This window comes from Amphiprion ocellaris, chromosome 24 (assembly GCF_022539595.1).
Source record: "Amphiprion ocellaris isolate individual 3 ecotype Okinawa chromosome 24, ASM2253959v1, whole genome shotgun sequence".
In the NCBI taxonomy this organism is placed as follows: domain Eukaryota; kingdom Metazoa; phylum Chordata; class Actinopteri; family Pomacentridae; genus Amphiprion; species Amphiprion ocellaris.
Genome location: NC_072789.1, coordinates 10,698,695 through 10,833,715, shown reverse-complemented (window position 1 = coordinate 10,833,715; position 135,021 = coordinate 10,698,695). Strand labels below are relative to the sequence as shown.

The following is a 135,021-nucleotide window of genomic DNA, read 5'->3' as shown; positions in this document are numbered from 1 at the left end:
GTCCCACAGGGTCCAGGCCGACCCTGTTTTTAAATGAAACTCTAAGAAGCTTAGAGTGGAGGAAATCACTGTTTGGCGGAGCTTTTAACAACTCATACACATTTGAAAAACCCAAAAGGTTGGAAACTACTGATTCAATCTGTAAGTATGAGTCAGACTTTTAAAACTTCTTATATATTCCATTGTGTAAAATCTTCATCTTAAAAGTTAGTTAAAAGCTGTCAGATAAATGCAGTAGAGTAGAAGATAGATAATCCTTTATTGCTCCCCATGCCAGGGGAAATTCACATATTTGCCTGTGAAATGAAGTAGAAGTATTAAGTACCATAAAATGTAAACACAAAGTTTAGTAAAGTGCCTTAAACTTATCCTGAAGCACAATACTTGAGTAAATCTACCCGATTACGTCTCACCACTGCAGAATAACTCCAGTAAATCAGATTAAAGCATAATGTTGATTTTAAAAAACAGTGCTGCTATGAAGTTCTATTTATAATGATATAGTTTACATGACAAGGTTTCATTAATATTTAGACAAGAGCAAAAGCTCCCACACTCAGGCCTTGTTTTCATCTCGGCTCATGGCACTGAATCAGGTAAACAGTTTTCAGTCACTCAGCGAAAGCAACAGCACAAAACAGCCGAGCGATAACAATCTGGCTCGGACACAGTCGGTAAATGAGACACAATGAAGTCAGCGAGGCCTTGAAGCAGCCTCTTAAAACACAATGTAAACAAACACTGCTCTTTTCCTGCTGCCATAGAACAGAAACAACACGATGTGATGTTCAACAGCGGAGGACTTTTTCTCTGCTCCGTTTTGCAGATAAATAGTGGGTCATGGTGTGAACAACACTGAAAGGGATGTTTTAGAAATGCAAGTAAACATTCAGAAGTCCTGCATGTGAAACAGTGAGTACAAAAGAACGATCAGCAACATGCACTTCAAGTAGAGTTTGTGCAGTAAATGATCCATGCACCAGAGAGTTAATCTGATCAACACACAGCCGCAGTTTTTACCTAATATAGAGATAGCTAGGTGGGTGCTGTGCAAATCTGAGTGTTCATGATCATTAATGAAAGAAGAAAGAGAGAAAAAACAACAATAAGGTACACAGAGGTGCACTAATTTATGGAATTTACAGTCCATGAAAGTAAACAATCAGTAACAATAGTTATCAGATAAATGTAGTGGATCAAAAAGTTAAATATTTATTTTCACCTGACAGATAATGAGGTAGACAATCTAACCTGATATATAAATTTGCCAGTAAAGTAATTTATTTAAGCAACGTAGTTATTTACTTTCCACTACTGAAGTACAGTTAAGAGGACTGGGCTGCAGAAAGAGATCTTAAGGCGATGCACATGGAACTCAATTTTTCTTCTAATATTGCTCTTTCTTCTTTTATCGCTTAATAATTTTTCTCAATAAGTGTCACTTTTTGCAAGTTTTAGCAGGTAAAAACTCGATCGGTTTGGGAAAGTCACATTTTAACAAGCATAAATGAATGTGTAAGCTCTACTGGGCAGAGTAGTCAAGAAGCTGGACCCTGATTGGCTGACAGCATCAACCACTGTGATTGATTATTGAGAATTTCCCAGATAAAATGCCTATGATTTTGACAGCGTTATATGGATGGGATTTCTTGAATTTAAGCCACAGACACAAAAACTGAACACATAGCTTGTAAATACATGTAAATAATCAAGCAGACAGTATTAAAATTCCCACTCGGGTCACCTTTGACCTCAGTAAGTAAATCTGGTTATAGAGAGGTTACACAAAATCAATTAAAACACATCTCCCTCCCAATTGATTTCACATTTCGGTGCTGTTGTTGCCATTCTTCATCTATTGTGTCACAGGACAAAGAGGGCTCCGGCCAGTTCATTCAGACTCCAAACACACACCAGCGCTCATCCCACAAGGCAACAGATGCCTCCAGCAATTACACAGCTGTATATGAATCAATATTTTGTCCTCCTTTGAACCTCACTATTACACACACACACCCTCCACACAGCCTTAGATATATCTCATCCCCTCCAGAACACAATGGAGGTCATGACTGGGACACGACCCCTGAGCTTCCCTCTTTTCTCCCCACGGAGAGTCCAATAAAAACCAGTCCTGTGTCAAGAATGGGGGATGGAACACACACTTTAATGCTCTGCTAGCAGTGTGTGTATATTAAAGGCCGAATAATGGATATTTTTGGAATTTTATTAGTTAAATCGGTTTAACAAATAAAAATGTAAGGTATATTTTGTGCGTTTATAATGCGCTTTAACTGACTCAACTCATATTGTTTCCATGTTTAGCATGACTGAGCTGCTTTCTGAGTGAACGAACATATTTGATTCCCTGCATCAGCAGCTGTCAAACTGTGGAGTTTAAGATTAGTGCGCCACCATGTGGAAGAGATCCGCCATTACACCACTGAACAAACACCTTTGCACATTTCCTAGAATTAACTCCTTAGAATATTTCAAACACATTGGAAACAATTTCTTTTATTATTTCTAATATTAGTATTATTTTAGTTTTGCTATCAGTAGATGATAAATAAAAACACTTTTGGGAAATCAATCCAGCATGTACAAGGTAGTAGACAACCCCCGTGGCCTGATGTGTGAACCAATCAGCTGCAGTGAGAGTAATCTGATTACACAGCTGAATGGGAGCGAGAGGCGTCCTCGTGGGCACGCGCATGCTGTCACGTTTCACGTTCATTCAAAGCAGGGAAGCGCGTGCAGATGGCCCCTATTGAGCACCGAGGTGGGGCCCCCGAGATCAATTCAATGTGGTGTCCTGAAGATGGATGGATCCCTCCCAGAAGACACGGAGTTTATGAGTTTAGAGGGCTTTTGGTAAATAGGGGAGAAAAATGAAAGCGCGTAAAAATGAAGACGAAGTGGCAAGAGATGCTGTTTATGAGACCACACGCAGACAGCTCCACAGCCAGATGAGATCCTGATTCACTCTCAGTGGAATCATTCTGCTTCAGCTCTAAATGCCCTTTGCAGCTGCAGATGGAAATATTCAAAGGATGCAGATTCATATATCTCCAGTGAAGATGCACATCATGTTTACACCACCATTCTATCTATCAAGCTGTTTAGTAAAAAAGAAAAACAATAGAAAGAAAAGAAAAGTTGGATTGCAGATTAGGATCCTGAAGCTGACACCATTAATATGATAAAACAACCTGATAAGAAGCCTTAAGCAACTTTTCTACTTTCACAATATAAAAAACTAAGTAAAATGTGCCAAATACTCTATAATCCAACACAAATAAAGTAAACTGAGACTAATTGAGCATAATGAAAAATAAACAAAGCCGGATTACCAGCAGACAAAATGCTGAACTGCCCCGAGGCACCAAAACCCTCAGGGGCCCTAAAGGCCTCAGTGAACGGTTGTGACAATAACTTTTATTTCTTTTATTTATTTCTTATTTTTGTATTTTAATTAATTGCAAATATGAATATCGGCCATTATAGTACAATAAAAACCAATGATAAAGGCCACCGAGGGGCCTCTAACATTTTCACCCATCTTATATATATGGACTGTTTTCTTGCCCCTAGCAGGGCACAGCGGCTTTGCAAACAATTCAAGGAGACAAGAAAAATTGAATGCAAAAATAGTTCTTGGACATCATTAAAAAAAATGATAAGAATTTTTAAAAATGAAGGGAAAATGCTAATTGTTCGAATGTCGAAATGTTTTATGGTAGCAAAATAAATGTTGACCAAAACAGCCTTTTTCTTCACAGTAAGGGCTAATTAAAGCCCTAAAATTGACCATTCTGTTCTGTAATACCTTGAGTATTTAAAGATAAAACAGGACAGCAATGACAAAATAATTCATTTCTCCATTATAATAACAGGGGGTTAAAGTGGAGAACATTCTCTTTTAACATCTTTATGATTCACTAATTATAAATCTGCACCTTTGCTGTGTGTTTTTTGCCCTCTGAGACTCAAAAAAAAAAAAAAAGGGACAGCAGGATGTTGAATAAACTGAATAAAGTCCCCTCCTGACTCACGCTGACTCACATCCACAACAAAGGCCCAACAATTGGATTTAAAAGATCTTAACCAAATTGAAACCCAATGAATATCAGCATTTTAACTGGCCAGATTGGGCCTAATGCATGCACACACACCTTACGACAGGCCCTGTGGTACAGATGGTCCGAGCGTGAGCCTGAATGAGAGGAGGACCATCCGCGGCCGCTGACGCATTGTGGGGGGACGTCTTCTTCAATACAGCACTTAATGAGAACAGACTGACTCTTTCTCCCTCCCCTTCGCCTTCCTCCATCCATTCTATTCCTCCCCCCCTCCTCTCTGATTCTCCACTTCTCCTCTCCTCTGCCCATTTCCATCTGTTTGGAGACAAAGGGCCACGAGCCAGCTCAAGCCCCGGGACCCTGCTGGTGAAGTAGGCAGGGATAATACGGCCCATCCCGGGGGCTGCATTTCAACACATGGAACAGGCTTTGTACTTCTGCAGCACGAGCACCCTTCACACTCCACACACACACACACACACACACCGGGATGTGCACACTTCACGCACTCTGGCAAACACACACCGTCATGAGAGAGGCAAAAAGGAGGGGGGGACGGAGTTGCAATATTGACGGGGGAGTTCTCGCCTTGAACACTTCCATAATACCCAACGACACGGAGAATAAAAGAGAGGGCGAAAAAATGAGGCAGCACAAAAAGCCCCAAATGTTGTTCCTCGTACTGTGAACATATGGCTGTTTGTTGTCATACTCCTTCTCCCTGTCCAATTTACACAGAGACTTGTGAGCTCTCAGAATTAAATGTGTGTCTGCTCCGTCAGGCTTTTCGGTAGGCCTATACCTGAATGATGATGAGGAGCAGGAGGAGGAGGAGGAGGAGGAGGAGGATGTCCAAACGCCGCTAATGGCCGCTGTATAATCCCCTGCCGTCTGCACACACCTCCTGACATATGGTCACTCCTCGGCCTCCACCATTACATAAGCCACGCAGCGCAGAGAGGGCGGGGGGTTGTGGTGAAACGTGGTACTTTCTCTCTCTCACACACACACACACACACACACACACACACACACACACACACACACACACACACACACACACACACACACACACACACACACACACACCGGCCACACTGTCAGCCAGGCTGTTCAGTGCCCTCAGCAGTTTGGGCTTCGCCTGTCACTTTTCTCTCCCCTGCCCCTTCTGGGGGTTTGTAAAGAATAAATTGAAGAGGACTGATGCTGCGGAAGCTTTTGGGATGAAGAGCACAAATGGCCTTGTAGTGCTTCATGGCAACGTACAGATGGACTCCTCTATTCAATAAGCTTGAGCAGAAGTCTGTCTCCACGCCATGCCAGAATCACAGAGCTTGTTTTGTGTTCTGAAGAGGACAATCTGTTGATGCAACATATTGGTGTTCTTTTCTTCTTCCTCTTCTTTTTTCCATAAAAGCATTGACGGAGCGCTCGGATATACTGGGCCGGTCAGGTCTGAGTAACGTAAAACAAATGGTCCAGTGAAAATCAGATGTGATGCAGACTGTTGACAGAAGCAGTTTGTGATGAATGTAACAGATTCACTGACTCCTTTTAGTGACTTGTGTCATGATCTGCTGCTCAGTATCTTTACAGTTGCTGAAGTCAGATGGCGCAAAGCGAATTGTAGAGGTGGTGTGATCGCATAAAAAGTGACTAGAAAGTGAGGAAGAGTTTGAGAGTTGAAAATATTGAGTAAAAACTTTTGGAAAAACATTGCATGCATCCTGGGAATCAAGAAGAAGGAGAGAGACTGAGGAGAATGATAGAAAGAAGCAGAGTTTCTGAGCTGAGCTGAACACAAACTCCTACACAGATAGCAGCGCTGCTAGCTAGCTTACAGCTGGTGAATAGAGTCCAGTTCACTGGAATGACACCGTAAGCTAACAGTTGGTTTTTTTTTTAACACCTCCAGCATCTGCAGAGCAACAGTGTTTACCCAGAGTTGTGTCCAGTTTTCTCACCAGCGCTTGAGAAGAAAAACAAAGTCTGACTCTGGTTGCTAAGTGCTAAGCTAGCAGCTAAACTCTGCCTGCTGTTTGTTGTTGTTGTGTCTTTAGAGCGTTTTCAGTAAAACTGCTTTGTCCAAAAACAACATTATGAGAGCGAAACAAAATGGTACATTTGTGCTCCTGAACAAGATGCTAAAACTCACTATAAAGCTGTTAATGCAAGGTTAAAGATTGAGGCCGTATTTCTCTGCTATCATGACTTCTACATTCAATCATTTTAAACTGCACCAACTTACCCCAACCTTTGTGTTTGTTCTGACTGCAAGAACCTTTTCTATACAAACTCTTCCAGGCTTGTTTTCAGGTGAGAAACCTACAGGTAGATACTCTGCTTGGCTGATTGGTTAAATTTGAAGAAGATGAAAGCTGATTGGTTGAACTCGGAGAGGACAGCTGCCATTTTTGCAGTCTTTGCCTCTTTAATATCACCGTCATCAACATAAAATTAGCCATATACGCTAACATAGCAAACCTCCATTGTTGTATTTCTTACATACAACTGGAGTCATGTCCTATCAGACTATTTTCAGTAGTTTTGGTACAATTTGAGTTAATGTCGTGGTTGAACCTGTTTGTTCCACTACAATAGAAACAGAAATGCTCAAAGGGCTGAAAACAGGTCTGTTTCTGAAAACTTCACACCTTTCCCAAGTTCCAGAGGAACGCTGTGTATTGACAAGTTGTTGCTTTAACATAGTCACTTGAGATATTGATTGCGTTTAAAAAAATAATCAGAGAAAGGATATGTGGGAGAAAAGATGCAGCAAATTGCAAATTTAACCACTTTTGCTGCATGTGCTATGTGCCCAAATCACTCAAAACCATTTAAAATTTAGTTTGAAGAATAAAATTGAGACACTTTCAGGGTCACCACCTCAGAGTGAGTGTTTGGAGACCACAGACAGGAAATAACTAGCAACCTAAAGTCTGTTGCACTGCAGCATTTCCCAACAGTTGCTAGCGTTAGCCACCACAAGTTGTTTTTTTTTTTTCTTTTATTTCGAATAAATAAATTCTGGAGCAACAACAGCTTTGAAAACTGCTTTAATTTGATTATAATTCAAAATGTCCATCTGAGAAGTAAAAACAGAACTGTCAACCTTTTATTAAAACTTGTGGGCTAAAGCTAACAGTAAAACGAGAAAATTGGACAGGTACTTGAGACTAAACGGGGAAAGTAGAGGAGATTTTGTGCTACCTTCATTCTCCACAGATAAAAGATTAAGAGCAGGAAGCGTGGCACAGATAGATGAATGGATAGATGGATGTTTTTACTGTTTATAATCATACAAATGTGCCATAATGCATTCTGTTGCTCAATTGGAGCAGCTTAACTGTGGCATTTCCAGGGTTAAGGGTTCGATTCCCACTGGGGCCACACATGCTTGGAAAAAAAACAAAAAACAGAAAGGTTCACTCATGATAATCTAATGTGGCTTGGATAAAAGCGTTCACACATCTCCCTCTCTGTAACTCAACTACAAGCCTTTTATAGCACAATCGATGGGAATAGGCGTGTATATCACAAATGAATATAAATATTTGGATCTTTGCTGCTCATACCATTTGGCAATATTACATGTCGGCGCTGGGGCGCTCATAAATTTCCATCTCTCCCATCCCTGCTCTCTCTCCGGGTTTCCCACGGGAGGTGCCAGACGGCCAGTAATTTGGTTGTCTTGGCTCGTCTGGAGTAACACCTGCCCCCTCTCTGGGGAGGGAGAGAGCCTTTCAGCCAGGAGCACACATGTAGGCTACCACTGCCTTTAGCTGCTGACCACTCACTGTGGATATGTGTGTATATATATATATATATATATATATATATATATATATATATATATATATATATATATATATATATATATATATATATATATATATATATATATATATGTATGTATGTGTGTGTAAGCTGAGTTTTCTTATCTGTGTGCATTTATCTCATCCTGCATGTACAGTAGTATGCCTGTGTGTGTGTGTGTGTGTGTGTGTGTGTGTGTGTGTGTGTGTGTGTGTGTGTGTGTGTGTGTGTGTGTGTGTGTATGTGTGTGTAGGTGTGTGTGTGTGTGTACAGTAGGCTGAGTTTTCATCTGTATGCTAAACTGGGTTTGCACTTTTTCCACCTTTCATCCATTTTGTGTGTGTGTGTTTGTACAGTGTGCTAAATGTGTGTGTGTGTTTTCTGAAAGCTTGCACTTTATCTGCGCTGATTTGCATGTACACTTATGTCACCCTGCGCGCGTTCACGTGCGCGTGCCAAGGACGTGAGCCTGACGTCACTTTGCGCCGCGTCCATCATTCCAATCAGCTGAATATTTTTTTTTTTTTTTTTTAGCAGCAGCTGATTTTTTTCTCCCAAAATGCAACGTCAAAAAAATGAGTGCTGAAAAATTACAACCAAAAAAAACTAAAGAGATTTTTTTTTCAGTATTTCATTTTTAATTAAAAATAACACCGGAAAATATGAAAAAGTTTGTCCATTAGAAACCAGCTGTCACACGATACCTCTACTACAAAAGATCTGCATAAAGCAACAAGTAGCTACACAACCCTGAAGAGACAAAAAATCTTTGGATAGAGGATAGGTTTTTTTTTTCTTTCCTTGCGCTATAAAATTACTTATTGAATTTTTGTAATACAAAGCAGAGACAAATAAATAACCCAATTAATCAAAGAAAACAAATAAATAACATCAACACATTGAAGATAATAAATCAGACTATTTTTTGAAATAATTCCTTCTTTTTTTGGTCACAGCAGAAGAAAAAGAGGTTGGATGATAACCCCTTGGTGTTATGACATTATTCTGTCAGTGAAAGTGTTTTTTTTTTTTTTTTATTATTTAAAATTAGCAGCCCAATTCTTCTTCACTGAGCAACCTCATTTTAGGGAACATTTGGGGCCACTGACCCCACGTTGAAGTGCTTATCGTTGCTTTTTGAAAGACAACAGACATTAAAAACCAAAGAGACAACAAACATACATCAAACGAATAAGTTATGCTATGGATTTAACAGAAAGTGCCATTTTTAAGAGTAGAACACCATCACTTTCCAAGTTCAATTTCACAGCCTAAAATATAGAAGCAACAAACGATATACATTTATACAAAAAGACGCCAGCCTATGATATCAACAGAAATAAATAAGCCTTAAATATTAACACAATTAAATAAATAATTCCATACACTTTAAAAAAATTATTAAGGTCACAATTTTATATGTCATAAGTGGCACTTACGCATTGAATATTTTTTTCTTCCTTTGCGGAAAACTAAACTAGATTCTAAAGCAGCTATCTCGTTTACATCCTTTCATTTCGATGTGAAAAATGCCCCCAGTGTTGTTTGATCAGATTGACATAAAAGGGAGGGTTTTTTAGGCAGAAATATATTAATGATATTAATTAAAATTCAACTAATGTCATTTATGATGCTGAGTAAATGTGGGAAAAAATCGAATTAAAATGTAAAGATTCTTGTTTGGATCTTGTTGCTGCTGAATCCACATTTTCTATCCTCCACTACATGACTTTTAGGAAGGAGATCTGGAAGCCTGACAGAACCTTCCTCCCCCACTGGAGATCCGGAAAAAAATAATTCTCATTATTGCATCCAACAGCTCAAACGGCTCGGCGCTTGTTGCTGGTTGTTCAGTGAGCGGTCTGGACGGAAAGTTGAGGCTTTCGGAGCAGTTTTATTCCCACAACTCTGCACCTTTACAACACGGACTCACACTGAGGGAGTAACTCAGCTTTCAGATGTGGCAAAGTCCCAGCATCAGGGCAACAAGGTGGGTCAATTTATAGGAGAAATTATGGAACAGATTTTGCTCCACGTGGTGCGTTTTTGTCGTTAAAACTTAAAAGATTTGCAGTTTAAGAGAAATGGGAGCTCATGTCACAGGTGTTACATCGATTTATCCGTTTGTAAAGTGAGCCAATAACATTTTACAGCAGCCAATTAGCAGAAAGTTGTTTTATAAATACATGGTTTTTTTTTTGCCATTTTTAACATTCAGGAATGAATATGTGCGTAAAAGCGCACACAGAGTTGTGGCTGCTGCCGCTTTAAATCCTAAAATTCCTATTTTTGCCGCATTAAAATGTCATATTGAAAATGTCTGCACAAAATATCAACTGTGCAAATCTAAAAAAAAAAATAAATAAAAAAAAAATGCAGCTTCTCTGCTTTCAAACCTCCTCCATCAGCCCCTCAGTGCCAACCTTGCCATACCCAAATTACGCCCAGCGTGCGCTCTGAGTCCAGCCTCCGAACCAAACCGTCTCTGTGTGTGTTTGTGTGTGTTTGTGTGTTTTGGGGGGTGGGGGGTCACTTCTACACATCCAGCACGTGATTGAGATAGGAGATGTAGCATATAGCCAGTCTGAGGATCTCGATCTTGGACAGTTTCTTGTCTGGGGGCAAGGTGGGCAGTAATTTCCTCAGCTCCGCGAAGGCCACGTTGAACGCCTCCACCCGGATCCTCTCTCTGGTGGCGTGGGCCGAGCGGTACTTGGCCGTGGCCCTCCGCCTCCTCCTCTTCTCCTCTCGGCTCAGGGGCTGCTCGGCTTTGCACTTGGTCCTGTCCTCGCCCTCCGCCGGCTCGTCCGAGGCGCAGCCGGCGGACTTGAGGCCGTTGAGGATCGTCTCCGGGTCGGACTGAGTCCAGGAGAGGTCCGCCTCAGCCTGGTCCGGGCTCAGCATCATTTTTATTCTCCGGTGTTGGCAGTCACCCCTCCTGAAGAACCTAGAACACGGGCATACCATTAAAACATTCATTTATATTAAGTCTCACATTTAAATAAATTTAATCCAAGCGCACAGAAATTTCTACCTTTAAAATAATCCACCCGAAAGTGTAAAAATGATCTTAGAAGTGCTAAATTGAATTGTTTCTCGTGTTTTCTACCACCCTAAGGCCCCACTATGAGAAATCCCAGAGAGGGTGCCAGCTATAGGGCCCCCATAAATCCAAATGCAGTCTACACTCATTGCATAATAACATTAAACTCCATAAATAATGAATGGCACCAAATTTGCGCAATGGTTAATTTATGAAAGCCTCAGGCCTTCAAAAGAGCCACACAGTTAGAAAAAACATCCAATTTTAAAGCGTTGCATTTAAGTGTAGGTTCTAACTGTAATTATTTTTATTTTTAAATATTTTTTAAAAGGAATCTGTGCATGTTGTGATGGTTTTTAAAGAAGAAACCTTCTTTTTTGTGAATTAACATAATCAGAATTGGCCATCTGTCACAGTGTGATGAACACATCTGCTTGGCTGAGGCCACACTGACTTGACAGCATGGAGGCAGAAGACGGTAAAAATAATGTTGACATCTGCTGGACATGAAATTATTACAGCTACTGGGATTTTTATAAAACGAGAAAATTCTAAATAAAATAAGGAAATATATATAACGGAGGCAGAAAACACTAACAAACCAGAATTAATTTTCAGGATTTTTCTCCACATGTGAGACTCACCTTGACAAAGAGTTTGGAGGTAATTTATTTTTCTTGGAATGAACTTTAAAAAACGCTCTTGAGCGGAGCTTCAACTCCAAATGAACTCATATTATTCCAGCCATGAGGTGGCAGAGGATGGAGCTTCACCGAAACGTGGAGAAAGAAGAGTTGTTTGACTTTTTTTTCTCCAGCAACTTATCACTCGGGGTCAAGCATGGAAATATTTCTGCTGATCAAAATTTCAAAGAGGAGGGGAGGAAAAAACAATAAATAAATAAAAGCGGTCCCGAAGTGTGGTGCTGATGAGAGCAGCTGATGAGGATGCTGATGCTGGTGATGGGGGATCGGCGTTGCCCCCGTGTGATCCCAGTGATGGAGAGACAATAGAGGAGATGGGCAGATAGTGGAGAAAGTGCAGCCGGGGCTACTGGTCCATCCGCCGGTGGAAGATGGGAGATAAAGGGGCGAGATAAGCGAGGCTCTCCGTGGGAGGAAGCGGCGGATCGGAAGGCAGTGCGCGGATAATCCCCGCTTCTTTCCCTTCTTCCAGCGAGTGTCATATGCGAGATAAGATCCAAACGATGCCGACTAATAAAGGCTCACTTCATGGACGGAGGGGATGGAATATATTTGAGGAATGGTATTGTCTAACTCCTCCCTCCCTCCCTCCTTCCTTCCTTCCCTCCCTCACCTCCTCCCTCCTCACGCCCCTCAGCCCTCCAGCGCTCTCCCTCCCGTGGGACTAGTGGGCAAAGGGAAGCAGAGATGTGTGCAGGATAAAGGATGGAGAGAAAAATAATACGCGTTGTGAGTTTGTGCACGTGCTTAGGTTTTTTTTTTGGTGAATAGTAATAATTAAAAAAACATCACACTTTCCCTTTTTTTCAAAAGAGGAGGAGGAGGAGGAGGAGGATGAGATGCTCAACTTGATCCCAGCTTGGAAGTCCATTCAAAAAAACGTGTTTGCTTTGTTGTTGTTTTTTTTTTTTTTTTGCTTCATTTTCTCATTTAAGATATGAATCACTTTTTATTTCCCCCAGAGGAAAAATCAACCAGTGTGAGGGAGGTAAATGTAGAAACAGACCTGCTTGTAGCATTTAGAATTTTGGAAAAAGCCATTTTTAAAATATTAATAAATAAACAAGTGCACCTTTTTATAGTGATATTCAGTTTTTAGGACATGTATGTGCATTTCTCATTATTGGAACATTTTTAATGCTCTGCAAAATCTTCTTCGAAAAAGCTTTTCAGTTTTTCTTGCTATTGTCATCTACTTTCTGTTTAATACTGAGGTCATAATGGACGGAGGTGATGGACTTTTCTAAATCTTTTCTAAATGGAATGCAGTCCAGCACACCATATGACATCAATAATGAACAGAAAGCAGAATTATCAGCTTTTTGATGACAAAAAAAAAATGAAAATACAGAAGCTTAATCAAAACCCATGATAAAACTGTTGCATTGGATTGTATTAGGTTTTATAAATGCACTGAAAAAAGTGGGTGAATACTTTTTGACTTGTATGTGTGCACATGTGATTGTACTATTTCCTCTGGTGATGCACACCTGAGTGTCTGATTCCTCTGGTTCTGCTTCAGCAAATAAAAAAGACAGAGGAATGAGGAGAAGCGGGAAAAGAGGAAGTGGAGTTTCATACAAGATAAGATCAGTTCAGATAATTTTACTTTAACAGGACTAAAAGTGACTCAAGTTGTCTCTGCACTATCCAAACTAAATTGAAACTTTCTCATATCTGATGCCTTTTTTTTGACATTTCCTCATCACGTGCTTGACAATTTCCACTGTATTTGTCTTAAAACTTTCCTCTTAAGGAAGGAGTGACATCAGGAGCAAATGTCAGGAGGCAAAATGCAGAATTAAAGACGAAAAACTAAACTCCATCATCACACACAGCATAGATATCATTTACTGCTCTCAAGTTGTGCTGCTCCCTGTTGTACGTGCACACATTAAGATGTGCAAATATAAACGCAGGCTCTCAGAGAAGCAAACAAGAAATCCAGATGCGCAATAAAGATGAATTTGTCAGTAGACGGCAGACTTCCAGACGGGTTTTAAGGGGAGGAAAAGCTGCTGTTTTGACTGCTTTGCATGGCAGAAATCCAAGAATGTAAGTGGAAAAACTACCACACACTACATACGATGTTTAGGTCTAAACAAGCACATTCAAGTATTATATTTTAGTTTAATTCACACTCTGCTGCTTTAAATTGCACCTGTTACACATTTTCAACGACTTGAGGTTTCTGACTATTGTAAACATCGAGTCAGTTCAAATATAAAGTGCTTTTATCGTATATTAATCTAGATTTATGGGTTAGTGGTGCCGCTCTTACCGACATATGGTCTATTGAGACGACTCCGCAAGAGAACTTGATGGATTGTGTGAAGTTTCTGGTCTCTTCTGGCGTCCCATCATGCATCTCTGTGCCCAGTGGCGGCACCAGTGTCGGGTCAGGAGGGCACGGTTCCAGAGGAGGAGCGGCGGCCAGTAAGTGTGGGGACTAGCTGCGCCTAACGAGGTGATTAAAACGATAAGGGGAGGCATGGATGACTAGCCGTGGCCCGCAGCCACTGCCATGCTTATTGCCACCACACACACACACACACACACGCACACACACATCAACACACAGTGAATGAGAGAGAAGTACTACCACAGCACCAGAAGGACCATATCAGTGAAAACTCATCGTGTGTGTGTGTGTATGAGAAAGGGAATGTGTGTGTGTATGCATGTGTGAGTGTGTATATGTGTGTGTGGGTGTGTGAGTGTGTGTGTGAGATGACGGACAGCTCGCCTTGGGCTCCGGCCGGGTCTGTGGAGTGTGTGTGACACAGAGAGACTCACAGCGGGGAGTATCGGAGACATGTCAGGACCAGGAGACAGAGGCCTCCTGACAGCTGGAGCCCACGGACACACACACCAACACACACACACACACACATGCACACACACACACACGCACACACACACACACACACACACACACACGCACACACACACACACACACACACACACACACACACACACACACACACACACACACACGGACCACCACCCTAATTGCTCCACAGACGGACTCGTGGTGATGGTCTGTGCTTGGTGGTCTGCGTCGCCCGGACCCCTCCTCAGTCTGCAAGGCCCTTGGCCAAAGACATGAAGGACCCCTCCAAGGCTGTTTTGTTGGTGCCTGCTGCAATTACATCCCACAGCTGATGTACCGACTCTGGAGACGGGAGGGAAAACTGCAGGGTGGTGAAGTCACCAGAGAACAGTTAATGGATGATGTTTGGCTTGGTCACGGCGTTGCTGGTAAAAGTGTTTACTCTTGGCTGAGTGGATCTGTGAGCGCTGAATCTTACATGGAGTCATACTCATGTTTCAGACACAATGAACGGATCTTGCATTGTCATGTCATGCCACTCAAATGAGGCTTCAGGAAACAAAATAACACTAAATACAAATGAAGACCTCCAGCATATGACCTTTTGAATTGAAAAACTTTGCTTATTGTGTCAGACATTGCTATCTGCCAAAAATTTGATTAAACGCAATTAATTACAACGCCTCTAATTAATTACAATTTTTTTAACCGCATCCCACTACTAATTTAAATGCGTAAAAACAGTCAAGCCAAAAGTCCACATTCATCTATGGCTTCACCCAGCGCCATCCCTCCAAGTGAGAGTCTGCTGTCTACCACCTTGCACTATCACATCCTTTCCTCACTGTGAACTTTGTTGCCATTTCTATTTCCTCACCTGTTCCATATAAACAGCCTAAACTCTTTCATCACGAGCTAGATTTTCTGCAGCCTGAAACTGGAGCCAGGGGAAGGTGCAGAAGTCGAGTTTCCACTCAGAAAACTGGAATTACAATACAGGGGGTCCTTGGTTTATGACGTCCTCGACTTATGGCATTTCGTCGTTACTGGTTATGGGCGGGACCTCGGTTTTCAACGTACGGCATTTCGTTACGTCGGAACTAGTTACGTGAAACTAGTTGGCGAGCGGAGCAGACGAATACGTCATCACGCGCCACTATATTGTTATTGATTGTGCTACATTCGCTAACTTTTTGCCCGTCATTATGGCTCCAAAGCGTAAGTCAGACTCTTCTGATGGCAGTGCTTCGAAGAAAAGGAAAGCCATCTCCATAGAAGTGAAATTAGATATAATAAAATGCTCAAGTTGTAAAAACAGTGCAACATATTCTGTTATCTTCTTGGAAAATGACTCATACATGCATGAAAGTCATTGGTATCCATGACTTTTCCAAAGCACTGATCATAATGCGATGCACGTCACGGCTTTGTTAAGATTTTCGCCGGACTTACGACTTACGACAAAAATCGACTTACGGTGATCCATAGAAATGCAACTCCGATGTAAATTGAGGACCCCCTGTATGCAGAAATGAATTTTATCCCAGTGATGCCAAAATACTGCCTACTCTAGCTTTAAGCCAACCCACAGTCCATCTTTAACTCTCACTAATGTGTTGTAATAACCTAAACATACTCCTAAGTAGACATCGTACAGCAACACTGCATGATGCCTGTGAATATTTTTTTCCATATCAACATATTTGCAGCTTCTCAAATATGCAAATTAACATTTATTGATTGAGCATTCAGAAATGCAATCAGGTCACAATTATGTTTCCTTCTAAATGTATTCATTGTTGCAAACTAACTGGAAGTAAACATAATTTTTAGAAAACAAGATGGGAACAGAGAGAGCACAAAGGAAACAGTGGAAGCAGAAAAGTTTGCTTGTTTAAAACATTTTTTTGTCCAGAAGCTGAGCTGAACAAAAACGCCATCAGATACATGGTTAGTGTGTTGCTAGCTAGCTAATGACTGGTTAGGACAAATCAGGTCACACACAAATGATGCAGTGTATCTTTCACACAGCTTACCATGCTTAAGATGATCGCATTAACATTTCAGCCTCCTGCGTTGGTTCATTTCAGTCGCTGAGAGCTTTTCAAGTGAACACATCCAACTTTTTACACCTAAAAAACAGAACATAGGCTTCATTTATTAGTTTTAGGATGAAATATTCTCTTTTTAAAAACAGTGTCTGAGTGGGTTGAAATGCCTTCTTACTGTGGTTTCCACAATCATTCCCAACCAGCAGACACACAGGAAGAAAGCAGTTCAGTGATTTATGGTTATGATTATTCTTTGCAGGGCTTATATCACCAGCTGAGGCCTAATACCGAGTTTCTGAGGAAATAGGATGCAAATTTGAAACCTGAAAGGATCAAATTGTTTTCCAGGCTGAGGCACAAAAAAATTGTAAAGACTTTAAAGGTCATAAAAACAATCCTTTCTTGTGTAGGTGGACCTCATTTTAAAGAAGCTGTCACCAAGTGATGTCACTCTGATGAGGCGTCTGTAATGGAGTTAGTTCTCTAATCAGTCAGAGCTCGGTAGACCCCGCAGCTGTCTGAGCTGCTTGTTACAACAAAAAACACCTTGAACTCGTGTGACATACTCCCACCTGTCACCTATCAGACGCAGCGCACGCTCACGCCAACGTGCACGCTCCCAGGGAGCAGTGGGATGGAGCTGTGAAATGGGACGGATTAGTCACTTTGTCAGGAGATGTATGAGGCTTCTCTCAGGTGGACGGCGAGCCACAGGGGGCATCTGTGAGAGGGAGAGGGGAGAGAGGAGAAATTAGAGGCCAGAAAGCGAAGACAGAGAAGAGCAGAGACAAATGGAAGCGTGCAAAAATGAAGATGAAGTGGGACAAAAGGCAGTTCGCACGACACAAAAAAAAAAAATAAAGGAGACAGAGGAAGTTGTGGTGACTGATCATTTAGCCTCAGAAACTCCAAATTTGACAACTCCACTCTTCTCGCGTTTGCATCACTTACATCACTCCGACACACACACACTCACGCACAGGGGAACACTCTGGGCAGTGTGCGACCGCCAACTTCTCCATGTGTTGTGTTCCGTCTTTTCTTCCGCGGTAGTGAAACAGGCAGTAGGCTGGACCGTGGCCTTGTGTGTTTGTGTGTGTGTGTGTGTGTGTGTGTGTGTGTGTGGTAGATGGGGAGGGGAAGGGGTTGTCAGTTCAGGCCTGAACAGGAGGTGTGGGATCCAGAGAGCTGGGGGTCCCATGTGAGAATGTGGCCATCGTCAGCGCTGCCGTGGCAGGCCTCGGCGCCATCTGTGCTCCCAGCAGGACGCCCGGCGCGTCCTCCGCCACCCAGACACATATGGACACACAAAGGTGCTCACTTTCCCTCTCAGCGCGTCCCTCTCGTGGACGAGCAGTCACACATGCACTCGCTCGCTGGGAGCAGAGAAGCACACTCGGGACTGAGCAGTGAGAGATGGGAGGACGGATGATGAGTCTGTTGATTGTGCAATGAGCAGGATGATAGCGTCTCGGTGATGATGCTGATCTAAGTGTGATGACTTCAGAGGCACTATTAGTCAGCGAACGGCTCAGCTGTGCTCTGAAACTCTCACAAAACCACATCTTTTATTTTGACTGTAAGGACACCAATTATTATTCTTCGGCTTCATTATGGATTACAAGTCATTGTGAATTCTGACGGCTGACATTCTTTCACTGTGATTCAGTGCAAACTCAGTTGTGGATCCACTTCAGAACTCGAAGGAGGAATTTTCTGAATTGCATTTCTCTCTGAGACTTCGATGAGAGGGTTGAATCTGCAGATAGCAGCCACTTTGCAGCATAGACTGTATAATAAGACTGATGTGATGTTTCACCGTAACACCACTCGTTGGGTTGTGAACTACTGTTCTGCAGTGCTTGGTTTGCCACCTTTGATTTTTAAAACCAGACATGACGACAGTCTTCACACTCATACAGTAGCACCCTGTCAATAATAAAGTAGCTCCGTCCCAAAACATACTCAGCTTTTTCATCTATGTCCCTCTAAACGGGACCAATATTTACAAGATTAACACCATGCTGTATTGAAGAGGACTTGATACTAGCGACTGAGACCGTACACTTAACATGAAGAGCTGAACACCTGACTGAACTTTAGCCACATATGTTCATTCCTCTATAGTCAATATGATTGTATGTATGCATCTATAAGCATTTTAAGTAGTGAAAAATCTGTATAATTTACAGGCTGACATGTGTAGAGGTGGAAAATCCAGATCACTTCAGCTCAGCTCACAGTCACTATGACGTTCTTTTTTTCTAGCTATATGGCCACACTTTCCTGATGCACTGCAGCATGTGCATCAGTAGCTGATTCCATCATCAGTCACCTACAGCTGTGTGGTTCTAACCGTCTTCATTTTAGGTAGTCTGTTGCTATCCCAAGCTGCAACTTTCAGTTCAGTACAAATCTAAGCCTATTCACACACCGTTTATTGGGGTAATACCTCAGCAACCCATTATTGGTGGCACTAATCACATCCTGGTTGGATCAGTGTCTTTCTTAGTTTTTTAAAAAGAAGCAAGATATTGTGGATTACAGCTGAGCTCCTAAATAAAAACCACTGAATGCGAAGGTGTGTTCAAACTTTTGACTGGCAGTGCTTGTCATCTCACAGCTTGTCACATAGTACGACATTACAACTTTCACACGCAGAAACCTAACAAATTCAGAGTTTTGGCATTCAGTTCTTCCAGCTTCTCACATCATCACCTGCTCATCTGAACTCCATTCTTAGAAGCACAGGATCATCAATTCAGTGTTCACCTCCATCTTTCTCTGCCTCTATCCAACCCTCTTCTGCACAGACCTACATTTTCTGTCTCCACAGCGTCCCATACCTCTTCCTCCTGCCCGCTGACCCTCCTGTCTTGGCCCCCAGCCCCCCTCTGAAGCTGCACCTGCCTCATTTATGGTGTTGGTGAGTTCTCCTCCTCCACCACCCCACACCTCCGTCTTCCTCACACCTAGCACCCCAGGCCCTCTGACCCCCTCTTTCTCTCTCTCCCTCCGGCCCCCCAGCCTCCCTCAAGCGGCCCCTGTCCCTCCATCTAGGGCCTCCAGCTGGCTGATGAGTTCATTAGGCCCAGAGCTCTGCCAAGGAGCATGGCGGTGTTTGGGCCAAACCGGGAGGGCATCAGGGGGCCCCTGGTGGCCATTGGGCACAGGCCACGGTCATTGGAGCTGGGACAGAAAAGTCCCACAATGTCCCACATGTCGATATGCAGACTCTGTCCATTCTTGGAAACCGGAGACTGTTATTTTGTACATTAGCAATCTGGTTTGGGGCTTGTTTCTCCCTGAAACTTCAGCGGGAAGAGCGCGAGGCGTTGTGGTTTGAAGGGGTCCACATAAACAATGAGGCAAACAGATTTCTAATAATCCCCACAGGTCGCAGTGACATCTGGCCTCACACTTGAGCGTTGGCTCAATTAATTCGGAAAACACAAAACAAAAAGCGCCAGGGGCAAAGATCTGGGGGACTTAACAGAACGCTTTGTATGCGTGTATCAGTGTGTGTGTGTGCGTATTGATTGTGGCATTTGATCAAGTCAGTTGTGGTGTATGTGTGTGTGTGAATTTTGTTCAAATTAGTGGAGGTATACAGCTGCTTTACAGACACGGATATAATGTGGGTTTTGTCCTTATGAAACAACAACAAAAAGGCATGCTCGTGTTTAAGTATGAACTTTTCCCTGTTTAATCTCTCAGATACACTGCTACAGTACTTTACCTGCAACACTGCGTGGTTCTCTCCACTCTCACCTTTTTCCTCCTCCGTCCTCTGCTTCCTTCTTATCGGCGGTGGGTCACCTGGGGTCGGGGCCTCCGTGGCCGGGCTCAGGTGTAGCCTCAGCTGGGCAGGAGGGGGGGAGGATGGAGAGGAGAGGAACTGGAGAGGAGTGGAGAGGAGAAGAGAGGCGAAGCGAGGACAAGGATTCTGTCCCACAGGCGAACCAAGAGGGAGACTGTCAAAAAATAGGAAACAAACACGTGTGTTCACACAAGTAAAAAAAAAAAAGAAAGAAAAAAAAAAGACAACAGCTTTGTCCCTCACCCCTTTTTTCTACACCTCCCCCATCTTCTCTCTTCCCCTCTTTCTCTCTCACTCTTTCTCTCCTGGGAGAGGCCTGGCCGGGCTTGGCCTGAACGCCATCTGCTGCATAATGTAACGGGATGGAACTCCAAATCCTTCATTTCCACTCACTGCCTGTCATCTGTGTGTGTGTGTGTGTGTGTGTGTGTGTGTGTGTGTGTGTGTGTGTGTGTGTGTGTGTGTGTGTGTGTGCGTCCACTCATACAGTTGCACACGCACGCTGAAAGGGTGTGAATGTTTGGGCGCGTGTGAGATCTCATTTTACGGATGTTGTGACATCAGCTCGTCCAGTGATGATGTTGAGTGACGGGTTTGATGAAATAAAAGGTGATGCCAAATGTTTGTGTGTGTTATTTTTAAAAGGATTATTCCGCTATTTTGAATATCGCAAGTCTGGTAGGTTTCAGTGCCTCCACGGAGGAAACAGAGACAACTCCTCCTCACTGGCGGCGTCACTGCGTCGTTCCCGATCCATTTTCAGACGGAACCGAACCTCTAAATGAAAAAGTCTTTAAACACGAACTCCTGGGAAATCGAGCCGAGAGTGGCACCTTGCCAGAGATGTCACAAATTTGCTTTTTGTTTACAAGTTAACACACAAAAGTGCACACACACAGAGTTGTGTTTAAGCACCCCACCCCTCTCTGCAGCGCTGGTAACCTGGAGGTGCAAAGAGTTGTCCCTCCAGGTCCCTGTGGGGCCACTATGAATTGGGGGGCCATCTGTTTTCTGGTAATAAGCTTTCTCTTCATTCTCTCTCCGCTCCTTCTTCCTCTCTGCGCTTGTTTGATTCTAGTTTTGTTTTGGAAGGTTTTCTCCCGCATCTCCCCCTTCCGCGCTCGCACACAAAGACATAAAAAGACAGCCAGAGAGAGACGGTATGAGAAGCCGCGTAGCTTCTGGACATAAACTCGAATGCTGCGAGTTTAGGGTAACGGAGACATGGTGAAATATCACAGTGTGAACCCTGAACCCTGACCAGCTATCCATGGCTGTTGACTTTAAGTAAACGTGACACATCCCTCTTCACATAAACCCAAACACCCGCCGACCCCCCCTCCAGCTGCTGGCCAGGCGCTAAAGTCTGTATTAGATTTTATTTTCTTTGTTACATCGATGTTGCATCGAAGAACTGACAGCTGTGAAAACTTAAGAAAGCAAAAATTAAAAAAAACAACAAATAAATCATCCGTGTATCTATCTGCAGAGCTCTAGCACATGATCATAATAATAATAATAATAATAATAATAATATGGGGTTCACTGGACTGCACCATTTCCTCGCTAACAGGCTCAGAAAGCTCTCCACACTCCCATCATCCTCCTCTGCTGGAGCCGTCACCTTGCCGGCAAGCCGCTGACGTCCGCCTGATTGTTTAAGTTTTGGTTTGGAGAAACATTTGGTATTAGATGGCACTGGATCGATCAGAATAGTTGCCATGGCTACGGTGCGATGTGATGGGGAGAGGCTGAAAGGAAAGGGGAGCAGAGGAAAGTGGACTGGAGTTCACATCCGCGACACGCTCACGCAGCCATACATTAACACAGCAGAGAGCAGCCCTTGAGCGTGAATGGGGAACTGTCCAAGGTCCTGCTTTAAAAGATCCTCTGCTTTCAGAACTTCCGCTGCAAAACTGCACGGAGCGGGACCAAAAAAAAAAACCATATTTGCTGCTGTGTGTGTGCTCCTGCATGCAATTCAAACCTAACATCACACAATACACATTTATGTTTCATTACAGGCCGTGCATGACAACATCGATATGTCATCTGATATTGTTCATTATCCCGGCTGTAGCATTATCCGATTTATGCCTTTCTATGGCAGGTTTCAATACAGGCGAGTGTTATATCATGATTATGAGCGGTCTGGGCGCTGGGATGCTGTCTGCATCTCATTGAGGCAGAATGAAGTGGATCAATATACCAGAGGGGCTGAATCTGGGGGCTCTGCATGTATGAGAGACTGTTTGTGTGTGTGTGTGTGTGTGCGTGTGTGTGTGTGTGTGTGTGTGTGTGTGTGTGTGTGTGTGTGTGTGTGTGTGCAGACAGCCTTGGGAGATCAGAGTGCACAACTGCTCGCGGCCTCAAACAGTGTCTCTCTTTCTGCCTCTCACGCACACAGCTGTTTTTTTTCTTTTCTGTTTTTTTGTGTGTATGTGTGCTGCAGCAACAAACACAGACTGTTTTAACCGTAGCAACACTTAGACGCAGCACCAATATAATCACACAGTATATCAGCCTTCAGACCGCTTTGTTGCAAACTTCACGAGGCTATATCTCTTCAGTGACGCAGCAGGCAGGCAGGCAGGCAGCAGTCGGGCTCTCGCTTGCTCTCATTTAAGTGCAGATTTACAAGCTGTTTGCGACAGGAGCTTAGGTGCCTTTTCAGGATGCGTTCTGCCTGGTTGGGAGGAAGCCGCCGTGTGAATACATCTGTTGTGTCATCCAAAGTGCAGCAAACAAGCTGTCAGGCATTCTGTGTTATGAAATTGAAAAATCGGAGCCCTCTAATAGCTCAGGTGCTTTGTTGGTTTGTTCTGAGGAAAGGATTTGTTCTTGTTGGAGGAATATTTTTATTACCTTGATGCACACAAACACACACGCAGCATTGTTGCCTCACAATTACACTAATTTAATGCCCCATTCCCCTCTATTAATCCCGAATTCTGTGCACATTTTTATTCTTGCTTTAAATGAAGGGGCTGCCACATGCTTCACTCCAGACAAAAGGGAGGTTAGATTTATTCTTCATTTGGGGCAGTGTGGGTGGTGGGGTTCATGCATGGGCATAACCCGGCCCCTAAAGGAAGGCCCCCGCTGCCAGCTGCCAGCCATAATTAAGCAGCCCTGCCGTGTCTATCACTGATTATGTTTGACCTGGCTAATAAGGCGAGCGTGTGCCACCTACATGTGGCAGGAGAACACGGCGGCCTGCGTCACTGCGCCCATTGTCCTCTTTTAGATGAGGTTATTAGTTTGATGTATTACTCATGACAAAAACGGGTGTGTTGCTCAAACATCAGTTGCTCTGATACCGCAGCGCTCAGTGTGATGTATGATTCCACAATGGGAGTATAAAACAACTTCTCTCATTTCCAAAATGTCAAATTTTCAAGAGGAAAGCTGAGTTCTAACTATACACAACTATTGGCTACAACCACAGCCAGCTTAGACTCGCAACAAAATGCTAAACATACACGGGTTGTTCCATCTCAAATGATCAGGGGTCGTCTGCTTGAAACTTTATCATGACATTCAGATATTTAAAATGGGATGAGTGAAATTTTATCTCGGTTTATTAAACACTTTCACATTGTTTTTGTAGTTGCCCGTCAAGTCACAACATTTTATGAACTATTTAGGACACTTACTGTTATTTCTCATTATATTGTTGACTCAGAATCAGTGTTTTTCAAAGAAAAAAAAATTGATAATGCAGAAGTGAACTAGTGATTTTGTATTTCTATGTAGTTGCATGTCACAGTAACGCAAACCAATAACTTACACTGCAAAAGCTTTTCATGACGGCTTTGATTGTTTTCATATTTCAACATAATTACTTATTAGTCTTTACTTTTTAATTGTCCAATCTTGCAGATGCATTTTTAAAAAAGTGCTGAAAATGGATCCACAGGCTTTTAAAAAAAATTTTTAATCGGAAAGTATTTATGTCAAGCTGAAATTTCCCAAATATATTTAGAGACAATATGTAGTATGGAATGAGCCAATTATCTTCACAATAAAGACATAATTGTGAAATGCTGCACAGACATGCATAAATATGGAGGAGAACCTTGAGTTTGCAATCTGACAGTCGCCATCTTAACATTTTGAAATCAAATGTGACAAGCGAGCGGCAGATCTGAGACTTTCAGGACACTATGCATGCTGATGTGTTAGCAACCTGTCAATCATAAGGTAGCCCCACCCTTACATATATCCTCCTTTATTATCTATTTCACTCCAAAAGGGACCATAATTTACAAAATTTGCATCATACTGTATTAAAGGAGATTTGAAACTAGCGACTGACACCCCAAACTTGTTCAAAAAACGTTTACTGAGGTAAGAGATCAAGTGAGAAGTTGTATTTTTTTCCCATCAACTTCTATACAGTTTGTTTTTCAGCCAGCCCCCTGCTGGTTGTTAGAAAGAATGCAGGCACTTAATCTTGATCTTTAAATGCAATCCCTCGCAATCTACAAAACAACATGAGCTTTTGTTAGTGTCAGTTATGGCTTCACTATAGACCGAGCAACATCAACATAGACGCATAAAATTCTTCACGCTAATGCAACAGTCCAATTATCACCACGAGTTTTGATTATTTCAGCTTAAAAATAATTTTTTGTCCCAGATTTTAGCACAGCAGAACTACAAAACCCATGAGCCTCAGGTGCCTTGGATTTGAGGGCAGTTAGAGGTTGGACTCTTTGGAATCATGGTGCAGTTTCTGTTTTCTCAGCACTGTTGTCTGGTGCAAGCAAGTGAATCTGAAGCTCTAGTTGGAGTCACACCGTGACTTTTTGATTTGACTTTTTAGCATTTTGTACTGATCATTCAGCTCGACGAATTTCATGCTGATCCAAGTTGATCCAGTTCCTCCAGCTGAGAAACATTACACTGTTTTCATGAATTTGCAGAAGCACTCCAGAAGGCAGAAGAAAAGCAACGCTGACTTTGATCTTACGTTCTCAATTTCAGAACAACATTATTGTCAACACTAATTCAAAACCATCATTCTCAGCCATGCTAACACTGGCTTCCAATCAGAAAAAATAACACTCTCTATTCACTAGTGTTTCATGCATTTGAGCAAACCTAAAATACACTAGGTTTAGTGTCACAAAACTTCCATCTGATGCAATAATTGCTACACAACTGTTTTATTTCCAACGTGGAAACACCCACTCTCTCAGCGGAGGCCTCAGTCGGAGCTCAGCCCTGCTGCTGATCAGCTAATTAAGTAAGAGCCTTGTAAAATTACAAATAATATTCTGCCACAATGCTGTTTTTTCGTGGACTCAAACTAACAATGTGCAAGTTTCAAACCAAAGAAGATATATCATGATCATACCCTGGCTTTTTTTATAACGCAGTTTTGTAGTCCAAACAATAAATCTATTCACCATCAAAACACTGGTTACACTGAGAATTGTTTGTCATCAAATAAAAGATTTTGTAATCTATCGCTAATCTAAAAGCCACCGTTCCAGTTTCAGAACAGTGCAAGTCATGTCAGCAAGAGATGTTTATTCCTACTTGTGCAAAGATCACTGTCTTCCCAAATGGCAACCCCAGGGAGGGGTATCCTTTAGTAACTGCCTCCGCCTGCATGTACGCCAACATTGCAGCAATCAGTATAAATTAATAATAAGTGAATCAAAGTGCTTAATTTAATGGAGGCTATGAAAGATTAATACCTGACATTATCCAAGCTGCTGTGCTGTAAGGGGAACCACCCATGCCTGAGGTAAACCAATCACATTTCTATGAATATGACATTAGACACATTGATGTGATGTGTTACATCAATGTCAGCCAGTCTTCAGTACAGCAAGTCTGGATAGAAAGTCCACTGACTGTGACTGGTCTATTTCTGTCTCTCCTCCCTCCCTCCCTCCCTCCCTCCCTCCCTGGGTCTACAGACGAGAGATCAGTTCAGGGTGGAGGAGAGCTGGTGTTTGGCCTGAGGGGCCCTTGGACACAGATTCTGTCATTGTTCCACAGCTGCCACTCCGTCCCTCCCCCCCCCCCACCCCCTCCCCGCCTCCCACTTCACTCTGTGGCCATCCTCACCTTTAGGGCGTCCCCTGCTACCCCGCCTCCCTAATGAAGAGTGACATGCGTCCGGAGGATCTGATCTAGTCTGAAACCGGGCCCTTGCCTCCTCTGTTTTGTCTCATATTATTGACTGCAGTGGCTCACACTGAGTCGCGGTGATGAGAGCGCGATATACCCAAGAGGCATTGCTCCCAAATCGGAGGGGGAGCTCAAAGGGCAGATGCAATTGTATGAAATCGTGAGGACCTAATTGTCTTTATTCATGAGCTGTGTGATTGATATTAGGGGAAAATGAGACACTCTAATTGTCCTCTTATATGACGAATTTCTTATAGGCCCACACTCTGTGTTTGTGTGTGTGTGTGTGTGTGTGTGTGTGTGTGTGTGTGTGTGTGTGTGTGTGTGTTGTGCATGGGTGTGTGTGTGTGTGCACTACTGGGTGAGATATCAAACTGACAACTCCTAAAGGGCATCTATGCAGCGGTCTCCCGACATATCACTTGAAATGATTCACGTTGCCTTGTTGTCCTTTCTGACAGTTTCTTGCCTTTATGACATCCACTGGATCCAGAAACAACATTACAAGGAAGAAATGGATACACAACCTCTTAAAAGAAATGGCAGGCAACTTTTATGTTTTCCTTAAGGCCTGTGTGCTCACTGGGTAGTCAGGCATGCCATGGAAAAGGTCTTTATTACTGTAATTTCCCCTTTAGCTGCTTCAATGCAGCTTTCTATTTTACAAAAAACATTTTGTTCTCTGTCATTCCAATATTCTATCAAATGGAAATACTCTGGATGGAAACTGTATTGTGTCTTTTAGCTCACGAGACTCGAAAAACAAGTTGGGTTTGCGCAAATTCTTTTAATTTTCCTGGTTATTATTTGACCAAGGTGACTAGAAGGCAGTATGACTGATTATGCTTCCTTGTAAACAACACAGGTGAGTAGCTGTTGAAACTATAACACTATTTTCTAGTCCGCTTGGAGTCTCACACGTGCAGTAAATTGGTGTTGTGTATTCTGCACATGGGCATTACTGCCTTTGTAGCTAAGTGGCTGCACAGACACAAACTTCGGGCTCTGTGTGGACTTAGGAGGATGATTAAATTTAATATCATTCGGGCCCATGCAGACCCTCGACAACAACTGCGTATCCGTGGCGTCTGCAGCCGCTGATCCGTGCATCGCCTCCCGGTGGGATTCTACAGTTTTGCTCTCATCTACAAAGCCCATGGAAAAAGAGCAAGCCAACAATGACAAATGCTGTGTTTGCGTACAATCCCACGTACAACTTCCTGCCACTTCCACAATGTAGATTCATTTGCTGCAGAAAATAGTCCTCAACAAAATGCAACACCACTTCCTGTTTGTGGAAGCTGTTTATTTCTGTCTATCAAATATAATGGATGGATGGATAGATGGATGGATAGATACTTTATTAATCCCAAGTGTATTGTTATGTCATTTTTTGCATTGAATAACCCAGAAATCACCTCTCAATGATACATCCAGAACTAGTAGGCAACTACATGGCGCTGTATGAACCTTAAATAACATCTTTCTTCTTTTCTGTGTCCATTCTCTCCATCTCTAATGATTGTGTGTTGGTAATAGTTAAACGTTCTGTTGCTGCCTCAGCCCGTTCCCCTCTACATCTGTGCTTTCAGCAGAACTTAATTGGTGAAATAAACTCGACATACATCAAATATACTTGAATGCAGCTGCAGAAACTTCTACCTTCAGTGCTCCAGTAATGGGTCCGGAGTGAGTCCATCCATCTACAAACCAACCGACCCTGTGCACCTATCCGCTGCACACGAGGCATCCCACTGAACCATAATCTAAATCCACGTGGGAAAACACCTTGACTGGCTCAGGTAGGCATAAATTAATGTGCATGCGTGCGCGTTTATGTGGGCCAACGTGCACGCATGCACACACACTCAAGATAAAAGCAGAGTGTGTATGCATGTATGCGTTAGTACAAGTGTGTGTGTGTGTGTGTGTGTGTGTGTGTGTGTGTGTGTGTGCACCCACCAGTGTAATGTGATAAGCTCCAGCAAAGCACATACCTGATGCCATTAAATGCAATTTCCCCTGTGTGTCAGCCGAGCCATTTGTCAGCTGCTAACACTGCACGCTTTATTAAAAACCTCATCCGCTTCAATTAACTGCGCCCGCAAAGCAGTTTAACTCCACTCTAATCCTGTCAAGATGTTTAAACAGGCCTCACGTACAGTAGGTACATCATTTCAAAACCTGTCACTGAGTTTTTTTACATTTTTTTCCTGGCCCTTTACTTGTCGCTTAAAGTGAAAGTCCGCTTAGTGGGAGCGTGTTGGTTTTTTTAAAGGTGGCTGTGATTTGGCCCCTGCAGTGACATACGTCTTGGAGGGGCGTCATCCTGCTGCTGACCAACATGTTCACACTTCCACTTTCCTTTCGCTGGATTCCTCTCTGCTCATATGCCAAATTTGACAATGGTTTTTGTGTGGCTACACAGTCAATTTAAGCCTGTAACTGTAAAATCAAGCTTTAATTCTTGTGCAGTAACCAGCAGCTGTGTCCCTGTATGGTTTGTCTCTTTGCTTAAGTGGGTTGTGACTGACAGAAAACACAGTCATGACCAAATTATTTCATTTTGGGAAAATTGGAATCAACTGAACAGAAAGCAGAGTGTTAGGATCTGTCTGAGCTGGTTAAAACTCTAAAAATCTAGAAGCACAACGAGGTGTTTTCCCTACACGTGGAATAGGATGAGTCTGACAACCTGTGATCACTTTGCTGCTAAAGGCAACTTCTGATGGTTCTTCACACAGCCTCATCTGACACCACTGATAGGAGACGTTCCTCCGATAGCATTGTTAGCATCTACAATCTGCCTCTTAAGATCAAGCAGTCATTTAGGTTTAGGCAAAGTTGAGAAGTGGAAAATCTCCTCAGAAGAGCATCATGGCCTTGCCTGATTTAAAATGTTACGTGCAGAATATGGACAGTGGGAGCATGAAAAATAAAATCTGTCCAAAGCACAGAGCAAAGTCTGCTGCTGTGAAGTCAGCTCAACAGGAAAACAAAGACAGCTCCCAGACAATCTGACAAGAAACTGACTTTGTAAATAAAGCAGGAAGCTGATGAAGTGAATGAGAGGCAGGTGTGTGGGCAGGTGAGGATCAGGTGACTTGTGATTGGCTGGAAATCCTGAGGGCCAAGACTGGAAGTAAAGGTTTGAAATGACAGAACAGGTTAGTGGCAGGCAAACAGGCATAATGAAACCGATTCCAAGGCCTCGCAGCAAACATTTCAACATGCAGACCCTGCAAACCAAATGTTAACTTTCTTCATTTTAACCTTCAAGTCGAGTTCTTTTTTCTGCACTTGTGCTCTGAAGAAAAAACGAAAATCCCCTCGCAAAAATGTACCCAGTCCGAAGGATTAAATCTGCTTCCCCCCCAAGGATACCACACATGCTCTTCTGCTTTCTGCCGCTCTGTACTGCGCACACACACACACACACTCAAACACACCCGTTTTCTCTAACACACACACACACACACACACACACACACGGCCATGCCAGCAGGGAGGTGATGGTTAGCATGGTGCTGTCACCAGGGGATCCTGGGTGGGGTTTGCAGGAAAGGGAGAGGTGTAAATTGGGTGAGCGCTGGGTGCAAAGCCTTCTGAGTGAAGGCTTGGTGCTCTTCCTCTTGATGCTTTGTCACTCACACACCCCAAGAGATACAGGTGGTGGGTGAGGTGAGGAGAAGGACGGGGGGAGAGAAGCAGTTTGGCTCAGCTGTCTGCTCTGTATTGTGTTTGTATTGTGTCTTTCACGGCTGCTCTTTCTTTAACCTCTTTGCCTACTTTTCTTGTTGTCCGACTAATAAACACTTGATTAGATTTCCAACACAGGAGCAGAAAAACGAGGCAGGAGGAGGGATTGAAAGTCCAGGGAAAAAGCTGCGATTGTGACGGCGTTGACCACGAGCAAACAGGTTTATCCCATAATTTCATATCTATCCACTTGACGTTGATGAAATTTGAAAGTGTAATCAGCGAAACGAAAGCTAAAGGCGAGCAGGTGTGACTTGCCTTTGATCATAACGGAGACCAATTGCAATTAGACCCAAAATGGCTTGACGGTGGTATCAGGGGGCCGCTTGCAGATTATGTATTTTTAATCGAAGTTGTTAGCATCTGTGATGGATGCCCATTTTACTCACACCAGCCTCTGATGGCATACATCACATTAGCCATAGCTGCGAAATATCACCGTGTGTTCGCTGTCCATTAACTGCATGAAGAGGAGCACATCCCCCCCCCATCCGACCTACTGCTTCACACAACTGGTGCATGAGAACGTGTTTGTGAGGATGTAAGCTGAAAAACATCAGTGACTTCAGCACATTGTTGGTTTGCAGCATTTGCCCGAAAATTTGCACGCCATCAAATGGGAATACTGGAAACAGATTTCACATATAATGAACCGGTATCGATAAAGCAACCAAGAAAAGCACTTAGAGAGTCAGTACTACACCACGGCTGCTCAGTTTTTGTACCATTTCTGACAGATGAAAGATCTTTAATTAAAAAAAAACCCCAAAAAAACAACCTTGCGCTGAGCACAGGTGTGTGTTATGCATGTGTACGTTATGTACAGATACCGAATCATATGACCTAAATATGTAGCGGGCAGCAAGAATTGATGGGACTCAGAAACACCCCCACAATTTAATCAGTTGTTCCTTGTGTCATTTCCGACGGATAAGTCCTGATAAGTCCGCAGCAGTCGATTTGTAGTAGGATTGCAATCATGTGATCATCAACACGCAGCTGACGTAGCGTTCACTTGTTGTCATAGTTACAGTGACACCATGCCACTATCTCGTAATGATACAGAAATCTTTATCAAATCCATGGATCCAGACTATAAGCTGCATCACTGCCAAAATCCAATCAGTTGGTCCTTGTGTCATTTCTGACCTTCCCTGAAAGTTTCATCCAAATCTGTCATTCCATTTTTGAGTAATGTTGGCACAGACAGAGGTGCACCGATTGTCACATAACTCCACCGTGTCCCTTGGCGGAATAATAAGAAAACAGTGTAGTTGCTATTAAAACTTAAGATCCAAACCCAATTTGAGACTAAAAACAAATATATCTAAACTCATTTTTTGGCCTCTTCAGGGTAGCAGACACAGACATAACCTGAGTACTGACATAAGAAACCACTGCAGGCTGTTTTAAGATACCTTTGTGGAGAAAAATGTACCTTCTCCAGGCTACTGTGTGGGCCTTGATGCTAATTGGTTAAACTTGGATATTCTGGGATGAATTCCAGAACTATAGAAAGCATGCTTTGGCCTAAATTGCTGCAAAAAATTTAAAATAAGTTAAATTTAAAGTAAACCAAGAGAATAAAATGAAATCAAGAATGCACTTGATGCCAATAAATGAGTTTCAATGGCTTAGCTGCCAACTTTTTAGAGTTTACAGAGCATGAATATTCTATATTTACAAAGACTCTTGCACCTGACAACAATGCAAATGAAAACAGTGAGAGGCAACGAAAATATTAAAGTTGCAGGATGTAAAATCATAACAACAAAGCTGCGAAGAACTTTATAGAACCTTTTAGAACCAAGAACGCCACAGTTGCTGATATTTTTCGTGATAAGGGGCTTGTGTTTCATAAACACGCAGTCATTTGATCCATTGTTAATTTTAAAAATATGCATTATAGCAGCTTTAAAATTAAAAAAGTCACAATGGCGGCTTCATCGTCTGCTCAACTGCCTTTTGAAAATCATCATTAACGAATGTTTAATTTTTCTGATTAAAAGGACAACTTATTAGAGTTTACACAGCATAAATATTCCATATTTACAAAGACTGTATTTGTCAGCTTGTGTGTGTGTGTTTGTGTGTGTGGCCCCTAACTCGACCATGTGCTAACCCCACACAGCTGCAGAGCCCCCTTGAGGGTTTGTCGCACAGGCAACAGAGGAAGGGCGGCGGAGGGGGAGGCGGGGGGGGCAGAACTGAACACTCATTTTCATGCTGCACTGTTCTGGCAAAGACATTGTACACCGCTGTGGTTGTGCGTCTCTAGCGCTATAGCTCAATCTTTTTAGGCCTGTCAGTTAGGGTTTTCATCAGACAATTCTCTGGGCGCTGAGGTTGGAAAGCTGATTGTGTACTTCAGTGTGGCCAACGTGTTCCCTGTGTGTGTTAATGCATGTGTACAGGAGATAGAGGAAGAGACAAGGGGACTCCTCAGAGGGAATTAAGAGGAACAAAATCTGATTGTTTTCTCCGCACTCCAAGTTAAATGTGGATGCGGCGAATACAAATTAATTCTTTTCATATGCCTCAGTTGAATGAAAAGGACGGTTATGAGCAGATTTGTCGGTCCGTCGTTTCATGAAACCGCACAAATCTGTTTTCCGCACACTTCTTGCAGACAGGAGATGGCTCAGAGTCCGGCCTAAAAACAGTAATGGAGAAACCAAGGAGTCTCAGGTTCCTCAAATATCCCTGTCAATCAAACGCCGTTTCCTCTGAGTGCGTTTTCTATCTGTCAAGGGTCATAGAGAGTGAGGATGAGACCCATCCCCTCCCTGCCTCCCCCCGACTCCTCCATCTCCTCCACCTCCATCCCTCCCTCCTCTCCAGCTCCTTAGAGGTGTATCTCTACCTTGTGCATCACGTCTGGGCATGACCTGTTGCTAGGTAACCCTGGGTCACAGCTGCACACTATGGCAGACCCGTTTTTTTATTTATCAGTGAGTTATGTGGGAGACGGGGGCTGTAATTTATTAGTTTGATATTGGGCAGGCAGCGCAAGTTTGGGATTGTAAAAAGAAGAGACGGCCTATAGCTCATCAAAATGCTTATTCTGATCCCGGGCCTCGGTTGGCTGAAGAGATTCACAACAGAGGGGATCACAACATTATAAATTCATCTGCTTTTTACTAAGAAAATCAAGCATCTCCAACAACAAAGCCAATGGTAATGCACTTTCCATGCTGGTAATTGAACAGATGTGGTCAGAGCTTAGAGGACCGAGGAAGAGGAATTCATCTCGGTACAGTATGTGTCTGATTCATGTCCAAGGATGAAGTGGGTGCAGAAAAACAGCGTTATCTGGCTTTGTAGTCATGACAGAGTGAACGGCCCTGTATAAATTTATGCTAAAGTTGAATCAGACTGATTAAGTTAACACATATGCTCAAAGGAAAGATCTTCACAGAAATAAATAAATAAATTAGCTGGAAAAAATGCTAAAGGTTTGATGTGAAGATCACAGTTTATTCAGCCTTTAATGGAATTTGGTTTAGCATTTTAGAAAATGTTCCTGTCAGTGATTACTCAGGGCTAGCTTAGCTATCCATAAAGTAACAAAAGGTCATTAACCAACATGTTGCAGAAACACCAGGAAGTCTCTGCTCTTAGCTAAGACACAGTCAGACACATAAACACTCATAAATCATGATAATAACTGGTTCCTTTTACAAATACAGATGCTTGAGATGCACTGGTAGGGATGCTGTTACATACTGGGAGAGATAAACTAGCTGTTTTCAGTCCCTATATTAAGCCAACCTAACCAGCTGCCCAGCCTTAGTACCAATATATGAGTAATGTCAATCAAAAGATGCATTTCTAAGTTTAAATGGAAATCTACAACACTTTGGTTTTCACTTAATGCTAATGTGTTGTGTGTTTAATGCTTATTCCATTAAGAATAACATGATGACCATGAGTCTGGTAGCAGAGGTACCGTGAGAACGTTAACATGGTGACTTTAACATTTAGAACACGGCTGTACACTCTTGTTTCATGGTTTCTGCATGACTGATGCAGACGTTTAAAGTGGACAGCAGATGCATGTGAGGTTCTTTTCATACTATACTCATGTTATCGATCATATCAAACAAAAACAAACCCATGGAGCTACTATGAATGTGTCAGAAAGGCTGTGACTTTTATCAGGACATAACAGCTGATATAAGGCCTGATTACAGACTGGGTTGTAGGTCTGTGTCGCTGTGATTATTCCTATGGTTGGATAGAACACAGGGTTTCAGGAGAAATTAGAACTTCCTACTGTGTTTGAGCCGTTTTACTGAGGAATTATAAAGATGTGGATGACAGACTCTCCGTGTACAGTGTCTCCTCATAAACATTTGTTTTAGGCACCATTTGTTTTCCTCACATTTTCCATCATCCTTGCAGACGCGCAGATGCAGAAAGCATGATTTAGCCTTTAGGCTTGGTTGCAATAACAAAAATGAATTCAATATGAATTTTAATCCAAGGTTTAAAATGAGCAAATTCAGATTTAAACATAAAAAACTCATCTCAGTTTAGTAAATCCAAATTTACTGATGGAAACCTACATGTGACGAAGCAATGAGGCAATGCTGGCTTACAAAAATAAATAGAGGACCTACTGAGTATAAAAATGGGTAAACTGTTGGCGTGGAAATACCCAGTGGTGTAAAATGTGAGGGCTACCAGGAGTCGGAGTGTTGGTCATAAAGCTGTAAATCTTTCACTGACATGTTTGGTTCAATTCTCTTGTTCAGTTTCCTGAACCAGCATCTTCAGCAGCATCAGAAAACCCGATTAGATTGAGTCTGCCCCTTATCTTTCTTTGAATAATTTGATTATTTTGCTCAATCCATCTCAAAGAGGCAGCCTTTTGGAAAGCAACACCTCCTTAAGTTTAAGAATAAGACTGGACTGGAGTTTAAAGTTTTGGCACAACAGTAATAAATAGAATCTAGGTTTAGAAAAAAAAATCTTGAATCATTTTGTGCTGGTTTTTAAGTTTGGTGCCACATAATTGATAATTTAGCCATGATTTAATAAAAATTAATTATTTTTTGTGCAAAACGACATTTGTTTAGTTCTACTGAATATACATCTTAGTTAAAAGGAATGTTAATTTAAAAAAAATACACAGCAGCTTCATTCCAAATTTTTTCAATTTTACATTAATTCTTCATTATTTAATAAGTTTTTTAGAATCTTTAGTACTTTTTTTCCGAGGAAATTCCACTGGAAACTGGAAAAATGTTTTTGGAAAGATTGTTTATTGGAAGACATATTCTGTGCTATTCTAAAAACTATTTGTTTTTCTTTTTCTGAGGAAGCGTGACAACATATTCTAGTGTCACCACTTACCCTTTCAAATTATCAATATAAGAATTTATACATCTTAAAATAATCAGTACGAGCAAATAGTCAAAATTGAACAAAAGTGCAGCTAAAAACAATAATCAGTTTTGGGATTTTTTTAATGACTTTTTTAATGTCTAGACTGGCAGTTGTTCCAAAGTTTTCTCACATTATTTACAGCGCTGCTTCATCACTAAAGTCTAAGTGTTCAGGACAGACTGCTACCATCTGAAAGTTTGACAGTTTGTGCAACACTTCGATGTGATATTAATTTGCGGTGCATCTGCTGCTGTTGACTCAGCCACTCATCTCCCTCTTTGGCCCGATGAAAGCTCACCATTGCATCCCAGGTCTCACCCGCAACGCTTTTGTTAAATTCCTCTCCCTAATGTGCGTGTGATGAATATTTTTCACATGCTTCCTTCAGGCCATAGCTGATCAAAACAAATGCACCTGCACTTTTTTTTCCCTCCTTGCAACTGCAACTCCCCCAGGACGGGTAAAAATTGACTCCCTGGCTTCCTCCACCAGGCAATTACGTGCCATCTGTTCCCATCTTGGTTGTTCCAGCTCGTTTTGTTTCTGCGATTGTTCGTCTAATATCATAGGCCTGAAAGTGTTAGAGAGGATGGGGGTGCTAGGGTAAGAATGGAGAGGAGGGGGACACAAAAATGAGGAGTGGCATGAAGAGGAATTAATCGAATCTAACAGCCGAACCAGATCTTCCCCTCTGAAAGGAGATAGTCCCACTAGAATGAGGACCATTACCATATTCATCACCTAATATTGCCTGCTGTATGCAAAGTGGAAGAGAAGAGTGCAATATGACTTTCTTGACCGCCTTTCTAATTCCATCTGTGAGAGCTCGCAGACTTCTTTTTTAATTGTTTACTTGCAACAAGTCCACACTGTAGCTGCTTTGCTGCGACGCTGGTAATAACAAGCCATTAACTTCTCTGTCATACGTAAAAATATATACGTATGTGGTTGTTATGCTGCCATCCCCAATCACATTATTGATTTGTTAAAGTAACTATTGGCCCCATTACTCTCTGCCACACACACAGGCAGCGAGCGGCGTGTAGATTTAATTGCGGCGATGTTGCAGGCGAGGCGAGCAGCTGGATTGGAGAGTTTTAACAGTGATATCAATAACGGAGCGCCACCTTAGGCCGATATAATTTTCCGTCTCTCCTGACAGAGCGGAAGATAGAAATAATCAGTCACAACACCAGCCAGGCAGCCTGTAGGACCTCGTGTGACATCCAGCAACACTGATGGCTCAGGACCCATCTGTGACCAGGGGGCAACGCTGTGTGTGTGTGTGTGTGTGTGTGTGTGTGTGTGTGTGTGTGTGTGTGTGTGTGTGTGTGTGTGTGTGTGTGTGTGTGTGTGTGTGTGTGTGTGTGAAGATAATTGGTGAGAAGATGTTGGATCCTATAAAAAGAGGGAATCTGTTACACTGCTCAAAGGCTTATACAGCAGATACCCAATCAGGGGATATTGGGCCTTTACATGGACCCATGCCATCTGAAAAGTATGTTCACAGGCTGCTTTGGCAAACCAGCATTTCTGCTCAACAGTTTTTCCATATTAAACAAACTTAACTAACCGGTTTTCTGAACATATAAACGTCTGCTGAGAGAAAATGACAAGGTGATTCCTTTCACAGCACCAGAAACAAAATGCACTTTGCTTTCTGGATACAAATGGCAACAGGATAGATTTACACTGTGCCTCTTTAACATTTATTTCTCTAAGTATATGATTGTTACTAAAGAGATGGTTTGGTTTTAATGCTGGCAATTAGACAAACTAAGTCTCCATAATGCAACTGAAAATCAAATATCAGATGTTGAACATGCAGGGCATCAAAAATGGAGCAACAGCAGGAACCAAATCCATAGATTTGCACTGATTTAAAAAGAAATCCTGGTAGAATTTAGTTTCTATCCTCCAAATCTGCCACCCTGCACAGAGTTTGCGGTTGGAACCGGAGCACAAGCAAACATAGTAAATAAGTGTGATTCTTTAATTGGCACCAAAGCTGTTAAAAATCTGTTCTGAGTATCCTGTGCAGACCTGCAGCAGACTCTACAGCGATAGATAACACCACCCACAGACAAGTTAGCCATCTGCAAAATGTTATGCAATGGGAAAATAACTAGCTTCAGTACTCTGGTATGACATTACTTACATTTAAAAAGTCATTTCCCTTGTTATTTGACATTAAAACATGTCGATATAATGTTGACTCTAGGCTTATTAATGCATCTTCACATCCTGCATGAAACTGAAAAATCTACAGAAGATAAAGAACCTGGAGTCATGATTCTTCTTTTATTGCACAATTCAGATCTCTAGATAAATGAGAAAGTAGACTCAACAAAATAAACTTAGCCTCTTAGCATGTCTTGGTGCATATGACAGACTTGTATAAAGACTTTTCTCTATAGACTGAATTATGCTGCATTATTAGATCTGTTTAAGAGTATATGGCAATATGTGTCACATTCTCTTATTTAGAACATCTCATCTGAAACAAGACATTAACTGTACAGGTTGTCCACCCTCTGATGCTTTGTATTTGCTGACATCTAGTGGCTGTGAAAAGTACATTTAATTAGTTAAATAAAATGGATTTGGAGAACATGTGTCTACATTACAGGTGTAATCTGTAAATTACATTTGATTCAGCTTATTGAAAGCAGTTATTTGGTGACAATATGTATGTGTTTATTATATGTCTATATGTAAACTAGCGTTCAAAAGTTTGGGGTCACCCAGACAATTTCATGTTTTCCATGAAACTCACACTTTTATTCATGTGCTAACATAATTACACAAGGTTTTCCAATCATCAATTAGCCTTTCAACACCATTAGCTAACACAATGTAGCATTAGAACACAGGAGTGATGGTTGCTGGAAATGTTCCTCTGTACCTCTATGGAGATATTCCATTAAAAATCAGCCGTTGCCAGCAAGAATAGCCATTTACCACATTAACAATTTCTAGACTGTATTTCTGATTCATTTATTGTTATCTTCATTGAAAAAAAACTGCTTTTCTTTCAAAAATAAGGACATTTCTAAGTGACCCCAAACTTTTGAATGGTAGTGTACATATATATAGAGAGAGAGTTTACATCTAGTATGAAGCAAATAAAATTTAGTGCAAAATTAAAGTACAGAAGCTGATCTAAAGTGCATTCTATTTGAAACTAAATGGAAATTAAAATCACATCAATTCAGTTTTGTCACAAATATAAGCCATCTCAAGTCATTTTACAGTATTGTAGATAGAAACTTAATGAATTCTTTTGAGCAAGCACGAGATAAGAGCAAGGAGGAAAAACTACCTTTTAGCAGGAAGAAACAGAACCAGTAACCACAGATCATCAGAAGTTACAAAGAAGGCAAACAGTTAAAAAAGGAAATGAAGTTGACTCACAACAGATCAATGCGAAATAATAGGGAAGCAAGAATTAACACAACTACAGCAGCTGCATTCAAATTTGATTTTAAACTGCAATGGGATACAGGAACCATGAGTTGGGGACAGAAAAGTATAACTGTGATGATGTAGATAACCTATCAGTCATATGTCAGAGGGCTAAAGCATTAAGGACTTTATAAACAGTGAAATCCTGAGCTCCACGCTTTCACTACCTTGTGAAATTACCACCAATTTGTCTCTGGTTTTGGGATGGTAAAAGCTGCCCCTCACACACCTGACTTGTTGATTAAAATTAAAAAAAAAAAAAAAACCAAAAAAAAATCAGCCAAGGATTTTTTCTTCTTTTTACCATCTAGCATCTGATGTAATTAAGACAGACAAAGACGCTTGCCATGAACATGCTTTAGTTAGATGTGACTGGAAGTAAAACTGTGTGTCGGCAGCAGAACAGTGATAGGAAACGTGTTTTTCAAAGATATAACAACAACATACACAAAGAGCAGCATGTATAGAAAAACATGAAGGAGACCCTGGTAAAGAAGCCTGTAGGATGCCTCATATATTGAACATGAACCTCTTCTGACTGAGATAGTTCTGTACTTCAGTTCGGAACTAAACCATTTTAGCACTGTATCCTATTTACCAGCTCCACACTTCAGGTGATTTAAAAGAATGTAATGGTCAAGTATTAAAAGCAGAACTAGAACAGCATGAGAAGCAGAAACCTTCAGCAGAGAAAACTGAACCATGAAAAGCTCAAAAAACACAATGAAATTTGTCAAGGACATCAGAAGTACTCAACTAGGAGGAGTCGCAAGGGAAGATTTTTGGATGAAGATCCCACAATAATCAGTCTCACGATGCTTTCAGATCTTCATCGTCGCCTGCATCAGATCAGCAGCTACTACTAAGACTAAGTTTATCATCACAACTGTAGCAGCATGAACAAAACAAAAAAGATAACACACGTTCAGTTAATACTTTTAATTCAGAGGATGCAGCTTCTGCCTCAGTCTGCTAAGTCTACTAAGACAAGACCTTCCAAAAGGGACAATATAGTTTATCGCATGTTGTCATATCATCTTTCAACTTTATGAGAGAATTGCAGCATAGTGAATAGCAATCAATGCCAAAACTGATTTTCAAGGAATACTTTCAACATGAGACAACAACATCTACACATTACATCCCAAAGTATGTTCACACAGATCATTTCTTGGTGAAGCAAAATCTGCCCCCATATTCAGCCAATATACACATTATATACTGTAATCCAACAATGCGACCTGCGAAGAACACAATGACAGAAAGAGGGAGGGATGAGGGGTGAGATGGGGGAGTGACAGCGATGGGAGGAGGGAAGAACAACTGGAGACTGCAGGACAGAACACAGAGAGCAGCAGAGGAAGCAGGACACACCTGGAATTCAGGTAGGACCAACTTCACTTTGCCACTACTTTAAAAGGAATAGATTATTTTGCTTATGTACCTGTATTATCTCAGATTTTACTTTTGAATGCTGTGACCCAAACTCTCCTGCTACACAAATACACTTGAGAAAAAACTTAAAAACGCCAAAAAATCTTCTATGGGACAATTAGCTGCAGACAAAGCCAGCAGATTCCCTTTTTTAACTGATTGAAGTACATTTGAGTGAACTTTTCAAAGAGTTCTGTACCTGTGCTGGGCTTTACGCTCTGTAACTTGCGGTGAATAGCTCCATTGTTTAGTTTCGATGCGCTGGAATGCTCCTGAACATCTTGTATAATCTTCTCAATTATGAATGGTATCATTTATTCTATAGTCTCAGCACCTCAGCGACTGACGTCTGGTAACTTAGCAACTAGTGCCCCTCATTCAACATTAAAGTGGGGTAAGATGAGAAGCCCCACAGACCTCACTTCAGAAGACTGACAGGGATTTGCTGCTGGCACGTAACCTTTTTTCCCTCATCCTAACCAACAAACTGATCCTCTATATATACACCTATCAACCTATGTGTGCATAAACAGTAAATCTGATTGAACTTCAGTTTGTGTCTTCCATCAGCACTTGCTCATAGTGTCGCCATTAAATTCCTTTCAAAGTGAGATTTCGACCGTCCTAAGCAACATACAACAAATGTCACCCCCAGATAGCATCTTTGACATCTTTTTAAAACATGGGAAACAGATTTTATCCATTGACACTTTGAGTTCACGTGTTTCCAGGGGGACCTTATTGTGAACACACAGAAGTAAACTGACACCTGCCCCTTTTAACCTCGCAAAAGCCTTGTTGTTTCGCTCTAGGGGGGTAAAAGCCTCTCTAGCCTCATCTACACTGTTAACATATACACGCTCCTACCCACAATTGCCAAATCAGAATATGATCCATTTAGACATGGTCATAAAAAGCGTGCACTTGCTGAAAGCGCTGACCTCTCTTCTGGCAGCGTCTCACATACCTTGTGTCGGTGATGAAAGACAGAGTTCGGTTTCAATGCCCTGAGCAGATAAGCGCTGCTGTTTCTACCCAAAGTGACAAAGGGAGTCTGTGCTGCATTCGGAAGCAACTGTTCGAGACTGCTGAGATTTTGTGATGAGTGACATTAACAGAAGTCACTTGGCAAGGAAAAACTAATGAACTCATCTGCCTCAACTTGGAGCGCAATGAACATTCAGCAGATATTTGAGGTCAGACATACCTATACATATGAAAGAAATAATCTATTTAAGATGTTTTTTTTTTTTCAAAAATACCTGCAAAGACACTGACTCTGGTAATTACTAGCACTAGATATGCTTAACCACATTGCTCATTAGCATCCAATTTAGGACATTTATTGTTGTAGTGATCAGTGGCTGCCAGCAGAGTTGAAGTCTGAATGCAGTTCTGACCTCAGGGAAACAGAACATTGGTTACCTGAGAGCACTTGAGAGTCTCGTGAGAAACTGAATATTGTGTTCGATAGATAGTGTTGCAACGAAAGAGAACCAGTGTCCCAGTTTTAAAACAGTACCACAGACATACACAAGTCCTCAAAGGGTTTATGTGATACACCTCAGTCAACAGGTAGGTCAGGTCGCTTTCCTGGAGGACAGCAGAGTTAAATTACAAAACAGCACAGGGTGACTATTCTGAGCCAAGACAACCTTATCACATACAGTCTTTTTTTTTGAAAATTGGCTCAGCTTTGTAGTGCAGTGTCATTTGTTTTCCTAACTACTAGTCTTGGTTTGAAATGAGGCTCTTCAGCTATAGAGTCTTTAAAAAACACCTCATAAAATCTGTAATGCCTTTAAATAGTTTAAGGGTCTGTGCTTCTCCGATGCGTATGTCTAATCTTTGACTGTGTGAGTGTTTCTAATGCACTGTTAACAAGGTTTCGATGGCATCACATTTTTGTTTTGCGTCTCTCTTTGTTTCTACAGACAGAATAAAGGAGTAAAAAGTGAAACCCCATTTGACAAGACGCCTCTACCACTGATCATGTTAATGAGGTCTCACTCAGAAAGGAGAGCCCTCCCTGGGTTCTCAGCCCTGTTGACACACAGCATACCAAAACACACAGATGTGACCTCCCCACCTCCTCCATCCTTTACCCTAAGAGAGTCCATCTTTACACCCACATCTCTTACTTCACCCCCTCCATGGGTGACTCAGGCTCTTTCCAATCTGGAGAAAGGCGAACAAGAGCTGCAGATCCTCAGGGAGCGACAGCAGGCCGAAGTGGAGGAGGTGAACCGCGAATTGGACAACGCTGTGATTGAAGCTCAGCAGGAGGAGCGTCGCCTTCTTGAAAAGGTCGAGCAGGACCACAGAGAAGCCCAGCGACACCTTAGTCAAGTGAAGAGGGAGAACGCTGCAGCAGCAAGAGTTGTGCAGTCACTTGTTGACCAGCAGCTTCGAAAAATTGGACAACTGAAGGAACAGATACAAAGATGGGGCAGTACCGCTGGTGGAGCCAACAAAAATCAACTACAAAGAGGGGTGGCAGAGGTCACCCAACCATGGGAAATCTCTTTAACAATGAAAAGGGTCAATTTCTTACCAAGCCCCCAGTCGAAGAGCTTTAGCTTAGGGGAAGTTGATGTCCGTGAGCAAGGTATGACCTATCCCATTGGTGTCTGTGGTGTCCAGGGACAGAAGTGTGCCTTGCATTCAGGGGATACAGCATTTTCAAACATTACCCCTCTTGAAATTAGAAAAGAACCTCAACCAAACAGAAGCAGGCAAAGGTACAGTCCAGAGGAGATCAACAAGACTAACAGTGGGAACATGCGTGTTGTTCGGAAACTACGTCTGTCAAGCTCTACAGAGAATGAGGAAGAGCTCAAATCACCTAAGTCTCCCATATCAAGACGTCGTGGTGTATCTGAGTCCTCCCAAGATGAGGAAGTAGAGTCTTTGTGTTCAGACACCCAGGGGCAAGACCTTTTCCTTGCCATCCCACCAGTCTCCAGTCAAGGAGAATCTGAAGGCGATGACTCTGACAGCAGACAAACTGGAACAAAGAGGCGCAGCTCAGTAAAAGGTAAAAGAAAGCAAAAGGCACTTGTTTTGGTCTCATGTGAAGAACCTTCCTGCCCACCTGAAGAACCTGATGACAGAAGCAGTGATGTGGGAGCATCTCCAAAGACAAGACGCAAAGGTTCACTGACCAGGCGCAGTGTTGTAGATCTTTCCACAAAACATCATGTGCTTTCAAAACAAAGCCTTTCCAAGAAAAAGACCTCAAACCAGTCATCCATGGACAGTGGAAGCCCTCCATCCCCAGTGGACAGTGAGGATTCCTGCTATACATACACTGTCAATACTCCCGTAAATGGATCTGTCAAGCAAGAGCACTGTCGCTCAATGTCCACAGCTGACCTCTCTAGTAAACTACACCCTTTAATTAATGGTGACAAGACGGACTGCAAAGGAATCAGAAAGGTCAACAGAATGCGTCTTGCTTCGGAACCTTCAACTTTTGAGCAAGGCCAAGGAAATGGCACAGAATCTGACAAGAACACCATAAGCTCTGATGAAAGACAGTCAAGATCTCAGACTCGTGTTACACAGGAATTGAGTTTAAACCGTTTGAGCAGATCTCTTTCCATGTCAGCCATTGAAGGTGATAAAGTACATCAAGTTAATGAACCAGAACAATACAACAAGGACAAGAAAGTTTTGTCAGCTTTGGGGGAACTAGAGGAAGAGGGTGGTTCAACTGCACTTGATTCAGCTTATCTGGTTAAACAGTTTGGAAAACAAGGATCTGGCCGCACTGACTTCAACCTGCCAAGCGGGGTCTATGCAACTGTAAGGGGGCAGCTCTTTGTGGTGGATTGTGGTAATGCCCGAATTCAAGTGACAGATCTCCAAAAGAATGTTGTTCAGCAGGTGTCTCCTTTGGGATCAGAGAGGTCTTCCCGTATCTGCAACTATTTTGATGTGGCTGTGAACTCAAAGGGCCTCATCGCCCTGACCTGTGCTGCTGAACGAGCTGTGTTAGTGTTCAGCCGTCATGGACGCCTCCTGCAGACATTTGGAGGCACATTGATAGGTTCCACCAATGAAGAGCTGGATGCTCCCAGAGGGGTCACTGTTACCCGTCAAGATGAGTTCCTGGTGGCTGACATCAAACGTGGAAGCTTAACTTCCCTAAAACTGGACCCTAAAACTGGGGCCAGGTTAGAGCGCACAGTGGTGACCGGGTACCACAGGCCCTACTTGGTGGCCGCTTGTCTCACCACTGGACTCATGGCAGTATCAGAACGAGGCAACGAAACTGGGCGAGTCCCATGCATCCGTGTCCTGGAGCCTGGCTGGAACACAATCCGAATCCTGGGAGTGTGCTCCGGGTTGGGGCCCGTCCTGACCTGCCCTTGGGGCCTCTGTATCGACAGCGATGGGGACGTGCTGGTGGCAGACTGGGGGAAGCAGCAACACCGTGTTCTTATCTACCCATCCAAGGGCGTTGGCTGGCCTCTGGTGACCGACAACCTGAGTAGCCCGAGGGGTCTGGCACTTCTGCCTGATGGCCACGTCGTGGTGTCAGACAGCATGAATCACTGCATCAAGATCTACCATTACAAGTGAACTCCCGAACATGGAGAAGAGAGAGGAAGGAACAAATATGGATAGAGTTATAACTAATTGCTCCGATGATTTGAGAAGGTTATATTTGTATTAGCATGCAACATCCACGGAAAATTACATTGTAAGCTTTGTGAGTATAATTTACAGCCTCTACCTCTTACACATAATAATTTGTTATGATTATGTTTCAATGACATTAGACTTTATGGTAATCAGTAGTGAAGCTAATCAGTACTTTTTTCTTACGATACTGCATTTAGTTCAAAAGATATAGTAAGAAGTACAAGTGCATGCTTAGAAAATGAAATGACCTTGAATGTTTCTCTTTTTTTTTCCTCAATGCAATCTACAGTCTAGCAGAGTGGTCCTTAATCCTGCATGCCTTAAGAATATTTAGAATTTTTGTATAGTATGCCCGTATTCAAAACATTTCAATAATTAATAATCAAACAACAAATCTAAGACTCTTTTTAATGTCTCTGTGTAATGAGTAGCTCAAACAGTTTAGCTGGCTTAAGCTTGGGGGGGTATAATGACTTTTGTACTCTTAGTTTATCTGAGTAAATATCAATAAATTTTGACCCAAATCAAACTTTGTACAATTGTGCTGTTTCTGAGCCTATTTCTAACCACCCACCTTCAAAGCTGGGCATTTCTATTTTGTCCAAAATGTCTGTATTTCCAGAAAAGGCTTTCACCAAAGATATCAAATTAATGGACTATTTGATTAATTCGCAATAATTAAACACGAAGCGAAATAAACAAACAGATCAATAATGGGAAAGCTCCTGGGGTTTTCTGTTCTTTTTTTTGGGTAAATGATCATGTCAAAGCCTCATTTTGCAACAGCAAAACGTCCAACATAGGCTATGCAAACAAACTCGTGCACACACAGTTACTTAACCTGTCCAATCACGCACATATTCCAGAATAAAAGCACAGGTTCAGCTCCCGCATAGCTGCACTTCACAGCTCTGCTCCAGTGTCAGACTCTACATCAGGGGACTTCATCTGGATCACAATGAAGCTGTTCACCAGAACTCTGATTCTGTGCTTGGCACTTGCTCTCACTAATGCAGCACCTTCGTGAGTATAAAAGAATTCCACTTATTTTAATGGATTTTGATGCCAAATAAGTCATTCCTCTGAAGAGGTTTAGCCCCACTATCTTTTTCCCAAAGGTGTGAACTCACGACATCCTAGGCATTGTCTTTTAGTTTCAGCTCTTAACAGTCCAAACTGTCTGTGTTCATGTTGTTTATTAAGGCTAAAAACGCAAAACATTACACCTGTGCATAACAGGTCTGATTCTGTTTCAGCTCTGTTGTCGGATTTTCAACCAAGCTGCCTATTCTGCAATACAACAATAAAACAACATACTAGAGCTGCAACAAAAACTCAATCACTGATATACTTAGCAAAAAAAAGCAACTATTTGTATATTTAAATAATTATTTTTAATACAAAAGTGCCATTTGCAGAGTTCCAAACATGAAGATTTTCAACTTTTCTTTATAATAAGATATTGTGTTTTTTGCCAAACTATAAACTTTTTTTGGTATTTATTGATATCTCACACATTTGATATTTTCTCACATTATTTTGTCCAGCCCTTGCAGCTGTTTTGGACCATTCCCACTTTTTAGAATCTTCTCTTATCAGTTAGTGCAGTGGAAAAGTCCCTGTTGGTTCCTTTCACAACTATATTTGCTAGTTGACCAAGTTCACCAGTTGGATCAATTGAGCAAATTCCAGACTGCTGAGCCATCATGTTGGTGTCCTGTCACTGACTCATGATTCAGTCTTTGGAAATGCAAAAAACAACTTCTAATAATGTTTTTATCATCTACAGGCAGCCACCAGATTTGGCGGCAGAGGGTGGGTTCTTCATAATTGTAGTCTACAATATTTAGCATATATACACAGTAGCTACACATCAATGAAAGAGAAATGCTGTAATGCGTCTAGTGATATGTATTTTTATGTTACAATTCAGTTTCTATTGTTGTTAACAAGTGTTTTTTCTTGGAAATAAAGTTGCTGCTTTGCCAGATCGATGTGCTGGCATTGAATTTGATGCCATCACTCCTGATGAGCAGGGAAACACTTTCTTCTTCAAAGGTGTGGAGCATTTTATTCATTTATTCATCTATTTTATGAAGTGTCTCTGTTTACATTAAGCTTGCCAATACCTTCACTGTATCAAATTTACTCAAGTCACTTTAATAAGGTCAGTCTCTGGGTAAAATGACTAAGATTTCTTAAGAATGGCTGTCTATATTTTCAGATTATTCAATGAGAATACTCCTTTCTTCTTTTAAAATTGCTTAGATGTAACTCTACACAGTTGCCTTCTTGTGCAGATCTATGAAATCTGCACCCCTCTCCTATCAAACATCCTTGCTCTGGCACATTAAGCTCACTCATTAACCTACATATCTGCTCACTCTTCAACCATTTTACAAAACACAAAAGCAATTTGTAATATTGGAGTAATTCAGCCATATTGTAGAAACTGAAGAGTAATCATGCAAGAGGTCCAAGCCCACAAGATGACTGATCCTTTAGGTTTGTTATGTATGAAACACTGGAAGACCGAATCAATGTTTTTAAAACTGTCATTAGTATACTGTAGTTTCATGGTGTTCGCTGCTTATTACACTGATGAAAAAAAAAAAAGATATAAACATGCTAAAACATTATTTAAAAAAAAAAAAAAAAGACTTTGACTTGAGGGGGTCTTCTTTTTTCTTGTATTTTCAGGTGGCCACCTGTGGAAAGGTTTCCATGGTCCTGCTCAGCCTTCCAACGAAATATTCAAGAAACTACACGACATCCATCCGCTTGGCCATGTTGATGCTGCTTTTCGCATGCACAATGCAGAGAACCCAGATGACCATGATCACATTTATTTCTTCGTGGTATGATCCATTAGCAGTGATCCGAGTCAGATTAGGAGACACATAAATACAATTTACTGATGGTAATCTCAGTTTGTCTGTACTATTGTTGATATAACCTCCAGGATGATAAAGTGGTCCGCTTCTATGACCAATCTCTGGAGGATGGGTATCCGAAAGAAATGACGGAGGAGTTCCCAGGAGTCCCCACTCACCTGGATGCTGCCGTGGAGTGTCCCAAAACAGAGTGCATGACCAACACAGTGCTGTTTTTTAAAGGCATGTTGGCCTTCACAGCTGAAATTATCTCGTCAATATTCGTCAACAAATGAGATAGCTTGACAGAAAAAAGCAGTAAATTATGATAAAGATAATGCTGCCCTCTACTGGAGGAAATTGATGATGACTCAATGATTGGTAGCCTTCCTCTAAATCTAATCATTTCCCCCACAGGACAAGATGTGTATTTTTATGATCTCGCCACTAAGACAGTGAAAACCAAGACATGGTCCCACCTGCCTCAGTGCACGTCTGCTTTCCGCTGGTTGGAGCACTATTACTGCTTCCACGGGCACAACTTCACCCGCTTCCACCCAGTGTCAGGAGAGGTGACCGGCAACTACCCAAAGGACGCCCGCAATTACTTCATGAAGTGCCCCAACTTTGGTTCGTTCATCAACAAAAGAAATCTAATGACATTATGGTTTGGTACAAGACGTAGAACCAGAGTGATTTTGAATTATTTTGTCAGACGTGTGCAATCTTGTTCTAACTGCAGGTCATGGAGGTGATCGTACAGTCCCGAAATGCAGCGAGGTCAAACTTGATGCCATCTCAACGGACGATACGGGCAAAACTTATTTCTTTGCAGGTAAAGTTAGATACAGAACGCAGCAATCTTATAACAAACTATTTTTGTTAGATATGGTATTTGTTTGCTGACTATTCATTTAAGTCTATTAATGTAAAGCCCAGGAGGTGATTAGCTTGGCTTAGAATAATACAGCCTGACTTTTACCACAGTTAAAAATGCAACTACAGTACAACGCATAAGGTAAACCAGGTAAATGACAAAAAAAGTGGCAATTTACATATTAACTGCATAAAACAGGCCACAAATGCAAATGCTGTCCACATTAAAAAATCGGTATTTTTACAAACAGATTTCATTTATACTGTATTAACATAAAATTACATCACTTTTTACTGTATTTAAACCAGGAAAAAATATAATTTTATTCCAAACATTTGTCATTTTTTGAAATAAAATTATGTATATTAAGGACTGAAAAATTGCAAACCATTCTTTTAACTGTCATTTTACAGGTTTTCCCAGTTTTATTAAATTACAGATAATAACTAGTGAAATCACTGAACAAGGTTACATGTCAACTAAATTATTCAAACTGCTCAGGTTCTACCTACATGCGCCTGGACACCAGTCGTGACGGCCTTCACGGCTTTCCAATAACCAGATCATGGAAAGAACTGACCAACGGAGTGGATGCTGTCTTCTCCTACATTGACAAAATCTACTTAATGAAGGTACACCTTGAAGCAGTCAGACATTTTTTTTGGTCAGTAAGCATGATGAAGTTGAAATTAACCTCACCTTTGTTCTTGCAGGATGATAAGGTTTACATCTATAAAGCAGACGCTCACTACACCCTCATTGAAGGCTACCCTAAAAGCTTGAAGGAGGAACTGGGCATTGAAGGACATGTGGATGCTGCTTTTCTCTGTCCCAATGAACACACAGTTCATATCATCCAAGGTAAACGCTTATTTCTCATTTTTCGATCAGTATAAATTGTTTAGCTTATTTAGAATGATAAAAAAAATATCTAAAGTGCATCATCAGGTGATGAACAAACAACTTTACTCATATTTCTTCCAACAGGAGGCAGGATGCGTGACGTTGACCTCACAGCTACTCCCAGAGCCATCACCAACGATGTACCTTTACCTCCACACTTGTCTGATATTGATGCTGGTCTTTGTGGGCCAGATGGAGTGAAAGTGTTCAAGGGCTCCCAGTTTTACCTGTATGAGAGCCCCAAGATACTGGCCACAGGAAGGATAATTGTTGAACCTCAGAAAATCACCTCAGCAATGATGGGATGTCAGGATTGAGTGAGGAGAAAAATTATCCAGACACACCAAGAGTACAGAATCAAAATGATCACACTTTAAATGGAGTGAAGAGGGCTAAATTTACATCAGCTTGCATCTTACATGTAAGATTTTGGAAAAAATTCTTTCATGCAGTCAAGTTTGACTTTTGTTTGGTGAATAAAAGGTGGAAAAGAAAACTCCCGTGTGAGGTGTCAGTTGTCACATCTTTTTAAAAGATTATTAATGCAAAATTGTCATTATTAAAAGAATAAACACCGTCTCCATATTTTCAGTTTGCATCAAAAACCGATCAAAACCGATTAGGATCATGAAGTGATTACACAGATTGCCCACTAGAGGTCCTACTGTACAAAAGAAAGAGTCACACCAGGATTAATGCCAGGCTCATGTTAAACTAAACCAGCTGCAGGAACAAAGACTGGATGCAGACTGAAGGTTTAAATATCTAAATCATGAGTTTCATGCAAGAACTTCTGAAATGTCCCCAAACAGTGAGCAAAAGTGACAGTCTTTGTTGTGAATTTTAAGTATCTTAAGTTGTCAATCCAGCACAGTTACCTCCCACACCTCTACCGTTGTCAGCACTCTTTTCTCCAAATCTTTTTCAAAAAGTACTGGCATAATGGAGCTAAAAGGTAAGTCACTTCTGAGTAGAACAGAGTTGTTTTCTATCAGTGGAAAAAACAACTTGTAAATAATTTAACGGCCATTTTTATACAGTTCTCAATGTTTGGGAACCTGTTGCACAGTTTACTTATTTCAATAAGCCTGACTCAGGCTTAAGTCAGGCTTTTTGAAATAAGTCTGACTTACTGCCACAAAACCTTGTAGACAACATCATCATCATCATCATCATCATCATCATCATCAGAGACTGGTGTAATTTATAGAAAAACTATTTCTTGTACATGGACTTCCATTTAAGAAGACGTTTTATGATATATTTTTGATATATTTTATAAGTTACTATGGGCTTATTTCAATACTGTCTGGTCAGACCTACAAACATTTTCAATTATATAGTACATTAGCTATATTACATAAGACTCAATCCAACGTACACCTATAAAGTAATTGCTAAATAAATAGTCAAGAGCTCATGTACACAAAGGTAACATATAAATCCCTCCACCTATATGAAATTAACTTAGGTTCAGGAGCACCTGTTATCACCTGGCAGGTTTACGTACACCAATTAATCCATCCAGCATCTTAATATTACTTCAGAAAGGAACTCATTTACTCACCATAGATCTTGAATTGCTCATCGACCCTCCAGACTGGACGATCTACTGGAGAACAATCCAACTCCGGACACATCAACTCAGCAGTCAGAGGTTGCTCTCCAAGGTCCTCATCCACCGACCTCAAAGTTCACCAAATGGGACCAATGTGACTCCAAATCAGTCTCGGGGTTCTTCTCCTCCGTTGAGTCCTCGGAACAGCCGTTACCGGACATACAGACTCGGCTCCATCACTTCTGACAGCCCTCCACGTCTCCACCGCACCGAACGTCTCCAAGAACCGAACCCCTGATAAGAAACCGGACCGTGGCTCGTCTGCAGACCGTCCTGAGGAGGAGAGACCTTCTCTTCAGCCGCTCCGACAACAAAACGAGGCTGTTCCGGTTTTATTCTTCGTCCATTCCAGTCACTTCACACGTTTGGCCTCCCGCACTTCCGGTTTCTTCACCTGAGGTCGTGACGTCAGGGCTACAGCCGGCACCACTAGCGCCCTCTGGTGGAGGCCAGGTCGTAGTACACCTCTGTCTCTTACCTCTCTAATCTCATCACATCATTCTTCTCATCTCTGTGTGCAGGCTTCATAAAATCCACATGCTCAGGCGTCCTCCCATCCTATCATCCTGCTCCTCCACACTTCCTTCATGGCTCCTGCTCCCTCTACAGAAGTCCAAAAGTCCCGTCCAACAACACAAGGGGCCCCACCTCAGTCGAGCCAAGATGAATTTGCTCAGCTGTCTCCTGCCTCTCCGTTTCCTTCTTGTCCATCCTCACCTCCACTTTTACCAAAGCCTTCTCAGAACTTGCTGTTCCACTCTCCAAAGAGAAAACCTTGCGCCTGCACACCTCCATAGAGTTTTTAGTCATCACCTTCGACTCGTTCCACAAAGAAAACACAACATATCACACTGCTACTGTCAGACGATGCTAAAAACAGCAGCTGTTGGCCCATCTAAGCAAAAAAAAAGTAGAGCCATCCTTTCTCTGTTTGTGAATATTATTTGACCACAATGACATTAGTGTTGTTGAGTCAAACCGATCACACAGTTTTTAACCTCCATGCCCTAAAGGGACACTTACCCGGATGCCACACCAAACAGGAACTTGAGTGGTTTAAATCCTGCTTTTTTTCTTTAAAGTGCAGCTGCCCTCACAGAGTTTCCACTGTGGGTTGCTTAAGTGCTGCTCTCGTGTGAAAATTAGGGTTATAAACATGAACTCTGTCGCTTAGAGAGTCTGCAGACACACAGAAAAGCAGCATGATAGTGCATGTGGTGAGTATCCGTGCAAGAGATTTGATCATTTCTTCAGAGCGTCTCTTTTTCTGCTGTGACAAGTCAATATTGTAGCAAATGAGACTAACGCTAAACAACAGCTGTCATACTATCATGTAATCTGACTGTGAAAATGATGCTGGTCTACCGGCATGGATTCTCATTCAGGTGCATAAGCACAGTGATGTAGGTGATTTCATCTGTTTTTTACATTCAGACTCCATGTGAATCCCTTTGAAGTTAGAAAGAGGTCTTATTCCTCCACTATATCCTTGAAAACACTCCTGATGTGCTACAGCTCAGCCTGCTGTGCACATATTCAAGCATTTCTGTCTTTTTCTGCCTTACAGTTATTTGCTTTGGCGAAAATATTTTTCCATTTCTTTTACATGAGTCACTTTTGAAGGAACTTAAACTGGAGTTGCAGTTCGCCTTCTTTTAAAGAGTCAAACATGTCAGTGTTCTCATGTGATGAATGAAGTGTTACAAGCTTATTTGTGATTTCTGTTCAGTGTTTATTTGAAATTTAAGTTATAATAATTTAATTTATACCTCGATTCTCTGCAACATCAATGTAACACTTTAGATTAGCACACTTCAAAAGTCAAAACCCCAAAATGCTTATTATTTTAGTTCTGATCTGTGTCATTATTGCAATATGTCGCATTTTCACTGACTGTCTGTGTTCATATTAAATCATATAGACAAATACGCAGCAGCCTGCAGGAGTCCAGAGGTGGGACCAGCATTAGCAGGCATTCACGGCCTTTCACTCTCTGGAGAGGTTTTTGTTCAGCCAAAATCCCTGGGACTTTCAGCAGGCATAAAGGAAGCGCTGGCCTCAGCACAGCTTCATGGGCGACGGCATGAGGACACACATCAGAACACAAGTGCATGTGCGCACAGAGACATCAATACACACACACACACGACTCACAGTACAGATTATTAATTCAGAACAAATGAATAGATGAACCTGTCATCAGGATAAAATAATCAGTATTTGCATTAGGCCACATTTATCTGTTTATTTGACTCTATTCTCATGCAGAAACAGGCATTAGAGTTTGAGGTGTTGTTTTCAGGTCAGGTCAGGCAAAAACAAAGGTGATGAAATGCTTATTCCCACAACATTTTTGTTGCTAAATCTTTCTAATGGACACCTGGGAATTTGGCCTGACAATGAGAGCAATGCAAAGGTCACAGAGGAATGTTTTTCACTCTTAACTTTGGATAATAGAAGATATGATTATCTAGCAATGCACATATGCATTTGGCAAGACAAGTGACACATTAATCCATTAAAAGTTTCAATGATTTTTGAACCAATGAGCCCTTCCATACAAAAGTGAACAAAAGCAGTCTCCTTATTTCAAGCCAGTGGCCACAGGAAATGACTGCTAGGTGCAAATTTTATTTATAATATAACAGGTTACAGTTCCTTAACAGAATTGTTTCTGTGAAGCTAATAACATATAAAATAATAGCATTAGCCTACAACTATTGACAATAAGGGTTTTTGCAGAAAGTCAGTTGTGTCACATGTCTTTACAACTTAAGGCGGACAACCGGTTGAACGATTTTGGTTTTTGGATCTCAAAGTATCTCGGCACAAACAACAGCTTTGGTACAAAAAGTTTATTCAGTGACAGTTCTGTAAACATCTGAGGTAAATGAACATTTACATCAACATGTTCTTCAACGAAAGGTTCAGACACAAGGCACTTCTCTTCAAAGACAGTCACTTTACAGTGGGAGTAAGTTATTCTTCATTTTCCATAAGTGGGAGTGTGTTCCTGCTTATTGGTGCGCCATGATAATCCCATCACACTCTCCATCAGAGGAGCTTTAATTCAAGGCACACTAACACACACACAATAGCCTCTTAATCCATATTCAGTACAGAAAAATAAAATCATTTTAGGTTCTTTTCTTATCCAGACCAACTTTGTTTGCAGTATTTCCATAAATAAACAAAAATATGTTAATATCCCTCTTCGTAGGACAACCTTTGTTATTTTTCTTCTTTATATCCTCATAAATAAGTGTGCAAATCTTTACCAACATATTGAAGGTACTAAGAACAGCTTGGAACAACAAGGTTCAGAAAAAAAAACATTTTACCAATAGAAAGAAGTAAAGTAAACCTTGTTTCAACAATCTTTTAGAGACAAAGTTCAACAAAATGTCTTTTGTGAAATTCTTTTCCACATCTGTCTATGGGTTGTAAAACTGATCTTGTGGTTAGAGTCCATCATGTATTGTGATCTCTTTGGCACATATCTCTTTGGTTTGGTAAATATCTATCTTTAAATCATACACATCATAGCTAGCAACATCTTCTCTAAGAATAGATTAGGTGTTTCAGCTTCCATTGGGTGCTGAAGTCGTTCATTGCTTCCTAAGCTTCATGAGAAAGGTAAACAATTGACACAGTCCATAAACAGCACAATATGCAGTTTCTGTTTTATCCTTTTGTACACAGTGAGTTGTCATTAACGTAGCTGATGTGTTCAAATCAACATGCAGTGTTTCTCATTTGTCAACTCATGTTGTAGTTTAGTTGTTGCATTCATGGTTAGATGTGAATCACTGATTTTAAAACTCTGGTGATGCCACTGATCTCAGCCTACAGACTTAATGTTCCTTCTCAAATCACAGCGTAGCACCATAGCATAGTCAACAGGATCTTTTTTCCTGTCATAGTAGGAAAAGTACATTTGGAACAAATAATATTGGCTCCTATGTCTCAGTTTCATTTAGATGTTAATATTCAGCAAGAATGGTGAGGGAGAGCTGTGGCACATGTTGCTGGAACTAGTTTGTGGTCTGGAAATGTTAATAGCTTACTTAATGCCAAAAGAATAAATCTGTAACTTGTGGTTGCGCATATATTGTCGCACTCTGCAACAGATGTTAACAGTAAAGATGACAATTGTCTGCATAGACTATATATAAAATATGAACATATCCTTTGGGTCTGATAAGAAGAAGCCAATACAAACTGCATTATTTAAGGCACTTAAAGATTTGACAGCTGCAATAAAAAATCTACTGCATCATAGCTTTAGCACCATCTTCATTTCAGAGAAAGTAACAATATCACGTGTTATTTGGCTGATGGTAGATAATCTTATGAGACCATAGGTCAGTCCTACCAGGATATCTTTTTCATCTTCACAAAGCCTAACAAATAACTTCACGCTGAACGATCACACAATGGTTATCGACTTGTTAATTAAAGCCAGGATTTGTGAATCTAGCTTCGAGCACCTTCACATTCAAGATATGTTGTTGGCAACAGACGACCAGCCGCACACAACACTAGAGCAGCATACGTCTCACGATAAGAACAAACTGTATTCCTACATTAAAATGATGGATTTAAGATTATAATGCAGGGAAATAAACAGTTACTGCAGCCAAAGTAGGAAGGAATACTGGCACAAAATCATGAATAGGCTCATCAATATCGTTGTGTCATAACAAGCATGAATAGATTTGACTCTAATTACACTTGTGTATTTCATTAAATTAATATATTGCTTAGATGGATTTTGTAACTGTCTCCTTCTCTCAATTTCCACTGTAGAAGAACAATTTATATATCAAACTTTAGGGATTTTTGTCCTCTTTCACCCAATCTCAGTCTCACTGCTGTACAACTTAGAGCTTTTTCATAAATCACCTCAGAGTATGCAGTGTGCTTGTCAAAACTCTCATGGACTCCCACTATATCGGAGCTCCAAAATTTCAGGAGAGAATCAGAAATGCTGAGTCTCTCTGCCACCAATCTGTGAAATACACCGTACGTGCATGAAAATATATTAGCTTGTTCAAAACAGGATCGTGCTTCACATAATGAAAGTATTCTTTGATACAACTTGTAGTTTTTGAGCTGTGATTTGTCTGCTCACTGCCAGAAACCAGTGACTCACAGCTGACTGATGCTGGACTATACTTTCAAAGTAAAAGCTCAAAGATGTCAAACGGTGCTGATTAGGGTTTGTGAAACATACTGGCTTTTCAAAATAAAATGTACCCATATGAATGATACCTTATGTATAATTATTGCAGGACATATTAAAAGGCAAAAGCTGCATTGGCACACTTAAAATTTCTTCAGAAATGTTCTGAAGAATGCTCTGTTTTAATCCAAATTTAGACCATAATGATTGTTCTTCTCTTTCATTAGGTTATTTTGGTTATAGTGTTCAAATACTAATCCAAACACATGATCTGTGGTACTGTCTAGCAACTGGATTTTTCAAGTATAATTACAATCAACTAACACTTTTCTCTGAGAGAAACACAAAGATGCACAAACCCAACGCACAGGTTGCCCCAAACCACTCTCCCCCTGTTGTCTTGTTGTTCGGGTGTATTTTTTTATTCCTGATGATTAAAATTAGTAAAAGTTATTGGGAAGTTGCCGTTATTCAACATAACCAAATTTCTACCGTAGGAACTTGTTCCTGTATGTTATTTTCTTATTTTGGCAGGAATTAATGAGTGAAACAGGAAAAATTAACATGTGGGAAGTCTGTTAAGAACTAACAGAGAAATGAAAGGTAACATTTTTAGGATCATATTGCTTTCTCATTTTTTCAACAAAAAAAAAAAAAACCTAAAAGCTACAGTATATTCTACAGCTCATCTAGAAAATTAACTTAGAGTCCTCCTATACAGAACAGCTAGGAGGAACTCAACAGTTCTGTAACACACTGCAAGCACAATCATCAGAAAGAAGGTGTACTAGTTTTAATGCTCAGTTTAAGCTGCAAAGCTTCAAATTGTTTAGTAAAGAACATAATATAATGTTGTTTTAGCCCTTGATCATGTATTCTTTTTTATTTGCCCCACCTCGTCGGGCCACTGTTAGAAAAGCTCTTTTGATTTGTGATTTTCTCGATGAAAGTCGCTCTAAATTGCAGCTTAATCAGAGACAAACTTTTTAAAAATGTAGGTAGTTCTGTATAACATCCTGTGGTGCATATCAATACTATCCATCATTATATATTTACATATTTATATACTTTATATAGTTTACCCTGATGTAACTGCAGAGATGTCATTTTATAAACACTGAAACAAAATTAAGGTACCTACACACACACACACACACACACACACACACACACACACACACACACACACACACACACACACACACACACACACACACACAGCCTGTGAAGCCTAAGGACTATGTCTCAGGGTGGGACTTGCTTTCCTGTGTCCTAACGCTGGTGCGTCCCTCTCTTCATTGAAACTACAGGCCAGGTGTGAATGGTACACGAAGACGGACAAGTTCCACGAAGACGGACAAGTTCCACGAAGACGGACAAGTTCCACGGACCCACAGACTGTTCAGCTCCATCATCACGTCACAAGAAAAATAAAAATAAAGAAACAAAAGTGCAAACCTCTCCTCTGATGTCTCTCAGCAAAGAAATAAAAGAAAGGTGAAAATAAAAGAATATAGTATTGTTGCCTCTATGCTCCAAAACTTATTAGTCAGTCCAATCATCATCATCATCATCACCACTATAAGCCTTCCTTATTTGTGTCAGTGCTGGTTAGATGCATACTTTGGGTGTGTGCAGGTGTATGAGTGAGGAGGTTTGCAGTTCTCCTATAGATCTTGCATGATCCTATATTCCTTTTGCTCATTCCTTAAAGAGAAGTAGCCAGAACAGTAAGTAGTTGCCATGTTGGCGCCTTCATTTGTCTCTTTGTGGCAGACAAGTAATCATGAAAACACTGGGATTTAAGTGCGTTAACACACCCTCTGGCAGCCATACTGGAGATCTGTAGTGTTTGACTGACAAAATGCTGATAGTCCTGCTAGAAGAACTCATCTTAAAATACGCATTTTGGCAGAGTGTTAAACAATAAGATGAATAATGTATGCGTGGGTGTGTGAATGTGTGTGAGTGTGTGTGTGTTAGCTACACTGCCAGGTCATCAGGGCGAGCTCGGACACCACTGCTCTTGCTGACCCGACTTGACTTCCGGATGTCTGTTCCTACAGCTGCAGCAGGCTGATGCATCTCCGCCCTGGTTACCACGGTGACGTCATCCTGCTGGACCGTACAAGGTGCTGTGGAGACCTGGTCCACCGCCGACTCCTCTGGTGTGAGGGCTGAAAGAGGAGTATTGCGAGGAAGCGTGGGACATGTGGAGCGTTGCTCCTCCTCTGGAGATGGTGGGATCTCCTCCTGAGGAGAGGAGGACGCAGAGGTGGGGGGTGAGGGAAGAGGGGGAGGATAGGAGGAGGAGGAATTTTTTCCATCCAGACTCTGGAGCTCCAGCGTCATGTTGCTCCAGTTCTGCTCCATTGCTGCCAGCTGTCCATGGCTTCCAATGCTCACTTTCTCACCATTGCTGTAACAGGAAGCAGGCAAAGCCTCCAGCAGGAACTCCTCTGGGCGGAGTGCATCCGTCTTGAATCCAGCAGGCACAGGAGCGGTGGCCATGTCAGGGTTTAAGGAGATCACTGTGGGGGAGGATTCAGTTGGACTGTAGGCTCCTTCTCCTGCTCTGCCCCCGACGCTCACAGTAGCGTACGTTGGCAAACAGTCGAGCACCGATGGAGAGGTTTGCTCAGGAATGGTCTCTGCGTCTCCAGGCCCATCTCCACTAAAGCGCAGCGACTTGCTGTCAGGTGCAAACTCATTAGTGACGCCCTGCTTGACCTTTTTCCAGCCCAGGTGGTAGATCTCCAGCAGGTTGAGGACCAAAGAGACACAGGCAACCACAAGCATGAAGATGATGAAGATCGTCTTTTCAGTCGGCCTGGGACAACAAACAAAAATGTATTTTTTATTTTTAAATGAGATTAAAAATAAAATGAGATTAGCTTCCCCATTTCAGCACAATATCATGCATGTAGCTTTCATGTGGATATTTAACATCGCTGGATTTTCCTTAGCTGCTCAGTAAAACCTCAGCCGGACTAGCTAAATAGCAACAAGGATCAAATCAAATCTGCCAGTCTATTAATTCCTGAAATCAGTGGCTTATAAATATTTCAAGTGTTAAATCTGAAACTGTTATCACTGTACACTGCCAACATATCACACAAGAAAGTAGCAGTAGTATCTAAGTAATCATGTTGGGCTTCAGCAATGGTTTGTGGATTAAATGTGTTAAATAATATGAACAAAAACACACAAAAAACAAGGAAACAGATGGCTAAAAAGTGAATTTGACCCTCTGTGATGCAGAAAAATAAAGCCATAATCTCTAACCTGGAGATGAAGCAGTCCACAGTATTAGGGCAGGGCCAGCGGCCACATTTATAGAGCGGCCTCAGGTGGAAGCCATAGAGGAAGTACTGTCCCAAGATGAAGCCCACCTCAAACAGAGTCTTGAAGATGATGTTGAAGATGTAGGTCCTCAGCAAGGCCCCACGGATGCGGATCTTCCCATGCTCATCCCGGATGGGGGGTTTCTCTTTTTTCCCGCCACCTCCTCCTCCTCCGTCACCAACCCCATTGCGATAGAGAGGGTCGTGGTCCTCCTGGTGCCGTCCGGCCTTCCTCAGCTCCTCCTCCCTCTCCCTCCTCTTCTCCTCCATGCGGACAATGTGCAGCACATGGCCCAGGTAGATGAGGGTGGGCGTGGAGACGAAGATAATCTGCAGCACCCAGAAACGGATGTGGGAGATGGGGAAGGCCTCGTCGTAGCAGACGTTCTCGCAACCGGGCTGCTGCGTGTTGCAGGTGAAGTCCGACTGCTCGTCACCCCAGACTTCTTCGGCCGCTGCTCCCAGCACTAAGATCCGAAAGATGAAGAGGACAGTGAGCCAAACCTGGAGAGGAGGAACGGAGAGATTAGAGAACAGAGCGGTTAGATGATGGAGGTTCTCTGCAGGGTCACTGGTCTCCTTTTCTGTCAAGTAAAAAACAGAAAATGCTTGAGCTCTTCTGATAACAACTAGGTCTTTTAACCCTCCTGTTGCCCTCGTTTACGGGCACCAAAAAATATTGTTTCCTTGTCTGAAAAAAATACAGAAATTCAGCAAAAAAATTCAACAAATTTCTGAACATTTGCAGAACTTTCAGGAAGAAATTCCAGTAATTCCTTAAAAGTTGTCATTAAAAGTTTTATTTAAAAAAAAAAAAAAAAAAATCCCCCAAATTTGGTGAGAAAATTCTAGTAAATATTTTCAAAAAATGAGTAAAAATCTTCCAAAAAAATCCTAAAAATATCTAAAGTGATTACATATATATCAGTAAAACTTCTAACATTTTCTTTAAGAACATTCACATAAAAATCAACCAAAATCCAGCGAAATTCGCTGGATTTTGGTTGATTTTTATGTGAATGTTCTTAAAGAAAATAGTTTTAACATTTCTTTTTTTCCACCAAAAAATGTTCAAAGATTTCCCAAAAAGTTGAAAATGTGGACATCAGAAGTTTCACTGTGAAAATATATATTTTTTTCAACATTTTCAAACTTTAAAACGGGTCAATTTTGACCTGGAGGACGACACGAGGGTTAAATTGACTGAACAACTGGGCTAACCTGTGTAAACTAGTATGATAATGTCAAAGTCATCAGAGGTTTGGAGGTAGAATATTGTCTGAGAAGAAGGAAATTAGCCTCATATATATTAATTCATGCTTATAAAATGAATCAATATTCAGTCACCTTTCCAATTACAGTGGAGTGTTCTTGAGCATTCTCCAGCAGTCGCCCTAGAAAGCTCCAGTCACCCATGCTTCACTCGATTTTCTAGCCTGGAGAGAGAGGCAGGTGACTGTGGTGAACAAGAAGTTCTGGAAATTAATTACTGACTGAAAAGAAGGAAAAAAACTGAGGAAAACAAATTCTGAACTATGGAAAGTTAACCCACTACATTTCTTTACCGTGAATGCAGAAAATGTTTTACCCTAATTTTACGGTAGCATTCTGGCAACCACGGCTGATGGAATTTCACCATAAAAACAACATTTTTTTTTTTTGTTTTGAACAGTGTACGGTGCACATGTTCATTGTTCATAACGAAGCAGCATCTAAGTCTGTTCAACTGGAACCTCTATGGCACAGAGGAATAAGCTTTAACAGGACAGGCTCCACACATTGTACTGGTGGTCACTTTTTATACTTTTTACAGGATTTGTTGACCAGAAGAATAAATGTTGAACATCACCAGCCTCATTTGTGGATAATACAACAAACCCAAACTGTGTAACTCCTAATATATAATTCATATCATTAGAATTTTGGAAACTTTATTGTTTATCTAAAAGCCACAAAAGTTTTCACAGATATTACTACTACTACTGTCATAAATTCAGTTCCAGTTGGCGAGAACCACTGTTGTTAATAGTGACAACAGGGATCTCTGGAGCTTCATCCTCATTCTCTCCTCACTTATTCCGGAATAATAACTATTAGCCAAACTTTAACAAACACCTGCTCCTTATTCAGCCTCGGTATAATTGGAAAATTACTGTCTTAAACTCTGGTCAACAGGCATTTTACCAATACAATTTCAGAAAACGAGGCAGCTGTCCAAACTATGAGAGAGGCTCTGGTCATCTGAGAATAAGAAAACATTCACAGAGCCGCAGCGCTAACTAAAAGTAAGCAGACGTTAAATATTTTAGAGTTCAAAATCAGCCTGGAATGTGTCATAATAAAGGAGAGGAAAGCAGACTTACTAAAATATTGTTGTGTTGTCAGTGAGAAATCCATCGACCAGAGATCAGGAGAAATCTATGTCTGGAAGGGAAAGACAAAATGATCTGATCAAATCACCCAAAATGAAAGCTGGATTGTAGAAACTGATACCAAAAATAGTCTATTTTCCATACCTGAACATTTTATAGTATTCTCTAATTACAAACTGGGTAGTGGAGAGGATATTTCAGTACATAAAAAACCCTGTGCCTCTTTGAACATTTTTGGTGGAAAAAAAGAAATGTTAAAAATGTTTCTTAAGAACATTCACAAAAAAATCAACCAAAATCCAGCGAATTTCGCCGGATTTTGGTTGATTTTTATGTAAATGTTCTTAAGAGAATATTAGAGGTTTTACTGATATATATGTAATCACTTTAGATATTTTTAGGGGGGGTTTTTTTGAAGATTTTTACTCATTTTTTGAAAATATTTACAAGAATTTTCTTGCCAAATGTGTTTCGTTTTTTTTTAAATAAAACTTTTAAGGGAAATTTTTAAGGAATTATTGGAATTTTCTTCCTGAAGGTTTTGCAAATTTTCAGAAATTTGGGGATTTTTTTTGCTGAATTTTTGGATTTTTTTCAGACAAGGAAACAATATTTTTTGGTGCCTGTAAATGAAGACAACAGGAGGGTTAAAACTGCACCAGTTCTCCATTTTTCAAAGTACTTGCCAAAACTATTCAAGAAGCTTGGATTGTTCCAGACATCCTTACTGCAGTTCTTCTATTGATTTAGAATCTGTGTCCTCTGACTGTGTGAGGTTTGTTTCTGCTGCTGATGGTACTAAATGATGAAACAAAACATCTAGAACACTTTATGTGCTTCAAACTTTTGCACAGTTCTCTATATTGATACCAGTCTTTAACCTCCAAAGTCAGAATAGGATTAAAATCTCTGCAAAGACAGAATAAAAGTGTGTAAATTCACATCAGGAAAAATCTCCGTGTGCATTCCGGGTTCTGACATTTATTGCACCATGTGTATTTGCTTACAGATGTGCAAGTATTTGTGTGTATTTGAGTGTGTGTGTGTATGTGCGTGTGTGTTGCAGGGCCGGCTGGTCAGTGGACAATGGCTGGCCATCTGTGGGAAGTGAATGAGCGGATAACAGGTTGTCCCTGTTGAATGCCGGACTCATCACATCCCAGGAATGCTGAGGGGGGCAAATGTTTGCCTGGGATCCACCGATACGAACGCACACAAACATGCACGCACACTCAAAGTTACAGTAGCGCTCCCGACTCTACTGTACTACTACTGTACATCCGAGCCACAGAGCTGTCCTACAGGCCCGCAATGGGATCAGCCGCCAATGGGGAATATGCAAAATAAAAAGCTGCCCTCATGAGACGCAGCAGACTGATAAAACAACCAGTGAAGTCAATATTACAGTCATCATAACAGATACATCACCCTGAAATACTATTAAAGCTTCAAAGCATCTCTGCAAACCCTACACACATTTATGGACTCCTCTGAAATCACACGGCTGGATCACACTTTTAACCAACTAATGACGAACCGTCTATAGATTCACGGATCCATCAGAGGCATGTGTACATGTACATGATGTGTTGACGTGATGAAATGCCATCTGTCACTGCGGACAATGGAGAAGCTGCCAGATGGACATTGTCCCGGCTGCTGTGTGCTTTTGATGGATCAGAGGTCTTTGTGCTAAAACAGCCCAAACAGTTAACTCTTGGCCTGACATTTGCACCCGCAGACAGTCGCGGAAAGGTCAACTCTGTTCGTTAAGAAGCAGTTTTACAGCATAACCGTTAACATTTTAAGATTAACCTGGCTTACATGTGGTCATGAGGAATGTTAATTGTGGAAGAAATGATTCTACAGACTAAGACCTCCCTAAGTCACATAAAGTGTGTAAAAGTGCAGAAAATGCTCAAAATTGAAACAAAAAGTGCATAAAACTAGTTTTGTAACAATGCAAAAAGGTGTATAAAGTTGCACAAAATACGTATGTACATAAAATGTACATAAAAGTGCAGCACATGTGCAAAGAAAGGAGGAAAGTACATGACAGAGAATGAAGGTGTCCATGTGTGCAAAATGACACAGCAGTGTAAAATAAAGCATAAATAAAAAGATAAATCCTGGTGGAGGAAATCAAGCGCAGCCAAGATGTGGGCCCTAACGAAGCAACACCATGGATCAAACATCCCAACATAGAAATAATCAGTCTAGCAAATGACAAGTTAAGAGCAACACTTTAAATGGATTCACAGTTAAAACTTAATATGATGACTGAAACTTTTAGCTCCGTTATCTAAACCAGCTATCTCATCTGAGGCAACAACCAAACGCAATCTGCCCTCGAATGAGCCAGAAGAACATTAAAATGGATTTGCAGAAGCAGTTTTGAACTTTGTTTTAATCTGTAAAACAGTATTTGTCCCCCACTGTGGTTTAAAGGAAGCTGCTCATCCTCCAGATAACCATTTATCAGACTGTATGTTTAGTTTGTTGCTGCATCTTCATCAGTTCAGCATTTTTAGCTCGTCTGAATAAACAACAAAGCTGCTCAGGTGAGTTTAATGTCTCGTCTAAAAGTGATTCTGTCCTAATATTGAGCTTTAGTGGCCTCAGCGTTCGTCTCTCCCACAGGGGGGTGAACGCAGCACGAGAGGTGCTGATAATCCAGCAGGTGGAAGGATGATAATCCCTCCTCTTCCCTCCCCCTCAGCATCACTCAGCCTCCAGCTGCTTACCGCCTCCTCTGAAACGCGTCTCCCGGCCGGCGGCGCGCTTCTTCCCCCCTGCGTCTTCTTCTTTCTTCGAGTCCCCCACGGCTGGGCTCGAGGCCACCGGGAGAGGTGAGGTCGGTGGGAGAGGAGGGGGGGGGGGAGGGAGAGAGACACGGAGAGAGAATGACGGGAGTCCCGGAGAGAGAGGGGGAGAGAGTTTTCAAACAAGACGGAGCGGAGTCCGGTCTGACCCGAAGGCGAAGCGCAGCGGAGCGTCCCGCGTGCACAAGGCCGCTGTCAGAGGCCGCGTGCAGGGGCGCACGAGGGGAGGGGGGGTACGTGCTTGTGTGCGCGTGCATGTTTGTGTCGGGATAGACGGGGGGCAGAGAGGCTCAACTTCACGTTCCTCCACACTGTAAATCCTTTGGAAACACTTTAATAGGACTGTAATTAACACTCATATTAATAAAATGTGCTATTAAGGGTCACGACTGGTTATTAGAAGATCCTCTGTAGCTGCAGTTGCTAGTAGAAATAGTTTAGTGAATATTTAGCAGTAGGCTATGGAGTAGTGAGAGAGCCAAATTTAAAAAAAATCTATAAAAGAATAAGCAAATAAAAGTGGAAATATAGACAAATAAATAAAATTTAAAAAATGTTGCTATATAAAAAAAATCAAAAAATTAATCCATAAAAGAAAAGGCTAATAAAAGTAGAAATATAAAGACAAATAAATAAGAAATAAGCTTTTCCTTTGCTTTTAAAGCGACATTTAATGTCACTTTAAAAGCAAAGGAAAAGCACATTTCTTCCTCTCTTTATGCTTTTATTAGCCTTTTCTGCTATGGACTTATTTTATTATTATTATTATTATTATTATTATTATTATTATTATTATTATTATTATTATTATTATTGCTTATTCTGTAGCTGTGATTGTTGCAATCACAGGAGGAGTACGCTAACATTAGTATGCTAGTAGAAATAACTAGGCTAACATTCAGCATAGCCCAATAGCTACACTGCTAAAGAAAAGTGGGACTGAAACTGTAAAAACCAGGCCTCATTACACTATGATTTTTTTCTTTGTCACAATTATTCCATTACAATAAACATTAAAGATTCACAAAGATCACAGATATAACGTTCTGTGCATATATGCATTCAAACTGATTGAGATAAAACCAACTGCAGATGGATAGAAACTGGATCACTTTTAACAATAATTCTTAAAATACAGGATATTTATTAAAATGGGCAAACAATAGCATGCCAATATAAGTGCAAAAAATGACTGTAAAGCATTAAAGTTAGTGTGTCTAAGTTTTAATGTCTTCATTCAACCTTTATTGGAAGTATTTTGGAACTTTATCCATTTATCTATAGTTATTGCATTCACTGCTGCTCACCAGCAGAGGGCAACAGCACATCACCACCTGTAGAAAATACAACTATCATCAATTGTCCTGTTTGTTTCTTTCCTTTATGTCACCTTTTTAAAACTTTCCATATTAAGAGGTATCTTTGGTGTGATATATCCAACTAATGTGAGGATGCTGCATTTAAGTAAACATTTAGGTAATTACAGTGGAACATAATCCAGGTTCAGACACTAATGAGGACAAAGTGGACAGAGTGGAGAGGTGATTGGAGGCAGGAGAGCTCAGATGTCTACATTTGCTGCTGATTACTGCTCAGGACTGTAGCTAACCAGTATTAATATTATTGTTGTTCAGTGAAACTATCAGATAAACCAAAATGATGATATGATGAAAATTTATTTGTGAAGTGAGACATTGTGAGTGCATTCATATTCAATGAACTGTTACGCAATGAATTCATGAAAAATACAAACATATGTACATAGTTTACAGTGTATGTAGCTGCTAATGAATCCTCACATTTTCCTCACGCAGTTTTCTTGTTTCTCAGTAGATGGAGCGACGACTCTGAACTATCTGTGCTCATCTATTTTTGCATTAAGATTAGTTGGGATCCTAATGTGAAAATAGAAGACATTATCACATTATAGAAGTACGCTATCAGCAAGTTAATCTTTTTGTACAAATTATCAACATACAACCTAAAACAGTTCAAATAACAAGAAAAGCACTCAGAGTGCAGTACTCTTCCAAGGCTGTTCAGTCGTATAATTTCAGACATATGATATTTTTAATAAAAAATTACGTCGCGCTGAGGACAGGTGTGTGTTATGCATGTGTACGTTGTGTACGGATACCGAATCATGTGACCTAAATATGTAGCGGCCGACAGGAATTAATTATACTCTGAAACACCCCCACAATTTAATCAATTGTTCCTTGTATCATTTCCGACAGATAAGTCCTTATAAGTCCGCAATGGTCGATTTGTAGTAGGATCGTAATCATGTGATCATCAACAGGCAGCTGACGTAGTGTTCACTTGTTGTCACAGTTGGTGAGGTCGCTATTGAAAATGAGAATCAGTTCTCAACTAGCTTATCTAGACAAAACATGGTTAAATAAATAAAATAGTTACAGTGATGCTGTGCCGCTATCTCCCAACGATACAGAAATCTTTAACAAATCCGTGGATCCAGACTATAAGCCGCATCACTGCCAAAATCTAATCACTTGGTCCTTGTGCCATTTCTGACCTTCCCTGAAAATTTCATCCGAAACCATTAATTCGTTTTTGAGTAATGTTGCGCACAGATAAACAGACGGACAAACATACACCGATCATCACATAACTTCGCTGCGTTCCTTCGCGGAGTAAAAATGCAGTTTTGAGCTTCTGATATCTCCACCCCTTGTTACGTTTCAACAATTTAGGTATCACAGAAAATTTCCCTTTCTTATTTACACTGATGGGTCATTTACCACGATCCACTTGCAGTTATGCAGCTTTAAAGTGTATTCAGTCTTTGGAATGATTCCTGTCTGCATCCTCCATCCTGTTGCTCTTCAGGTTGAGACAAGTGACTTCTGGTTGTGCATTTTGCCCCTGCTGGTTTTCCTCTCCCTCTGACCACACAGAGCCCTGCAAAAACAAGGTTTGCATAATTCGCTAATACAGATGAAGGACCTAAAAGTTGTGACAGGCGTTGACGCACAATTTACAGCTCTAACATTAATCCATCGAATAATTATGAAATCAATCAGCCGATTAATCACCTGACTGTCTGACTGATTAATACTTCTACCTAGTGACAGCCTTGGCGACAAGATATGCAAGTTCAGCCATGTTTAGGACCATGCAGATGGACGAGGCCGTGGCCATGAAAACAGTGAAGATGGTTTTCTCAGTGGGCCGTGAGATGAAACAGTCCACCAGGTTGGGGCAGGGCCACTGGTCACACTGCACCAGCCGGGGCATCTGGAAACCATCGTAGACCACGTACAGGGCGTACCTGCAGAGATACATACTGTGTGCTGAGATCACCACAGCTTTATGACAGACTCACAGATAAGAAGAATCACAGATCTTACATGAATCCTGCCTCAAACAGCAGCCTGAACACCAGGCTGCAGGCGTAGGTCCACCACAGAGCTCCGGCTATGGGGAGTCTGCGCTTCTTCAGAGTCTCCAGCTCCTCGTCTTGGCCCTTGTTGCCGAGGAAACCAGCTCGGCCAGAACTCTGTTGCACAGGATGACATGACGTTAACCCTCGTGTCGTCCTGCAGGTCAAAGTTGACCCGGTTTAAAGTTTGATGTGAAAAAAATATGCATTTTCACAGTGAAACTTCTGATGTCCACATTTTCAACATTTTTGGGAAATCTTTGAACATTTTTTGGTGGGAAAAAAAGAAATGTTAAAAATGTTTCTTAAGAACATTCATAAAAAAAAAAATCAACCAAAATCCAGTGAATTTCGCCAGATTTTGGTTGATTTTTATGTGAATGTTCTTAAGGAAAATATTGGAAGTTTTACTGATATATATGGAATCATTTTAGATATTTTCAGGATTTTTTTGGAAGATTCTTACTCATTTTTTGAAAATATTTACAAAAATGTTTTTGCCAAATTTGAGGGATTTTTTAAAAATAAAATTTTTAAGGGAAACTTTTAAGAAATTATTGGAATTTTCTCCCTGAAGGTTTTGCAAATTTTCAGAAATTAGGGGCTTTTTTGATGAAGTTTTGGATTTTTTTCAGACAAGGAAACAATATTTTTTGGTGCCCGTAAATGAAGACAACAGGAAGGTTAAAACAAATCGAGATGCAGGTATAGAAGAAAACAAGATGTCACATGGCTGTCTTTGGGTTTTGATTTTTACTGTCTCCTGTGTTTGTCCCTTTGTTTGTTTTCCGTCCTTTTTTGATCTGCCTTCACTAGATTCATTTATCTTGTTTCCTCATTACCTACTGTATATATAATCCTGCCCCTTCCCCTGTTAGCTGCCAGTTCATCTCTTTGTCGACCTTCTGTTGCCTGCATGTTTGCCTCACATGTTTCCTGAATTCGATCTACTCCACATATCTTAGCCTCAGTTCATCCCTGGATGTCTGGCTGCCAACCTTTGTTAACGCTTCCGTCAAAAGTTGTTTCTGTTGCCTTGTGTATCTGCCATTGGCTCTTTTCCTGATTAACACATGACACAGTTAGACATACTGCCTTAACAAGACATCAGGAGTCAACACACACAAGACGAGACTTGACAAGACAGCAGGTGACAAGATGAAAGATACGACATGACAGAAGCCAAGAGAAAATATCAGGTGACGAGACAAGAGCAGACTTATTCTGTTATAACATGACTTGTGATCAGAAGACGAGACGTGACAACATAAAACATGTGGTGACAAGGTGGAAGATACAACATGACATCATGATGTGACAACACAGGAGACTACATGACAGGACAAGATAAGACACCAGCAGAGGCACGACACAAAATGACATGACATGTAAGGACATGACATCACAAGACAAGACAGGACGCAACATATCAACTCCAAACATGACATGAGTAGGACTATGATTAAGACACCAGAGGATATGGGAGGACGTGACATCATTTCACATTGTATGAAGTACCACATATACATACGTCTCTGTCATCAGGGTGATTTGCATGAATAAACTGAGATCACACCCACCTGCAGCAGCCTCTTCTTGTCTTTGTGGTTCCGATAGGACACATACATGGCGACCAGCAGCGTCGGTGTGGAGACGAAGACCAACTGAAGACACCAGAGACGGATGTGGGAGACGGGAAAGAACTGATCATAGCAGACGTTCTCACAGCCTGGCTGGAAAGAAAAAACACAGGTATGATAACTGATTAGTGAGGATTAGCTAATGTCTGCTCCAATGAGGTCAAAGGTCAGCGACTGAACAGGAAGTTGATAGGTTTAGGACAATGTTATTCATCTCCGTCTTTTCTGTCTTGTCTCTATTATTTCTAATATTAATGAGGGTTACAGTGATGTTTCTATAGTTCAATTACTATTACAAAGTCATTAATAACAACTTATGACTTTAAGCTATTTAACAATTTATGCCCTAATATTAGCTTTGTAATCATTTTCCCAGTACTCTTAGCTGAAGGTTCAATCACATCATAACTGTTGTGGTGACAGCTTTTACACGTCCCACTGGCATCTGCAGATGGAACCTCTGGAGTACATGAACCACAAATATGCTTTTTATAGAACCAATTACTTAAAGCTCTTCGCTCTTGTCAAACAGGTCCACATGATGCTCATTAGGTCTATCAGTTCCAGATAAAACTGTCTTTATTTTGACAGTACACTGGAGTTTCAAATCAAAGGTCCGTGGCAACATTGGTTGTGGTTTTACATCAGCCAGCAATGACCGGTTTGAAAGAGCTGAAGAGGGAAGCAACTCTAGCGATGGAGACAGAGCAGGTGTCAGCAGCTAGGGGTGTGGTAGAGCTTAAAGTGGAGGAACACTGAAAAGTGCTGATCCTCAAGATTAATGTCTGAAGAAGAAAGCGATGGACATTAAGACATACATCATTAGCAAAAAGGCCTTTGTCTCCCTCTTGTGGCAGTGAGTAAATACAGAAACATTGTTATTACTTCCTGGGTTTTCTGTTGCCACCACCTGATATACAATCACAGCTGTTCCTCACGTCTTTACCTGCCTCTAATAGGGTTAATGAGCACTGTGTGAACTTGTTATGTATTGACATGCACACCTCCGTTCAACAGTTTGGGGTCACCCAGGCAATTTAATTTTTTCCATGAAAACTCACACTTTTATTCATGTGCTAACATAATTTCTAATCATCAGTTAGCCTTTCAACACCATTAGCTAACACAATGTAGCATTAGAACACAGGAGTGATGGTTGCTGGAAATGTTCCTCTGTACCCCTATGGAGATATTCTATTAAAAATCCAGCTAGAATAGTTGTTTACCACATGTAGAGACCTAAGCCAATGCTTGAAGCCCCTGAGGTGCATCACTACTACTTAACCAACTGACGTGCTGACTCACTTTACTGCATCTGATGAAGACAGCCTGAGACAAAAGTTTACGTTTCAATAATCTGTGCATTTATTGCTCTAAAGCAATTGTAATCCAACATTCCTTATCTCAAACAATTCACCATGACCGGCTTCTTCAGCGGTCAAAACTGTTTTACCTTCCAGGCGGAACACCTGCCTGGACAAAGATTGGTTCCTACTTACAACGTTGCGCTCATTGGCTCCTACACCACATTAACAATGTCTAGATTGTATTTCTGATTCGTTTAATGCTGTCTTCATTGAAAAAATAAGGGCATTTCTAAGTGACCCCAAACTTTTGAACGGTAGTGTATATAACAGATGATCTCTTAAATGTAAAAGTCCTGTACTGTAGCTTTAAGGTGACCTGAATAAAGTCAAATGTAGTGAATCAGCAGCACAATTTGAGAAACGTCCAAAGGTAAAGAATATCTGGCTGAAGTCTCCTAATATCAGCAAACATAACCTACTAGGAAAATTATGTGCTAATAGTTTGTTTTGTTGTTATTGATATTTAAATGTATGCAATGTGCCACAATTATGTGAATACATAAGTACACCTAAAGAAGAGATTTATGTCACAGCCCACATTCTGACTTTTCACAGCAGGAAAAGTAAAGGTGTAATGAACAGTCCCAGTGAAGCAACACAACAGTCAGTGGAAGTGCACTTGGATGAGATGCTTGTCAGCTTCAGGATAGTAAACCTTCAGCACATCTTCATCAAAGTGGACAAAGAAATGACAGATAATTCAACCTGAACCAGGGGCACAATTATCATAAATAACAGACAGGTCCATAAATCTGTTAATGGCATACAGTATACCATCTAATATGTTCTAAGATGAACAGATATGACTGATTGGGTTCCTACCTGTAGCGTGTTACAGATGAAGTCCGACTGCTCGTCCCCCCAGACGCTCTCTGCAGCAACAACCAGCACCAGGACCCGGAAAATAAACAGCACCGAGAGCCAGATCTTACCCAGACTGGTGGAGTGACGGTTCGCCCCGACCAGCTGAGTATAGAGAGCCGGCCAAGACATCCTGGGGGACGGAGAGAGACCAGGGAATGATGGGAATAATGATGAATGTCCTAGAAAGTTGATGCTTTGAATCCTGAGATGTTAGAAAGTCTGTGAGGAGTGAACTGATTCATCAGAGTTTCTCTTTTGGATTTCTTCTCATGACACTGTGAGCCTCGCGTCTGACTGCAACACAGATTTGAGACATTTAGGAGGAAGTCAAAAGATGAAAGAAGAGACCGACGCTGAAACAAAAGGCAAGTCTGAAAGAGGAAGGGGATGAAAAGGAATGGAAGTGAAGGAGGAGGAGAGAAGGCTCAGAGCCAGCATTCATGTGAACTGATGAACCTCTCTGCCCACTGTGGACTGGACTGAGCTGAGCCCACTCAACTAAAAACACACTGAACACACTGTACAGACCCACACTGAGCCGCACCATTCACACTCTGATGGATTTATTCACTCACTAGTTACTACAGCGATACAACTGCACATCGACGGTGTGATTAATAGATTCATTAAGAGACTTGATTACAGGAGGAAAACACTTCATTGTTATTAAAAAAATAAAGTGCTTGTCCCACCTTGTGTTTGGACTGTCAGGCTGTTTGGCAGAAAATATTCCTCATCATCCTTGTGGACAACATGATGCCCCATCTCTTGAAATGCAACACAACATGACCAGAATGCACTGTGGGACATTTTACATTGACAATGAATGGGAAGCATTGATGTGATAGATCCTGTGGACACATATGTCCTGATCTATGTGTGAGATGTGTCCACCAAAGCTTTTTCCCCTGAGACTATCATTTTATTTTTCAACAGCTTGCCATACAGCATGATGATGACTGTCTTATGCAGTTTTTCTGGTCGTTAACAGTTGAAAGATGTTCATCTTTGAGTAAAGCGCTGCCCTCATCACTCTCACTTTTACCGCCCATCCAATCACAGCGGAAGTTCCTCAGCTTCCTTGAAACCAAACGATGCAACTTGTTAAGATGTTTCCTCACCCACAAAATCTCATGAACCCAGATGAACCCCCGACTCTCCATCAAGAGCAAGTGCTCGACTTCATTTTTACATTTATTTTGATACACAAACTATCTGCAAATTAGGTCGATATGTGCAACACATTACTTCCATGGATATCATGAATCATAGCCACCAAATGGTGTTTCTAGAAGGAGCACCTGCTGTCAGCTCCCTTAATGTAAACTTTTTCTTTTATATAATCAATGTTATTTTTAGACTATAGAAAACTTTATACACCTGCTTGTTCTGTTAACATGAATTTCATGTGTAAAATCAGTGTACAATACTACATATGGATTCTCACAAATTTTACACAAATCAGCTCTAAGTTTTGTTGCAGAAAACATTGTAAATCAACGGGCTGCACAGTGGCTCAGTGGTTAGCACTGTTGCCTTGCAGCTAGAAGATCCCTGGTTTGCATCCCTGCCTTCCTGAGGTGTTTCTGCATGTTCTTCCTGTGCATGTGTGGGTTTTCTCCAGGTATTCTGGCTTCCTCCCACAGTCCCAGAACATGCTGAGGTTAATTGATGATTCTAAATTGCCCGTAGGTGTGAATGTGAGTGTGATTGTTTGTCTCTATGTGTAGCCCTGTGACAGACTGGTGATCTGTCCAGGGTGTCCCCTATTTTCACTCTAAGTCAGCTGGGATAGACTCCAGCCACCCATGACCTTAATGAGGTTTAAGTGATGTATAGATAACCAATGGATGTTAGTCAACCATCTGCTGTACAGCATCTACTGAACCAGTGCAGACTAGAAGAAACAAAGTTGTATTGTCATGTGAAGGTGTGTGTTTCAGTGTGTGTGTGTGTGATCTCTGTGTGACTGTAACTGGACACAGGTAGAGCGTCAGAGTGACTTTTCAGATCCGAACCGTCCCTTGGCAGTGGTCGTCCTGCCGGACAGTGCCGCTCTGTGCTGCTGATGACTGTCACCGATGAGCCGTTCCACTGTTTGTTGAAGTGTGGGAGCAAAACCAACTTCCTCCGTTTACACCGAGGACACTCAGACCAAAGAAATAAAGATTACTGAAGAAGTTATAACATCTTCTGCATATTCAGGGATGTAAAATAGGATGCAAAGATTTACAGACAGCGGTGTAGCAGCCTGTTAATGGAAACCAATGAGATTCCACCTTGCTATTCTTTCAGTACAACAATACAAGAGTTTCCTGTGCTGAATGAGACACCGCTGTTATTCTGCTCTGCACAACTGAACATAACATGACCCAGCAAAATGAGAGGCAATGAGGGCTGAGACAGAGAGGGCGTCAGTGATTCTAATGGAGTCATTAGAGGAATAACAGCGACACTTATTACTGATGCATATCGGTCAATGGGTATCAGTGTCAGGACCGACTCAAAGAGCCACTGTTTGATCCCCCAGTCAGGACGGGGCTAAAACAGAAGGGGGGAGGATGGTGGATTGTTGCATCCATTCTGGTGAGAGGTGGAAGGGAAGGGGGGAGGAGGGGGGAGGATTCAAAGTGAATGAGTGGGGAGGCAGAGAGAGAGAGAGAGAGGTAAAATAGAGCTGATTGTTAGAGTAGCTCCTGGTCCCTGATCAGCCAGCAGCAGAACAGAGGGAGGCACTGTCCTCTCACACACACACACACACACACACACACACACACACACACACACTGTACAAGCACACACACACACTGTACCAACACACACACATACTGTACCAACACACACAGCTGCATACTGTACCAACACACACACACGCTCCCCAGGAAACTACACACACTCTCCCACACACAGTGTAATGAGTGAGGGGGAGCAGCATGTGACTGAATAGCAGGTTTCAGTTCTGTAGGAGGACTTGGCCGACTGATCCCAGATCAGCTTCTCTCTCAAAGTCAGCACTGCAAAACATCTCAGCAATTCCTGGAAGTTCTTTTTTAAATTATTATTATTTTTTTTATGTTTGTTTCCCGTCCAATACCTCTGATTATATTTGCTTCAAAGCTGCTTCTGATGCTTCAGCTGCTCTTTGATGAGATGTTTGGGGGTCCAACATCATCTGTTACCGTGGTAACACTGCCGTAAGAAGGCTGAGCTCAAAAAAATCTATTAAAATTGAATGAAAAAAGTACACAAGCACATGCTACGATGAAGGAAATGAATTAAAATTGAAGTAATTTATTTTATTCTTCTGCATGCTTCAACTGAATCTCTATCGTTCTTAAACTTGGCTCTAGTCAGACTCGTGAAAATGAGGATTTAGGACTTGATCTGGATTCGCACAAACACTATTCTGTGGTTATAAATCAGCAACATCTTGCATGTTTTATTACTTACAAAGTCACAGTTAATAAACATGCAACCTTAATAGAAGACTCTTCAGGGGAAGAGGGTCAAATTTATAACTAATAGTCATCCCCATCATGTTCCCCTTACATTAATGCAGTTAGTCCGTATTAAAGGTTTTTAGATGTTTTTAGGTGTCAATATATGATCTAATTTGCTTTATTTTTCAGAGGGGAAACCAGACAGTTCATGAGTCAGGCTCAAGACTGTTATTTCATTTTGTTGACTTGATTTAATCAAAGATTTTTCCTTTTTTTTTTTGTTACAGGAGACTTATGGATAACTCTTCAATCAGAAACATTTCATCATATTATTAGAAAAAAATGCTCCATAAATCAGGTTGTGAATAATATATCAACAACCCCCTCAGACAGGAGTAAAAGTGGAAAGTCTGATGTCCGTAAATTCTGCTTTAACCATTAGACAACACAAAGCTTGCAAAATCTACTATTTTAACTAATAGATATCAACATGAAATGCCTCCAGTTGATTACTTATATTAAGATAATGTGTTTACAACTTTTCTGACCATCATTCAACTTCTAAAACATCCAGGTGTCTGCTAAATAAAACTGTATAATTGCAGATGTAACTGGATTATGCAGGTTTTCCATCAGCACTCACAAATGTTTAGAATCAGTCAGCAATCAAAAAATGTACTCACCAGTTCAGTTATTAAAGGGAAACACATCATCTTCATGTGGCTGCAGGCACATTCAGACATCTGTGGAAACAAAGGAAAGCACATGAATAGGCTACTGGGATATACAATGACAAAGCATTCAGGTTTAATAGAAAACATACTATGTATAGTAAACATAATATACTACCATCCTTGCAATCAACAAGCAACTGACATAGCATGATAATCTGATAATAATATCCCATAATACCTTCTACCTTTGGCTCTGTTTTCATACTGAGTCCAATGGTCAACTACAGGATACATGCTGTAAAATTTCGAATAACAATGCAAAAGAAACAAACAATAAATAAATAGATACATAATGAAGAAAAAAATAAATACAAAAAAAGGAACACAAGTCAAAAAAGGTGAAAAATGTAAACTGCAAGATGATTTCATAGCCAAAATATAATAATAATAATGCAATAATAATATTTAACAATACAAAAAATACCACAAATACTGCTACTAGTTTGTGACGTGTGGAGATCATATTATAATAAATTATTATTATTATTATTATTATTATTATTATTATTATTATTATTATTATTATTATTATTATTATTATTTTTATTAGTGTTATTATAGCACCACAAGACTGTTGTTGACAATGTTCATGCAGTTTGAGGGAAACGTCCAGCAGGAGGCAGTAATGACACCAACTGCTGAGAAACACCGAAGAAGTAGAAGAAGGAACCGGAAACAGAATCAGTCACGCTTTCTGTCCCGTTCGTTGTTGCAGCTCTGGAGGAATATCCAGGCGAGGAGACAGGAGTCACTTAATATCTGTATTACTGCATCTGTGGAAAACAGCGATGGCTCTGGAGTCGCGGATCACACAGGAGGAGATAAAGAAGGAGCCGGAGAAGCCCATCGACAGAGAGAAGGTGAACACTTTGTTTATGTTAGCAGCTCTGAGCTAGCCTGGCTTTGCTAACTGCACATGCTAAGGTGCACATTTGGAAGAGTCTAAATAGTAAAAAATGACTTTCAACAATTGGTAATGCAGCATTTAGGCTTTATTTTTAAGTGTGGCTGCGGTAATGCTCCAGTAATCGGCAGGTTAATGGTAGTAAATACAAGTCGCCTGATGAATAGTAGTCAATGAAGCTAATGCTAATGTGTTAGCTCGTCACCAACCGGTGCGTCAAGACATTTAGAGGTTGTACTTTATTTGCTTTATTTGTTTACGTCTGTACTCACATGTACAGTATTTTAACTAAGCTGTTCTCATGCATATATATTTCTGTTTTCATTGACAGACAACAATCGAGTATGAAACCGTTAAACACAGCTCACTAAGTTCTACTTCCAATATTATTACTTTTATTATTTCAGGACGAATAAAGCATTAACACAGTCCATTCCTTACATTTGAAACTCTTGCTCTACTATCCCTGTTTGTACGTTATTGCTATTGATTTGTGTCAACCTGAGAACTGCAGTTAAAAAGGCATTGTTGTCTTCTGTACCTGAATATTGGCAGGTAAAGCGTTGAGTTGTAGTTAATCAGTGAAACCACTAGAGAGCAGTGAAGACTTTACAACATCTGTTAGGCTGCAAGAATCAATGATTAATCTTCCTAATTTACTTAATTCGCCTTGTTTCCATAATGTACACGCATGCCTATTTTGAAGTTTGGCTTTAAAAAATTAATGGAAAAGAAAAACGCCGTTAAATCTGAAAAAATAAATGAAGAGAGAGAGAATTAATGCTTTTCAGAGGAGATGCTAATACCTTTTTGTTTAAGTTTGGTTCACAATTATATACACGTGGCTAATTTAGTTAAATGTTTTTGTATCCAGATTTATTCTATTTTGTTTCAACATTGTACTGCACATCCAGAGATGTTACATACTTGTTTCTGATGTTTGCTGCAGACCTGCCCCCTCCTGCTGAGAGTTTTCACCACCAACAGCGGCCGACACCACAGGGTAGATGAATTTGCTCGAGGCAACGTGCCATCCAGCGAGCTGCAAATATACACGTGGTAAGATACAAACATGTCACTGTATTTGTAGGTCAGCGAGAATCAGTTAGTTTGTGTGAAATAGCAACTGTAAATTGATGAGTTAGTGTAGATCTGGACGCAGGTTTTTGATCTGTATGTTTCAGGATGGATGCTACTCTGAAGGAGTTAACCAGCTTGGTGAAGGAAGTGTATCCAGAGGCCAGGAAAAAGGGGACCCACTTCAGCTTTGCTATCGTCTACCCCGATCCCAGAGGGAAAATGTACAAGTTAGTATCCTATTGCAAACAGCACTGATCAGATTTATTGACGATGTAGTGACTTCATTTAACTTACACAATCTCCCCCCTCCCTCCAGGTTGAAGGACATCGGCAGTACTGTATCTGGCAGGAAGGGAGCAGACGACTCCATGACGTTGCAGTCTCAGCGTTTCCAGATCGGAGACTATCTGGATATAGCTATCACACCCCCCAACAGAGCCCCGCCGCTTAGTGCTCGAATGAGGCCCTTCTAAACACGCTCATCTACAGATCTACAACAAACCTGTTTTTGTTTTGTTTTTTTTTCCATTTTTCATCATCGTGAATGGTTTTGCCTCATTTTATAAAATGTGATGTGTAATAAAGTTGTCATTTTTTCCAACGTCCCAGGCTTTTTCTGTGTAACACACTACGATATGTTTGTTGAATATTAGTTTTGTGTATGTTTTTTTGTTTGTTCTGTATTGTATCGTGTTAAAACTCATTATTTTATCAGATTTAGGCAGCTTGCATCAAAACAACACACCATATTTAAGTAGTGATGAGTCAACATTATATGAAGTGAACTGCAACTCCTCTTGGACGCCTGTAACTGTGGATTGGAAGTCAGTTTAAGTGCCATCAGGACTTCAATTTATGATTTTAATTCATATATCTTAAATCTAGGGTTTAAATACTTAAAAGCAAAAAAAATGAGGCGAACAAGCTTTCTTAGAAAAACGCTGTTGCTGCAAATCTGGGTTGTGTTGTGTAGTTTAAATGGTCAGCGGGGAGACTTATTTTGATAGTCACAGGCGGAGGTTGTACGATATAAGGCAGCGCATGCGCACTGCCACAGTAACAGCTAGCAGATATAACAGGCTAGCAGCTGTTAGCTAAAGAAAGAAACGGTTTGCGGATAAAACACTCGGTGAAATGTTTAGGAGGAAACTGACTGCTCTAGATTATCACAATCCCAACGGGTTTGACTGCACAGGTGAGAAAAACCTCCTCTAAGAGCTCTTTTACCGGTGGGTTAAGTAACGTGGAGCCGGCTAACGTGTTCACACGTATCCTGTCACTGTACGGAGACCAGAGCTGCCAGACTACGTTCATAAAATGGTAGCTCAAGGTTCTTTTTGGCTGAGAAACATTTCTGTTTCTGTGCGACATGAGATAACATCACTTGCAACTTTTTAATGTAGCACTTTTTCATTCGGCATAGCCAGCTTTAATCATTACACACTGAGTATATGTTGAGGTTCAAAATTCATGTCGTCTAAAGTCTTATTCAGATTAGTTCATGTGACACTTTGTGACTTGAAATGTTTTTTAATTTAGCAGGCAGTAAATAACTATGTGAAGATTAATGTGACTTGGGTTTCCTTACATGCCAGTTTACTGTCCCAGCTGGGATCTAATCTGCTGCTACAATAAACTATCAGTGTCTTTAAATAAATCACTACATGATTCAGCAGCTGCTGAGTTGTCCACTGTGGCCACTCGTCAGTAAATGTGAACCCCATTTCTGCTCAGATGAGACTCAGTTCAGGAACTGCATCGTGTGGCTGGAAGACCAGAAGATTCGACATTACAAGATCGAGGACAGAGGAAACCTGAGGAACATCCCCAGCTCAGACTGGCCCCAAGCCTACCAGAAGGTGAGGCAGTCTGAGAGATCCAGGTTCTAGCTGATATAAGTGATATTAATCATAGGAGTGGCACTGCTTCTACCAGACAAGTGTATGGGAACTGTGTTTGAGCTTATTTTCTCTCTGTTTAGTACCTGCAGGATGTGAGCTGTCCGTTTGGGGTTCAGGAGAGGCAGGAGGCTGTGGACTGGTTACTGGGCCTGGCTGTGCGCTATGAATATGGAGACAACGGTAAGAGGGCAGCTCATGTACATCTGATGGAATAATTATTTAGGCTGATGACAGTGGAAATGGAATAGAACAGAAATACTGACGCCCAAACAGAGAGAGTAAAGTGACCACCATAATATAATAGAAAATATGCTGAGATAAAAAGTTTACAAAGTTTTAAAGGAGAACTGTGGCTAATAGAGATTAAATTGCAATATTTCTAACAGATATTATGATTTGCAATGATTTTTTTACAGCTTCGGTTCAATATTTACTGTTTAAAGATTTAAAACGGAATGAATTATTCCCACTAAGACAAGATCAAGATGTGCCCTGCTCTGTATTCTAACGCAAGGAAGAAAACTTAAAGCTATAAAAAAGCTTAAAACGTGTATTTATTAAATTTTTGAGTCACATTGAAGACAAAAAATATTGCAAAAGCTGTGTGTGTTAAGTGAAAATGAATCTAATGACAATAAAAAATAAAACGGTTCCAGTCAGAAAATAACTGATCTTTCTGACACTGAACAGGAGCCACATTTAGTTATTAGATGAAAATAAATATCAGCTAAAAGTGAGCTATTTATTTAGAAGTTGAACAAGTTAAAACTGTTGGTAGGGTAGGTGTTGCTCCAGACTACATTTTATTTGAATATTTTAGTTGAAATACTGATGCCGACCAGTAGATGGAGACATTATAAAAGGAATAATGCTACATGTCTGACGTCAGTACAGGTTAATTAAAGTACGTTTAATCATTGCTGTGTTTTCTCCTGTCTTGCTTCAGTGGAGAAATATAAGAACTGTCAGCCGCTGGCAGCCTCCAGTAACAGCGACAAAGCCGTGGATCCTCTGGTCAACCTGGACAGTAAATAGAACAACTCTGCCGCCTCCAGCTGAACTTATTTCTTCCCTCCCTGCCATCTTTTTTCGCTGAAATCACCATGTGTCTGTGTTTTGCAGGTAATTCTCCAGATTTCAAAGCTGGAGTTACAGCTCTGGCAAACATCCTCAAGATACAGCGACATGACGACTACCTGGTAATGCTCAAGGTGAGATCATCTTAAGATCCTTTCTCTTTGCTTTTAAATCTGTTCTCAGTGTTTGAGTTGTGAGATTTTAGTAATGGCAACATCTGTGGTTACCGTGGTAGCAGTCAAGCTCAATGATTTAAATCAGGGGTGTCAAACATGCGGCCCGCAGGCCAAAACCGGCCCTCCAGAGGGTCCAATCCGGACCGTGGGACGACTTTGTAAAGTGTAAAAATAACAGAGAAGACATTAACTGCAGATTGTAAATTTGTAAAACTATAAATTTAAAATAATTTCTAGACAATGTTTTAGAGAAGTTGTTTTGATCATAAAGTAAAATACTACATTGTTCATTGTTCTTTTGTCACTGTGTGCCTCATTTTTGTAATATTTTGTCTTTTGTTGTTTTTTGTCTGACTTTTGTCATTTTGATCATAAAGTAAAATACTACATCATTCAGATACCTGTGACTAAATGTTTTGTTCCTGTGTAGACACTCTGTCATCTGGAAGTTGTAATGTGTAAATGATAAACTGAGGAATAATGTTGAAATTGAATTATTTTTCTTATGAAATTTCTTATAATTCCTTAAATGTGAACATTTTTGCACTAAAAGGAAAAAGTAGGAGTTGTGATTATTTACAGGTTATTGTGCACTGATTTTACTGGTCCAGCCCACTTCACATCAAATTGGGCTGAATGTGGCCCCTGAACTAAACTGAGTTTGACACCCCTGCTTTAAATGAAGAAGTCAGTCAGTCAGGGATAACTGGATGTGTTATAAAGTTTCGGGTCTGTAGTCGAACTTACTGCATGTCGTTTGCAGGTACAAGCCTTATCATTTCACACAGGTTTTTCCTTTTGCTATCTGCACGATACCATATCTAACATCCTCTTCACTACAAAAAACAACTCCAGTATACACACGCAAACGTTATACTCACCTCCATGTGTGCTAATCTTCCACCAAAACAATTCTACCTGCAGCCCTATATCAGAATGATAGTGAGGTTTCTATTATTACATCACATCATTATGTTCTTTTAATGAGAACCAACAGCAGCAGAAAACATCAGAGTTTAAAGTTAACAGTTCAGCAGATATCATCCATCCATCCATCCATTATCTATACACCGCTTAATCCTCACTAGGGTCATGGGGGGGGGTGCTGGAGCCTATCCCAGCTGACTCGGGCAAAGGCAGGGGACACCCTAGACAGGTCACCAGTCTGTCACAGGGCTACATACAAAGACAAACAATCACTCACACATTCACACCTACGGGCAATTTAGAGTAATCAATTAACCTCAGCATATTTTTGGACTGTGGGAGGAAGCCGGAGTACCCGGAGAAAACCCACGCATGCACAGGGAGAACATGCAAACTCCATGCAGAAAGATCCCGGGAAAGCCGGGACGCGAACCAGGGATCTTCTAGCTGCAAGGCGAAAGTGCTAACCACTACGTCACTGTGCAACCCCCAGCAGATATCAGTGAGAATAAATTACCTGTAAAGGTCCTGCACAGGAATGATTCCACCAAGGGAAACTACAAAGCCTGTAAACATAATAAGTGTTATTTCATGCAAGAAGTGTCATACTAATCACTTTGTCTGTTCTCATGTGGACCTGCCAGGCCATTCGTATCCTCATCCAGGAGAGGCTTTCTCCAGAAGCCATCACTAAAGCGAACCAGAACAAAGAGGTAATAAACACATCAACAGTGATACGGTCAGATGTCCTGATAACAGCAAAAAATAAACGTGGTTCTGGGTTCAGTCGGGCTGATAACGTCTCTCTGTCCGGCTTTAATCTGTCGTGTTTATTTTCCTTTTCTCTCCAGGGAATTCCAGTAGCTTTAGACAAGCACATCCTGGGTTTCGACACTGGAGGTGAGTGACATTGTGATGCTAGAAGAAAGTGCCGGAAGCGCAGATTGATGCTTGTCAGTGTGCGGACGTCCTCTCAAGCGGGCGCTGCGGTCAGAAACATCTTCCACTTCTGTGGCGCGCAGCGGCGTCAACATGTGTCTCCCATAAAACTTCATCATGTGCGGCAAAGTAAAATAAATCTCTCCTCAGATGCGAGCCTGAACGAGGCGGCTCAGATCCTCCGGCTGCTGCACATCGAGGAGCTGAGGGAGCTGCAGACCAAGATCAACGAGGCCATCGTGGCCGTTCAGGCCATCATAGCCGACCCCAAGACAGACCACAGGCTGGGGAAGGTGGGCAGATGAGAGCGAGGCGGAGGGACTGGACCACGGGGGTTTTAATGTGATTTTCAGAAGAGAAGAATTTTTGTTGTTTCAGTGGACATAATTAGAATTTTTTTGTTGTTGCATGATGGGGCTGTTTGAACGGGGAACGTGGAGCAAACGTCGAGTCTCCGGATGCTGATATTTTTTGTACAGCAGCATGGATGACTAAACCATAGTCCTCATTTTTGCCACCATGTTAAATAATTATTTCAGAATTGTCTCTTCTGAAGTGTTCAACCTGAAAGTTATATTTGTTTCTGGGGTAAAGAAGAAATGTTTATTTTGAAGTGAACGCTGATGCTGCGTGGGGAAAATACAGAAATACAGCTCAACAGTTTGACTCCCGTGTGTTTGTAATTCATTGATAATCACCACAGAAAACCCCCCGAGTAACAAATCACATTTTATTGTTATAAATATCACATCTTATAAAAAGATAAAGATTTGAGAAGTAGTAGTAGTAAAAATATTTGGCAATAAAGAAAGGTTGTTCCATCATGTGTGAAATACAGATTAGTAGTGCAGAGAAATGTGGTCGGACTGGCACACAGGGCTGTACTCAGATTACAGTAATCTGATTACAAAAATCAGTCACATAACAATAATTAATGTTTAGAAATGTGTGATGCAGCATTATGTTGATTCTGTTTTTCTCCAGATAATGAATAATCAGTCCTAAAGCTGCAGTTGTTTGGTTGTAGTTGGACATTTTGGGAAACTTTTCACTCTTAATGAAAGCTGGATGAGAAGACTGACACTCCTAAATACACTCTGAAGCAGTAAAACACTAAACAAATTCTGACGGAAAGCAGGAGAACAGCTGCTCCGGGTCCCTGCCAAGAAATATTAAGTAACTCAAACCACAAAAAAATGTCTGTTTTATTTGAATTAAACAAAAAGTGTTAATTGTTCAGCTGATGAAGTGTTTCTGCTGGTTTTATATTTAATGTACGGAATCAAAATTCACCCAAAAATCATAATGTTCCTTTATTGTGATCATTTGGACTCGACTGGATTTCAAAGCCGCTGTGGCCAGCTGACCAGAAAGAAACCTGATGCTCAGTTTCACAATGTTTAGAAGCTTCATGTCATTCTCCTTTGGCTTTAAGAAGCAGAAGGAACCTACACTCAGTTTAAAATCTGATTTCATTGTTCTGTAAATTTAATAGATAGAAAAGCAAAACAACAACTCACACAAAATACAAAAATACAGTAGAAAAAAAACTAAAATGAGGTATAAAACAAATTTACAAAGCATTTACTTTGGGTTACATCTTTAAGGTGAGATAATGGGGACGGGTGGAGGTTGTAAATTTGCTCTGATGGCTGGTCGGGCAGCAGGAAGCCGTCTCGCTCCCTTCAGAGTGTCCTTCTTTCTGAGGGACAGTGGAGAGGGTTTGGTTTTTTTGCCCCCCCATCCACAGATCCCCCAGAAGTTTAGCACCAAAGGACTCTGCGGCTGCCGCTCTGTCGTTAGTGGCTCCCTGTGACACGACACAAAACGCCACTTTATCACTTTGACACATTCAATTTTCTAGTGGAAGTGCTTCTCTGTAAAGATCCAGGTGGAAATGAGAAGCTAAAGGCCTGATTTTCCTTCCTGTGTGAATCCGAACGTTAAAGGATGAAAGCTTTAGCGCTGCAGAGGAGCTAATGACAGAACAAACAGAGCCTCCATCTAAAGGCCTGCACCTAACAGAGAATTATCTGTGTAAAGAGCATGTGTGTGTTCATGTATTCAACAATAACAGCTTTTAAGCCTCTTACAAACCCTTAACAAGTGTGTTTTAGAGCCGTCATCATGCTCACAATTACACCAAACATCCACGACTTTGAAGCGAGCGGCTCTTTTCCAGTCTGAGGCTTTAGAGTGTTTCAGGACGTCACACACTCCCGACTGAAATAAACGCACAAATTCAACTGTGTGCGCAATCTCCTGTATCGTGAGCAGATTTTACACTGTGCAGATGTGCGTAGCTTTGACAATGACATCTGCCAAGGTGCTACTTTAGGGATTATCCCGTGTTTAAAGGCTCACTTTGTACTTTGAAGGCGTTTAACGCGAGGCTTTGAAAGGACGTGAAGCCATCTGCAGACATCAACACATCAAGCATGCAAAATACAGGTAGAGGGTCGCACACAGCTGTGTAATCATTGTTCTTTGGTCTCATGTACGCACACACAGGTCACAAGTAGAGGGACGCAGACAGCTGTGTAATCATTGTTCTACTTCACAGGTGGATGTGAAGTCAGCGTACCCGCACAGGTAAATATGTGGAGTAGCGTCTGTAAGCCAGCTGTGTGATGACTGTTTTAGGGTGGAAGGTGATGAAACACAACCTTTGGTTACTGCAGATGCACACAGAAGCTGCGTTTACATCATCCACACAAATCTGCTATGGCATTCATCACTGTTCTGAAGAACACGTGACTCAAAAACTGTGGCTCATTTTTCCTCCCTGGATATTCAGTGAATGTGATAAAATGAATCTATAAACGTAACTTCAATCTGCCAAAATATGGGTAACCTACACTCTGTGCTGCTCCTGAATGCAACGTTAGGACGACTAACCTGCAGAAGAAGTTCACATAGATGTGTTTCCATCAGACGAGAACGCAGCGTTCTCTTGTGCAGGGTTAACTGTGTTTTCTATCTCAGTGTAAATGCAGCCTTCAGGGTTAAAGCAACATCTGGTGGGAGTTGACTGATGTGATGACATCACTGCATACGCACCAATGAGCTCACTGTCTGTAACACCTTGAAGTCTGTGTGTGTGTGTGTGTGTGTGTGTGTGTGTGTGTGTGGTAAAGAGAGACAGAAGGCATTTGGTTGTTATTATACTCAGTGAAATTGAAGCATCTGAACAATGTACTCTGGGTGTGAGTGTACATTCAATCAACAACACATGAGATCACGTTTGAGAGACCTTCTGTTCACACATATCTCACCTGGTAGACAGTGGGTGGTTGCTATGGCGATGCCGTACAGGTGAGAGCGCTGGTCAGGTAGGTATTCGTCAGTGAACTGACTGCTGTCTTTGCTCACTGCAATCACACCGTCCCTGTGAGGAAGAGGAGGCATGAGAGACGGCACCAGGGCTGCACACTGATCAGCTCATTGATTAGTGATCAGTAATGATTAGAAAAAGGCTGATTCTGGGAAACCAGAGGAATGGAGATGTCTACCTCCTCCAGTCAGTGTAATAGAAGTGGTTCCTGAAGTAGACCATGCTGAACGGGTAGTTGAGGGTCGGGTGGATCACTCTTCGACCAGAACCATCTGGAGATATACACTCCAAACGCTTCGTACCTGACATACAGAGGAGAACAACATGGATCAATATGATCTTAAGTGGACTTGTGGATTTCCTGTTGCACTTTTTGGGCTACGATAAGCTAACTGCTAAGTAGTGTAGGAGATCAGTTTTGGTCTGAAGGCCACCTTTTTAAGGTTTCAGCAGAATGTTTACTCAGTCTGGATTTTATTTTCATGACCCACAACAATGCTTGTGTCTTGATTAATTTGTTAACATCATTGTTTTGACTGGATGTAAAACTTCCTGCTTCAAATCTAACCAACAACTTGACTCGCTTTGCCCTGTCCAAGAAAGAAACTGTTTAGCAGCTTTGCTTGGACGTGGCTCTTAAGTGACTGTTGGTTAACATGTCGTGCTAATGGGCTGTGTTGTATAAGTCATCATTTAGTCCTCGTTCTGCTGTTTGACAACAGAAGCAGAAAAATGTGGAAATGAGAACAGCTTAATTGGGAATGATGGCTGTATTAAAATCCTGTATCTGTGAGTACAGAGAGCTGAGAAGAAGCAGACAGAAGTAACGGACCGACATCAGCTGGGTTAAGGCTAAACTGACGCTCACTGAAGGAGACATGAAAATCCAGTAACTCACCCAGTCCTTGTTTATTGGTTTCAAATGAGTGGTTTCACCTTCCATGAATGTGTCACACTGGGAATTACACTTAGACTAGGTGGTCTTCCCTACAACACTATTACTATCACTCCCAGTACCTTTTTTAGGAGACCGTTAAGTACATAAAACATAGCTACATTTATTTTCCTCAGACATGCAGAGGTTCGAGCCAAAACCCCAGCAGGCAAAAACCTAAAAAACTCAATCACGGTCTCTGAATCTTACTGCTGAATCAACTTGTCATATTTAGATTTGGCAGCTTGACAGTCAGAGACTCTCTTTAGAGACGTTTTAAATCAGACTGTAAAAGCTTGGGGCATAAACAAGGATCACATGACCGGTCATCACATTTAGTGTGGTCGTAGTCGTAGCTATGTTTACCTGCATCGGCCCAGCAGACCTGTCCAGAAGAAGAGTCGTACGTTAGAGCGTTCGGCAAACCGACCCCGTCAGACACGACCACTTTGCGGTTTTGCCCGTCCACGGACGAACACTCGATCTTAGGAGCCTCTCTGTTCCAGTCGGTCCAGTACAGAGTCCTGCAGGCAGAAACAGCGGTGAGAGACTGTTGGCTCATTTTAAATTCAGGAAAAACGATCAACTTCTCCACTGGATTTACATTTTGTTGACGGCTATAGTGAGGCAAGTATGCTTGTTTTTGCAGTTAAGGTTTAGCATAGACTCGTTTTGGTGCCGAGCGCTGGGATCTGGCTAATATAATGAGACAAGAGGAAAACCATACACAAGCATGCACGCGGTACATAAGGGTATAATAGCACAGGACTCAAGGGAGCAGCTGTCTCATGCTGATGAGGTCATGGTCAGGTTACTCTGAGCAACGTGCGACCTCTGACCTCTGCTCTCAAAGTGCATCTTTTGGTCATGTTTCATGTGTGTACATCAGACAAAAATCACACAAAAATCCAACCACTGTCTTCATATTTCTCATGGATGTGTTCTAGTGAAGAGTTAAATTATATCTTCATTTCAAAAACGCCGTAAATTTGCTAGGATGACAGCACAGCGCGTGTGTGTGGGCTGCTTATGATGCCACGCTGCTTTTCATCTGTAGATGATGGTGTACATGTGGGCAGTCCACTGGGGACTATAGATAACACACACCACATGAGCAATCAACTTCCACACACACACCACATGTGCATGAATGTGATGAAGGCAGATGTTTGCATACGAAACGTTCATACATGCTTCTATAATGTGCGCGTGTATAATTTTGGTGCGTCGATGTGTGCGGTTGTGCGTCTGTGTACGGGAACATGTGGAGGCTCCGAAATCACAGAGCACATGCTTGATCATAAGTGTACCCCTGTGAAGCAGTAATTGCCTTTAGGACTTGGCTTTAAGTCAGAACACACACACACACACACATATATTTGGCCTCCAGTCAGAAAATAAACTTGAAGCTGTCAAATCAATAATGCAAAACAAACTTTCAAGCTTTTATGATGTGGGTTATTGCTGCTGTGTTTAATCACTGGTATCAACCACATTAACACACACACAGACACACAAGCACATGACTGTTGATGATGTGATTAGTTGCAGTGATGAAAAGCAGATGTTCCTGGAGTGCTGACCAATGAAGGCCTCATGCTTTCACTTTGTGTGTGTGTGTGTGTGTGTGTGTGTGTGTGTGTGTGTGTGTGTCAAGGATTAATAGCATCAGTACAGTTTTCTTGGCTCATTTTGGTGCAACACCCACAGAGAACGCACTAAAAATCACTTATATGACAGAATTATCAAACATGCGTTACTAAAGGGACACTCCACCCTAAAATCCAAATCCCATCAATTTTCCTACGACCGCCCGTCTCACGCTGATGAAGTCATGTTTAGATCACAGCCTCAAGCCCATAACCAGACTCAACAAAACTCCTTGCTCTTTAACATAATTTGCAGTGTACTAATGAATTAGGTACAGGCCTTGTTGACTCATAGTCTGTTAGTGAACTTGTGCTTAACTTCACGGTCGTGGTTGTGGACTAAAAACCATGTGTGCCCTCTCCTGATAGACAATCACTGGACAGGGAGGGTCTCGTTCTGTCTCAGTGCATCACCTCCAGGATGTTACACTTGATCGTGAAGAGAGTGTGTGGGCGCCTGTTTGTTTCTTCCTCGGGGAAAAGATTTGTGCGTGTTTGCAAATCCAGACTGAAGCGTCTCAACGCTTTACAAGACCCAAGTAAAACAACTTCAGATGTTTTTCTGTGAACCTTTAAATAAGCCAAAACAAATGGTTTTACCCAGTGGAAGAAACCACTATGATGGCCCGGGGGTTGACCAAGTCGGTGTCAAACAAGGTTCGTCTCCCGCTGCCATCCAGGTTGGCGCTTTCAATCACATCAGGTGTTGAGTCCACCCAGAACATCAACCTGCGTTTGACGTCCACAGCCAAACCCTCTGGACTGACAAGATCTACAGGGAGAACGTGCAGAAAGCATTGAGCTCATTCATTCATTCATTCTAAAAATGAAGGGGTGAAAGTGTGTCGTCTTACTCGTGTTGATGAGTATCTCAGGCTCAGCTCCAGTTGCCATCAAAGCTCTGTTGATTGTTCTGGCAGACAAGTCCGTCCAATAGACTTGATTCTCTTTGCAGTCATAGGCTATACCAACAACTATGGAACCCTGAACACACACAGAAACATTGGAATACATAGAATAATTACTGGCTGTGCTAAACACAAGTTGCAGTTCTGATCAGTTCACATCTCAAGCTGGAAATAAGTCACATCATACAATACCATTCAATAGTTTGGGGTCACCCAGACAATTTCATGTTTTTCATGAAAACACTTTTATTCATGTGCTAACATAATTGCACAAGGGTTTTCTAATCATCAATTAGCCTTTCAACACCATTAGCTAACACAATGTAGCATTAGAACACAGGAATGATGGTTGCTGGAAATGTTCGTCTGTACCCCTATGGAGATATTACATTAAAAATCTGCCATTTCCAGCTAGAATAGTCATTTACCACATCGAAAAAAATGCTTTTCTTTCAAAAATAAGGATATTTCTCAGTGACCCCAAACTTTTGAACAGTAGTGTATAAGAACACCACAAACATGAGTCAGATATTGAATTATTACATGTAGAGTCAACAGTGTTTTGGAGCGGCTTGCATCCAGTCTGGTCCCGTTGAGAGGCAGCGCTCCTATTTTCTGCCCCTGAGCGTACAGCAGCGTGACATCAGTGTTTGTGGGAGGGGTCACATCTGGGCGGGGCAATGGACGTACAGTGGGTGGGGCCACTGAGGAGATACCTGGGGCAAGAAGTGTTGGTTTAAAAAAAAAAAAATCATGATTGTTGACTATTAAGCTCATCTGATAGAATAAAATCACATGACAACAGATACTTACATGCAGGCTTAACAACGTCATGTGATCGGGTTCCAGGAACCTCCCGCCCATCCTGGTCCACACACCAACAATACGTGGTCTCCCCGTAACACTGGACTGGACTGAGAGGGCACAGGAATTAATTTTCTGGAGAAATTTGTAGTTTAAAACCTATTCAGTGTGTCTGTGTGGTGAGTACCTGAACTGTCCATCCGGCTCACACTGAGGCACATACTGCTGTGGCGCTGGTTGTCCACCATAGTGTTCAATCAAACTGGCCCTCCATCGCTCACACACACTCTCAGGGCGAAGAGTCGGACCCACAGAGACTAAAGGAGACACAAATCCTTTTTAAAGCTAAATATAATCCTACACAGTCGTAGAATTACAATCCTGATGCGATCCAGTTGCAATTTGCCATTATTTATTCAGTTATATTATCAGTATGTTTCTCCACCTTGCTGAGTTTATATTGCAGTGATAGTGGGAGCGCTTGATTCACGGTGAGGAGACGCCCAGTGTTTAAAGAGGCGCACACATACACACTCCCTACTTTTGTCAAAACTGTTTACCATTTTAAAATCCCTTTAATAACTCACTTTATGGAAGAGCTTTAAAACTAAATCCAAAACCACTTTAGGCTTCTACAAATGTTTATAATGGCCTCGCTCTCTCTGTGTGAGACTCAACAGTTTCTAGACTGAGAAGGAGATCAGGATAATATCTGAATGGAGAAGAGAACAACTCCGGTGAGAGATCAGAGAGTTAACAAGAGGCTAACTAAACAATTAAACTGTTTTAGTTTTTCCAGCAGTATTTATTGCAGTGGCAGATACAATTTAGCTTGATGAATCACATGGTTTTACTTCTATTTACTGTTCTGCCACATGACCTACTGAGTTTAGCGGTTTAGAAAAAAGCAGCAAATTGATGAGTTTTCAATCCTCAGACTAACTTACTGTGTTGGCAATGAGCTGTATCACTTATGTGGGTACACATAAATACAGACTGACTTTAAATAGCACACTAATATGAGACTTTAATGTGGCTGTTTGATGCCTGCATCACATTAACTACTAAATTTGTTGTAAATTTAAGTTGTGAAGACAAATAAAACAGACAAATGATGGGATTATCCACTCAAATCATGCTTCATGTTGAAGAGGACATGAATCCCAAACCAAATACGAGCAGGCAAGGATTTTTCCTCAATTCCTGCATAAGATTTTAGTGCATTTGTCACCAGAACACTGATCTAAAACAGACAGCAGGTGTGAAAGGAGGCATGAGGCAAGGTGAGCAATGAAATAACGTTTTAATATCATTGAACTTGGGTTTTTAAACACAACAAAGTGTGCGTACGTGTGTGTTTCTGTCAGTCTGTGCAGCATCTGTAGGGTGTAACACTGTGTTGTCACTCCGCTGCTCAGGCCTTGTTTTGGTTCGGTTGCATGGCAACAGCTGGCAGCTCATCGTACCACAAAATGACCACTTCAGATGTTGGGATGGTCATAAATGGAATTTATAGCGAGGACTGAGTTTACAGAGCAGCCTCTGTGTATATTCAAGAGTGAGTGAGAATCACATTGTCACAGAGAGAGAGAGGGGCAAAGAATCATGTGATATTTTTGGTCTGAAATGTCAAAACAGGCAGTATTTAAGTCAATTTTACACATTTGCTATTTTGCCAATTAAATTATTTGTTGTATATGTAAACCTCATGATATGGCCTCTTGTGAAGTAGTTCAGTTGTGAATTTCTGTAAATATGTGTATTTGCTTTCTATCCATGAGTTACATGAGAGGATTAAGCCTGCCGGCTGTGCAGTTTGCTTGGATGCACACATCCTTGGCTTAATCAATATCTGCGAACCTCAAGGTGTCTCAAACGGTGATAAATAATCTCAAAGCCTCACCTGGTCTATCGCAGTCTACACGAGCTGCACCAGGTGGAGTCCTGGTTCCTGCTCTCTCCTGTCCCCTACTGTCCACACACCAACAATGTCCAGTGGAGCCATGACACTGCAATATGTGACGAGACAAACAATATTATTACAGATCAAAAATAAGAAACGGTAGTCAAGCATCACCAGACAAGTGGACAGATGTGAACTCTTCTGGAAACGCTCAGTTCATCTTTGACTTCCACGGGCTGTTATCAGCAGCCTGAGGACTCAACTGGATAGCTCAACAACCAATCAGAGCGATGTGTGACGTACACAAATGCCTCAGTGTCCTCATCTTTACAGTCCTCACATCAAATCTGCTGCACATTAGACAAATGGTTTGGATTCACCTTGAAAATGAAGACTGAAGCATCACAGCTCAGATTTGTGTGGTTACCAGACTTCAGAAATTCACAAGAAAAAAAACCTGCATCTGTCTGCAAAGAATACATAAATATATCAATTTCACCTGTCGAGAAATGTACTGTCCTTCTGCATCACACTGAGGTACATAGGCTCCAACTACAGGATACCCCTCTGGACTGGTGGTCTGGACACTGTCTCTGTGGTGCTCACAGTGAGTCTTGGGACGTTGCGGCTCCGCTGGAGAAAATCATCAAAAGGTTATTAGGATACACATGAGCTTTTATGTCACCAATTATGTATTACAGATTGAAATGAGGTTGATTTTGCTCAGTTAAGGATGTTGATAAAAAAATTGTTTGCAGATGAAAATCAGCTTTCTTTTCCTTCCTCTGACCATCACACACTACCTCCTCATTACATAAAAACTCCGCTGAGAGAAAGCTCTTTTTTCTTAAAATTTCTGGTGTTTAAACTCTCCCTCTTTAATGGAAAACAGTCACTCCCACATGAACTACTCTCTTGGTACATAATTTGTAACTACACAGCTCTTAACATTCTGTATCAGTTACAATAAATGGCTCCTGGCTGGGGTCCTAAACATTCCCGTCAACTTCTATAACTCTCCCACAGCGTTCTTATAGTACTGCCAAACATTACGTGTAATCAACCTGTACTTTTATTCTGTTCCGCACTTTCTTAGAGACGCTGAAACGCCCTTGTTATATTTAGTGCAAAAACAAAGCATAAAAAAGCAAACTCACCTGGTCTGTCGCAGTCTTTAGGTGTTGTACCAGGTGGAGTCCTGGTTCCGACTCTCTCCTGTCCATCGCTGTCCACACACCAACAATGACCAGTGGAGCCATGGCACTAACACAATAATCAAAGATGAATTATCTGTCTTTAATTCTTTTAAGTTAGTCAAAGAAATATTAAACCGAGGCAAAAACAGTAGAAGACCCCCTCCAATAAAAGAAATGGACTCTAAATATGTGATTTTGATACACAGACATGAGTTTCTTGGGGTTAAATCAACAACCCCAGAGAGATTTTGAATTGTTGTGTGATTTGGTGCAAACCTGCAGGGATATGTACTGTCCATCAGCGTCACATTGTGGCACATAAGCTCCAACTACAGGATATCCCTCTGCAGTGGTAGCCTGTGCTCTTTCTCTGTGGTGCTCACAGTGAGTTTTTGGGTGCTCTGGTTCATCTGGAAAACATTCAGAAGTTTACACAAGTTATTAAGATAAACACAATCAATGTTTCACCTAAAATTAACAACACTCTGGTGAGTTATTATTCTTTATTGACTCAACATGTCAGTAAAGTTGCACAGACTGAACCTAAGCTACACTTCTCTTGTTCCTCTATGCTCATGAAATTTAAATATCTTGGCAAAAAGGCCTCTGAAAGACCTCTCCATCCTCTTTGTTAGTATAATGATGACTCCTGCACAGTCTACAGTTTTCATTATGATCCCTGGCAGACCCTGAAAACCTGGTAATCATTACTGACATTTCTCGCTCCATTGTAGGTCTACACTGTACAACACACGACTCTGCTCATTCAAGCTCTACTCAAGTATAAACTATCCTAAATCCCCCTGGCTAGCGGCCATCATCAGCCCTACATCTCATCCTGAATGGTAGAGAATATTCGTGTCCATCTCCCATAAATTACACATCATCATACTGCATATTCCCTCCTTTCTGTCTCTTAGTTGAGATGCTACAAACTGGTGCGTACTGTATTACCACAATGTAAGTAAGAATACAGTTGATATGATTATCAGAGCAAAGGCAAAGCAATAATCTCACCTGGTTTGTCACAGTCTTTGGGTTGTGTTCCAGGTGGAGTCCTGGTTCCTGCTCTCTCCTGTCCATTATTGTCTACACACCAACAATGTCCACTGGAGCCATGGCACTGAAATACAGAGCAATGTTAGGAAGAAGAAAAACAAAAACATGACATGGATTAAAAAAAAAAAAAAAAAAGGGCAAGAATAAATATAGAAGTTGAATTATACTCAGGTACATTTACTCAAAGTAATCTTAAAGCACGCAGTGAAATAAGTCTTTGAACAAATGCTGACCTGTAAAGGAATGTACTGTCCTTCTGCATCACACTGAGGTACATAGGCTCCAACTACAGGATACCCCTCTGGGCTGGTGGTCTGGACTCTGTCTCTGTGGTGCTCACAGTGAGTCTTGGGACGTTGCGGCTCATCTGGGTGAGAATGAAAAACACATTTACACGATTTATTAGGAAACGTAGGCATCGCTCACAAAACAGACGTGAGTCATGATGCTCACACACAGACTTTCTGCAGCTCCGAAGTCATAATGTTTAGGAATTTTAGATTCAGCTCCACATAAACAATTTAAGGTCAAAAGATCTTATTTAGTGCTCTTGCTGATGGATTTCATAGTGCTGGATCTCCCTGTCCTCTTATATCTTTACAAGCATTCCACTTTTAAAGGCTTTTAAGCAGCTTAGATAATTCTGTCTTGATCCTCTCTGGATGTACTTATTAGGGTTGTGTAGGGACATCTGTTTTCCTCAGACATCTTGAGCACTGATGTTCCACCTGGTTGACTGTTAAGAACACTAATATTTCTCTCAACACTTGATATGTCAGCTCTGTTGGCACAACCCAAAACCCTCCTGCTACCGCTGCTACTGGCCTTATCAAGCAGGACTCATTGATCATCCCCTCTGGCTGAGCTCCTCCAGCTCATCAGAAAGCTGCATAATGTTTGAGGATATTATCATCCATTCACTTCATCCTCTACCTTTACATTTAGCTGAGATCCAGTACTTGAAAGTGTCTGTATGTCCTGACAAGCGTGGATGTCGTTGCTAGAATCAGCAGCCTCACCTGGTCTGCTGCAGTCTACAGATGGTGTACCAGGTGGAGTTCTGGTTCCTGCTCTCTCCTGTCCTCTACTGTCCACACACCAACAATGTCCTGAGGAACCATGGCACTGAAAAACACAAAGAATTGCATTCATAATTACGAACAAAACACATAGATGTCTTTCCTTACAAATATAGATTTATATACATTTTACCTGCTGAGGTGTGTACTCTCCATTTGCATCACACTGAGGTACAAACACTCCTGGTATAGGGAGTCCCTCTGGACTAGTGGTCTGCACACTGTCTCTGTGCTGCTGACAGTATGTTTTAGGACGCTCTGGTTCATCTGAGGACATAAAAATTGACTTTAAAGATGAGAGGATGCAAACATCATACAGTATAAGGACATTAAAACCACAAACACAAAAGTGCGTCTGCTGTGTACAAGATAAAACTTTCAATTGAGCTCCTTTTGTGCACAGATGGACTATAGCACAGTCATGTACATGTGACATGCATCAGCACTAACTTGTGTGAATCAGAATATCATGTGGTATTACCAAATCAGACCTGGACCTGGATTATAGGCATTTTTGAGATCATTTGGGCCTGTAGAAGATGCACCGTACCAAATTCTAAGAGGATTTCAGCCAAGAGGTGTACGACGTGCACTGAAAATTCATTCCCCAGGTTCGTCCTGAAGCATTCAAGACAGAACATCCAGCGCAAACAGCCTGAACTGTGTTGTGATGGCAGCTGACGGCTCCATTGTGCCAAACGTGTTTTCAACCAGTTTTTGTTGGCACCACACAGTCATTGCTCCACACCGTCCCTACTGGCCAGATTTAAGTCCCTACGACTTTTTACTCTTCTCCAAAATAACATTTCAGTGAATGGATGTTTTGACACAGTGGAGGAGATCTAGTGCACTACAGACTGTGCTTAACAAGATTTTTCTTTATTATAGGCACATTTTTATAACATACTGTTTTTTTCTTTTGACTGAAGTCATACTTTGTTTATTACACACAGCATTAAATCATGGGGAATAAAACAACACATTATGAGTATTCTCACCTGGTCTGTCACAGTCTTTGGGTGTTGTACCAGGTGGAGTTCTGGTTCCTGCCCTTTCCTGTCCTCTGCTGTCCACACACCAACAATGACCAGTGGAGCCATGACACTGAAGCAAAAATCATTTATATCCAAATTATGCCTATAGTTCTTCATGTAAGTTCATGAATGTAATGTTTGGTAAATGACCTGCCACCAAACGCTGACCTGTAAAGGAATGTACTGTCCTTCTGCATCACACTGAGGTACATAGGCTCCAACTACAGGATACCCCTCTGGGCTGGTGGTCTGAACTCTGTCTCTGTGGTGCTCACAGTGAGTCTTAACACGCTCTGGTTCATCTGGATGACAAAGATTAACAGAATCATAACACATTATTCAAAGCATGCCTAATAATAAATACAACTGAAACTCTTCTATGATTCTAAATTGACTAAACATAAACAAATATCAAAAATATTGTTAGCGCTCTTCCTGATATAGAAAGATATTTTACACATGTAGTGTTTTTAAAAATAAAGCATGAATTATGTCTGAGCAAGACTGATTGGTGTTCAGGTTTAGCCTGTGGGATACATGGTCAGTACAGAACAGACTATTCCTTACTGTGGCCTCAAGAATTAAAAATCATTTCACTTTTAGTAACACTATGTGAATTTATCTCTGCTGGACACACAGTTCTAAAAATATTGTGCAGCACGAGCAGTCGGCGAGAGCAATCGGCTATAAATTTGTCAGTATTATAAAACTCCAGTCCAAGCCTGTAAATCTTTTCATGTTTAGCTGGATATTACTTAGCAAAACTAACAGAGTCTCAGCAACAGTTTTAATGATGATAAAAAATGTGTTATGTGAGTAACATGTGGAATTCAGTTGGGTAGTTGCCATGGTATGCCCCCAGGTCACCACTTACAATCAAGAAACTACAACTTGGCAGGTATTACCCTATAAAAATCTATTCAGCCAGCATGTAACTGCGACCACTTATAGTTCATGTAATAAAAACACACATGCAGCAATTTTTCTCAGCTTCATCTTACTCTCCCTCTGCCGCTCTCGACTCCCCAACGCCACGCTCACTCTCACAGTGATATCACCTGTTTTTCCAGGCATTCCAAGGCAATGACCCAATGACCCTAATAGTGCACCACTTACAAGGTTAGACACACACTCACGTAAACGTGTTGTTTGACTTGTCACTGAGTTGAGGAATCAGGGGGTTCACAGGTCAATGTTTAACAAGAAAACCTTGGAGAGTCATGACATAATACACCTGCTGATGCTGGGTCTCATGCTGCTCGTAACAAAACAGTCTGAAGCACTCATGGAAAGCTGAATAGAGTGAGAGGTCTGTCAGTTATTGTCTGTTAGTATTACTCACCTGGTTTGTCACAGTCTTTGGGTGGTTCGCCAGGCGATGTCCTGCTCCCTGCTCTTTCTTGTCCCTTACTGTCCACACACCAACAATGTCCAGAGGAGCCATGGCACTAAAAGATATTTCAAGTCGTTCACTCAGATTGTTTATGTCAGGGGTGTCAAACTCATTCTAGTTCAGGGGGACGGACCAGGAACATCATAACATAATAACCGATAAATAATGACAATTTTTCCCTTTGTTTTAGTGCAAAAAGGTACATTCTGACAATGTTCACATTTATTGAAGTATCTTTTTACAAAACATTATGAACAACCTGAAATTTCTTAAGAAAAATAAGTGAAATTTCAACAATATTAAGGTTTATCATTTGTGTATCACAACTTACAGATCACAGTGCGTCTACAAAGGCACAACATATTTAATCTGGAACTGAACAAAATAGTATTTTACAGCTTGTCAAGATCTAGAAATTATTTTAAATTCCCATTCATTTCCACATCTGTGTAGTAATCCTGACACAGCACACAAACTAAAGTGGGGACTATTAAGGAAGAATGTTAAGTTGTCTCCCTGCCTTGTAAATGTAGAAAATTTATACATAAAAAAATGCATAAAAGTTGTGGCAGCGCATCAACACTAGGGTTCAACCACACCAGACTCAGTCACACTGAAGCTGCAGACTCACATTACAATGCACAACGTTCAATGTTTTTAAATATTTTCACAATAAGTATTCATTTTCACCTTTCATTTTTGCAAAGTCATCCGGCGGGCCTTATGTTTGACACCCCTGGTTTATGTTATTGTGATATTCAAACACAATTTCAGCTCATCTGTGTGTAAACTAGCTGATCTTGCATGACATGCTGACCTGCAGTGGTGTGTATTGTCCTTCTGTGTCACACTGGGGTACATAGACACCAATGATAGGAATTCCCTCTGGTGAGGTGGTCTGAACACTGTCTCTGTGGTGCTCACAGTGAGTCTTAGGACGTTCTGGTTCATCTGAGGAGACATAGGTGAATATTTTGATGTCTTTACACTATCAAATCCTTTTATTAAAGACTATATTCTAGGAAAAAAGCTAATACCTGGTCTGTCACAATCTCTAGGTGCTGTACCAGGTAGTGTTCTGGTTCCTGCTCGCTCTTGTCCTCTGCTGTCCACACACCAACAATGTCCAGTGGAGCCATGACACTGTAAGACATCACTTAACTTCAAAATCAGCAAATCATTTAACCCATCAGTTGGAGAGTTTACTGGTGTGTCGGTCGGCGCCGACCTGCAACGGTCGGTAGCGTCCGTCTGAGTCACACTGAGGGATGAAGGCTCCGATACTCGGGCGTCCACCAAGTTCCACTCCGCTCTGCAGACTGTCTCTGTGCTGCTCACACTGGCTCCTAGGGCGAACTGTTGGTCCTGCAGAAGAATTAGATTTAAAATATACGAAACATATACACATCTTTTATTATGTGTTTTTCTTGCTTGTTAATTTGTCAGTTATTTTCATATAGCATACACACTCGCACGTAGTGACATACTTTCTGATGAGTTTCAATAATTTATGACAGAATAAATGATCAGAATATAAGAAAGTAAAATTAAAAAGTGAACTGAAAAAGATATGCTGAAATGATCTCTATATGTATTGCATTTTACATTTATAGTCACACCGTGGTGCATCACTATAGTAATGATTCTGCTGACCTTCCTGCTGGGAGCAGGAGAAACCATCACCGTAAAACCCAGTTTGGCACTGACACTGGAAGGACCCCAGTTCATTGATGCATCTGGCATTGACGTGACACGGAGAGGAGCTGCACTCATCCACATCTGAGCAAACAGAGGCATAAACATAGACATGCTTACATTGTAACTTTGAAACGCTGTTAACTACACAAATTCATGCTGGTAGACGACACAAAAAATAAATGGATCATTTAAATTTAATGTAACGTATTACATTAAAGCTCTATTTGTCAAGGAGGGAGGGAGGACTCTGAGGAAGGTCATCAAAAGTTCACACTGATAGGTGAAAGGAGGACACACACACACACACACACACACACCAGCAGGACTTTGCTCCTCCACACATTCCAAAGCAACAAACACATTGTGCCATCGCTCCATTTGTCTTTCCCTTCATCCCCTGTCCTGTCTAATCTCACCTTCTCCTTCTCACATTAGTCCTGTTCTCACATTTGTCATCTATCCTCCCCTCTCTCTGCGTTTCTAGCTTTTGCAGCTGTGCATTACTGTTGTGGAAGAAATGTTATGCCTGCACTCAGACAAGTCAGTGGGTCTCCTCCAAATATTCAGTTCATTTTGGAACGTGGAGCATTATGTGAGTCTGAAATACTTCTTAGGGGACCAGCCACTGAAGTCAACAAAGAACAATTTACGAACATGAAAATGGGAGAATGATATGTGTTATAAAGCATATGTTTACAGGCTATTTCGGTATTACAGTGCATGCAAGCAGACAGGATGAAACTGTTTAATTCAGCAGAAAGCTGTATATTTAGAAGCTTTAGTTGATATGTTTATGTTCAGTGGTTTTTCGTTGATTTCTTTGTTGACGCAGATTTTCAAATAAATGATGGAGTGTCATGGAGTTCAGCTCCCAGACAAACCACTACACTTGGCTTGTCATTCATTTTTAACGATAATTAACAGGTGTTGAAGCGATTTCGGCAGACTCATGCACACATGGAGGCTATAAAGAATTCTGGAGCAACAAACAGTTGCTTTAGTGGGAATTATTCTAACAACTGTGACTACATCAAAATATCAGGCCAGTACTTATACGTTGTTCTTGATGTTTTTGGTTTGGAATGAAATTTGTTGACAATGACTGGATGGAGCATCATTGTCTAGACATTCATGCTCCCTCATAACAACTCTGGTGATCTACTGACTTTCAGATTAATGTCACTCCACAAAACACAAAAAAAATCCCTAATTCAATGGAATAATCTCATCATTTTGTACCAGTGTTCATGGTCCAAAGGTGATGTATCCTACTAACTTCAGTGGTCTCCAGACTTTCTTTTTATTCTTATGTCCTCAAGGAACTTGGAGCTCAATGCACCGAGTTTATTTTGCTTAAATGCAACCTACCAACACAGGTACGCCCATCAAAGCCAAAGTCATACCCAGTCTGGCACTGGCAGCGGTGACTACCAGGCAGGTTCACACACTGAGCATGAGCACCACATGTAGTTACACCCTCAGCACACTCATCAATGTCTGTAGGGAGAGAGAGGCAGAGAAAGTGAGACAGTGTTCTATAAACTCAAATGTCTGCAAACCAGAAATCCCGTCTTACAACACGTAGCAGCCACATGTGTGCATAGAGAATAAAAGCTGTAATTAAGGGTCATTACTGGTGCTTTTAGTACATATACATTGTGTGTATGCTTGTTTGTGTTACTAAAACATGTACCCCCCACATCTGCGTTCTTGTCTGCGTTCTTAAATGCATGTGCAACACACAGCACGAAACCCCACAAAGAGATTCTGACCAGAGAGACAATGAGGCCCATCTATGGGAACTGAGGCTGAGCCTGGGGCTTTCTTAGTGCTGTCAGCAGGAGAGACAGGCCTGCTGCTGGGCTAATGACAGGCCACGCACAGGCTTAAAGTCCTGGAAGTCCCTTTTAAGTAAAGAAGGAACATCGAGTTGGAAATGGGAGAGGCAGGATGGGATGAAGAGAAGAGAAGAGACAGATAATAGCATCCATCCAGCCTGTACTTGACCCCTCGACACTAGATGGACAGATGTTGATGAAGCACAGACACACTTCCTTGAACTGTCTTTAACATGGTGTGTATATTTGTATGAGAAAGAGGCACCATTAGACTAAGTAAAGACAGGGAAGCACCATAAAGCTCTACAGTGTACATAAACTGTCACGATGCTGCACAGTATATCTAAAAGGAATGTTTAACAGTATGTGGTGTACAAGCATGTCCAAATAAAGCACTGAAAGATGTGATGGATAGATACCGTAACAGTTGCGTCCATCCCCTCTATAACCAGTAGCACACTGGCACTGGAAGGCCTGGCCCTCTAGTGGGATACACAGAGCCGTGGTGTCGCAGTCATGGCTCCCAGCATAGCAGGGGTTCACCGGCTCCGGCCCTGAAGGCTCAACTACAAACAACACGACGGATCAAAGAGAGAAAATGACTTCATTACTGAAGGATTCAGTACAACAATCGGTTAAATTCAAGGTGATTTTAACGTGCTGATCGACACACTCTCAACAGAGCTTGCTTTATTGAATAATCCATATTGTAATCATCCACCTTAGTGTCTGTCATTGTTTTGTTTTTGTGAAGCAGTTAGCAAAGTAGCAATACAACAATGTGATAACACAGAAGTACTATCACAGAAATGTGCTGAACAATATCACGTGCCTCCAATGTGGAGTGGCCCCTGTCCCCTGATAAATGTCGGTAGAAAACAAGAAAAGTTTGCTCCATACATTTCTAATAATTGCTATAAAAGTTATAAAGTCACAGTTTCAATCTTTATGGATTGTTTTTATAAACTTATCATGTGTTTTTTTAATGTCATCTGTATAGTAGTTAATAGCTATTGCTGTCAAACAAGTGTAGAAAGTGTAATGGAACAATATTTCCCTTTAAATATAGTGGAATAGCAGCATAAAGGAGCATATCATGGAAATAATTAAGTATATTTGGATTATATTTAAGCAAATTTTCCTTCCTATTCCTATTATATGTTTGTGCTAATTGTCTTGGACCAATTTTAAAACAGATATTGTATAATAGCAAATATGAATAGATCTAATCTTACAGTAAATGTAATGAGACAGGAAAAGTCTGTGCTACTTGCTCAGCTCCACCACTGAACTGACTCAACTCAGCCAATGTCCTGAATAGAGACGAATTGGATTATTCACCAGTAAAAGTCCAATGAATAGAGCAATGATTACAGGACAGCTTAACCAAACACACATGTAACACCACTCCAGACAAATTCCCATAGGACGGTTTCCTCTTAGGAAGCGACTCCCTTCATGTTCTCAATATTCAACATATGGACGGGGTTAGACACACATGTACATGAGAGGGAGAGGGAGAGGGAGAGGGGGCGACGGACAGACCCAGAGATGAGTGAGCGGATGTGAGTTCAGGGTTTCCTCTAACCGCACAGCACAGACAGACAATTTCATAAACAAGCCTCAGACTAATTTCTAGAAAATCAGAAATAAAAACAGCAGAGTACAGAAAACGATGGGAAATCATTAGAGAGGAATGTGAAAGATGTGGAAATATGCACAAACGTTGTATGCTAAACCGCTGAAAAGATGTTAATTAGTGTTAGTTTTAAGCCTTATTTAACTTTCATGTCTAGGACTTTTCTGATGTTGCATTTGTGGTTAGGCAAAAAAACTGACTAAGCATTTCTCCCAAACACTTTGCATCATTATAGGTTTTGTAGAAGAGTCTAGACTCCAAACCACTGGAGTCCAGTTGGTCATGTCGACATCATAACAGTAATATCTGTTTTTAATGACGGTTGGACTTTTTCTTTACCGTCTGGGGCATCATCCACCATAAACAACAACAGCACATTTACACGTAAACACAATCAAACACACACACACAGCTTGCTTTCATCTCCCGAGGCCAGAGAGCAATTTTGGCTCATTATCAGAGAGAGAGAGAAACTCTTCAAAGTCTGAATGTGGCCGGGAAGAAGGAGAGATGAGAGGGTGAGATACACATGGACTGGAGAGAAGATGGAGGGATAATTAGAGAGAGAGAGAGAGAGAGAGAACACACACATCTCCCCACACATGCGCTACACACACCATCAAAGTGATGACTGCAGCTTCCCACCTGTTGCTTTTTACAAAACTCATCCACACACACTCGGTAGCTGAAGGTGCACCGGCTACTTTTAAAATCCAGTGACCCACCCCCGGAGCAACGCAAAATTATCCATCATCGCTGACTTTTACTGGCACATTGAAAAAAGCCTGAAATTTAAAACGGCGCAGTTTCAAGTAATGAAAGCAGCATTTAAGGGGGCGAAAAACACCACTTTGTTAAAAAATGCAAGGGATCCAGAACGTTCAGTCGGAGTAACATATCCATTAGTTTAAAAGCAGACATTTAAAGGAGATTTTCACACACAGTTTCTGTTAAGTTTTCTGTAGCTCCAGAGGAAAAGTTCTAAATAAATACATTCAACTGGTCGAAATCCAACTTGGATTGTTTACTTTTTGCCGAATTATGGCATTCTATCTTTGTTATATTGCACTAACAACATCTCTTTACTTCTAGCCATGGTTGTTTTAATGCATTTCTAAAAGCAATTATTAATTAGCTCACTGACAGAATACAGCATCGTTCAAGAAGCTGGAAAGTGCTGAGGCAGCTACAATGTTTGCCGAACCCTGTCTGGGCCAACACACTCAGAAATGAACAAGACTACTGGGGTGATTTGGGTGCTTTGCCATCGGCAGCATTCACACAGACTTGAGCCTTTCCCGAAAAAAGAAAAAAAATGCATCTGTCTCTTCTAGAGGTGCCTGTGTAGGGAGCTGCAGCAATAAAACAGAGGATCATTCAGTAAAAAAACGCAGAACTAGACTTAACTCTTTGCTGAACTGTGTCACAGGATGATCTTTGATTGCTGTGAGGAACTGGTTGGATCTGAGGTGATTTTTTGCTTGTAAACTTTTAGTCCTGCTCCGACTGGACTTCTGGGCCAATACAGCCCTCTGTCCTGCTTTAGGTTTGAATTCTTACATAAAAACAAATCAAGTTCACAGGAACTGGTGTTTATATTAGGGTCAAATTTCATTTTCAGCAAATCAATGAAGGATGACTGCTAAGTCACTGCAGTAATAATTAGTTTCTCTTCCATTTCTGTTGTCTGTAACTTAAGGACTATTCTATATGGCATGCTGACATCCAATTATTACAGACTATATACAGTACGAGTGCTGCTGCCTCTATTGTTTCAACTGAAAAAATAACAGAAAATACAAATTTGAGGTGAGTATCCTAAATTACATGATGCAACAACTCAACTCAGGTAAACTTGCTCTCTCTCTATCAGTCTTAAGTTTATCCGATTCTCATGACATCACTGGGCAGCTATTCTGCCCAGCAACCCCCCCCCCCCCCCCCCGGAAAATCTGTCATTGGCCGGGATATTATTTCCCAGAAAGTATAAGACCCTCAAACACACACCCTCTGTTTCAGACACACACATCACTTAACCTGTGTTTACAAAACCCCTGATCCCTGAAAGCTCTTCCAGCTGTGCTCTGGGTGTATTGCTGTGTGTGAGTGTGTACATGTGTGACATATGTCATCATAACCTTTTTAATCAGCGTGTTGACATTTAAATGACAGAAACTTGGTCTGGATCCAAAAACCGGGGAAAGAACTGTCTCTCTCTCGCTCGCTTTCTGCCTTAAATTCTGTCTTTTCCTCTTCATCTTTCGAAGTCTCTTGTCTCTTTCCATCACTATCTGGTTTTCATCAGATGGATTGGGTAAAGAAAGCTTGATGTGTGTTGACAGAAACAGAGCATGACGCATGTAAACCCCTTCGCTCTGATACCTAGATGAGTGCAGATACTGTAGAAGGTCTAAAAATTAAACAATGAAGGAGAGGTCATGCAAAAGTGAGATAAAAACCTTAAATCTAATACAAAAATTTATAAGAAAGCTTTCATCCTGTGTTCAATCAGCCATTGATTGGGGCCCAACAGAAACGTCAGATTGTTGAGACTTGATTTACTTTTCACTTGGGTGTAATAAGAGATTTAATTGCTATGAAAACAGCTATATATAACACACTACAAAACACAAATACGTTCAAAATGAATTGCCTAATTGTTTCCTGTATAAACTAGTTCACTGGATCCACCTCGACCAGCAACAAACACTGCTGACACACTACATCACTACTAAGAATCTTTCCGTACATTAGATTTGCAGATATCAGACATTTTTTAGTAGTATTTTGCTGGATACAATGTGACGAAGTTCTCTCCCTAAATTCTCTCACAGCTGAATTTATATTGCGCAAGCAAAACTAAACCAACTGTGAAAAGACCACAAATGTACCAATGTCACTATACATAAATATTTCTACATGTGGTGCAGAATATCAGCAAGTCATAATGCCACAAAACCTGGCAGATCTAGTCAAAACACAAAGATTTGCAGCTTTGATTTCATGTTCGAGAAAAACAAAATACTGACAAACACCAAACCCAACAGGGAAGTGAACATTTTCTCTTAACACCAAGATTGATTTGTTTTTCCTCATGCTAAAATCTCATTCAATACTGATGGCTTCCATTCAGATTTTGCTGATTTACCAGCTAAATTTACAAAACACTGTTAAAATTAGTCCAGATTCAAGTCATAACCGTCAGTCATCTGCAGGAACAACCTAAAGCAGTCGAGTACTTAGTCAGCTGTGACGCAGACTGTGGTTATGATCGTCCTTCAAGTGGTCTAAGTGTGTCTACAGCCTTTGGTAGACAATAAATCCAGAACCAGCAGCGGTAATACAGACATGTTAACATTGTTTTCTATGGTTTCGAAGTATAATTACCTCCATCCGCTGCTTGCAGCATGTACGCTTAAACCTGAGCTTTATCCAACTCTGCGCCGTGGTTTGGCTGAGGTTTCTGTGGCAGCGATACAACAATTACTAGGTGGTCTGGTTTCTAGCTGGGGTTCTGGAGGAGAAAATGTCACGTTTTCAACGCCTTCAGTGTGTTCGCCCACTAAAAGAGTGACAGGGACGGTCTGGAATGGATTTGGGGAGTCAGTTTCAATACACTGGTCACAATAAAATGGGCAGATGTTGGTCTTTAGCTGAAGGTGAGATATCACCTGTACCTGACTGATATTCCTTCAAATTAATATTACTGGTATGACCCTTTTACAAATATGATTTGCTTTGAATTTTTCAAGCTGCGTGCTGTCTGTGACCAGTTTTTGAATGCTGAAATACGCACTTCATCGATCTTAAACCAGCTCCAAAATGTGGTCAGCACAATTGTTTTGAATCCCTGTGTTCTTTCTGTACACTGTGTTCTGGATTACTTAATTTTATGTTGTTTTTGTTAGTTTCCATGAATTAGGGCCGCTTCTTTTTCTTGTACACGTTTTTAATGACCTCTGGCTGAAAAACAAACTGGCACCCAGAGGCAAGGTTACCTTCCTGGGAGTCTAAACCCTCTGAAACAACATTTAGATTATTCCAGAAGATTAAACTCTACAATCACAACCCCAGATACCACTCCATTTAATGTCATCATCGTTACTCTGCCAAAGAATGCGGCGAAGTTCTGACGACAGGCGTACATTTGTCCGTCTGTTAGTTTGTCTGTCTGTGCGCAACATTACTCAGAAACGGACGAACACTTTTGGATGAAATTTTCAGGGAAGGTCAGAAATGGCACAAGGACCAAGTGATTAGATTTTGGCAGTGATGCGGCTTATAGTCTGGGTCCACGGATTTGTTAAAGATTTCTGTATCATTCCGAGATAGCGGCACAGCGTCACTGTAACTATGACAACAAGTGAACACTACGTCAGCTGCCTGCTGATGATCACATGATTGCGATCCTACTATAGATCAACCGTTGCTGACTTATTGGGATTTATCCGTCGGCAATCACACAACGACTGAGCAGCTTTTCTTGTTATCTGTATGGTGCTGTTTAAATTTAAAGGAAGACAAATAGGAGGATGTATCATAATTAACATGGTCTTAATTCAGACAAGAAGATTAAGATGATAGCACTGATCACTGCCACAGTAAATGTAACTTTAACTGACTGGACTGCATCTGAATCCTAACAGCGATCTAACTTTGGTCTGACTCACCTCCAACTGGGCTGATCTTGTTGGTGATGGCGTATCTCAGGATCCGCTCTTCCTTGACGTACATCACAAACACCCTCTCCATGGTGATCTGCAGCGTCTCCGGGATGGCGGCACGACTGTCATGCCGACAGTCGCGGTAGGTGATGTTCTGTTTCAGCTGGAAGGTGAAAGACTCAGACCCTCGTTCTGCTGACACGACTGAAAACTCTCTCACAGAGGTGGAGGTGGCAACTGCAGGACACAGAGAGACAATTTCAGGCAAAAGCAACCACCAGGTGTTGTGCACTGTTTGTCTTACATTGTGTGGCTGTTATGGTTACCGGAGGGGTAGTACTGATATGTCTCCTTGAAGGGATCCATGGTAACTTCAGCTCCAGGTGGCAGGAAGGGCACACTGCCGCTGAGTACAGTGTCCACAGTGAGGTGGTTGTGGTCGTCAAGGCCTCGGCCAGTCTGAGTGATTGACAGGCGCTGGTTGCCGGGGTAAAACAGCAACTCTGCATGGCGAGTGAATTCAGCACCTGGTAACACAATTAGTCAGCAAATCAGTCAATCTCTTGTTTGTCTTCTTGTATATTACACAACGGTGCAGCCGTTGCATATCAGAAAAAAAGTGGAATTTCTGCAGTGGTCACACACACAAACACACACGCAGCTGTTTCCCATTAGAGAGGGGAGGTGGAATCCTGATATCACATCCCTGGAGACAATACAGCTGGCTGGAAGATCGAAAAAACACACACACACACACACACACACACACACACACACACACACACACACACACACACACACACACACACACACACACACACACACACACACACAGAGAGAAAGAAACAGACACAGAATGTCCTCGCTGTAAAGGAGTTCCCTCTTCTCTCAGGAGACGAGCTCAAGAGTCAACAACGTAGACAACATAGTGCACAATGCCGACAAAAACACAGTTCACCTGTGATTTTGAATCCTGCTTGGCTATTGGGCAGCTCCAGAGCAAACAGCCAGCCGAACAGCTCTCCTATTGGTGCCACTGGCATCAGAGCCCAGCCTGCTGGTTCAGGTACCTGAGCAACAGGCACGGAGTTTACAGAAGTCAGGTAAAAGAGGAAAATCGAAGCTTTTCACTGAGGAAAAAAAAAATGATTTTAAACCACAGACTCAATAATTGGGTGTATTGTCAGGCTTCTACCTCGCTGATGGCAGTGTACGCTCTCCCATCTCCCACCACAATGTAGGCATGTAGATCAATGTTGTTCAGCTGCACTGGAGTCTGTCCCACCATCACAGTACCGCTCACCTTACCGCTAACACGCTGGGGAGCACCTGGAGGAGCAAAAAAGTAACTTTAATAGTTACAAAAAAACACACACACTTTAATGTTCAGTAAACTTTACAAAAAGTAAAATATAATGAATGTCTGCGCTGGTTAACAGTTGAGTCTAACCATCAGGTAAACAGTGGCGGCCGTTTCCATAGAAGCCAGGACGGCAGTGACAGCAGAAGCCGGTGGCATAGTCAGAGCAAAATGCATTCTGGGAGCACTGCTGTTGGAATCTACAACAGGAGGAGACAGACAAAAAAAAAATACGTTTACTGCTGCAAATGTAAATAGTAGTCAGTATCTGACAACTTTTAGCAAATACAAGATTTACTTTTTTGAGATTGTATAAAAACAGTTGATCATAATTATGAGTTCTGGTGAGGCACAGTTTTAAAAGAGTTAAAAAAAAAAAACCCATAAACCTCAATTTAAATCGATGCAACAGAACCACAGATTCTGGACACATTCCAAACGCATAGTTTTTATGTTCAGTGCATATAACAGCTCCACTTCCACAGTATGCCTACAGTTGCAAATACAACTGGGACATGTTATTCCATCATAACACAGTGCTCTAAGCTTTATTCGACCTCCTCGTACATCCATCACAGTCTGTAGCTTGCAATGGGCTGACATACCTTCCACTGTGCAGAGGATTGTGGGCCAGAAAAACATGCTGGTGTGACTGGATGTAGTAGGAGATCCTGGTACATCTTCTCATTCAATGCTTTTACTGGTTTCCTATTATTTTCTACATTGTAGATTAATACTGAAGATTAACATTTTTTGTTTACAACATAATTCCATATGTATTCTTTTATACTTTTTATGTCATCGGTATTAATCTACAATGTGGAAAATAATTAAATAAAAACCACTGAATGAGAAGATGCGTCCAAACCTTTCACTGGTATTAGAGTATTCTAACTTTTTCTGACACACCCATGATTTTTTTTATTCCTAGCGTCACCCTAGCACATCCATTACCCACAATGCAGCTCAATAACTGTCTATTCCATTAAAGATTTGGGTGTGTTGTGCTACTGGTGACCAACGTAGCCTCAGACTGCTGGCCTGAAGCAGGGATAAGCTAAGCTAATTCCCTTCCAATTCCCAGATATTTTTTATTTCTAAACTTGTCATCTTCAGATCAGACTCATTGACTCGACGGGCAACACATGAGGACAGAGTTAGAATACAATATCGTATTCAGCCTGTAATCAAAGAAATCAACCACAACAACAAGCATATACATTTTTTACGTACCTGGCACATGTTTCCTTATTCTCTGTCGTGTACTGAATCACTAAGAAAGAGAGACATTTTATTATTACATGTCGCAAATATAATACAATAAAAGTTAACATCTAAATGTCTCCTCTCCAAAGCAATAAGACAAAACAGAGAAAGACCTTTATTGTCTTCTTCAATGTTCACATCAAAGGTTTTACATTGACCTCTGTGATATATAGTCATTATGGCTTCTACCTTTACTTTCCTCAATATAAAGTTCAGTTTATTTGGATTGTTAGAGTTTAGTTTTCTGTCAGCTAGTTAGATTTGCTTGAACTCTTACGTTTCTTTTGTTTCCCGCATTTGTATAAAAACACAAGAATAAACAGGAACAAACCATATCGTGTTGTTTCCATAAAGATAGGGATGAATAGAAGAAATAAATACATGGAGCAGATATAGGAAAGTGTGTAGATGCATATACACACTCTATGACACACATGCCAAGACACTACTTGGAAAGACACCAGCTGCTGCAGTCCTGCCTCCCACACACACACACACACACACACACACACGCACACACACACACACACACACACACACACACACACACACACACACACACACACACACACACACACGTACATCTTTCCATCTTTGCGAGGACACTTACTGACTTCAGTCCTTTAACCACCATAACTAAACAGCTAAGTTAAACCAAATGCTAAATTTTCCCCAAACTAATTCTCAACAGTCCTTTGAGGTTGTGACGACCAGCCTCACAAAGCAGAAATGTCCTCACTACTACGCTTAACCGTGAGGGAAGATCGTTTATTCCTTGAAAATCCTCTGACACACAGGAAGTGATGCACTCTGTTACTAATTTATTTGGAATAAACAAAATAAGAACTGCGCAGTCAGCATAAAAACTGAGTCACTGACATTTCTTTCTCAGGCCCCAGAAATCATGTCAACACAAAAGTGGTAAAAGACTTAAACCGCATCACATCAATTTGTAAATGCAGTGAATGTGACGCTAAAGAGTGCTGCAGCTCTTATCAGAACTTCCCAAGTTTTACCAAAACCTCACATGCTTTAGTAACTTTGCTGAACTCAAAACATCACACAGACCTTGAAAGTCTTAGTGAGTGCTTTGCTCTCTCTTGCTTTCTCTGCTTGTGTCTCATTCTCTCGCTATTTGTCTGTTTGAAAATGGCTAATTTGGGAACAAACAGAGCAGTCCGTCATCCTACAGGGGCATCACACTCACACAGTATACAGCTGAACACAGGATGTCAGAATATTTTCACAGGAGACAAATCACTGTAAGTGCTGTGGAGGAAACCCACCAACAAACATCACCATGTTTTTCTGTTTAACGTTTCTTAAGTATTAAAGCCATGACAGCGCTGAAAATGTTTTTTAAAATGATGCTTTTAGTCCGTGTTTGATATTTTAGCTTTTAGAATGTATAATTATTCAACAGTAAAAATATCTCACTTGGTGAAAGTCATTTGGCTAGCATATTAAGTCTGAAAACTCTTGTGTGTGTATATCACATGGGCTAAAATGGCCTTAGCAGCCAGAGCGCTGGCTCAACGGCCAGCCTCCGGGTCATTCTCCTGCTCTTTTTCTCCATTTTTTCTACGCACTCTTCATAAAAAAAAAAAAAAAAAAGGCAAACTGCCAAAAAGCAACAACTTCTTGTTCTTCTAAAAACAAGGGAGGAAAACTGATTGATGGAACACAAACCAACTTGTTGACAGAGCTCTCTGTCTTCTTGAAAAAAATATTTCATTCTCTGAACTAAGTTTAAATGACTTAATAAGAAAAACATTTTTACACATCCAGACTTCTTGACCCTTATGTAACCAGGCAAGCTGACTGAGAACACATTCTTATTTACGGCAAAATCCTGTGGGAGTAGTTGCAGAGGGAGGGAGCACTGAACACACACACACACACACACACACACACACACACACACACACCTGGGAACTGCGCAGCACAACGGCAGTATTGTACTGCCAGCTGCTGAGCAGCAGCTCTGCCGCTGAGGGTAAGGTAGTGTTACCTTCCTATTTTCACTGACCTCCCTTTTATCCTTTTATACATTTCTATATAGTTTTTAGCCACTTCAGGTATTTAGCTTCTTGTCCATCACATAAAACCATCAAGGGGCCATCTGATTGTTCAGAATTCATTCTGCAGCTTGACAATGAGCACGAACAGAATCCTAAACTATCTTTAGTTGTAGGAAAAGCAAGAAGTGCTGCAACAGCTGGTGTAACCCCACAGAACCCTGATGTCAACATCATGAGTCAGTCTGGGAGTACATGAAGACACAGAGGACCCTGGGACAGCATGGATCCACAGAAGAACTGTGGCAAGTTGTCCAAGATGCTTGGAAAGTCTATCTGCCAAGTACTGTGAACAACTGTGTTTTGAGGAGAACAACAGTTGTTTTAAAGGCAAAGTACACCACACCAAACACTGATTTGGTTATTTCTTTGTATTGAGCCAAAAAAATAAAAACACACACGTACTGTCCGTCTCTTACCTCCTGTGTCAAAATCAACATCATCTTCGTCCACGCTGACCACATGACCTTCTGGGGAAAGAGGTTGTTCGTTTCTCTGAGGAGGGTAAACGTCCACCACCTCCAGAGGAAGCTGCAGAAGGGGATACAAGGGAAATATTCAATGCTCAATTTCAAGTATGTTTTCCTGTTGTCATTGAAAGCCAAACCAGAACTTTTTAACTCTCTCCAGATGCTATGAACCAGGCAGCTATGATCTGCACATACTTTACATGGTGTATACACTGTGTAGGGTATCATGACTGCACTTTTTGCCAGCATTTTGTTGACAGCACCATAGTGACTCCAAACCAGCATTCCCTCACAACCACAGAATTTACAAAAAGTGACTTCAATTTCAAATTATTATTTCCAAACCCTGGCAGTGTTGACAGCAGTGCCAGTTTAAATTCCTCCTCCTTCAAATCCGCAGTAATAAGTGACGCTTCCAGAGAATTGGAGCACGTTGCCACAGAGTGCAGATGTTCACATTTGCATGAACCCTTCCACTCCACTGACTTGCGCAACATTTGCAGCTTAGCTTTATTAATTTGAAAAAAAAAACAACAACCCTGAAGTAATCTTAAAAAGCATAATAGAGTCCTTTTTACAAACGGGCCTTTGCCTAAATTGTGATGTTTCGGTATTACCTGTGGTGGTGGTTCCTGTGGCGGCTGAGCGTCTCCTTCAGGGACTGTCTGTGGAGGATTAGGTGGAGCGTACTGCCTCTCTGCTGGCTCCGAACCATACCTCGGTTCAGAGGTCAGTGGTACATCGTCACTGCCGTACGCCTGATGATCAGCATCCTCTGACGGAGAAGAGGGAGGGTCAGGACTCCCAGGTTGAAGAGGACCTGTGTGGTCAACACCAGCAGCAGGGGCAGGCTGGAACTCAGGGTCTCCACCTGTCAGAGGGTAATCATCTTCTTCCTCTTGGTTGTCAGGGTCAAAGGTATTGTCTGGATACTCTTCAAACTCAGCATACTCAGGGGTGGTGGTGTCCTGGGAATATAAACCACAGGGGAGTCAAAGGAATTAAATGACATTTGTACAAAGATATCTTTAAATAAAAGTTAAATTAAACAAAAAACTAAATTACCAAGGAGAGGCCATGTCCTCTAGTGGGTGGAGTAGCGAGGAGACCACCAATGGATGCAGGAACAATGTTGTCAAAAGAGTAACGGTTTCCAGTGTGGAAAAGCCAAACACCTGGAATTCCTGTATTGCCAACCCTAGAGAGAAAGCAACCAAAAAACAACTTTTGCTTATGCAGCAAGAGTTTTTTTTTCCAGTTTTTCTGGCCATCTTGTTAGCTATTGTTTCCATACAGCTAATTCTACAGTGAGTTACACTGTTGGACATGACTTCACCTCAAATTTTCATTTTTTTTATACTTACTGGTAGAGGTTTTTAACAGTCTGTTCATCGCTGGTAACACTGTAATAAGGTCCCTCAATTCGGGAAAAGATTAAATACGTCACTTCTCCTCTGCTGAAGCCAACTCGAGCAGGAAGCTCTATCTCAACATTATACGACTCCTGAAAAGATAAAAACACAAAAATATGAACCATTTTGTTTTCACTATTAGCTGTAACAGATACAATAAGCAGAATTTGTGCGCATCTACAAAAAAACCTCCAGCAGATGTAATCAGATTACCTTGGGCCGTGTTCCAAAGAAGTTCAGACCTCCTTCAGGGTAGAGAAAGAGAACGTACGAGTCCGTCTCATCATAACCAATGACTGCCTGGAAAGTGTTGAACTGCAGAGACAGAAGAGGAACAGTGTCAGTCACAATAAAACAAGGAAAAAAAGAAACTCTTTGAAAGCTGCTTTAAGAACATTGTTGATAAGAAACATAATGAGAGCAGAGAAAATTGTAATGTACTGTTTTTACCAGTAGTAGTTTTATTAGTAAATTTTATTTATAGAAATGCTCCACAAAGCAAGACAATAACGTGTGAAACAGGAAACAACACAATATTCTACTTCTAAGTGAAAAGTTTGACAAAATAATGCTGTGTAGCAGATAAGTAAAGTTTGCTAATGTTAGTAAACATTAGCCAACATAAACTAGTGGTCTGTCAGACCAAGAAAGTCTACAGCAAGTCTACAGCAGAGAAAAAAAAGCAGACTGAATTGAGCAAATGTGGGATTTTTTTGTGCATTAAATAAAAAGTAGTGGAAAGACTTACAGCCAGGGTCTGATTCAGTAACGTCAGCCACACAGTAATCTCTATCTAAGCTTTGCTAGCAGTAGGATTAGCCACCACACAGCACACTGTAAGGCTGTGTCACTGATATTACAGAGAATATGTGGGCGAGATGACTTTTGTTTACTTTAACCGATTCTACTCGACCTTTTAGCAGGTCAAAAATGAACTGCTTGAATTGTTTATATAGTTTTATCACAAAAACAACTGCACTTACATCATGCTATGTTAGCTTAGCATTCTTACAGTTAGCCTGTCAGTCATACAAACCCTCACACAAATAAAAGCTCAAAGCGGAAGGTAGAAATAGACACCCTTCCAATAACAATCAATTAAAAGCACAGGTTAAAAATCAAAGTCATTGTCTAATCCCATAAAAACTCTTCTTTGTGTATCCAAGTTACATAGTTGGAGGTTCTTTCACAAAAATGAACCCTTTCTGTCGTCAGATGGCCTAAATGTAACCCCACATTGTTGTTTCCTCTAGAATGTACAGTCCCCGTCTTAACTCATCTTTCCCATGTTCGCTGCAACTCCAGCACACCATCTCACCTACAACAGTACTTTGCGCTGCACAACGACAAGTTGAAATATTGGAGTATTACAGCTGTACATGTTTGAGTCTGAAACCAGTGATGAAGGTGAATATTGCAAGTTGACAGGATTTGGAATTAAGTTATTTGCCTGTGAAACCCCAGAAGTCTGAATATATATTTTTGAGGCCATCATTAATTCACCTACACAGTTAAATAAAAAAGAAAACCAAACGAATACATTGCGCATTTTACCAAGGTAATAAATTTGATCTTATTGGATGGGGTCTCCAAGTGGAAAATAATGTAAAAAATAACATAAAACAAACAGCGGGTAATGTGATGTTTCTTGCTCCTCTTACTCATTTATCATGTATGAGTCTAAGCTTTTTCAATAAAGTTGATGACTACTGCTTTAAGATAACTGCATTGAAAATTATTAATCATTTCAGGTAAAAACTCTGTATTTGTTATTTCTTTTTGGCAGAAAACCTGTGGCGTTGATACAGCGTCTGACATTATTTTCAGCTCCGTCTGTGTCAGCGGGGTGAGGTCACCTCCTGCGTACAGAGTCAGCACAGATCAGCCACCCTCAAATTATTCTAACACTCACTCCTCATGTTTAAACTTCACACCTCTCCTCTCCTAGTCCTCCCCGGGTCTCCTCCCCTTCCTCTCTCATCTCCCGCTCTGCTGGGTTTCATGTTTAGACTTCTCACCCTTCCCACCCCCACCAACCATTTCTTCATTTCCAAGCGTCTATTTTACACAAATTAGGCTCAATTGAACGAATTGAATCCGTATGCACTGATGAATGAGGGGACTTTTTCTACTCTTTTGTAAACTCTGATTTATCTCCTACATGTATGTGGAGGCGCTGCGGCCCACTCTGCCTCCCAAAACCGCAGTTAAAAAAACACAGATTTACTGAATGAAGGGAATGACTGTGAGGGATCCCATGTTTCCTTTGGGACGGAATCTGATTATCTACACACACACAGAAACCAAGACGTATACACACACCTCGTACTCTCAGCCCCCAGCCCAGATGTTGATCTCCCTCCACAGCTGTCTTCCTGTGCGTCTGAACATCTTTCACGATGATGTTACAACATGTGAGCCAGACATCGTTACACTGTGAGCCACACATACACAAGCTGGCACACCAACACAGATGTCCCTCCGCCTATATCCATCTCATCCCAACGTATGTGTGCGTGTTCTTAATTGTTTACATCAACATCTTTAAACTATCTTGTTGTTTGTGGGCGGGGAGGACTTTGTAGCCTCCAGCCGCTTTGTAATTAGTGAGGAGAGGGCCTTGGTTTTTTTGGGGGGGTTTTTTTGTCTTCCTGTCTTCAGGCAAGAAGGAGCAAAGATGGAGCTACAAGAGGAGATCTGCTTTTTCTTTGTCCTAATACCCCTGTAAAATGTCTGTATGTTCCTCTAATTCCCTGGGAGGAGGAAGAGGAGAAGAGAAAGATAAGAAACAAAAGGAGGAGGAGATATAGGGAGAGAGGTATAGAGATGAAAGGATGAGGGGGGAGGGAGGCCATAGGTCTGGTTTGACATCTTTCTGTCCAGACAGTTAGGAAAAAGTTGAGTCAACAAAATAAAATGTGAGCATGAAAGCTGCCTTAGGGAATCATCTTCCTCTGTCCACACACAATATGTCGATATTGTGTTTTAGCAGTGCAGTGTTGGCCAATCAGTTTGACTTCGATTGAAATATCTCCACAAATACTGCAGGGAGTCCAATGAAATTTAATACAGACATTTTGGTTCCCCTGGGTATGGATCCGACTGATGTTGTAAAATCCATAAGTCTTCTTGAAGAACCATCATGAATTAAGGGGGATGAATTAAAACATGAATATTGATATGATGTTTATAATAAGCATAATAATATCATAAGTAGTGCATTTAACTATCTTGGTATCTTAACATGGTCTTGGCCATGTTTTATGTATGTAAGCATTTTTAGTTTAGGACGGATGGCAGCAAACCAAAACTGATTTTACATTGCCGGAAATTACAAAATTAGTGTTTCGATTTATCAAGGAAGCAACTATTTTTCCCCTCTGTAAAGCAAACAAAAAAAAAATCTACTGCAACATTTAGTTTTCACAGGCTGATATTTAAAAATTGCTGATAATGGGAGGATGGAAGAGCTGCAACAGGAGACTAACACAAATTTTTAAACCTTTTTCATCCTTCCTATATGCTGCTGTGGTTACACTTGACATACCAGAGTTCAGAGATAGTGTGCAGAGAATAAAGAGGCTCCTGGATTAACTGTACAGATATGGATGCTGCCTTCATGTTCTTGCACATTAAAGGAATAGTTGGACTTTGTGGGAATTACACACATTTGTTTTCTCGATGAGAGTTAGATGGGAAGATTGAGCCCTGAAGTATAAATACAACAACATTCCAGCAGGAAACTCCCCATAAATCCACAATCTGTCTGTTTTACATTTAGTGTTTTGTACTGAGTAAACAAACAAGACATAATGTGTTAATTAGGGATCTTCAGAGAGCCTGGGAGGCAGATTTTAATTCAGACAGAGCCAGGCTCGCTTCATCCAACTGCTTCTAGTCTTTGAGATAAGCTAATCCACTCCTGGCATTGGCTTCATATCTTACACACAGACACAAAAGTGGTATCGATCATCTTTTCTAACTTTTGCCAGATGTATTTCCTCAAATGTTGAGGTTCTGTGTTCTCCCCCACATCCCTCCTCTGTGTGTGTGGTCAGTGTGTGTTTGTCTGTCTCACTGTGTGTAAAGCAGTCCTGGTGTTCTTTACAGACTCACAGCTGGAAGACAACAAATTGCAGCCAACAGATCAAAGACTTTCAGACAGTGTAGCTCAGTATGATGTGAGAGAAACCCAACACACACCAGTCACCCTCCCTACAGGCACTCTGTCACACCTTTTTAAAAGAGTGTCCTCACACTCCAGACACAGGCACAGATGTTAAGCATCCCTGGGACCGACAAATGTTTGTTTTCAGGGTCATCCTGACTGTTTGGGGGTTTAGATGGTAATATCACACGTCTGACAGCTCCGTCTGCTGCACAGCGAGGGGTTAAAGAGTCTGGAAATACCAAACAGCTTTAAAGAAAAGACTGGAAAGTCATTTAGATAACTAGGGAGCAACTAAGGTCTTATCCACACAAATGAGGATATTTTGCAAAGTGAATATTTTCCTCGTCTTGTCAAACATGTTCTAAAGTGAACATTTTAAAGAACAGTTTATGGATCTTCATGGATTACATATGGGTAAGGATCTCAACTGGAAAATGATTTCGCAGCTTAATGTGCATGAAAATCAAATATTCTCAAAATGGTGCACTGCTTCTTTAATACTGATCAAGTATACTGTCTAGGTCCATAGGCTGATGTGTAACAATTAATCTCTGCAAGTCTTCAAGCCAGTCTCTATAAGGCAGCAAACATATACACTACCGTTCAAAAGTTTGGGGTCACCCACACAATTTCATGTTTTCCATAAAAACTCACACTTTCATTCATGTGCTAACATAACTACAGAAGGGTTTCCTAATCATCAGTTATCCTTTCAACACCATTAGCTAACACAATGTAGCATTAGAACACAGGAGTAATAGTTGCTGGAAATGTTCCTCTGTACCTCTATGTAGATATTCCATTAAAAATTTCCAGCTAGAATAGTCATTTAGCACATTAACAATGTTTAGACTGTATTTCTGGTTCATTTAATGTTATCTTCATTGAAAAAAAAAATGATTTTCTTTCCAAAATAAGGACATTTCGAAGTGACCCCAAACATTTGAACGGTAGTGTATATGTAATGTATAAGTGGAATAAATGTTGTGCCTAGATCAGTTTTGACTCATCATAATTTATCTTCCTTCAATTTAGGTCCATATCAGTTTATTTATTAGCAGTCTGGTTTACTCTCTTGATTTAGTTTAGTCTACTTTGCCTCACATGAAGCTGAAGACAGTTTAGCTGACTGTTCACCTCATCTGGGGTTTGGATAAATGACTCAACGCACTGTAACTGACGCTCTGAATCATGCTACAGTTATCCAGAGCTGGAGCCCACTCCGTTAGCCGGGAACATCTTGAGGAGAAGCACATGTACCACGCTTGTTTGTTGGTTGCCGGTGCTTCAGGTTTAGCTTCGGCACAGCTGCAAACGGGCAGAGTGAGACAGACAGCAGCTGCCGTCCAGTTGCCAGTCTCACCAGAGCGCTGCAAACGGAACCGCCTGCAGCGTGGGAACTGGCACACACACGCGCACGCGCGCACGCACGCACGCACGCACGCACGCACGCACGCACGCACGCACACACACACACACACACACACACACACACACACATACACACACACACTCTACAGTCCAGTCAGCACTTCACTGTTGTCATATTAAAATCCCTTCTCGTGTTTTGTGGTGACTCTCCTGTTATAAGTTCAGCTGGACTCCAAAGGATCTGTAACTCGTCTAAAGCTGGAGGAAATTGTACAACTTCGGGGCTTATGAAAGCTTTCAAAACCTTTTTGATCAAGTCATGAGCACATGGTGGGTAAAACCAGAGCTGCTTTTCTTAGATCCTGGAAGGTTTGTGAACACGAACATCTTTCCCACAACTACAAACCAGAGGGCTATGACTGCTTGCTAGTAATTAGTAAAGCCGTCAAGATCCCAGGCCTTGTCGAGTCATTTCTCTGGATATGATACCGGAGCAGCACAGCCAGAAGAAGCCCTTTGTTTCTTTTTGTCCACTGATGAGCAGAATCTGTCCCATGGCATAAGGACACAATAACATGTTATGAAAGTTGAAGTTCAGCCAGAGTCTGCTTTGAACCGGGATGAACATATCTGAGGGGATGCCCCCTGTGTCACTGCAAGGGGGCCCCAGAAACAACAAATAACGCTAATGCTAACAACACTTCCTATTGTGCTAGAGAAAGAAGAAAAGGCCTATACTGTTCAGCCTACAACATTTTCTTTACACAAATGTAACTTTCAGGCTAATTTGGGAGGAAAACTAAGTGCAAAACAGGAAAAAGAATCACATTTTAAAGCAAGACTGATTTCAAATTCCAATGAGCTACAGTACCTCTCTACAAGATGCATGCTAAGGACTACTGATTTTGTCATTTTGCACTAATTACTTTCATATGTTGCTGTATTAGGGTCATCTATACAAGGAGCATGTGACAGTGTTCTGCAAAATTAAAGGCAGATTAAAGAAAAAAACGCAACATTATGGAAAATACACTGCACAGTTTGTCTGGACACTAAATATGAAGCTAAAGCAAACAACTGATTAGCTTAGCTTTGCACCAAGACTGAGAGCAAGTGGAAACGGCTAGCCTGGCTCTCTAAATAGTATCAAAAAAGGTTCTGCAGTGTGTGCAAAGAATCAAAAATTTAAATTTGAAGATGGCAGCAACATTTGAGCACATATCTCCCAAGGCAATGATAAACTGCCGCTTTTTGATACTTCTTTTTGGATACAGATTCAACAAACAAGCAATAACATGTTAAAGTTGTGAGCTTTAGCTGTGATCTTTCACATTAATACATTTACTAACAATACTAATACAACTAAAAGCACATATGTATGTATATATGTGCCTGTGAATCTGAAATGGACAAGTAGCGACAGATAAAGCCCAATCAGGAAGTGAACACAGGTCTCTAAAATGACTAAAATGAAAGCCAAGGGCTTTCAAACTAAAACAGAGTCAGCAACGTTTTCAAAAGTTTTAGGGGTCCCACAATGCCGGAGTAGTATGGAAGCTTGCAAAAGCTAAACTTACACTGTGAACTAAAGGCCAATTCATGCTTTGTGCATCTAGAAGGGAACGCCAGACATAAATTTAATCGTCCAGATGGCGAATGTGCATGAGCAAGGAACATAAATGGTGCCCAAAACCAATGCTTGTTGAGAGGAGAGGATGTATGAGGAAGGTCTCTGTCATTCAGACCTGTATAGTTCATCAATAACAAACTTCAAGTCATAGCTGCAGGATTTTGAAGGAAACTGTTTTATATACACTCCCGTTCAAAAGTTAGGGGTCACTCAGACAATTTCATGTTTTCCATGAAAACTCAAACTTGTGCTAACATAACTGCACAAAGGTTTTCTAATCATCAATTAGCCTTTCAACACCATTAGCTAACACAATGTAGCATTAGAACACAGGAGTGATGGTTGCTGGAAATGTATAGCCAAGTCAGAGGTATGTTTCCACTACTGTTTGTCTGTCTGTTATCAATTTCATGTAAAAACTTCTATCTTAAATATCATGAAACGTGCTTCGGAGGTGGAGCTCGTGTAAAGGAAGCAACCATAAAATATAAAGGCAGATCTGGATAACTTTGTTTGAAATTGCAAGATCGAACACAGGCTTTGGTGCCAGTGATTTTTTGGTGTTAATGGCATTCATAGTATTGGAAGATAACTAGAACAACATCCACCAACATGACAGGTGTGAAGCAGCAATATGCTTAAAGTAAAGCCTGGTCAACACACTAAGAGCCAGTTCTCTTCTTAAATGACTGGTCATTAGCAGATTGAGCTACATGGTAGCTCATATAACAGCCTGAGTGTTTTCGGTCTAAATTGAAGTAATTACTTTCCAATTATGATAATAGCATCTTTAAGAGTAATTTCATAGAAAGCGCAACCCTGTTTATAAGGAATGTGAACCTTCACTCTGTGGTCTAATTCTCTCTCTTCTATTTTCTTGTCATTTCTTCCTCTTTTGCTCTTCTCATCTCCACATCCGACCCCCAAACACTACACAGCCTGCCCCCTCCCCCAAAACGCCACCTCATCAGCCCTAATACACATCCTGACAAACAGTCACCTCAGGTTAATCAGTTCACACACACATACCAGTCTACCCTGAACGCACCCCACCCAGCACCTCTGGCTAATCACTTCAAAGGAAGATGCTATCAGTCCAAAGCAAATCCCAGCCAAGATCCGGACCACTCCGATCTGACAAGCCAGACACAACGCTTAAATAACCAAACAGGTCACCTCCTGGCACATAGAGAAACATTTTGCACCCTAAGACGTGGACACAGCATTTCATCAGCAGCGACATTTGAAGACGTAGTTCCGTTTGTGGAGATCGCTTGATGATTTCAAGACGCAGTTTCAATTTCGGAGCTCAGAGAAGCTGGATTTGATGATTTGTCCATTTGGCAGCTGTGCAATCAAAATGAGCCCAAAGTAGTGAGAGATGTCATATCAGGTTTAATGCCGCATATTAGACCATTTCAATGTTTAGCTTTTGATCAATCAGGAAGAAAGAGACTAAAAGAAACCAGATTATGAGTAAAGAAAGCACAGATGAGCGGGAGGGACCGCCACAGAGATCCCCTGGGGCTTTTCCTTAAATCTACCACTCCCTTCATCCCTCCATCCCACATGCTACAAACCAGGAACAACAAAGCACTGTTTGTTTGATCGATAAGTTCAGCAGGTCTGGCTTTACTTGGAGTCTTTCCCAAAGTTTGACTTAAACAAAGCCTCTAATGCTCCTCAAGGTGACTCTTTTGACTGGTCTGTAGTTTATGTATTATTTCCTCAGGGCTTCTACAAAGTATTGTCATTAATTACAAAGAAAACGGATGAAATGTTTTTAAGGGACATTCCACCAATTTGTTGTCTTGATAAAACAGTTGTATAATGTCTTCTTTGGCTCACGAGGGCTTTTCCAAAGTTAAAACAATAACCCTGTTGATGTCATATTGACATAATCAGGGTTATCTCAGTTTTGCATCTTTATCTTGAGACTTAAAGCTCCTTAAAACTCAACTCCAGAAGGTTTCCCATACAAATCACCCCTTTCTGCTTTAAAATGGCTTAAATGTAACTCTACACTGTTGCCCTCAAGCACACCAGCTCATCTTCAGCTCTGCTGAAACACTGTAAAACTGCTCTACGTTCCACATTGTCAAGTTCTAATATTGGAATAATTCAGTCAAATGTTTGAACCAGAAACCAATCAGAAAGCTCCACCCAGTAAGATAACAGGCTTGGTTCCTCAGGTTTGCTACATATGAAGCCCTGGAGGTCTGAATCTGTTCCCAAGACTGACATCAGCACACTGTAGGTTCAGGGAAGTAGTGCCAGCCATGACTGACCATTTATGCTCATGATATGCCTTCTAGCAGATAAAAATATCGTATGAACATGTCAACAGGGTAAAAACCTTGATTTTCAACACACTAGGCCCAATATTTTAAGTGAAAGTCAGTGGAGAGACACACTGAAAGACATCAGGGTTTTAGGAGCAGGAAGGGTCTAATGCAAGAAATGAAGGTTCCAGTGTTTCTGTAGTTGCACTAGAGGCTAAAAATCAGGATTTCTCAGCCTCATCTACTTTGATACTGGCCAGTCTTTCACAGCTCTGTCTCTAGTCCATCAGCCTCAGGGAGGGGGCAGACTAATTGCTAGAATAACCTTTTAATAAGACAACTCTTTCTGTCATGGTCATGAAAAGCAAAGTTTCCAACAATAAATTCATAATAAATGGATATTTACACGTTTTAAAAGAAATCCTGCGTTCACTGTAGTAAGTCCAAATGACATGCTTCTTTCCAGGAAAGTTCAGAGGAAATGATGGAAGTGTAAAATAAAGTGTTATGCTGCTCTAGAGGTTTTCAACCTGTAAGGTGTGGCTCAACAGCAGGGCAAGGGAGAGCTGAAATGCAAGGAGAAACTTGGAGAACTTCTTCTTTCTTTGACAGTTTGGCTTACTGACTGCCATCTGTCAATAGAGGAACAATTTTAGCTGTCACAGTGTCTGACAAACAATTAATGAAAGCAACTCTGCTACTGATTGGTACAATTTCAGTCAAAATGTGTGCACAGACACAGATATAAAACACATATTCTTGGATACCCTTTCTGAGGGTGTCTTCGGCTAGAAAATATTACAAAAATTTGAAACATAAAACTCCCGAACTTGCCCAAAAATCAACTCACTTCGAACTCTTCCTCAGTATGAAAGTAACCCAGAAGCTGCTAATAGTTCTTAAGTCTTCAGATATCAAAACAGACTAAAAAAAAAAATCAGGTCAAGTTGCAGCTCACAGCTAAATGATCGACTCCATATAAGCCTTTATACTTCCTGTTTACATCCTCTAAAAGCCCCAAAATAATGACAACTGCAGTTTGAAATGTTAGAGTCTGGTTAATGCAGAAAGTCAAAGACCAACAACAGGAGTTAAACATGAAGGGAACTTTGAAAGACCACTGGCATGTTTGTGTCTACCTGTGTGTGAACTGGAGGAGGGGATAAGGAGTCGGGAGGGCGGAGGGCCCTTTGATGACCCTTAAAGATGACCCCTGACCTCCTAAAAAGGTTAAGAGACAGATTAGGAGGGGAAGGGGGATTACAAATAGACCCCCCACCCCAGGCTGATTACAAGTGATGCACAACCTCCAGGAATTTGGGACTGAGTGTCTCCCAAGACCCAGAACCTGCTAAAGAGGGATATGTGGCCTGAACTAGGAGGTCTAGAGTTATCAGTGTCCATTCCCGAAGTCATCTCACCCTGTTCGAAGGCCCAGCGGTTCGAGATTGTTCTTCATACGCTGCCACGTTCTCCCATGTTGCCACGACAGCATGTGTGGGTGTGAACTTTGCATCTGGGAATCCCCGATGGACTTCCTGGATGAGCAGATGAATGAATGAATGAATGAATGAAAGTAGGAAGGGAAGAAGGAGAAACAAAAAAGGAAGGACTGAACTAATGGATGGAGGACTGAAAAAAGGAAGAACCCAAATCTGAAGTTAAGAATGGCTTTTGAAGTATTTTTACTGCATTACATTCTGATCGTACAGCTGTAACTGGAACAAACCTGGGTGACTCTGTTGAGCACGTTGGGTGTTTCGGTCACCCGGTAATAAATCTGCCCTCGCCCTCCACTGGTGTCAATGTCAGCCAGGAACGGGGCAACCACGGGGAAATCTGTAGGGAAGCCATCGTCGACATATTGCTTTTCCATTGGTAGGTCCTGGGCTGATATGATCCCATTGGTGGCCACCTAAAGCGAGACAGAGGCAGACTTGTTAAGAAATACCCGGAACACCATCATGAACCCAGGGAACCTCCTAATGAACCCCCATAAACCGCTGGAACCCCATCATGGACCCCAGGAACCGCATAATGAACCTCTACATTCCCCTCATAAACCACTGGAACCTCTCTCAGAGCCCCCAGTCTGGTCCCTGATTATACTTTAGAGACATTCAAACCACATATAACTGACTTCCCTTTGGATGTATTCTGCTGTGATGTCTGGGTATACTAGGTGTCATACAAAGCAACATTTAGCACTTTATAGGTGCAATTTAAATGGAGATAATCAGCAGTGGAAGGTAACCAAACACATTTAATGAGTATTTGCACATCATACTACTACTTTTTACTCCACTCCGCCTCAGTGAAAGGTACTTTTCAGATTTAAACACCACATATAAAATACTCTGTATGATGAGTTTATTGTTACAGGTTAAACAGATAAATCCTACATAATACTTAAGTAAGTAAGCTTTCGAATGCATGAACTTTACCTTTAAATAAGTGTGTTTAGCGCTGCTGAAACTCTTTACTCTTTTAATAACAAAATATGTCTCTGTTCAGCAACCAGCTTTGAATTGTAGCGTGCACTTGCTCTACTCAAGCACCTGTTTTGCAAAGTTCTCTGCTAATTTTAGACTTAAAGTATACTTTAAACGCTATTTAAGGACTGCTGACATTTTTTGTTTAACAGCTTCATAAGCTGGTCATCGGTCAATGCCGGTTATGTCAAAATGGAATTGAATTGGTCTGATTGATCAGCCTATCTCTAAGGAATGGCCATGTAGAAATACCACTGTTAAGTGAACGTGGTCATCATGCAGAATGGCCTGTTTAGGATTGATTTAGATTGTAGAATATTAATGGATGATAAAGATGGATGCTTTGACACTGAACACAAAGCTGCTGGCGTGTTAGTGTGTGATGAGAAACACACTGACTGACTTAAAGTACCATACGCTGATTTGTGAATTTCCCCCTTTAGCTCCATTTTACCATTAAAAGACAGTGCTGGTGGCAACGCATGACTGTAATCCCATTACACTGGTATGTAATGCAGTAATGCAAGGCACTGTTGTTCCTAAATTCAGCAATCACATTAGAGTTACTAATTAGTTACAAATAATACTTTCATCTTGAAGCTACTGAGCCTGTTTTTCTATATGACAGTAATCTGTGCAATGCTCTTTGGGCTGGTTTTCATCAGATTTGCTGCTGGCTTTCTGCTATAATTTAATAAAGAGGATTAAAAAAAAAGAAAAATCTTGTGTATGACCTTGTGCTGACTTGAGCTTAACATTGTATTGTTAACTGGCAACTACATGACAGTGGTGCTACCAGATCACCTTCATTATTTTGAATGCATCATTATTACTTCTTAGAACTCCTACTTTGACATACTTTCAATACATTTTATTGGCAAAAAAATGCACTTCTACCTAAATAAATAACAAATACACAACTTTCACTTGTATGGAGTTACAGTATGTCACCATTAATTAGTTTAAAAGTAATTTCCAACCCATTCTTATTAACCATGACCTGCCCTGCTGAGTTTTGACATCTCACTGTCTGAAAATGGATCGTGTTTATGTCGACGCACAGAGGAAGGATTTACATTGGAGCATTTGGAGCGCAGAATGTTGAAATCTTATGCAAACACAGAGCAAATAATCTGCGGACCCTTCACAGGAGAAAGAAACAGATGATAATGAACCGAATGCCCCTCTCTTGTCCTGGGTTCCCCCATTCATGCATGAATCTCTAGACTCAGCAGCTCAGCTTTGCCAACAGCTGCACGGATCACCTGTCAACTGCAGCAGAAAACTTTGGGATACTCACATAGAGCTGGGAGAAGAGCGAGTCGTAGAAGTAGAGAGGTTTGGGCAGAGACAGAACTCTGGAGGTTTCATCGTCGCCCTCAGCCAGGATTGAATCTCCACTCAGGGCGCCGTAGGGGAACATCTCGGCCCTCTGGATGGCGGTGACCACACACACGGTGCAGCTCCAGCAGAGCACACACACCGCCAGCATCGGCCCTGAGTGCATCGTAGAGCTGAAGGACGGAGAGAGCAGCAGCTGGACGGAGGCAGCAGAAAGAAGGAGACCGGAGCAGCTCGGCTCAGCCTCATAATCTGCAGGAGGGAGGGAGGGAGGGAGGGAGGGAGGAGAGCAGCCGCGCTCTGATTGGTGGGATCCGGCCTGAGTGACAGCAGCCCGGTGCTGGAGGTAACATCTGGCTCCGATTAGACTAAAGACAAATAGAGCATTTTTAATCCGGATGTAACTGTATCTGTTTCACAACACTGACAAAGACGCAGGGTGTCATTTTTTTTAAACAGTCTCCCTCTTCCTCTCCCTTTCTCTCACACACACGTGGAAAAACCTTAAATTCATTCAAAGTTTGAATGAATAATCCCTTATGAAAACAGAAGACTATATAATAGCAATTTAACATCACTAAAGTGGTCCAGACGTAGTTTAGAGAATATCTGCAGCAAACTAAAAGTGCCAAGACTGAAGGCATTTTTATTGTTACGACTTTGCCATTTTCTCTTTTAAACAAGCAATCAATCACTAGATTCATTTACGCAGCTTTTTAATTTTTATTTTAAATAAATCATCCATTCATTGAAAACCATGAATGAAATCTTAAGACTTAATCTTGTGCGCCCCCTGGTTTCTGCAGCAACATACCGCAGCATGTAAAGTGTGATCAGCACAGTTATAGCTGGAAACAATTAGCTAATGGAGTCACTTTTAAAAAACAATTATAAATAATATTTATAGAACAATTTTCAAAAGCCATAACTGTACGTGAATCACACAGCGTAGCATATTAAAACAGATAAATCATTCCATATTAAATAAACTAAAACCAATCCAGAAAAAAACTCAAGTAAAATCCGGAAAGTTGTTTTCAAAAGACATAAAAACCGCCCTGCAATTAAAATCAAGTGTGTTACCTTGTTAACATGTTCATATAGTTTTAATATGCTGGGAAACACATAATATGCTAAACAAGAGTCAAACACCACCCTGAGCATTTCCACCATGAAACTGCAGGGTACTGAACACAGTAAGATTCAGACTTTTAGGGTTTCACATGTAACAAACCTAAAGAAACAATCCTGTCAGCCTGCAAGGTGAGACTTCCTGTCATTATTCTTCTTCAGAATCAGCTTCTGGTTGGAACATCTATGGCTGAATTACCTAAATACTACAACTTGTGCAGCGTAGAGCGGTATTGCAGCGTTTGAGCAGAGTTGGAGGTGAGCTGGTGTGCTCAAGCTGCAGAATGGGAGCTCTGGGTGGAGAGAGAGGGAGGGAATTCATGGATTTGCACATTCTAGAGGAAGCAACAGTGTAGACCCTTGATTATACTCCCTTGTGTAGGGCCAGTGTTACACTCTCCACACCCACAACTATGCAAAGTTCTGCTGGTCGATGTCATGTAAATTTTATCTGCGGCTGTGAGTTAGTGCTGAACCCCGACATGCAGCCTCTCCGTGGGCAACAGTGCACATACTCGGCAGCAATGTGCATGTGTGGAATATATAGATCTGACCTGCTGTGCACGTATGGAACAGAGTCCTCCCAGCAGACTAGAGAATAGCACAGCAACCACTGTGTATGTCTGTGGTATCTGCAGCTGTCAGAGCAATCACCTCCAAGGAAGCATAATCAGTGTGTTGTAGGCGTTATACAACTTCTTAGTCTGCTTGGTAGATTCTGTTGCATACATTTGTTGATCAGTACATACATATTTCGCAATAGTCACAGTGTTAATGCAAATGTTGGCCTGCATGTGGAGAGAGACAACAGTCAGGACACACTTTTAACAGGAAAAAAAAACAGACAGAAGAAAGTATAATACTGGCCTCAGCCATTTTAGGGGAGAAAATCATTCCTTTCATGAAAAAAAACACTAAGCATGTACATCTAACATACAGAAATTAGTTTTAGGGGCTTAATTACCAACTGGAGGGGGACTTTAAAAGACTTAATATGCCAATTTTAGGTAAATGATTCATCTTTTCAGTCATTTTTAATCACAAAGCTGCTCAAATGGAAATATTTGCTATTTTCTTTGGAGAGTTTTGTCAAATGAACATCTTTAAGTGAGACAGAACACCGTTTTAGACAATGAAGTTAAGGTCAGTTTCATTTAGAACGTCCACAACTGTAAGTCATACAGATGTGAGCGTACACTGAGTGACTTCCAAGTGCTGCAAAAACAGGAAGGACTTGCAACATGACCTCCTGTCCAGAGGAGGATCTAGAGAGAGGACAAACTACAGTTGCTCAGAGAGAGGTGAAGCTGAGGCTGCTGGAGGATGAAGATCCAGAACATCTGGAGTGAAGCACTGAGAGCCACTGGGAGAGACTGATCCCAGGACGAGCGTCGGTCCAGCACAGGAAAGTCTTGGAGCTGCGAAGAGTGGACATGGAAGAGAAAATAGAAAATACTGCTTGGCTATTAGAAATGAAGTGCTGACTACTCATGTCCACATTCAGTGAACTCTGTAAAATTGTATATACATCTGATAGCCATAGAGGACACAGCCAGAGCACGGTAATATGTTAACTGGCCACGTCTGCTGACCTCAGTCCAGCTGAACATGGCTTTCATCTGCTAAAGCCCAGACTGAGGGTAAAAAGCCCACATGGCTGCAGTATGAGCCTGACAGAGCAATAAATCACTGCTTTGTAACCCAGTTATGAAATGTATACAATGTTGGATTCATGACAAACACAAATTATATGCAAATAATGCCCAATATGGGAAGCATTCAAACACCTTCACTCTAGGCTCACTTCATGGTTTTGATTTTATCACTGGCACATTTTTTCCTTTTGATTTTCATGCAATAACCTATACTGACACAATGAACATACATTTTTAGATTCAGAAACAAATAAAAAGGATATAGCTGAATTTAGTCTCTTCTTGTTTCTTTAACTAAATTTGTCAACTCCTGGATTTCAGTATTTTTTTCTTTCAGTTATGTCATAGGTAAAGTGTTTCCTCTCATTTGTCATTATAATCCAACATAACAACACAATAAAAGTGTGCATAACATGGAGTATAAACAAAGAATACTCTGACTGTACATAAAAATAGACTGCAGTCAAATATCACCAAAGTTGAAGGTTGCACTTACCCAAATGAACCTACAGGTGGAGGCAAAGGCCAGGCTGAAAATATAAACCACAGAGCATGATACTAAAGATTTACGTTGATCATTTGATGTGTGGAAATGCAAATTTACGTCTAACAAGTATATGTGCAGAGACATAATAAAACCTGCTGTGTAATAAGTAATAGCAACACCCTTGTTCAGTCTGATCGTATGTTTGAATTTGGATGTTTGTACTCAACAAACTATGAAACATAAATATTAATACGAGCACACAACAGATTGTTTATCACACTGTGTAATTTGCAATGTTTGATCATGATCATGTAATCGGATCATTTTCATCCCCGGTGATGTTTTTCAGTTTTTCAGTGTGTAATTACAGGATGCTGGCAGTTGTGACATCTGATATTCACCAAAATCAATGCATTCATCAATGATTCAGACAAAGACTGTTAGCAGGCTGGACCACACACACACACACACAAAGAGAGAGACACACACACATGCACACAGTAGACAGCGGTGGAACTCGGTATGTGTTTGTGTGTGAAAGAGACAGACACTAACAATACATACAGCACTTGTCAGCACTTTAACAGCTCATCTCTCAACAAAGACTGTTCACCAGCACAGCATAACAGAATCTGTGGACCAGGGCCTTGATCAATAATTGATTTGCTTCTAAATAAGGAGCACAGACAGACACTGAGGATCCATACTTAAAGTGGATCGATATCAAGTCAAGGGTGAATTCTTAATGGACATTTTAGCTTTTCGTTTTTGACAATCTGACAGCTTGTCTGATTTTGCTTCAAAAATTAGCTGGAACATTTATGATTAAAGGTGTAAACTGAAACTCTTTATCATATAATGTTCAGTAATAAATGGTTTAATCTACAATAAACAGACCCTCAGAGAGGAGGTACCCTCTGCCGACATAAATGCTTTGTCACAGTTTTAACAAAAGCAGCCTGATCTGCAGCAAAATTTAAAGGGTTTTTCCTGTGACCATGACACACCCCTCCAACAGTTGGCTGAGTGGCTACTGCACAACTTGGCAAGCAGACAGGCAGACAGACATGATGCAACAAAAATCATAGACAATTGTTCCTCTAAACACTCTTTATCTGGCACTGCTTTGGCAAGCAAGGAAAGCAAAGGAAAGGAAAGGGCAAAAGAAGAACAGCGAGGAGGTAGAGAGAAAGAAAAGGAGAAAAATCTAAAGAAAATGCAAGAAATGAAAAGGGAGGCAAAAGAGAGGCGAGAAAATGGATAGAAAGCAGAAATGACAGGAAACAAAAAGCAAATGAAAAAGGGAAGGGAAGGGAAGGAAATGAAAGAGGAAAGGAAAGGTATTTTGGTGTCCGAGGACAAGGTAACAGAGGCCTGCACTGTGAGAGGAAACAAATATAGAACAAAGGGAAAAGGAGACAGAGACACTGACATACAAAAGGAAAAAGACAAGAGACAATGAAAGACAAAGTTAAAAACAGGTAGAGAGGCATGAAGGAGGGGTGTGTAGGATTCCTGTGTCTGATGACGGCTGTCCGTCTATAAATAACCTTCACAGCCCGGTCAGTCAGGTCGTAACACTGTGTGGTTGTACAGGTGCTGTTTCTAAGCAGAAGTTCAGGATGGAAATGGGCAGGAAGAGCATTTAGTGTGGGATAAACAGGAGATGGGGGACAAAGTGATGGCATAATGGCAATACGTCTCGATTAGGGACACATTAATGGGCCTGAATAAAAGCTCTCAAGTGCTCTCATCATTTGAGGGCTTTCAGTATACATTGCAGTCCATTTTAGGATCCTGTTTGACATTAGTCCTATTCTTAAAATGGGCAAAATGATGTAATTAGAATAACATTTTAATGCTTTATGGAGCTTTTAAAATCAGTTCCTATAAATATAGGCGGATGTTGCATTATCACTTCATCCGTGCTGCAAAAAAAAAAAAAAACATCTATAATCACTATGGAAAATAAAGAAAGGCTGGTACAACCCTGAAAAGAAAATGAGATAATTGCAAAACTGTCCATTTATAAATCACTTGTTGACTCTGGTTGTTTCGTTTGTAGGGCCATAGGAGGATGGAGACAGTGGGTGGAACACATGGAGACAGGCCTCTGGTTATATCACTGGTTCCTAAGGGACAAAAACAAAATAAAGTAAAACAAATACTCATATTTATCCCGCTGGGAAATTACAGCCTCAGATCCATGAGATTATGGGAGGAAACCCAAGAGAACGACATGCAATCTCCACATATATATCACATACAGGAAACCAAACACACATCTGTCATGCTGCATTTTCTACACTGCTTTCATCCTACATGCTTTGAATGTTTTGGTTTCACATACATGACAGATGAAAGCAGGCACATATGTAGGGTTGTTTATTTAGAGAAACACTACTTTGGGGACTTTCATAGGATTGTTTTTTTTTTTTCAACATAAGGAAACTGCCTCATTTTCTCAGCACATTCTAGGTGCTACACGGGTGAAGCCAAGGTGTGCATTTAAATTGTGTTATTACCTTAAACACACATACAAAGTACCAAAAACTGAGGTATCTGTACATGGATCTCTCTTATTTATTCAGGATTACTGTGTAAAATAATTACTTTACATTAGCCCTAGAAAGAATATTTATTCAAATGGCATAAAAATAATAAACTCATCATTGAAGTCACTCATTAAGCAAATGTGCTTTAAAAAATGCTGGTTATTCCTTGTAATGTCATATTTAATATTCCATCAGTGGGCATTTTTCACATTTTTCTGACATCATGGTCAACCATTTCATACAAAACAAATTAACCCTCTGATCACATTTTGTTAAAATTGTCAAAAACAGAGTCTAAACCCATAAAAACAGGGAGAAGCGCCATCCAACAGTCATCAAACGAATCATAGACGTGGCTCCATCAGGGAAAATAACTAAAAATATGCATAAAATCTGAATATTTTGTCAAAATCACATTATTCTGTCACATTCAAAAAATTTGGCTGAAACAAACCACTTGTTCCAAAGCCTAAAAAACACCAAAAAAATCTGCACTTCTCAGTGCAACCAAGGAGCTACTACTATGACCAGCAGTCACGTGATAAA

At 41.2% G+C, this 135,021-nt stretch overlaps 8 protein-coding genes across 10 annotated transcripts; 4 read left to right on the top strand and 4 right to left on the bottom strand.

Moving 5' to 3' along the window:
- Positions 1 to 8,520: 8,520 nt before the first annotated feature.
- LOC111566554 (helix-loop-helix protein 2-like) lies at positions 8,521 to 12,195 on the bottom strand. The gene is made up of 2 exons (XM_023267210.3): positions 11,586 to 12,195; positions 8,521 to 10,845 (listed from the first exon to the last, which is right to left on the bottom strand). The coding sequence occupies exon 2, from the start codon at positions 10,803 to 10,805 to the stop codon at positions 10,434 to 10,436; it is 372 nt and encodes a 123-aa protein (XP_023122978.1). The 5' UTR covers positions 10,806 to 10,845; positions 11,586 to 12,195; the 3' UTR covers positions 8,521 to 10,433.
- Positions 12,196 to 40,461: 28,266 nt separating this feature from the next.
- On the top strand, positions 40,462 to 45,930 carry LOC118470087 (uncharacterized). The gene is made up of 2 exons (XM_035946804.2): positions 40,462 to 40,497; positions 42,481 to 45,930. The coding sequence occupies exon 2, from the start codon at positions 42,539 to 42,541 to the stop codon at positions 45,131 to 45,133; it is 2,595 nt and encodes an 864-aa protein (XP_035802697.2). The 5' UTR covers positions 40,462 to 40,497; positions 42,481 to 42,538; the 3' UTR covers positions 45,134 to 45,930.
- Positions 45,931 to 46,078: 148 nt separating this feature from the next.
- hpxb (hemopexin b) lies at positions 46,079 to 50,345 on the top strand. The gene is made up of 10 exons (XM_023267198.3): positions 46,079 to 46,219; positions 46,986 to 47,011; positions 47,171 to 47,254; positions 47,897 to 48,054; positions 48,159 to 48,312; positions 48,487 to 48,699; positions 48,812 to 48,904; positions 49,448 to 49,578; positions 49,660 to 49,807; positions 49,934 to 50,345. The coding sequence occupies exons 1-10, from the start codon at positions 46,155 to 46,157 to the stop codon at positions 50,164 to 50,166; spliced, it is 1,305 nt and encodes a 434-aa protein (XP_023122966.2). The 5' UTR covers positions 46,079 to 46,154; the 3' UTR covers positions 50,167 to 50,345.
- A 3,962-nt stretch (positions 50,346 to 54,307) lies between these two features.
- On the bottom strand, positions 54,308 to 65,340 carry LOC111566544 (gap junction alpha-3 protein-like). The gene is made up of 5 exons (XM_023267197.3): positions 65,113 to 65,340; positions 62,360 to 62,420; positions 61,344 to 61,432; positions 59,938 to 60,500; positions 54,308 to 59,482 (listed from the first exon to the last, which is right to left on the bottom strand). The coding sequence occupies exons 3-5, from the start codon at positions 61,410 to 61,412 to the stop codon at positions 58,636 to 58,638; spliced, it is 1,479 nt and encodes a 492-aa protein (XP_023122965.2). The 5' UTR covers positions 61,413 to 61,432; positions 62,360 to 62,420; positions 65,113 to 65,340; the 3' UTR covers positions 54,308 to 58,635.
- Positions 65,341 to 66,847: 1,507 nt separating this feature from the next.
- On the bottom strand, positions 66,848 to 78,589 carry LOC111566551 (gap junction beta-6 protein-like). Of its 3 annotated transcripts, none has more exons than XM_023267207.3 (7): positions 78,470 to 78,589; positions 76,588 to 76,647; positions 72,423 to 72,594; positions 70,174 to 70,326; positions 68,562 to 68,710; positions 68,247 to 68,482; positions 66,848 to 68,112 (listed from the first exon to the last, which is right to left on the bottom strand). In XM_023267207.3, the coding sequence occupies exons 3-6, from the start codon at positions 72,591 to 72,593 to the stop codon at positions 68,272 to 68,274; spliced, it is 684 nt and encodes a 227-aa protein (XP_023122975.1). In that variant the 5' UTR covers position 72,594; positions 76,588 to 76,647; positions 78,470 to 78,589; the 3' UTR covers positions 66,848 to 68,112; positions 68,247 to 68,271. The 3 variants fall into 3 exon arrangements, with proteins under 3 accessions (XP_023122975.1, XP_035802695.1, XP_023122974.1); XM_035946802.2 differs by having other exon boundaries at positions 68,276 to 68,482; XM_023267206.3 differs by lacking the exons at positions 76,588 to 76,647; positions 78,470 to 78,589 and having other exon boundaries at positions 68,276 to 68,482; positions 72,423 to 73,029.
- On the top strand, positions 77,320 to 79,223 carry sap18 (Sin3A-associated protein). Its single transcript, XM_023267209.3, has 4 exons — positions 77,320 to 77,498; positions 78,492 to 78,601; positions 78,727 to 78,849; positions 78,939 to 79,223. The coding sequence occupies exons 1-4, from the start codon at positions 77,427 to 77,429 to the stop codon at positions 79,093 to 79,095; spliced, it is 462 nt and encodes a 153-aa protein (XP_023122977.1). The 5' UTR covers positions 77,320 to 77,426; the 3' UTR covers positions 79,096 to 79,223.
- Positions 79,224 to 79,657: 434 nt separating this feature from the next.
- rtraf (RNA transcription, translation and transport factor) lies at positions 79,658 to 84,308 on the top strand. Its single transcript, XM_023267204.3, has 8 exons — positions 79,658 to 79,817; positions 80,357 to 80,481; positions 80,604 to 80,703; positions 81,470 to 81,550; positions 81,646 to 81,734; positions 83,348 to 83,416; positions 83,555 to 83,603; positions 83,793 to 84,308. The coding sequence occupies exons 1-8, from the start codon at positions 79,757 to 79,759 to the stop codon at positions 83,945 to 83,947; spliced, it is 729 nt and encodes a 242-aa protein (XP_023122972.1). The 5' UTR covers positions 79,658 to 79,756; the 3' UTR covers positions 83,948 to 84,308.
- A 50-nt stretch (positions 84,309 to 84,358) lies between these two features.
- On the bottom strand, positions 84,359 to 128,886 carry nid2a (nidogen 2a (osteonidogen)). Its single transcript, XM_023267201.3, has 40 exons — positions 128,607 to 128,886; positions 126,544 to 126,729; positions 126,236 to 126,352; positions 115,574 to 115,675; positions 115,313 to 115,452; positions 115,014 to 115,146; positions 114,566 to 114,916; positions 113,898 to 114,009; positions 111,368 to 111,407; positions 110,225 to 110,334; positions 109,970 to 110,103; positions 109,733 to 109,844; positions 109,101 to 109,301; positions 108,781 to 109,011; positions 102,891 to 103,037; positions 102,002 to 102,130; positions 100,589 to 100,714; positions 100,164 to 100,300; positions 99,973 to 100,078; positions 99,753 to 99,886; positions 98,885 to 98,990; positions 97,711 to 97,844; positions 97,507 to 97,612; positions 96,642 to 96,775; positions 96,449 to 96,554; positions 95,663 to 95,796; positions 95,388 to 95,493; positions 94,647 to 94,780; positions 94,332 to 94,437; positions 93,674 to 93,807; positions 93,175 to 93,280; positions 91,459 to 91,588; positions 91,281 to 91,381; positions 91,011 to 91,183; positions 90,414 to 90,543; positions 90,160 to 90,331; positions 88,277 to 88,434; positions 87,155 to 87,278; positions 86,918 to 87,030; positions 84,359 to 85,452 (listed from the first exon to the last, which is right to left on the bottom strand). Exons 1-40 carry the CDS (start codon positions 128,811 to 128,813, stop codon positions 85,442 to 85,444), a joined length of 5,373 nt encoding a protein of 1,790 aa, XP_023122969.2. The 5' UTR covers positions 128,814 to 128,886; the 3' UTR covers positions 84,359 to 85,441.
- Positions 128,887 to 135,021: the final 6,135 nt, after the last annotated feature.

Bases quoted from the DNA above. Each gene is read 5' to 3' on its own strand.
- LOC111566554 (XM_023267210.3), bottom strand. From the start codon at position 10,805: ATGATGCTGAGCCCGGACCAGGCTGAGGCGGACCTCTCCTGGACTCAG.
- LOC118470087 (XM_035946804.2), top strand. From the start codon at position 42,539: ATGTTAATGAGGTCTCACTCAGAAAGGAGAGCCCTCCCTGGGTTCTCA.
- hpxb (XM_023267198.3), top strand. From the start codon at position 46,155: ATGAAGCTGTTCACCAGAACTCTGATTCTGTGCTTGGCACTTGCTCTC. The intron at 47,255-47,896 runs GTGTGGAGCATT...TTGTATTTTCAG, and splicing joins AAACACTTTCTTCTTCAAAG to GTGGCCACCTGTGGAAAGGT. The intron at 49,808-49,933 runs GTAAACGCTTAT...TTCTTCCAACAG, and splicing joins CACAGTTCATATCATCCAAG to GAGGCAGGATGCGTGACGTT.
- LOC111566544 (XM_023267197.3), bottom strand. From the start codon at position 61,412: ATGGGTGACTGGAGCTTTCTAGGGCGACTGCTGGAGAATGCTCAAGAA. The intron at 60,501-61,343 runs GTGACTGAATAT...CCTCCTCTCCAG, and splicing joins ACTCCACTGTAATTGGAAAG to GTTTGGCTCACTGTCCTCTT. The intron at 59,483-59,937 runs GTTAGAGATTAT...TTGTTGTCCCAG, and splicing joins GTGGACTGCTTCATCTCCAG to GCCGACTGAAAAGACGATCT.
- LOC111566551 (XM_035946802.2), bottom strand. From the start codon at position 72,593: ATGTCTTGGCCGGCTCTCTATACTCAGCTGGTCGGGGCGAACCGTCAC. The intron at 68,711-70,173 runs GTGGGTGTGATC...CCTGTGCAACAG, and splicing joins ACAAGAAGAGGCTGCTGCAG to AGTTCTGGCCGAGCTGGTTT. The intron at 68,483-68,561 runs GTAAGATCTGTG...GTATCTCTGCAG, and splicing joins CTGTTTGAGGCAGGATTCAT to GTACGCCCTGTACGTGGTCT.
- sap18 (XM_023267209.3), top strand. From the start codon at position 77,427: ATGGCTCTGGAGTCGCGGATCACACAGGAGGAGATAAAGAAGGAGCCG. The intron at 77,499-78,491 runs GTGAACACTTTG...TGTTTGCTGCAG, and splicing joins AGCCCATCGACAGAGAGAAG to ACCTGCCCCCTCCTGCTGAG. The intron at 78,850-78,938 runs GTTAGTATCCTA...CCCTCCCTCCAG, and splicing joins CCCAGAGGGAAAATGTACAA to GTTGAAGGACATCGGCAGTA.
- rtraf (XM_023267204.3), top strand. From the start codon at position 79,757: ATGTTTAGGAGGAAACTGACTGCTCTAGATTATCACAATCCCAACGGG. The intron at 80,482-80,603 runs GTGAGGCAGTCT...CTCTCTGTTTAG, and splicing joins GGCCCCAAGCCTACCAGAAG to TACCTGCAGGATGTGAGCTG. The intron at 81,735-83,347 runs GTGAGATCATCT...TGGACCTGCCAG, and splicing joins ACTACCTGGTAATGCTCAAG to GCCATTCGTATCCTCATCCA.
- nid2a (XM_023267201.3), bottom strand. From the start codon at position 128,813: ATGCACTCAGGGCCGATGCTGGCGGTGTGTGTGCTCTGCTGGAGCTGC. The intron at 97,613-97,710 runs GTCAGCGTTTGG...TTTTTGCTTCAG, and splicing joins GACAGTACATTCCTTTACAG to TGTCATGGCTCCACTGGTCA. The intron at 96,555-96,641 runs GTAAAATGTATA...TGTGTTTTTCAG, and splicing joins GAGAGTACACACCTCAGCAG to TGCCATGGTTCCTCAGGACA.